This window comes from Erythrolamprus reginae, chromosome 1, assembly GCF_031021105.1.
Source record: "Erythrolamprus reginae isolate rEryReg1 chromosome 1, rEryReg1.hap1, whole genome shotgun sequence".
NCBI classification, from domain to species: domain Eukaryota; kingdom Metazoa; phylum Chordata; class Lepidosauria; order Squamata; family Dipsadidae; genus Erythrolamprus; species Erythrolamprus reginae.
In genome coordinates, this window is record NC_091950.1 from 396,604,785 (window position 1) to 396,746,943 (window position 142,159).

At 41.5% G+C, this 142,159-nt stretch overlaps 2 protein-coding genes across 2 annotated transcripts; both read left to right on the forward strand.

The window, feature by feature from the left end:
• Positions 1-25,810: 25,810 nt before the first annotated feature.
• Positions 25,811-119,995, forward strand: MLXIPL (MLX interacting protein like). Its single transcript, XM_070735096.1, has 17 exons — positions 25,811-26,452; positions 50,907-51,013; positions 54,292-54,374; positions 55,729-55,818; positions 59,663-59,707; positions 59,818-60,019; positions 65,942-66,022; positions 95,181-95,368; positions 98,315-98,888; positions 106,940-107,013; positions 107,196-107,361; positions 107,517-107,617; positions 109,939-110,058; positions 111,344-111,471; positions 111,983-112,106; positions 112,576-112,705; positions 119,635-119,995. The coding sequence occupies exons 1-17, from the start codon at positions 26,157-26,159 to the stop codon at positions 119,754-119,756; spliced, it is 2,631 nt and encodes an 876-aa protein (XP_070591197.1). The 5' UTR covers positions 25,811-26,156; the 3' UTR covers positions 119,757-119,995.
• A 14,277-nt stretch (positions 119,996-134,272) lies between these two features.
• Positions 134,273-135,891, forward strand: DNAJC30 (DnaJ heat shock protein family (Hsp40) member C30). Its single transcript, XM_070735047.1, has one exon. It carries the CDS (start codon positions 134,549-134,551, stop codon positions 135,284-135,286), a length of 738 nt encoding a protein of 245 aa, XP_070591148.1. The 5' UTR covers positions 134,273-134,548; the 3' UTR covers positions 135,287-135,891.
• The last annotated feature ends 6,268 nt before the right edge of the window (positions 135,892-142,159 follow it).

The window sequence follows — 142,159 nt, forward strand, 5'->3', positions numbered from 1 at the left end:
TAGAAACATAGAAATCTAACGGCAGAAAAAGACCTCCTGGTCCATCTAGTCTGCCCTTATACTATTTTCTGTATTTCATCTTAGGATGGATATATGTTTATCCCAGGCATGTTTAAATTCAGTTACTGTGGATTTATCTACCACGTCTGCTGGAAGTTTGTTCCAAGGATCTACTACTCTTTCAGTAAAATAATATTTTCTCATGTTGCTTTTGATCTTACCCCCAACTAACTTCAGATTGTGTCCCCTTGTTCTTGTGTTCACTTTCCTATTAAAAACACTTCCCTCCTTGACCTTATTTAACCCTTTAATATATTTAAATGTTTCGATCATGTCCCCCCTTTTCCTTTTGTCCTCCAGACTATACAGATTGAGTTCATTAAGTCTTTCCTGATACGTTTTATGCTTAAGACGTTCCACCATTCTTGTAGCCCGTCTTTGGACTCGTTCAATTTTGTCAATATCTTTTTGTAGGTGAGGTCTCCAGAACTGAACACAGTATTCCAAATGTGGTCTCATGTTCCTCTACTTGCTAACAGAGACACCAAATTTCTTTACAAATCTGATTTTCCTTACTTCCCTATGACAGCAAACAAGATCTCTTAGAATTCCGCACCCCACAATTCAAAGTTCTTATAAAAACATCTTCCTTGTTGTTGTACTCTATTCTCTTCCTTTATAAGCTATAATATAAGGATAATCTTACTTCTCGGAATTGCAAAAGGATAAATAGGTTTATGAATCTTTTGGGGAGTTTCTGTTTGCAAGTTATTTACATGTGTTGATTTTACTACTATTTGCTGTCCTTCTGAAAATGAATATCCTCTGATTTAGTTATTGGATTTATCTAGACAACCAGCTCAAATAATGTAACCATGGGCAAAGTAGAGTAAAAATAACAAGCACAAAAATAACTCTGTTAAAAAACCCTCCCATCTACAATTTCAATCGCTATTGAAATAAGACATTGAATCTGCAACATTCCAATTACATTTAAATTTACGTTGTGTACGAAACTTGCCTGTGTAATTAAGTTTGTGTTTTAGTATACAGTGTTCCCTCGACTTTTGTGGGGGATGTGTTCCGAGACCGCCCGCGAAAGTCGAATTTCCGCGAAGTAGAGATGCGGACGTAAATACACTATTTTTGGCTATGAACAGTATCCCAAGCCTTCCCTTAACACTTTAAACCCCTAAATTACCATTTCCCATTTCTTTAGCAATCATTTAGATTATTACTCACCATGTTTATTTATTAAAGTTTATTAAAAAATATATTTATTAAAGGCGGACGAAAGTTTGGTGATGACATATGACGGGGAAAACCGTGGTGTAGGGGGGGGAAACCGCAAAGTATTTTTTTAATTAATATTTTTGAAAAACTGTGGTATAGACTTTTCGCAAAGTTCGAACCCGCAAAAATCGAGGGAACACTGTATTGGGCAAGATTAATGTTGTATGTCAGGTTTGCTTGTGGCTTAGGATCTCATGAACCCAGCTTCTGTTGAAAGCACCGATTTATGACTTGGTGTATTAAGTGCATCTCACCATGTGTAGTTTATTCAGTGTGTCATAGTGTAACAAGTCATAGCTTAATATAATATGTAAATTCATCCTGAGGGAATAGGACTGAAGAGACCAGATTCAAATTCCCAGTCAGGTGTGAAACTCTGCAGTTGCGGTCACAGAACTCATTTAATCAGGTCAATTACAAATCTGGCAGCTGCATTTGAACAACATATGATTCAATTCAATTTCAATTTATTAGATTTGTATGCCGCCCCTCTCCGAAGACTCGGGGCGGCTCACAACAATAATGAAAACAATATAACAGTAAACAAATCCATTTTTTTTTTTTTAATTTAGATTTGTATGCCGCCCCTCGGGGCAGCTCACAACAAGACACGGCGAATCATAACAAATCCAAATAGCTTTAAAAATATTTAAAAAGATTTAAAAGGAACCCCATTTACTAACAAACACACACACAAACATACCATGTATAAATTAAACATGCCCGGGGGAGGTGTTTCAGTTCCCCCATGCTGACAGCAAAGGTGGGTTTTAAGGAGTTTACGGAAGGCAGGGAGAGTAGGGGCAGTCCTAATCTCTGGGGGGAGTTGGTTCCAGAGAGTCGGGGCCGCCACAGAGAAGGCTCTTGCCCTGGGGCCCGCCAACCCACATTGTTTAGTTGACAGGACCCGGAGAAGGCCCACTCTGTGGGTCCTAATTGGACGCTGGGATTCATGCGGCAGAAGGCGGTCTCGGAGATATTCTGGTCCAGTGCCATGAAGGGCTTTAAAGGTCATAACCAACACTTTGAATTGTGACCGGAAATTGATCGGCAGCCAATGCAGACTGCGGAGTGTTGGTGAAACATGGGCATACCTAGGTAGGCCCATGACTGCTCTCGCAGCTGCATTCTGCACGATCTGAAGTTTCCGAACACTTTTCAAAGGTAGCCCCATGTAGAGAGCATTACAGTAGTCGAACCTCGAGGTGATGAGGGCATGAGTGACTGTGAGCAATGAGTCCCGGTCCAGATAGGGCCGCAACTGGTGCACCAGGCGAACCTGGGCAAACGCCCCCCTCGCCACAGTTGAAAGATGGTTCTCTAATGTGAGCTGTGGATCGAGGAGGACGCCCAAGTTGCGGACCCTCTCCGAGGGGGTCAATAATTCCCCCCCCCCAGGGAAATGGACGGACAGATGGGATTGTCCTTGGGAGGCAAAACCCACAGCCACTCCGTCTTATCCGGGTTGAGCTTGAGTCTGTTGACACCCATCCAGGCCCCAACAGCCTCCAGACACCGGCACATCACTTCCACTGCTTCGTTGACTGGACATGGGGTGGAGATGTAAAGCTGGGTATCATCAGCGTACTGATGATACCTCACCCCATGCCCTTGGATGTATTAGATATATAAGAAAAAGTATATAAAACCCCAACAATTAAAACCATACAACACATACATACCAAACATAAAATATAGAAGCCTGGGGGAGGTGTCTCAGTTCCCCCATGCCTGGCGATATAGATGGATCTTGAATAATTTACGAAAGACAAGGAGGGTGTGGGCTGTTCTAATCTCTGGGGGGGGGGAGTTGATTCCAGAGGGCCGGGGCCACCACAGAGAAGGCTCTTCCCCTGGGGCCCGCCAAATGACATTGTTTAGTTGACGGGACCCAGAGACGGCCAACTCTGTGGGACCTTATCAGTCACTGGGATTCGTGCGGTTTTAGTCTTAGTTTTAGTTTTAGTCTAATATTAATTTTAGTCTTAATTATTTTATAATTTTCTCCCTTTAGTCTGTTACAGCAACCCTGTCTGCTTGGTTACTTTGTCATTCAATGGTCTATGGCAGTGATGGCAAAACCATGGCACGCGTGCCACAAGTGGCATGTGCAGCCATATCTGGTGTTGCCCTATGTCAGCTCCAGCACACGTGTGCATACTGGCCAGCTCAGGGGTGGGCAAAGTTGGCTCTTCTATGACATGTGGACTTCAACTCCCAGAATAAACATGATCTAAGTATTACCCACAAAATCATATGCTGCAACGTCCTGCCTGTCAATGACTACTTCAGCTTCAACCACAACAACACAAGAGCACACAACAGATACAAGCTTAATATTAACTGCTCCAAATTGGACTGTAAAAAAATACGACTTTAGTAATCGAGTTGTCGAAGCGTGGAACTCATTACCAGACTCTGTAGTATCTTCCCCTAACCCCCAACATTTTACCCTCAGACTATCCACAGTTGACCTCTCCAGATTCCTAAGAGGTCAGTAAGGGGCATGTATAACCACTAGAGTGCCTCCCGTCCCATCCTATTATCTCTCCTATATCTCCTATTCTTCTACTCTATTCTTCTTATACTACTCTCATAATATCCTTCTATTCTATAATTGATATATTCTATTCCTAAATTTTCACTTCTATTCTTTCTCTAATATATTTTACTCAAGTATAACCTTTATAACCTTCATTGTGTATTGTTGTGCATTGGATAAAACAAACAAACAAATAAATAAATTTCCTCAGCTAGCATGATTGACTCAGGAATTCTGGGAGTTGAAGTCCACAAGTCATAGAAGAGCCAACTTTGCCTACCTCTGAGCCAGCTGATTTTCGGCCTTCTTTTTTACTGTTTTCACTCTCCCCAGGTTCAGGAAAGCCTCCAGAAGCCTGGGGATGGCAAAAAACAGCCCAACAAGCCAACAGAAAGTTCATTTCCAAACTTCCATTTGGGCTGTTTTTCACCATCATTAGGGTTCAGGAAAGCCTCCTAAAGCCTGAAAAGAGCGAAAAACAGCCCAATAGGCCTACCGGAAGTCTGGAGGCTTCAGTGAGGCCTATGTTCATGCATATGTGTGTGTGGGGGGGGGGGCGAGCAGCACGGAGGGCGGAGGTTATGTGCATGCATGGAGGTAGCACAGGGATTGTGACCATGCACGGGGGGGGGGATTGTATTATGGGTGTGGGCATGCACACACACACACTATCGCGCACCCTTTTGGCACTGAAGCCAAAAAAAGAGATTTGCTATCACTGTCCTATGGAAATCCAAAATGGGATTATAATAACCTGATTAAGATGATATTGTATGAATTGCTGTTGCTGGACAGATGAAGGTGAGAGTTAATAAGCAAACTATCTCCTCAGAGCATTGGGAGGACAAAGCAAAAACAATGTGTCAGGTATGCTTCTTTTAGCTTCTGGGGAAACAGGTTGGTTATTTATTTATTTATTTATTTATTTATTTATTTATTCATTCATTCATTCATTCATTCATTCATTCATTCATTTATTTATTTATTTATTTATTTATTATTTATTTATATTCATTCATTCATTCATTCATTCATTCATTCATTGCACTTATATGCCGCTTCCTCCAAAATGGACTCTGAGTGGTTAACAACAGTTATAAATACAATACAAGTAAAAAACAGTAAAAACATCACTAAAATCACGTATATAATTTTAAAAAACCATACATACTAACAATCAATCTTAATTCCAGGCCTGCAAGAAAAGCCAGGTTTTAACATCTTTCTGGAAAAACGGTAAGGAGGAGATAATATGAATCTCTGGGGGCAGTTGATTCCATAGGGTCAGAGCCACCACAAAGAAGGCTCTTCCCTGAGGTCCTGCCAACCGACATTGTTTGGTGGACGGGACCTGGAGAAAGCCGACTCTGTGGGCACTTACTGGCCGCAGCGAGGTATGAGAAAGGAGGCGATCCTGTAAATAATCTGGCCCTGAGCCATCTAGGGCTTTAAATAATAATAATAATAATAATAATAATAATAATAATAATAATAATAATAATTATTATTATTATTATTATTATTATTATTATTTATTAGATTTGTATGCCACCCCTCTCCGTGGACTCGGAGCGGCTCACAACAAATAATACAATATAACAAATCTAATATTAAAAACATCTAAAACCCAACATTAAAACCATACAACACAATCATTCCATGCATTAACTATATATACCTGGGGGTATCTTAGTTCCCCCATGCCTGGTGACATAGGTGGGTCTTTAGCAACTTATGAAAGGCAAGGAGGGTGGGGGCAGTTCTAATCTCTGGGGGGAGTTGATTCCAGAGGGCCGGGCCACCACAAAGAAGGCTCTCCCCCTGGGGCCCGCCAGCCGACATTGTTTAGTCAACGGGACCCGGAGGACGCCAACTCTGTGGGACCTAATCGGTCACTGGGATTCATGCGGCAGAAGATGGTTCCGGAGGTATTCTGGTCCGAGAGGTGATGAGGGCGTGAGTGACCGTGTGGAGTGCGTCCTGGTCAAGGTAGGGCTGCAACTGATAAATAAGATGAACTGCTGCAACAGTCATAAGTCTGAAAAATGATCATAAGTCCCTTTTTTCCCTGTGCTGTTGTAATTTTAAGTGGTCACTAAGTGAACTGTTGTAAGTGGAGGACTATCTGTAGTCCTCCATTATTATCCATTAAAGCAAAGTTCATTTACTGTTTTCAACTGAAATACACTCTGCCTATGCTGAAAGACATCTTATTCAAGGAGCCAAGACTTCTGGAATGAGGAATTGGTGATTCTTACTAGCAAAAATTAAGAGGTACAGTATGTATTATTCATCAATGTGAAGATTTGTTTGCATACAGAATACAGAATTATGATTCTGGCTTAATGGCTGGCATTCGGTCATTACATGAGTAGGATTATTAACTGGCTGAAATAGCCTGGCCTTTTTTATCCTCTTTGGGCATCAGTTTTGAGAAACAACCAGAAGTGTCATAATGTAATGGAAATCAGTGCTTCCAAGACCTCGGTAAATTATCCCAAATTGGGTAAAAATGCTTTTTTCTTTGGGTAATGACACATAAACCCCCTACTCAATCACAACAGGGACATTTAAATATTGTAAGGACTTTCTGATGTAGAAAACCTCCAAAGTTCCTTCCAGATTCTATTCTATTCGACTTGATTCCATTCAATTCTCATAAGCGGTTTTGTATAAGGCAGGAAAATATTTTGGGAAACACTGGTAAATAGAAGTATCGTAGTAGCCCCAGTTGAGATCTGCTTATCAAACTGAATTTAAAACTGGCCACCCAAGCACACAACTCCTTTCATGTATAGTGTGTTCCTTTCAGGTGAGTTGTCAAAGCTCAAGAGAAAATATAAATGGTTTGAAAGATGTTTCCTGGGTATTCTGCCACCTTCTGGAAATCTTTTTAGAAAACATAGAAGGGCATTGTGTTAGTCTATTGTGTGTAAAAATGGGCATCTGGTGGCATCTTTTTCAGATTCAAACATTTTATTGTTGTTGTTGTTAGTTAGGTCCCACAGAGTGGGTCTTCTCCGGGTCCCGTCAACTAAACAATGTCGCTTGGGGAAGAGCCTTCTCTGTGGCAGCCCCGGCCCTCTGGAACCAACTCCCCCCAGAGATTAGAATTGCCCCCACCCTCCTTGCCTTTCGTAAACTACTTAAAACCCACCTCTGCCGCCAGGCATGGGGGAATTAAGATTTCTTCTTCCCCTAGGCCGTTAAAATGGTATGTATGGTATGTTTGTATGTGTGTTTGGTTTTCTATATTAAGGGGTTTTAATTTGCTTTTAGTATTGGATTATTATTGTATATTGTCTATGATTGCTGTTAGCCGCCCCAAGTTTTCGGAGAGGGGTGGCATATAAATCCAATAAAACTTGAAACTTGTTGTTGTTGTTGTTGTTGTTCTTCTTCTTCTTATTATTATTATTATTATTATTATTATTATTATTATTTAGATTTCTATGCTACCCTTCTCGAGGCAACTCAGGGCGACTCAGAAAGCGACTTAGAAAGCACATATTAAAATTTATGTGCTTTCATGAGTTTCTTCTTGACTTCTGGGAATTGAAAATCTAGCGGACAGCCTTGTAGAATCCATGCATAATGCTTTCTGAAAATATTTTCAGCTGTTTATCCTTTTTCTTCCATGGTATAGCTTTCAGTCTTGATTTCTTATTTTTTCACAGCATCAATATGGAGGAACTTTCCATCATTCTCTGTAGCTTTATTTCTTTTTTTACCATTATTGTCCATGATATAATGTTGCTATAAACCCAAGTCCTAAGGAATTAAAGCCACTGCAATTTAAATATATGTTTTACTTCTTTGACCTCAGCAGGTGGTTCTTTTAAAGAGGCACTGCTCTACTACCTCCTCAAGAAACCATCATTTTAAAAAAAAATTATTTATTACATTTGTATGCCGCCCCTCTCCGTAGACAATTGATCCAATTGTTCATATTTATCCAGTCTCCAACCTTCCCTATATAGGTGGTTGGCTGCTTCAGAACACCCTGGAAGAAACAAATTAATCTGGATTAATTTCTAACAGTATAAAGTCAGCAGGATTGCAGTAGGGATAGTGCACCCACCCTTGTACATATTGCTGCTATATTGGTTTAAATGCTACGTTGGAGGCTCAAAGTCTTGATTGTGAGTTGGCTGCCCCTATCAATTGATTACCGTATTTTTCGGACTGTAAGACGCACCAGTGTATAAGACACACCAAGATTTCAAAGAGGTAAGTAAGAAAAAAAAGTTTTTGTCCTCCCTGACCCCAGGAGCACTTTGCAGGCCTCCCAAACCCTTTGCGCACCCCATTTTTTGCAAAAATGGACCTGTTTTTCACCCCCATGTGAAAAATGGGGCACGCAGAGAGTTTGGGAAGCCTGCAAAGTGCTCCTGGGGGTTGGGCAAAGGTTAAAATGTCCCATTTTTTGCAAAAAAAAGGGCTCATTTTTTGCAAAAAGGCCCATTCCCCCCCTCTTTTTTTTTGCAAAAATGGAGGTGTTCTTGCCTTTTCTCAGCTCCCAGGAGCACTCTGCAAGCCTCCCAAACTCTCTGCACACCCCATTTTTATGAAAAACACGCTCCTTTTTTTGCAAAAATGGGGTGGGCGGCAGGGTTTCAGGAGGCCAAAAATAGCTGTATTTGGTGTATAAGATGCACCGTATTTGGTGTATAAGATCCACCCTATTTTCAGGTAGAAAAAGGTAAGTCTTATACTCCGAAAGATACAGTAAATAAATTGACTGATGGTAAAATCATCTTTTCATCTTGAGCCTTTGTTTCTTGCTTCCAATTCTAAAACCAAAACCATCAACTATTTCCCTTCCCCCTAGCTTTCCTACTTTCTTCCCCATTTCTTTTCCTTCTTGGTTGCTGAATTTGTTGCCTAACTCCACCCTTTTCCATTCATTCCACTCCACCTAGAACAGTGATGGTGAACCTATGGCATGGGTGCCACAGGTGGCATGTGGAGCCATATTTGAGCTCAGGAAGCTGAAACTGCCCAAGGAGCTGCTGATTCAGTTCTACAGAGGAATTATTGAGTCTGTCATCTGCACCTCTATAACTGTCTGGTTTGGTGCTGCAACCCAACAGGACCGACACAGGCTTCAGAGGAGAATCAGAATTGCAGAAAAAACAATTGCTGCCAACCTGCCTTCCATTGAGGACCTGTATACTGCACGAGTCAAAAAGAGAGCGGGGAAAATATTTACTGACCCCTCGCATCCTGGACACAAATTGTTTCAACTCCTACCCTCAAAACGTCGCTACAGAGCACTGCACACCAAGACAACTAGACACAAGAACAGTTTTTTCCCGAACGCCATCACTCTACTAAACAAATAATTCCCTCAAAACTGTCAGACTTTCTACTAAATCTGCACTTCTATTCTACTAGTTTTTCTCATCATTCCTATCACCCATTTCCTCCCATGTTGACTGTATGACTGTAACTTGTTGCGTATATCCTAAGATTTTTATTAATATTGCTTCTTCATTGCTTATTTGACCCCTATGACAATCATTAAGTGTTGTATCACATGATTCTTGACAAATGTATATTTTATTTTATGTACGTTGAGAGCATATGCACCAAGACAAATTCCTTGTGTGTCCAATCACACTTGGCCAATAAAAATTCTATTCTATTCTATTCTATTTACTGACACACAAGCTGTTGCCCTAGCTCAGCTCCAACGTGCATGTGTGTGCTGGTCACCAGGTTTTTGGTTCACACAGAATGCTCTGGGAGGGCATTTTGGGCTTCCATAGAGCCTCTGGGGGTGTATGGAAGGGCGTTTTTACTCTTCCCTTGCTCCAGGGAAGCCGTTGGAGCCTGGGGAGTCCAAAACACGAGTCTATTGGGCCCACCATAAGTTGGGAAATGGGCCGTTTCTGGCCTCCAGAGGACCTCCAGCGGGTGTAGGAAGCTGTTTTCGCCCTCCAAGGGCATTGAATTATGGATGTGGGCACTTGTGCATGCGTGATAATGCACACCCATGCTCTTTTGGCACCCGAGGAAAAAAAGGTTCGCCATCACTGATCTAGAAGTTTTCCATGATGAAATAGGCGGCAATTTTTTTTTTTTAGTCAACAGGACCTGGAGAAGTTGGCCTTCTCCAGGTGCAGGTTGGCAGGCCCACAAGGGAGGGCCTTCTCTGTGGCTGCCCCTGCCCTTTGGAACCGTACTGCTCCCACCCTGCTGGCCTTCCCAATGTCCGTACTGCTCCCACCCTACTGGCCTTCCGAAAGGCCTTCTAAGACCTAGCTTTGCCGGCAGGACTGGGAGTTGTGAGAGTTAACATCTAGTCATGGCCAAATTGTGATTTGCTTGGTGTGTATGTGTGTATGACTGTATAGTTTTGTTTAGAGGTTTTTAGCTTAATTGGGGTTTTACTGATTTTATTGGATTTTTTGCCTTATTGCATTATTGTATCATTTATTGTAAGTTGCCCTGATGCTCACAAGATTGGGCGGCACAAAATTAAATTAAATTAAATTAAATTAAATTAAATTAAATTAAATTAAATTAAATTAAATTAAATTAAATTAAATTAAATTAAATTAAATTAAATTAAATTAAATTAAATTAAATTAAATTAAATTAAATTAAATTAAATTAAATTAAATTAAATTAAATTAAATTAAATTAAATTAAATTAAATTAAATTAAATTAAATTAAATTAAATTAAATTAAATTAAATTAAATTAAATTAAATTAAATTAAATTAAATTAAATTAAATTAAATTAAATTAAATTAAATTAAATTAAATTAAATTAAATTAGTATCTAAGTTATATAACCTACCATCTCACCAAAAAGACAGCATACAACAAAGCCAGGAGCAATAAATTAAAAACTATATTAACTATATTAATTTAAAACTATATTTAAAAAAAACCCAAAATTAGAAATAACAAAGGGACGCCACCTCACAAATTCACCTATCCCTGAGATCTCCAGGGTTGCTGGCACAACCAAATCTTAACCATTTCTCAATTGACATGTTTTGTCTTCTTCTCCCTTACCTTACTAACGGGGTCTATCCGCTATTTTCAAAAAGCCATCCTATGAATCATTTTTCTTCTCAGCAGCTGCCCTAATTTGCCTTTAAATTGCAGGCAGCGGCTGCTTTTTCCCCCCCACTTCCACAAACATTTTACTGTCTTGGTCTCCCTTGTTCTCTCCAGAGCTGGTTTCTACTCTGAAACTGTCCTCATTAAAAGTGCTGTTTGGCCTCCCCAGTGCTAAATTCAAAGAGCTCTGTTCCTTCATTATCTTTGACTTCTAACTGCCTTTTATCTGATTAAGGTTTCTGTTCCACACAAAATGTTGAACCTGTTATTGAACGAAACCACATTTCTGGTTTTATACAAAATATGAACCAAACAAAGGAGTTCTCAATAGGCTGTGCATAAAGTTAAACTAATTAAGCCTAGCATGTTATGCAAACATAGCTGCTAGGTCTCTAATTGACCTAATTAAGCCTTTTGTCTGAATATAGCTTTCTTTCTTTTTTTACTATTTTATTCCCTATTTGTCCTCTGGTTTTTCATATTTGCATCGATGTCTGAAAAAGGAGGCAGCTGCTTTAAAAGGATGAACGGCAGTTTATACTTTCCTGGATTTCAATGGTTCTCTATTTAGCTGTCTTTCTTTTTATATATGAGGGTCTCCCAGAACGTAATGCACCACATTTTTTTCTTCAACAATTATTTATTGAACACAATGAAACTTACACACAAGAAAGAATGATGTTTCTTCTACACTCCCTATTTTTCCACGAAATCTCCATCCCATTCTATGGCCTTCCTCCAGCAAGACACAAGGGCGTGTATGCCCTGTCGGTACCACTCCTTGTTCTGGTCACGAAGCCTTGGAGTTCTGCCGAACCGTCTTCTAATGGCCCCACCCTTTGTCCCCAGCAACTAACCGTACTTCTGTCGACTGCAGATTCTCCATAAACTGTACACAAACATTTATGAATGTTCCCAACAACTTCTTTCTCAGCAGTGAGAACTTCAATGAGGACATGCTGCTTGTAACGCATAGGTCCCACAGAGTTGGCCTTCTCCGGGTCCCGTCGACTAAACAATGTCATTTGGCGGGACCCAGGAGAAGAGCCTTCTCTGTGGTGGCCCCGACCCTCTGGAACCAGCTCCCCCCAGATATCAGAGTTGCCCCCACCCTCCTTGTCTTTCGCAAGCTCCTTAAAACCCACCTCTGTCGTCAGGCAGAGAGTCCGCGGAGAGGGGCGGCATACAAATATAAATAATAAATAAATAAATAAAATAAATTGAAATTTTCCCTTCCCCCTAGGCTTATAGAATTTATACATGGTATGCTTGTTTGTATGATTGGTCTCTTAAATTGGGTTTTTTTAGATTATTTTTTAATATTAGATTTGTTATATTGTCTTCTTTATTGTTGTTAGCCGCCCCGAGTCTTCGGAGAGGGGCGGCATACAAATCAAACAAACAAACAAACAAACAAATAAATAAATAAATAAACAAACAAACAAACAAACATCACTTACAGACGCCATTTTGAAACACTGCTGCAGCTACGCTGTCTGAAAAAATGCAAAATTTACACACGCACTCCTGACAATTCAAATAATGTATATCTAAAGGTTCGTGTTCGTACCATTAATAATAATAATAATTTATTAGAATTGTATGCCGCCCCTCTCCTGTAGGCTGTAGGCTGAGAAAAACAAATGGTGCATTACTTTCTGGGCGACCCTCACACAATATTTTATTCTTTTGGGCATTCCATAGGCAGGGTCCTTCCTCTGCTTTCTCACAAGAAACTGTCTTTGACCTCCTGCTCTTCTCTCCTGAACATAGGATGTCTGTTTGGAAGGTTTTGAATGGAATGATCCTGTATATCCAGGGGTGGGTTCTACTTATCTAGTTCAGTGATGTGACTAGCAGGTCGCTATCAATTTGGATGAACTGGTCCTAACCAGTAGGACCCACCACTATAGTACAGTAATCCCTCGCTACTTGATGGTTCATCTTTTGCGGATTCGCTACTTCACGGGTTTTCAAGGGGGGCTTAAATCCATTAAATCCATTGAAAATTTTAAATCCATTAAAAATTCATAAAATTCTTTTATAGTACTATTGTACTTTAAAGAAACTGGTAGAATATCACATGTAGTTCCAGCTGAGAAACATTATAGAATGACTGTTTAATGCAAAGGGTGGGTTTTAAAAATCCAAATACTGGTTAAATATATAAAAAAATATCTTTCCTCTATTTCATGGAAATTCGTTTTTCACGGGTGGTCTTGGAATGCATCCCCCACGAAAAATGAGGGATCACTATATCACCTAGTTAGTATACCAAAGGGAAACAGTTTTCTATCTTCCTGTAGCGAATGATAATGACAAATCTGTAGGCAGTGATGGGCTCCTATGGGTATGGTCAGGTACGCAGAACCGATAGAACAATTTTGAATCTTTTTTCTTTTCTTCCCTTCTGGGCTCTGGGTATGTTTTACCTATAGCAGTAAATGAGGTTGAATTTGTATAATTTTAGAAGAGCTCTCTCTCTCTCTCTCTCTCTCTGTGTACATACACATACAGTTTATATAGTAGATAATGTATATTTTTGTGTGCCTGTGTGTAATATATATGTACACATGTGGCATATATACATAGAAACATAGAAACATAGAAGACTGATGGCAGAAAAAGACCTCATTGTCCAGCTAGTCTGCCCTTATACTATTTCCTGTATTTCATCTTAGAATGGATATATGTTTATCCCAGGCATGTTTAAATTCAGTTACTGTGGATTTACCAACCACATCTGCTGGAAGTTTGTTCCAAGGATCTACTACTCTTTCAGTGAAATAATATTTTCTCACGTTGCTTTTGATCTTTCCCCCAACTAACTTCAGACTGTGTCCCCTTGTTCTTGTGTTCACTTTCCTATTAAAAACACTTCCCTCCTGAACCTTATTTAACCTTTAACATATTTAAATGTTTCGATCATGTCCCTCCTTTTCCTTCTGTCCTCCAGACATAAATAGTATATTTTGAATGTTCAGTAATAGTAAATAGGTAAGGAAATTGTATCTCTTTGAGGCGAGGAGAGGCCAGGCACCCTAACCCTAACTCAAACCCTTGATGTGAGTGACGTCAAGTTGGCCACCTTTAAGCTAGTCACATGACTTTTAAGCCACCCCGGTCACATGATTGTAAAGCCACTCCCACCTGGTCACATGGCCAGCAAGCCACACCCATAAAATAAGCCACGCCTACAGCGTGGTAGTAAAAAAATTTGCAGCCCTTCACTGTCTGTAGACCATAGTGGGATGTTGGAAGATGAACACGGAGATTGTGATTCGATGACAAAGTATAAATGTATCTCAATGAATTATATATGGTTCAAAATGCCACACCTCATTTTTCCACACTTCTGAAAAACATGAAAAAGTGGCTACTTTAATGAGATAATCTCCCTAAAAGAAGCTTTATCTTTTTTTTCCTTGGGGACAAGAGAGAAATGCTGCACATAAAGTTTCCTGTCTTTTTGAGCATTTCTTCCAAATCATCTTTGAAATCATTTTACATGTATGTGTAAATGGCATAGCCATCTACAAGAGGGATGAGGAAGAATTGTGAAAAGTGATTATGTCATCACACAAATGCTGTAATTTACATACGTACATCAGATCTCGGGATGTTGTGTATTGGACAAAATAAATAAATAAATAAATATAATAAATATAATAAAATAAATAAATGTTGTAGCATGCTGTAATTCTGAAAACAATTTCGGTTTGTTGTGAATATTCTCACGAATGAGTGTCTGAAGGAGGTTCTAACTTTTACATTTTGAGCTCACCATCTTTCTTTCTTTCTTTCTTTCTTTCTTTCTTGTTTGTTTGTTTGTTTGTTTATTTGTTTGTTTGTTTATTCCGTCCAATACACAATAAGGGTTTTAGTGGGTATATATCTATATACACATAGTAAAATACATGATGAAGGTTATAGAGGAGATACTCATAATAAAATATATCTAAGAAAGAATAGAAAAGAAGGTATAGTAATAGAACATATCAATGAAAGAGTAGAAGAAGAGATATAGGAATAGAAGAAAGGTATAGGAGATATAGGGGAGCAATAGGACAGGGGACGGAAGGCACTCTAGTGCACTTGTACTCGCCCTCTATAACCATCTGCACCTCTATAACTGTCTGGTTCGGTTCTGCAGCACAGCAAAACAGACAGAGACTTCAGAGGATAATTAGAACTGCAGGGAAAAAATGATTACTGCCAACCTCCTCTTGGCCTGTAACCAGATTCACTTAAAAACATGTTACTAATTTAACAACTGCAGTGATTCACTTGACTTTATTGATTGGATTCACACATTGCATGAAACATTCCCTAGGCCAGGAGTCTCTGATCTTGGCAACTTTAAGATTTGTGGACTTCAGCTCCCAGAATTTCTCAGCCAGCTTTGCTTTGCTGGCTGAGGAATTCTGGGAGTTGAAGTCCACAGATCTTAAAGATGCCAAGATCAGACACTCCTGGCCTAGGGAATGTTAGAGACCCCTGCTTTAGGCCTTTTGAGAACTTTTTTTCCCTATGGCTACTGAAAGCCACTGCAGGGGGCAATGACAAAGCAATGCCATCAGAGGAAAGGGAGAGACTCTGCCTTTGGTTTAGGGAAAGGGTTTGGTTTAGGGATGAAAATATATGTGCCAAACCAGTGACAGGCTGCCTGTCACCAGCGATAATAATAATGATGATAATGATGATGATAACAGAGTTGGAAGGGACCTTGGTGGTCTTCTAGTCCAACTCCCTGCTTAGGCAGGAAACCCTACACCACATCTGCTTAAAAATTTCCAGTGTTGGGGCATTCACAACTTCTGGAGGCAAGCTGTTCCACTGATCAACCGTTCTGACTGTGACGAAATTTTTCCTTAGTTCTAAGTTGCTTCTCTCCTTGTTTAGTTTCCACCCATTGCTTCTTGTTTTACCCTCAGGTGCTTTGGAGAATAGGTTGACTCCTTCTTTGTGGCAACCCCTGAGATATTGGAACAGTGCTATCATGTCTCCCCTGGTCCTTCTCTTCATGCGTAGTTCCTGCAACCCTTCTTCATATGTTTTAGCCTCTAGTCCAGTGTTCACCCCGGCGTCGGGCGCACATGTGTCTGGTGTGCACATGTGTGCAGGTCGGTGTGAGATTCAGCTCCTGTGCATGTGCGGAAGCAAAAAACCACTGAGAATTGGTGAAATCTTGCGCATGCGAGCATCTTCATGTAAGATTTTATTTCCTACGCATGCACAGAAGCTGAATCCCATGCAGACGTGCGCATGCACACATCAGGAACGCAGAGATAGAAACATAGAAACTTAGAAGATTGACGGCAGAAAAAAACCTCCTCCTGGTCCATCTAGTCTTCCCTTGTGTTATTTCCTGTGTTTTATCTTAGGATGTTTATCCCAGGCATGTTTAAATTCAGTTACTGTGGATTTACCAACCACGCCTGCTGGAAGTTTGTTCCAAGCATCTACTACTCTTTCAGTCAAATAATATTTTCTCACGTTGCTTCTGATCTTTCCCCCAACTAACCTCAGATTTTGGCCCCTTGTTCTTGTGTTCACTTTCTGATTAAAACTACTTCTCTCCTGAACCTTATTTAACCCTTTAACATAATAATAATTAATAATAATAATAATAATAATAATAATAATAATTTATTAGATTTGTATGCATATTTAAATGTTTAAATAACCTATTTAAATGTTTCGATCATGTCCCCTCTATTTCGATCATGTCCCCCCATGCGCATCTCCATTTCTTCAACTGGGACTGCGCACCGGACCGTCTATCCCGCAGCCCACTAACTATACCAAACCTGTTGAAAAACTCTGAATGCTATTTCACATTTTTAACTGCAGTAAGTTGCTGTCCTGCAAAGATTCATTGCACAACCTGTGGAGGCTTGGGGGGGGGGAAGAGAGTGTCAGTGAATGCCAAACAAGTGCCCGTGAGGTCATTGGCCGCTGGCGTGTCAGTCCTTCCATGTATCCTGATTTGCAAAACTCCTGATTTCCTGCCTCACTCCAGACAAACATTTTATAGTTTCTTGCAGTCAGAGATCCTTGTGTAGTTTCTAGGCCAGTGTTTCCCAACCTTGGCAATTCGAAGATATTTGGACTTCAACTCCCAGAATTCCCCAGCCAGCATTCGCTGGCTGGGGAATTCTGGGAGTTGAAGTCCAGATATCTTCCAGTTGCCAAGGTTGGGAAATACTGTTCTAGGCCTCTGTGTCTCTCTTTGTGCCACTCAGGCCCCCTGTGGGCTCTCTATCTCTCTCTCAAGAGAGAGAGAGAGAGACATATCTGATTTTGTCATGGATGTATTTTTAGGCCTGGTCTTCACTGAGGCAGCCCTCTAGCATCCTGCTGACGCACCCTATGGCCTCACCGGGAGGCCGTTTTCCACAGGGTGCCATAGCAACCTAGAGTGTAATGATAACTCTGGAGCCTGGTGTCTGCCCTGATAGGGAAGGCCTCTCCGGCAGCGTTCGCCTTCACCCGGGTGACAGACCATTGTACCTTCCTGACAAAAGGAGCTTCGTTGGGAATCACGCCCCCACAGCTGCTCCGGAGGGTGGTTCCCTCCTCTCCCCACTGCTTTGTGCCTCTGCTTTGCCATCTGTTTCCCTCCGTGCCTCTCCCCCCACCCCGCCATTTCTTGAGAGAAACAACAGCCGGCTCGGAAGAGGCGAAAAGAAGTCACATTTCTGTTATTGTTGTTCTTGTCGTTGCTCAACTGATCCTCAGTTTTCATATGGAATCTGTGCGGCCAGGAGATTTTTTATTTATTTATTTTATTTTGTCTAATACATAATGTAGGTTTCAGAGGATATAATCATAGTAAAATACATTAATAGAAGAATAGAAGGAAAGACATTAGGAATAATGTAAAAGAAATAATCATTGGGAATAATAGAGTTCATATACATGGAGCTAATAGAATTACAGTGGGGAAAAAGTATTTAGTCAGACACCAATTGTGCAAGTTCTCCCACTTAAAAAAATGAGAGAAGCCTGTAACTGACATCATAGGTAGACCTCAACCACCCCACAGGATGAGATCTTGTGTGTAGTCCCAGATCAAGGGAGATTATCAATGGTCTTGTATGTCATCCATTTTCTAATTATTGCACCCAGAGTTGATTTCTTCACACCAAGCTGCTTGCCTATTGCACATTTCTCCCTTAGACTCTCCACGATTGACCTCTCCAGGTTCCTAAGAGGCCAGTAAGGGGCTTATATAAGTGCACTGATGTGCCTATCGTCCCCTGTCCAATTGTCTTCCCTTATCTTAAATATCATACATATTCTCTCCCTATCTATCTATCTATCTATCTATCTATCTATCTATCTATCTATCTATCTATCTATACATGTATATGTATATGTATATGTATATGTATATGTATATGTATATGTATATATATATATTTTCGTAGATTTTCACGGGTACAGGTATGACGGTCTTGGTATATTCGGGTTTCTTCCCGTGTAGGATTTGGAAATTTCTGGCGACGTTTCAATGAGGTCTCACTCGTCATCTTCAGGCTGGTGTTTCTGTCCTTGTTCTCAGGCGAACACTGCGAGACCTGAGCTGCCTTCCTTCTATAAATACTGGTGGCTGGGTGTGGTTTGATGGCTCAACAATTGCCTGCTGTGTAGAAACTTCCTGGTGAGTCAGTGGGGTAACAATTGGGGTCTACCAGAGATTTGGAAACCAGCCTCTTTACTTTTCCATTATGACTTGCTTCTTGTTCATAGTGAATTTACAGTATCCAACATCATTTTTGTAGAATTGGTTGCTTTTCCTTTGGTTATCAACATTTCACAATTTGTCATATTCTGTAGGAAGTGATTTCCCCCCTTTTTGTAAGATTTTTAGTCATCTGAATTTTGTGCTCCATAGGCCAGGATTCACAATACTTGATTGGTTTTTCTTTTTCATTCTTGTCCCTTTAGTAGTTTTCTACTTGAAGGTTGAAGTTTCTGCAAAGCATAGATCCTGTAATATTGGGTCAGCTCATTTTCAGTACCCTTGTATAGTTGAAACCACCATGAAACTGGAGTGTGAAGGTTTGAGGTGCAGGACAGGTGTCTTTTATACTGATAACAACTTCAAACAGGTGCCATTACTACAGGTAATGAGTGGAGGACAGAGGAACCTCTTAAAGAAGAAGTTACAGGTCTGTGAGAGCCAGAAATCTTCCTTGTTTGTAGGTGACCAAATATTTATTTTCCATCATAATCTGCAAATAAATTCGTTAAAAACCAAACAATGTGATTTTTTGGATGTGTTTTCTCATGTGGTCTTTCATGGTTGAGGTTTACCTATGATGTCAATTACAGGCCTCTCCCATCTTTTTAAGTGGGAGAACTTGCACAATTGGTGTCTGAGTAAATACTTTCCCCCCCCACACTGTATAAGAGAGACATTAGGACAGGGGACGGAAGGCATGCTGGTGCACTAATGCACTGATGGATGGAAAAAGGGATGGAAGCTCTTTTGCTTGGTAGAATGCTTGGCTGCATAGCTAGAGGTATAACAAGCAGGAAGAGGGAGATTGTGATCACGCTATATAGAGCGCTGGTGAGACCACATTTGGAATTCTGTGTCCAGTTCTGGAGACCTCACATTTATTTATTTATTTATTACTTAGATTTGTATGCCGCCCCTCTCCGAAGACTCGGGGCGGCTCACAACACGTGGAAACAAATCATAAATAATCTGACAAATTTAAAATATTTAAAGATTTTAAAAAGACCCCATATACTAACAGACATACACACAAGCATACCATATATAAATTAAACATGCCCAGGGGGAGATGTTTCAATTCCCCCATGCCTGACGGCAAAGGTGGGTTTTAAGGAGTTTACGGAAGGCAGGAAGAGTAGGGGCAGTTCTAATCTCCGGGGAGAGTTGGTTCCAGAGGACCGGTGCCGCCACAGAGAAGGCTCTTCCCCTGGGGCCCGTCAACCGACATTGTTTAGTTGATGGGACCCGGAGAAGGCCCACTCTGTGGGACCTAATCGGTTGCTGGGATTCGTGCGGCAGGAGGCGGTCCCGAAGATATCCTGGTCCAATGCCATGAAGGGCTTTAAAGGTCATAACCAACACTTTGAATTGTGACCGGAAACTGATCGGCAGCCAATGCAGACTGCGGAGTGATGGTGAAACATGGGCATACCTAGGTAAGCCCATGACTGCTCTCGCAGCTGCATTCTGCACGATCTGAAGTTTCCGAACACTTTTCAAAGGTAGCCCCATGTAGAGAGCATTACAGTAGTCGAACCTTGAGGTGATGAGGGCATGAGTGACTGTGAGTAATGAGTCCCGGTCCAGATAGGGCCGCAACTGGTGCACCAGGCGAACCTGGGCAAACGCCCCCCTCGCCACAGCTGAGAGATGGTTTTCTAATGTGAGCTGTGGATCGAGGAGGACGCCCAATTGATAAAATTGAACGGGTCCAAAGACGGGCTACAAGAATGGTGGAAGGTCTTAAGCATAAAACGTATCAGGAAAGACTTAATGAACTCAATCTGTATAGTCTGGAGGACAGAAGGAGAAGGGGGGACATGATCAAAACATTTAAATATGTTAAAGGGTAAAATGGGGTCCAGGAGGGAAGTGTTTTTAATAGGAAAGTGAACACAGGAACAAAGGAGCACAATATGAGGTTAGTTGGGAGAAAGAACAGAAGCAATATGAGAAAATATTATTTGACTGAAAGAGTAGTAGATCCTTGGAACAAACTTCCAGCAGACGTGGTTGGTAAATCCATAGTATCTGAATTTAAACATGCCTGGGATAAACATATATCCATCCTAAGATAAAATACAGGAAATAGTATAAGGGCAGACTAGATGGACCAGGAGGTCTTTTTCTGCTGTCAAACTTCTATGTTTCTATGTTTCTCGGTTGATAGGTATCACTTCATTATTTAGGAGGATGAATTATCTGGATCCTCTGCAATTAGGGTGCTAAAATAGCATTGGATACTTCAAAGGTTGTCCTCTTGGTTCTATAATCTTTCAATGGTATTTGATATGAAAAACCTCTGTATCATTCTAGCTCAGGGGTCTCCAACCTGGGCAATTTTAAGACTTGTGGACTCCCAGAATTCTTGTCTACAAGGGTTAGGAGTTGGGGGTGTAATTTTGTGGTGGTTCTCTGAGTGAGGGGTTCCAGTTGGCAGTACTGAGGAGCAAAGCTTCATCTGGGATCTCTAGTGGGGTTCCCCGTGACTATTGCCCTCCCCCATATTATTTAATATCTATTGAAAACTGTTGGGGGAAAGGGTCATCTGTCCATTTGGAGCATGGTATCATCAATAGGTTGCTGACATCTACTGAAATAGAATAGAGTAGAGTAGAGTAGAATAGAATAGAATAGAATAGAATAGAATAGAATAACACAAAGGAACCTTGAAGGTCTTCTAGTCCAACTTCAACCTCTTGGAAGTCTTCTGGTCTCCAGCTTAGGTAGGAAACCCTACACGACTTCAGTCAAATGGTTATCCAACATCTTTTTTTTGAAACATCCAGTGTTGGAGCATTCACAATTTCTGGAGGCAAGCTGTTCCACTGATTAATTATTCTAATTGTCAGGAAATTTCTCCTTAGTTCTAAGTTGCTTCTCTCCTTGATTAGTTTCCACTCATTGATTCTTGTCTTGCCCTCAGCTGCTTGGGAGAACAGTTTGACTCCCTCTTCTTTGTGGCAACCCCTGAGATATTGGAACACTGCTATCGTGTCTCCCCTGGTTCTTCTTTTCATTAAACTAGCCATGCCCAGTTCCTGCAACCATTCTTCAGATGTTTTAGCCTCCAGTTCCTTAATCATCTTTGTTGCTTCTACACATTGTTGCTCTTCTCTGTATTCTGCACTCTGCTGTACTGATATAGTGTCTCCTGGGCTGGGCTGGAGATCCCATAGAAGTCTGGAACCAGTACGTGGAGCCTATGAGAATGTGGATGGGACAAAACAAGCTTGTCTTCAATCCTATCTAAATGGAGTTGCCATTTGTCAATAAATGGCTGTGCAATCCAATAATACCAGTCCCAACAGTTACTCTGGAATTTGGATTCTGTTCCCCATGAAGGAGTTGGTTGTGATTCCTTGTCTTTCTTGACTTTCACTCTTGTTAAAATAGTAAGTACTGTGGCGAGGTGGGGGGGGGGTCGTTCTTCAACTTCAGCTTATAACACGGACTGTTGTGCTTGGCTCTGTGTCAAGGGAAGATTCTGGGAGTGAAGCAGGATCAGATGAGGAGGTAATTACAGGCAGCCCATTAGCTATTTACCCCATTAGTGAGCCATCATCATCATAGTTAGATTCAGAAGAGGAGGGATTCATAGATGCTAGCAGACGTGGGTTTATGACAAGGAAGGAACAACTGTGCAAGTATTATAGAAAATAAGGGAGAACACCTGTGGCTGGGGCAATTAGGCTAATGGGGCAGCTGATAAATTGCCAGCGTTGTTGCCTCTTGGTGTGGGAGATTATCCGTTTGGTGAGAGAGAGAAGTGTGGTTTGCTTCAGGATTTACAAAGACTTTGTGAAACAATTCACAGTTAAGTACAGCCTGAGGACTCTTGAAGTGGGGTGGCTGTGATGTCTTCACAGCTGCCTTTTTTCTGCTTTGCTTTTGTTTTATTTTTTCACACCATTCAAGGCTTGTGGTTTGTGGGAGAGTACTTTGGCTCATTTAAAGTGCGTTTGGACAATATTTTCCTTTGGATAAACCAACTTTGTTTACTTTACAACGTGTGTGTTTGAATTTCTACTTTGGACTTAATTGGGGGCTCATAACGTGAAGATACTTTGACTCTAATCAGTGGTTCTCAACCTGGGGATTGGTATCCATTGGGGGTCGAATACCATTTCATAGGGGTTGCCTAATACCATGGGAAAAGACAAATTTCCCATGGTGTAAGGAACATATTTTACAATTAGGCCTTTACAGTGGAGGTGTCCCTCTGATCTTCCTGCCCATCAGCATAAAGCTCTGTTGGGAGAATTGGAATTGGTGCTAGACTTATGGTTGGGGGTCACCACCACATGAGGAACTTTATTAAGGGGTCATGGCATTTGATATGTTGATAACCATGGCATGCTTTGATCCCCATCTGGTTAGATTACTATAATGGATTGTTTCTGGAACCTTTGGAGATGACCCAGAAGCTATAGTTGGTGCAGAATGTGGTGGCTAGACTATTGATAGGAGTATCCTGCCAGGAAAAACAATACCAGTCCTGAAGTCAATTTATTGGTTACCAGTATGCTTCCATGCCCAATTTAAAATGCTGGTTATTATCTTGAAAGCTCTATGCCCAGGGCTTCAATTGGTCTCCCATTTGTCAAGTCATTTCCATGTTGGGGAACAACAGCAAGCCTTTAATTTTTGCTTGCTGTGGAGCAAAAATTAGAAGGGGAAAAGCTTTAGGGATTAAGAATGGCTTTGCAATTCATTCTTTTAGGAAGGTGGTTCCTTCTCCTACGCAGACTTTGACTGTGCCAGTTGGACTACTTCAGATCTTCTGCTGCCCCAAGTGGTTGAGTTATCAATTGTCCAAAATAAAACGAGATTTGTTTCCACTATTGCAGATGACAACAAGTGGTCAAAATAGGAAGCACCATATCCACCCCCGTCCCAGTTAAAAGCGGTGTTCCCCAAGATAGTGTACTGGGACCAACGCTCTTCATTCTCTACATCAATGACCTTTGCGATTACATCACAAGCAACTGTGTCCTCTTCGCCCACGATGTAAAACTCTTCAACACCACCGATAACACAACTACTCTCCAAAAAGACCTTGACGCTGTTTCTGAGTGGTCTAACACATGGCAACTCCAAATCTCAACTAGCAAATGCTCTGTCCTACACATTGGGAAGAAGAATCTGAACTCCAAATACGAACTGAATAAACAAATTATCACAGATAATACCCACTCGGTTAAAGACCTTGGTATACTAATAACAAAAGATTTAAGCGCTAAAGCCCACTGCAACAATATAGCCAAGAAGGCTTCAAGAGTTGTAAACCTAATCCTACGTAGCTTCTGCTCTGGCAATCTCACACTACTTACCAGAGCTTACAAAACTTTTGCCAGACCCGTCCTCAAATACAGCTCATCTGTTTGGAACCCATATCGCATCTCAGACATTAACACCCTTGAAAATGTCCAAAGATACTTCACCAGAAGAGCCCTTCACTCCTCCACTCGAAACAGAATACCCTATGAGACTAGACTTTCAATCCTGGGCCTAGAAAGTTTAGAACTAAGACGCCTTAAACAAGATCTAAGTATTGCCCACAAGATCATATGCTGCAACGTCCTGCCTGTCGGTGACTACTTCAGCTTTAACCACAACAACACAAGAGCACACAACAGATTTAAACTTAATATTAACCGCTCCAAACTTGACTGTAAAAAATATGACTTCAGTAACCGAGTTGTTGAAGCGTGGAACTCATTACCGGACTCCATAGTGTCATCCCCAAACCCCCAACACTTTACCCTTAGATTATCTACGGTTGACCTATCCAGATTCCTAAGAGGCCAGTAAGGGGCGAGTACAAGTGCACTAGAGTGCCTTCCGTCCCCTGTCCTATTGCTTTCCTATATCTCCTACACCTTTCATAAAATCAGGCACCACTCAGTTAACGACCATCTTACTTAGTGACACACTTTCAGATTCCCAATTGCAATTGTCAATCAAGGACTGCCTGCATTGAGACGGATCACTGTGGTTCCCATAACTATTCATCAATTGCTTAACCTGATTACAAACCCAGCAGTTTATAGTCACACTATACAGTGGTACCTCTATCTAAGAACGCCTCTACTTACAAACTTTTCTAGATACGAACCGGGTGTTCAAGGTTTTTTTGCCTCTTCTCAAGAACCATTTTCCACTTACAAACCCTCCACTCGCTGGTTTTTTTAAAAAAACACCTTAAAGTTTTGGATTTTTCTAATGGGTTTGCACGCATTGTTTGCTTTTACATTGATTCCTATGGGAAAAATTGCTTCTTCTTACGAATTTTTCTACTTAAGAACCTGGTCACGGAACGAATTAAATTTGTAAGTAGAGGTACCACTGTATGCTAATTTGGTTAGTGTTACTCTAGGTTAATTTTTTGCTGCTTGCCATATTGTACAACTCCAGCCCATTTGATTTGGGGTCTACCATATTGTGTGCAAACACAGAAAATAGGCTAAGCCAGCCGTCAAGTTAAGCGTGTTGTGCGAATATAGTCAAGATGACCCTGACCATGTGTCCGTCTACGATTATGCTCCACATGCCTCATGCGCGTATTCTGCACGCCATATGGCCTTCCCCCATCTTGGCAAAGGCTGGAAAGAACCCTGCTGCCTTTGTGTTGTTGCTGTTTTTCTAGGGTCCAGGAACATCGCTTTTTATGTTGATTCATACTGTGCTACACACAGGTTGCTATGATTTCACTTATTTTTGACTCCTAATCTGTGTTTGCTTGCTGGGAATGCTGGGGAGGGGGGGGGAGAGGATGCATTAGTACTGGGTAAACACAGCACACAACTCCCTTTTCCTGTACATGCTCCCAGCAGTTCTTCGCCAATGCAAACACAGTCTGTTTTGCCAGCTCATTGACAGCTCTGCTTGGTGGTGGGATTCTGCGCATATGTCTATGAATCAGTTCAGGGGTGTTTCTATCATCATCGACAATATGAGACAAGTGTAACTGCCAATCCAAATCAGATTAAACTGCTAACTGACTGTGGGGGAAAAAACATCTCCAGTCCTTTGGCCTTTAACAGCCATTCCACCTGCAGGAATCAGTAAGCGAATCTTCTTTTCATAGCAGAGAAGTCAACATTATGGCCTCCATAATGATAAAAGATTAGATTGCTCTTAAAGGCACAGGAACCAGAGCAAAAGTTAGCCACCTTATCTGGAGCTGTTTTGCGTGGCCGCTGGCTATCCGAATGCACCTTTGTACTGGCAAACAAAGTGTTAATTTCTCCCAGGCAACTCTTTGCGTCCACCCATTTTGGAGGCAGAACCACATTAGGTTGATCTCTAAAGGCTGCTATTGGAGCCAGAGCCCCAGTGAGCGCCAGGTGAGGTTCTGGCCAGGATGTTCTTACCTTAAGTGTTAATTGCACAGGACGTTTACATAGGTACGTGGGACTGGCTGCCACTGCAAGAAGATCCTCGTGTTGGCTTTGACAGCTGGGTTGGAAGGAGTTCTCCATTTCCTTCCCCATGGCTGTCATTCAGCCTGAACGATCTGGGCCTTATCTGGAACTGCAGATGGGCTCAAGGCCCGACTCGGATTTTGATTCAGACTCGGACAACCCAGCCTTCAACAGCACCAAACCTGGCTCTGGTTACCCCGTCTGCTCCCAAGTCATCCACAGTGGTCACTTCATGGTGTCATGTCCGCACAGCGACTTGGTGCCCCGTCGGCGCCATCACCAGGCAGTGCCAGAAGCCCCCGATCCTCCAAGCATTGATCCCACCCTCACCCGCCTGTTTGAGTGCATGAGTCTGGCTTACAGGTGAGTCTGGGAGAGCCTACAGCCATGGTCAATTCTTTTGACAGGTGGGTTTTGAGAGATGACAGGTCTTCAGTCTGGCCACGGAGTATCGTTTTCTCAGGAATCCGGGAAGTTCAGTTAAAGCACAGGGGCCTTTTGATCCAAGAGGGGAACAATCTCGGAAAGAAAATGCAAAGGATCTGATATAGGGGAGACAGGATTGGATTAGCTCCAGAATTGAGATTTTAGTAGTTGAGAGAGTCAGAGATGAACCTGGCATCTCATAGTGGAGGCCAGGTGAATTTCTTGGGGATTTCTTCTGTTTGCGGATATCTTCTGTTGTGGATTTCTTCTGTTAACCTACTCTTATTTTTTTCTTTCTTTCTTTCTTTCTTTCTTTCTTTCTTTCTTTCTTTCTTTCTTTCTTTCTTTCTTCTTTTCTTTCTTTCTTTCTTTCCTTCCTTCCTTCTCTTTCTTTCCTTCTTTCTTTTTCTTTCTTTCTTTTTCTTTCGTTCTTTCATTCTTTCTTTCTTTTTCTTCCTTCCTTCCTTCCTTCCTTTCTTCTCTTTTCTTTCTTTCCTTCTTTCTTTCTTTCTTTCTTTCCTTCCTTCCTTCCTTCTCTTTCTTTCATTCTTTTTCTTTCTTTCTTTCTTTCTTTTTCTTTCTTTCCATCCTTTCTTTTTCTTCCTTCCTTCCTTCCTTCCTTCTCTTCCTTTCTTCTCTTTCTTTCTTTCCTCTTTCTTTCTTTCCTTCCTTCTTTCTCTTTCTTTCTTTCTTTCCTTCCTTCTCTTTCTTTCCTTCTCTCTTTCTTTTTCTTTCTTTCCTTCCTTCCTTCTTTCTTTTTCTTCCTTCCTTCCTTCCTTTCTTCTCTTTCTTTCTTCTCTTTTTTCTTCTCTTTCTTTCTTTTCTCTTTCTTTCTTTCCTTCCTTCTTTCTTTTTCTTTTTTCTTTCTTTCTTTCCTTCCTTCTCTTTCTTTCTTTCTTTCTTTCCTTCCTTCTTTCTTTCTTTTTCTTTCCTTCTTTCTTTTTCTTTCTTTCTTTCCTTCCTTCCTTCTTTCTCTTTCTTTCTTTCTTCCTTTCTTTCTTTCTTTTTCTTTCTTTCTTTCTTTCTTTCTTTCTTGTTGAAATCATTTGCAAAAATGTAGATTTTAAATCTGTTAAGGGACAACGTTTAATGAACTTCAGGGAAAACCTGACTCCAATTATCACCGCTTCCCTCAGAATTTTAGTAATCTGTATGCCAATGAAGATCCTCCCAGATTGGAGAAGCATTGTTAACAGTCCTTGGAGCATCCAAAGCCCCTTATTTGCTCCAGAATCCAGATCAAAGCATTTTCTCCTGTGCTGGTCTGCCAGCTGCATCTGACCAACAAACAAGTTTGTTCAGCTATAATTTACTTTGGAACTCTATGCCACAGGATATTGTGATGTCTCATGTAAGAAGGGGAATTTTCCCTTGCTGTTTTTTAATTAACCCCCTTGCTAGTTTTACCCATTATATTAAGCCATTGAACAAACATAATAATCATCTGCACTGCATAGTTTACATTAAACATTTAAACATACTGTAGCAAACTCAAACATTAAAATCCACCTAAAATTGGTAAAATAAAAGGGGAAGTCTGTTATTGTCAATTTTGGGGATTTTTTAAAAAAACTTCTCTGCCTAGCCTCTATTCTTTGTTTCTTGGAAATCTCCTTCCATGTGACAACTGCTTATTTTCCATCCATGGGTATCATTGATCAAATATTACTGTTTATTAAAGAAGATAAAGTTGGCTGGGATACCGCAATAAACTAAGCTTTTATTTGGCTTGGGATTGATTACTTCTGTTGTGTGAACTGTTACAAAGTCTGGTTTGAGTGTGAAACATGTAGCTTTTCTTCTTAACCCTAGGGTAGAAGGAAAAAGATAAGAGTCTTGCTATTGATGGAAATTCATGGGGACCTGCTTCAGCCTTTTGCAAAATCCTCATAGCAAGAGTTTGTCCTTTTTCTTTTCCCCTAAGATTGAGAGGGACAGAGCTATGTACAGGAGAGGTCTTTTGATCAAAGGCCTCTTTTGATACATCTAACCCAAGTTCCAGCAATTTCCCAGAAAATGTTAATGTTTCTCTAATGTTTCTCTTAGTTTCTCTTTTACTAGTATCCTGTATATAAATATTATTATATCTTTGTATACCACCAATACATATTTGACAAAACAAACAAATAAAGAATAAAATAAAATAAATAAGTAAAATGTTTATGGGGAAATCATCCTGCTTCCTCAGAGGCATTTTAATGGAAGTCCAGATTTTGTAATTCATTTGAATCTCTCCAGTGTATCACAAGCCCTTTATCCAGGAAAGGATAACATTTTTAAAAAACATTGTTCTGTGATTGCTGGCTACCAGCAATTTGGAAGTTTGAGTCTTATTGGCTCAAGGTTGCCTCAGCCTTCCATCTTTCTGAGGTTGGTAAAATTAAGACCTAGATTGTTGGGGGTAATATGCCGACTCTTTGAAGTGCTTAGAAAGCCCTGCAAAGCCCTGTGAAGCGGTATATAAGTCTAAGTGCTATTGCTATTTACTACAAGTATTAAAAGCTGTTTGCTTGGCAGCTTCCCCAACCCCAAATATATAGGTACAGTCTTGTTGGAGCAGACCAGCAATTGGTTTCTCTGAAGCCAACCAAAGGCCTCTTTTAAAGCCAGCCAGATTAAAAATCGTCACTACATCTGTGGAAAATGAATTCATTAATTTTGTGGTGTGTGTTCTCTTTCATTTCCACAAATAAGGCATACAGTCATTTTCATTGGATTATTTCTGCGTCTAGTGTCTGAAATGAGTGAGGGAAAACTAATCCCCAAATATTTTATCTATGCCATAGATTAAAATGACCAGATTATAATTTAGGTAAAGCGAGGCACTGTTGCAGGGGGGAGGGGGACTTTTGTGTGTGTGTGTAAAAATACCTTTAGGACAGCTGCCGTGGGTGGGGGTGTTTGTTTGTTTGTTTGTTTGTTTGTTTGTTTGTTTGTTTGTTTGTTTGTTTGTTTATTTATTTATTTATTTATTTATTTATTTATTTATTTATTTATTTATTTATTTATTTATTTATTTATTTATTTATTTATTTATTTATTTATTTATTTATTTATTTATTTATTTATTTATTTATTTATTTATTTATTTATTTATTAGATTTGTAGGCCACTCCTCTCCGTAGATTCGGAGCAGGTGTGGTTCCTCCTAGCCCGAACGGTGGAGGGCCTCTTGATGAGGAGGGTGGCTGCTTCGGCAGCGTTTGCGGGGAGGCTCAGGGCCCCTGTCTTGTGGGCCTGGATGAGCAGGTGGTCAACCTATATCAGGGGTCCGTACAGTGCTTGGCTATGAGCAGGAAGGCTAAATTGTGCTCAGCACCGCGGCTTGTAAGTTCTTGCGGGACCAGCGCGATTTTGCTGCTGCACCTGTGAAGATAGCAAAATTGCACCCATGTTTCAGCGAGGTTTTACCTGCGGCCCCATGTGCAATTTTGCTACTTTCACAGGTGCAGTAGCAAAATCGCACTGGTCCCGCAAGAACTTATGAGCCGTGGCGGCGAGCACAATGTAGCCTTCCGGCTCATAGCCCACCACTGGGTCCGTACCTTCATTTGAGGAGGCAGGGGCGGGGAGGAAGAAAAATCCTCACCCACTCCACCAAATGGGGAAAGATTCGGCTAGATTTATTTATTTACCGACGAATGTAGGAGAGAGAAGTTGAAAACGTATCTGAGCGAAAGCCGGCGAGCGATGGCCAAAGCAACCCCGACCGGCCTCCTCTCAATCTCTTCCAGTCTATTCCCCTCGTTCTGTTTCATTCCTCCATTTAATTTTTGATGCGGTGCGGCGAAGCTTCCGTTGGCGTCGGGTGCTCCCAACCAATCAGAACCGTACATTATATTCTCCAAAGCTAAGGTGACCAGATGTCCCATTTTTAAAAAATTGGGACTTTTTAAAAACACCGCAGGAAAACTTGTTAAAAAGCGGGACTGTCCCGCCAAAAGCAGGACATCTGGTCACCTTACCATAGATTAATTTATAGCTTTCAATAAGGTTCTCCTGTCCAAATTTTTTCTAGATGATAGCAGGTAGTAGGAAGTGCCACCATATCCTTTTTCTCTTGGATGGAATTTGGGCCCTCTGCTAATTCTTTGTGCTTTTCCTCTCTATCTTGCCTTCTCATTTCAACTCATATATGTCAATCTCACCGTTGCAGTTAATAAACCATAGTTTAGCATATCATGTTGCCAACCATTTGTGGTTTGTTTTAGGCTCATTTGTGATCCTTATTCCTGTTTCTTTGAAAGAGACATTTTCATTTGCTTGCCTGGAAATGATGGCTTTGCATATTGCTGTTCAATCTGCAAAAATCTGCTTGTGTCTTTTGTTTGTTTGTTTGTTTGATGGAGGAGGTCAGAATAGTAGTATTTATTTTGCAGTACACACTTGTCATGGCAAGTTTGCGACAGCCTTAGTTGTGGGGTATTGCAGCAAAAACCTGCTTAGATGAGTCCATTTTCCCAGCTTCCCAAGGCTATTGACTTCTGGACATACTGTTCTCAAGCCTTGTTTACTTTGATGTGTGGGGCGGTCCCAGTTCAGGCAAATCCGGAGGTGGAAACTGTAAGGACACCCCCTCCCCACCCGACACACACCTATGATCTCACTGCTGCCTAAGCACAATTCTTTCTGCTTTATATAGACTGTGTTCTCTGCTACTCCCACCCCTTTAAAGAAATGTCAGGACAAGAATGAATATGGAGAACAATGACTCACTTTCCATTCATACTCTAGAACCTGGGATCAGCTGGTTAAACAGTTGGGATACATGTGGTTAAATCCTAGTGGTGGACAATTTTTCCTTTTTTTAAAAAAAAAAAATTCTCCGCAATTTCCATATACAGTGGTACCTCTATTTACGAACTTAATTCATTCTCTGACCAGGTTCTTAAGTAGAAAAGTTTGTAAGAAGAAGAATTTTCCCCATATTTGTAACAGCAAATAATGTATGTGATTGGGGAAACTACAGGGAGGGTAGAGGCCCTGTTTCCTCCCAGGAGATTCCTAGAGAGGCCCCACAGAGGCTTCTCCCCGCTTTTTCCGGCCCAGTTTCCTTCCAGGAGATTCCTAGAGAGGCCCCACAGAGGCTTCTCCCTGCCTTTTCTGGTTACAGTTTCAGAAGCTTGGGTTTGTAAGTGGAAAATGGTTCTTGAGAAGAGGCAAAAAAATCTTGAACACCCGGTTCTTATCTAGAAAAGTTTGTAATTAGAGGCATTTGTAGGTAGAGGTACCACTGTATCAATGCATATACCTTAAAATATATCAGTAACAAACATACATTTTTATCCAGTCATAGTTCAATATCAAGATTGGACTTAATCCCTGGATAGTTCAGTGGATTTGCAGCTGGCTGAAGCGTAGACATCAGAGAGTTATTGTTAATGACGAGTATTCAGAGCAGAGACAGGTTACAAGCGGTGTGCCACAAGGGTCTGTTCTGGGTCCTATTCTTTTTAATATGTTTGTGAGTGACATAGGGGAAGGTTTGGTAGGGAAGGTTTGCCTATTTGCCAATGACTCTAAAGTGTGCAATAGGGTTGATATTCCTGGAGGTGTCTGTAATATGGTTAATGATTTAGCTTTACTAGATAAATGGTCAGAGCAATGGAAACTGCAGTTTAATGTTTCCAAATGTAAAATAATGCACTTGGGGAAAAGGAATCCTCAATCTGAGTATTGTATTGGCAGTTCTGTGTTAGCAAAAACTTCAGAAGAGAATTTAGGGGTAGTGATTTCTGACAGTCTCAAAATGGGTGAGTAGGCATATAATAATGATGATGATGATGATGATAATAATGATGATGATGATGATAATAATAATAATAATAATAATAATAATAATAATAATATATTAGATTTGTATGCCGCCCCTCTCCGAAGACTCGGGGCGGTTCCCAACAACAATAAACATTGCAGTACAAATCCAATAATTAAAACTATATAAAACCCACTATCATTTAAAAACAGTCAATACTACCCAGTCATAACCACACATAAATCTTACTAGCCAAAAGGAGATACATCAATTACCCCATGCCTGGTGACATAGATAGGTCTTCAGAGTCTTGCAGACAAACAAACAAACAAACAAACCTTGTTTTTAAGAAGAGATTGGACAACCATTTGTCTGAAATGGGATTGGGTTTCCTTCCTGAGCAGAAGGTCAGACTAGAAGATCTCCAATTCTGTTATCCTATTCTATTCTAGTTGTTAAGTTAGTAACACGATTGTTGTGAATCTGGTTTCCCCATTGACTTTGCTTGTAAGAAGTTTGCAAAAGGTGTTCACATGAACTTGGGACTTATAACTATCATAAATATGAACCAGTTGCCAAGCCTCTCAGTTTTGATCACATGACCATGGAGAAGCTGCAATGGTCATAAGTGTGAAAAACAGTCATAAGTCGCATTTTTTCAATGGTGTTGTCACTTTGAACAGTGAGTAAATGAACTGTTATAAGTTGCTTAACCTTTCCCATTGCAGCTTCTTAGAATCATAAGAGTTGGGCTACAGTAATTGAATCATTCCTGTCCGGTGCAGGAAAAATCCATATGAAAGAATTGCTGATAAGCAGTGATAAGCATTCTTTATTTTATATCTTTCTGCCATTTTGGTTTCATTGACAAATGTTTCTTAATGTTGTTGGTTTTTTAGACTCAACCAGAATCTTACTTTCTGTGATTTAAATTCATCAACCATATCTTGCATTCTGGGGTACCATAGAAAAATCTTGGGTTTCTAATGTATGACGTTATTTCAAATATTAGAAAAGTTTCATTATATTCCCTCTCAGTTTTCATGATGTGGATCGTTTTTAGTTTTTTTCAAGCTCCCTTCATGGGATTTACGGTCTATTCTCCTAATTATCCCTGAATCTGTTTCAATGTGTTTAAATAGGTCTGTCCTGATGAGCATTGCTTGAATATAGAAACATAGAAACATAGAAGATTGACGGCAGAAAAAGAGCTCATGGTCCATCTAGTCTGCCCTTTATTATATCTTAGGATGGATATATGTTTATCCCAGGCATGTTTAAATTCAGTTACTGTGGGTAGAAACATAGAAACATAGAAGTCTGATGGCAGAAAAAGACCTCATGGTCCATCTAGTCTGCCCTTATACTATTTTCTGTATTTTATCTTAGGATGGATATATGTTATGATATATGATTCACCAACCACTTCTGCTGGAAATTTGTTCCAAGCATCTACTACTCTTTCAGTAAAATAATATTTTCTCATGTTGCTTCTGATCTTTCCCCCAAGTAACCTCACATTGTGCCCCCTTGTTCTTGTGTTCACTTTTCTATTAAAAACACTTCCCTCCTGAACCCTATTTAACCCTAACATATTGAAATGTTTCGATCACGTCCCCCCTTTCACTTCTGTCCTCCAGACTATACAGATTGAGTTCATGAAGTCTTTCCTGATAAGTTGTATGCTTAAGACCTTCTACCATATTTTAGTTGAATATACAGGTTGAAATAGGACAACCATTTGTCTGAAATGGCTTAAGTTTCCTGTTTGTCAGAGGGTTGGACTAGAAGACCTCCAAGGTCCCTTCCAATTCTGTTATTCTGGTATCTACTGTATGTGCCCACTTAAATTGTCATGCCATCAGCATTTAAGTAGTTTGCTAATCAAATGTGATGTGATGTTCTGTCAAATGCTTTTTTGAATCAAGATACCTTATACTATATTGTGCAAGATGTAGCTATAGCATTCTCAAAATTTACTAAGAAAATTGCCCAACAAAAATATGAGATAAGGTTATTTTGGCACGATTTGTTCTCAGAATGTTTGCAGGTCAGGTTCTTTTACAAAAGCACTCAAAAACAGTACATAAAGGTTCAGACAGACTATGGGTGAGTTCTTTCAAAGCCTCAGTATGAAATTCATCTGACTCTGGAGAACTGAACTAAATAAATATTTCCTGACTATATTTCTGTCTGCCTTGAAATTCAAATCCTGCTCCTTCATTGTGCTTTTAACAGATTTCTGGCAGAACACATCCTTTTTGTTTGCTTGGTTTTTGAAAGGAAATTATAATTGTATTCATTTATGAACTCCCACTTGTCTTGGGCTCCTTTTCCATTCCTTTAGATCTGTGGGACAATAAGCATCATATAAACCAGTGTTTCCCAACCTTGGCAACTTGGAGATATCTGGACTTCAACTCCCAGAATTCACCAGCCAGCATTCGCTGACTGGGGAATTCTGGGAGTTGGAGTCCAAATGTCTTCAGGTTGCCAAGGTTGGGAAGCAATGATATAAACCATTAATAAGGCATGGTTATTTTTATTCTATAATTGTAATCAGTCTCCCCTAATTATCCTGGTAAAGGATCATGGAGGAAACAAAGGTAGTCCCCAATTTACAACTGGCCCTTTAGGGGCCCTTAAAAATTACAGCAGACCTCCTTAAAGTTATTTATGACCTGGCTGCCCCACCCACCGCAGTCACATGATTACAGTTTGGACACTTGGCAGACAGCCCACATTTAATAATAATAATAATAATAATAATAATAATAATAATAATAATAATAATAAATAACAACAACAACAATAATAAAATAATAATAATCATAATAATAATAATAATTATTATTATTATTTATTAGATTTGTATGCCACCCCTCCATTGGTCACATGACTATAATTTATAATGATTTTTTCCAGTGGAAAAAAATCATTGTAAATTGCAATCATGTGACTGCGGGATGCAACCAATGGCATCAGCCATTTACCATCATTGTTAGCATCCAGTGGTCACATGACTGCGATTTACAATGAATTTTTTTTTCTTGGAAAGTGGCATGTACCTCTGGCAAAATAACACTAGCAATAGCATTTAGGCTTATATAGCACTTCCTAGTGCTTAAAGTCTCTCTAAGTGGTTTACAGAGTCAGCATATTGTCCCCAACAATCTTGTTCCTCATTTTATTGACCTCGGACGGATGGAAGGCTGAGTCAATCTTGATATGGTCAGGGTCAAACTGCTGCCTACGAGTAGAGTTAGCCTGTCATACTGTACTCTAACCATTGTACCACTGTGGTGCCGATCCCGTGGTGGTGCACAGTGGGTTTGCTTAGTGACCACAGCATTTGCCTAATGATTGCTGCAAAAGAGGTAATAAAATCAGACACCAGCTGCTTAAGGACTGGCATAACTTATAACTATAATTCCAGCCTTAATTATGGTTGTAAGTCAATGATTGGTCTTACATACATACATACATACATACATACATACATACATACATACATACATACATACCAGTGATGAGCTCCTATGGGTACGGTCAGGTACGCAGTACTGGTAGCAAAATTTGGAGCTCCACCCAAGAGCACCCAACTTGCACTGAAAGTTGTCGAAACAAAATGTATAAGCCATGCCCACAGTGTGGTAGTAAAAATTTTGGTAGCCCATCAGTGATACATACATATATTTATACATACATGCATGCATGGATTCATACATACATTATATCTATATCTACATCTAGAATAGAACAGAATAGAATAGAATAGAATAGAATTTTATTGGCCAAGTGTGATTGGACACACAAGGAATTTGTCTTGGTGCATATGCTCTCAGCGTACATAAAATAAAATATACATTTGTCAAGAATCATGTGGTACAACACTTAATGATTGTCATAGGGGTCAAATAAGCAATGAAGAAGCAATATTAATAAAAATCTTAGGATATAAGCAACAAGTTACAGTCATACAGTCAACATGGGAGGAAATGGGTGATAGGAATGATGAGAAAAACTAGCAGAACAGAAGTGCAGATTTAGTAGAAAGTCTGACAGTGTTGAGGGAATTATTTGTTTAGTAGAGTGATGGCGTTCGGGAAAAAACTGTTCTTGTGTCTAGTTGTCTTGGTGTGCAGTGCTCTGTAGTGACGTTTTGAGGGTAGGAGTTGAAACAATTTGTGTCCAGGATGTGAGGGGTCAGTAAATATTTTCCCTGCCCTCTTTTTGACTCGTGCAGTATACAGGGCCTCAATGGAAGGCAGGTTGGCAGCAATTGTTTTTTCTGCAGTTCTGATTATCCTCTGGTCTGTGTCAGTCCTGTTGGGTTGCAGCACCAAACCTACATATCTCTCTCTCTCTCTCTCTCTCTCTCTCTCTCTCTCTCTCTCTCTCTATCTATCTATCTATCTATCTATCTATCTATCTATCTATCTATCTATCTATCTATCAACCTATCTATCAACCTATCTATCAACCTATCTATCTATCTATCTATCTATCTATCTATCTATCTATCTATCTATCTATCTATCTAATCTCTTTCTCTCTAGGTGCGTATGTGTGTGTGTGTATACACATATATGCCTGAATTCTGAGTGATGGGTATATTGTAATCCCTCGTTACTTCGCAGTCCATCTTTTGCAGATTCGCTACTTCACGGGTTTTCAAAGAGGGCTTAAATCCATTGCAAATTTTAAATCCATTAAAAATTCATAAAATTCTTCTACAGTACTACTGTACTCTATTAAAGAAACTGGTACAATATCACATGTAATTCCAGCTGAGAAACATTATAGAATGACTGTTTAATGCAATGGGTGGGTTTCCAAATACAGTGATCCCCCGAGTTTCGCGATCTCGATCTTTGCGAAACGCTATATCGCGATTTTTTTCACCCGATGACATCACTCCCTTCCTTTCTCATCTTTCTTTCTCTCTCTTTCTCTCTCTTGCTTCTTCCTCTCTCACACTCTCTTCCTCCCTCTCTCATCTCTTTCTTTCCTTCTCTCTCTTTCTCTATCTCTCCCCCTCTTGCTCTCGAGCGGCGGGCGGCACCCAGGGAAGGTTCCTTCGGCCGCCCACCAGCTGATCTGCTCGGCAGCGCAGTAGCAGCGAGGAGCCGAAGATGGGGTTTCCCCTTTGCATGGGCAACGGGGAAACCCCATCTTCGGCTCCTCGCTGCTACTGCGCTGCCGAGCAGATCAGCTGCGGCGGGCGGACAAGCGGCGGAAAAGCGGCGGCCGGACAAGCGGACAAGCGGCGGACAAGCGGCGGACAAGCGGCGGCCGGACAAGCGGACAAGCGGCGGAAAAGCGGCGGCCGGAAAAGCGGCGGAAAAGCGGCGGCTGGACAAGCGGACAAGCGGCGGAAAAGCGGCGGCCAGACAAGCGGAAAAGCGGCGGACAAGCGGGCAGGCAGGCGGCTCCTCAGCTGCTGGGTCTTCCCAGGTGCGGAAGTAAAAACACCATCTGCGCATGCGTGGCCATGGAAAAAGGGGCGCGCATGTGCAGATGGTGTTTTTACTTCCGCACCACTACATCCCGAAAAATCGATTATCGCGAGGGGTCTTGGAACGGAACCCTCGCGATAATAGAGGGATCACTGTACTCGTTAAATCCATTAAAAAAATATATTTCCTCTACTTCACGGAAATTCGTTTTTCACGGGTGGTCTTGGAACGCATCCCCTGCGAAAAACGAGGGATCACTGTACTTCCATTCATGTCAGTGGGGTGGATGTGTGTGAGAATTTCATTCTGGACCAAACGGTCTCACCTCATGAGAAGTGCTCTTTATTTTTTGAGTCTTAGACCGAGATCTTGCATAAGCAGGAGTAAGATGGGTTTCTGTACAATTTTGACTAGAGGACAGGGAAGTCTTAATTCAAGGGGGGAAAAAGAAGCTGATGTGAGCCTAGAAGAAGATCACTCTCGGTAGCTGTCATTCGTGAGTCATCTTTGGCCAGCAGCCCTGTATGTAGACAGCCTGTCATTTGGGAATGTTTTCATCTTGATTTGTACAATCTAACATTTAGATATTAGTGGTCTTATCCAAGGGATTCTCTGGAGAAGAACAGAACAAAGTTCATTGTGAGGAGCCTCGTGCTCCAAGAAGATTGCTTCTCTTTCCTTTCCTGTAACTGGAGTTGCAGTTCTTGGCCGCCTCTCCATTCTCCCAAAGGACTGGCTAACTTTGACAATAAGAAATTCACCCAGAGTAAGATTTCATACTGATTTCCGAACATGTGGTAACTGCTTTTCTCTTATTTATAGAATAATCAAAGCAATACACTTGATCATTGATGGCGAACCTATGGCATGGGTGCCACAGCTGGCATGCAGAGCCATATCTGCCGGCACGCAAGCTGTTGCCCTAGCTCAGCTCCAGGGTGCATATACATGCTGGCCAGCTGATTTTCAGCTTGTGCCAAGGCTCTAGGAGGGTATTTTCACCCTCCCCAGGCTCTAAAAAAGCCTCTGGAGCCTGGGGAGGACAAAAAATAAGCCTACATTGCCCACTGGAAGTTGGGAAATGGGAGAGCGGGAGGGGGGGATCATGCCCAAATTTTGCTGCCGCAAGGACATCCGCGTGAGATTTTGGCTGCTGCACATGCACAGCAACCAACTCTTGCTGCGGCGCCTAGAGTGGCAGCTGGGGCCAACAACAACAGCGGCCTGCCCAAGCTTTGGCTGTGTGGCCTGTTCTCTGCTCTCCTGCAGCGGAGGCATCTCTCAGCACATGCGGGAGAGCACAGAGCTCGGGGCCACCCTGTCTGGTCCCTGCGCCATGGTCCATCAACCTGCAGGAGATCGAGAGCAAGGGCCGCGGCGTGGTGGAGGGGTGAGCAGACAGAGGTGCCGCTCACGGCAGTGCCAGAGGGCAGCGTGGCAGGGGCAGTGTGGCAGGGTTTTGCGGTGCGGTGGAGGGTCGTGGTGTGGTGGAGGGGAGAGCCGATGGAACAGCCACTCGTGGCAGAGCGGGACGGCCCCTTTTGGTGGCACCAGGGGCGGCGGGGGCTCGCGGTGCGGTGGAGGGGTGAGCCAACGGAGCAGCCACTCACCACAGAGCGGGAAGGCCGCTTGTGGCGCCAGGAGCAGCAGGGGCTTGCAGTGTGGTAGAGGGTTGTGTTGCAGTGGAGGGGCGAGCTGATGGAGCAGCCATTCACCGCAGAGCAGGCAGGCTCTGCTTGTGGTGGCACCGGGGGTACTCGGCACAGCGGGGGCTTGTGGCACAGTGGAGGGGCAACCTCCTCCATAAAATAAAATAAAATAAAATAAAATAAAATAAAATAAAATAAAATAAAATAAAATAAAATAAAATAAAATAAAATAAAATAAAATAAAATAAAATAAAATAAAATAAAATAAAATACAATACAATACAATAAAATAAAATAAAATAAAATAAAATAAAATAAAATAAAATAAAATAAAATAAAATAAAATAAAATAAAATAAAATAAAATATAAAAAAAATAAAATAAAAATAAAAAAATAAAATAAAATAAAATAAAATAAAATAAAATAAAAAATAAAAATAAAATAAAATAAAATAAAATAAAATAAAATAAAATAAAATAAAATAAAATAAAATAAAATAAATAAAACAAATAAAACAAAACATACATGCATGCATACATACTTTGGTTGGTTTAATAGTATGATTTAGCATGGTGAACAAATCAAGCCATTGTAGTTTGTAAAAACAAGGTTTATGGGTTTGCAAGTTGTGTGAAGCCTGTCAATTGTGTGGGAATTGTATTCAATCCATATGTAAACATCCCATGGCTTAGCATGATTTCCAAACATAGTAAGTAAGAGAGTATCATCTCTCTTTCTAAAACAACCAAAGGAAAGAATACGAATGGAATACAGTAAACCTATTTTACTAAGGAGCATAATAGATAATAGGTCATGTGAATTATCGGCCAATCTGTGGACTCCTTTGGCTCCTAGGCAGCAGGAGAGCTTTGGTCCGTGGGGTGGCTGGCAAGAGGCGCCTTTGCCCGATTCACCTACTTGGCTCTAGCAGGGAGTGTTTGTTCTGATTCAGGGCAAAGAGTCCAAATTCCCCAACACAGTGGCAGCTCAGAAAGGAAACTTGGCTCATTATTTCAGAGGCCTTGACTTAGCCAGGTCTTTGCACACTTTCAGAAGAGCATGAGAGAAGAGCACAGGGACCACTTTTGGGCAACTATCCCACCTGGAAAATAATAATAATAATAATAATAATAATAATAATTATTATTATTATTATTATTATTATTATTATTATTATTTATTAGATTTGTATGCTGCCCCTCTCCGAAGACTCAGGGCGGCTCACAACAATAGTAAAACAATATTACAATGAAACAATGAAACAAATCTAATATTAAAAATATATAAACTGGAGATCAGAATTGCCCCCCCCCTCCTCACCTTTCGTAAGCTCCTTAAAACCCACCTCTGTCATCAGGCATGGGGGAACTGAGATATCCTTTCCCCCTAGGCCTATACAATTTATACATGGTATGTTTGTGTGTGTGCTTGTTTGGTTTTTAATAAGGGTTTTTTAGTTATTTTAAATATTAGATTTGTTATATGCTGTTTTTATTATTGTTGTTAGCCGCCCTGAGTCTACGGAGAGGGGCAGCATACAAATCTATTAAATAAATAAATAAACAAACAAACAAACAAACAAACAAACAAACAAACAAACAAATCCCATCATTTAAAACCATGCAACACACACATACCAAACATGAAATATAAAAGCCTGGGGGAGGTGTCTCAGTTCCCCCATGCCGGGCGATACAGGTGGGTCTTAAGTAATTTGCGAAAGACAAGGAGGGTGGGGGCAGTTCTAATCTCTGCAGGGAGTTGATTCCAGAGGGCCGGGGCCGCCACAGAGAAGGCTCTTCCCCTGGGGCCCGCCAAACAACATTGTTTAGTCGACATGATCCGGAGAAGGCCAACTCTGTGGGACCTTATCGGCTGCTGGGATTCGTGCAGTAGAAGGCGGTTCCGGAGGTATTCTGGTCCGATGCCATGTAGGGCTTTAAAGGTCATTACCAACACCAAATATCTGAGTTTGAACCTTTTCCTACTAGGTAGGGACACTCAACAGGCACTTTGTGTTGACACTTTGGATAGGCCTATTCGAGGTCAGTGATGGCGAACCTGTTTTTACTAGGGTGCCAAAAGGCTGCACGAACGTGCACCCACATCCATAATGCAGTGCCCATGCTCCCTGCACATGTGTGCACAACCCCCCACCATGCTGCCCCTCCATGCATGAATGCGGAGCTTACTGAAGCTGTTAGATCAAAGCCTCGTTTTTTTTGTCCTCCCCAGGCTTCAGGAAAGAAGTAATAATTTCACGCCTCCCAAGTCCCAACTCTCTGCTGGGACAATTGTTTGCAATATTCAGCACATTTTCGTTGAAAAACCTCAAGCGGCTTATCAGCGTGATTGGGGTGTAATGTGTTTAAGTGATGCCTTAATTTATTTGGCTTCATGCTGTCCGATGCAGTAAACATACCGTTCTTTCCTCGTCTCCCATCGTAATCACAGTGAAGCCAAGCGCTACATACGCTTCATCATATTTCCTCCTCTTAGCTTTCAGGAGACTTACATTTGTCTCATTATCTCCGTCTCTCTCCACCTTTCTTTGCATCCCTGTTAAATACTTTTCCATGGTGTCTCTTAAGGGTTTGTTATCTGCACTTCATATCTCTTGCTCTGTGCTGTGTACTAGTATTCGGTGCAATTGTTCAGTGCGGCAAAAAAGCATGTTCTCCAGGATCATTCATCCTCCCGGCATTGATCTGTGCCCCCTCCAGCGGGCCCACCCCACTATTTGAGAAACACTGTCTTAAAGTAAGAAATGTTGTCTTCAGGTCTTGTTGAAGATCTTAAATCTTAACATAAGAAATATTGTGGCATATAATCCCAGCGACCGATAAGATCCCACAGAGTTGGCCTTCTCCGGGTCCCGTCGACTAAACAATGTCGTTTGGTGGGCCTCAGGGGAAGAGCCTTTTCTGTGGTGGCCCCGGCCCTCTGGAACCAACTCCCCCCGGAGATTAGAACTGCCCCCACCCTTCCTGTCTTTCGTAAACTACTTAAGACTCACTTATACCGCCAGGCATGGGGGAGTTGAGACACCTTTCCCCCAGGCTTTTTTATAGTTTGTTTTATGTTTGGTATGAATGTGTTGTTTGGTTTTTTAAATAATGATAGGGTTTTATATGTTTTTAATATTAGATTTGTTCCACTGCTATATTGTTTTATTGCTGTTGTGAGCCGCCCCAAGTCTTCGGAGAGGGGCGGCATACAAATCTAATAAATAAATGAATGAATGAATGAACAAACAAACAAACAAACAAACAAACAAATAAATATAGTTCAGCTCCTACAGCAGTGTGATGAAGGAATAACAAAGTCGATCCTTTATCCAATGGGCAGCTGGATACTACAGCAGCTGCAATTTCCAAGAAGTCTTCAAATACAGTCCCAGCTAAAGAAATTACAATAATCCAGGTTTTAGATCTTCCGGTTTTTCTTTGAGTTATATCCACAGTTGAGGATTGCTCTTGCCCATCACACAAGATGGATAGCTGTATTCACACTTCACATTGACCTAGTTACTGAAATAACTCATTTTCTGGATTTGCGCAATACATTGAGGCATAAATTAACCAAAACAGCAAAAAAAAAAAGACAAGATTAACACTTGACTTAGAAATTATACGAAAGCAGCTCCTGGATGTATAACTGACTTACTTAAGTGTATTATGCAAATATGATCTGTGTGAACATGATCCCACTCCACGTTAAATATGCAAACTTAGTTTCTAGCCCTGGGGTTTTCATACAGTTTTATAAAAATTTTAAATTGCCCGCAGCCTCATTTCAGCCAAAATAAAGTTGATTGATCTATCTATCTATCTATCTATCTATCTATCTATCTATCTATCTATCTATCTATCTATCTATCTATCTATCTATTTGATTTTTATGCCGCCCTTCTCCTTAGACTCAGGGTGGCTTACAACATGTTAGCAATAGCACTTTTTAAACAGAGCTAGGCTATTGCCCCCACAATCCAGATCCTCATTTTACCCACCTCAGAAGGATGGAAGGCTGAGTCAACCTTGAGCCGGTGATGAGATTTGAACAGCTGACCTTCAGATCTACAAGTCAGCTTCAGTGGCCTGCAGTACAGCACTCTACCTGCTGCACCACCCCAGCTCATTTTGTGGGATATATCAGAAAAACCATCCTAATAGAGGTCTTCAACAATGTGGTATTGTACCTCAGAAGTCTTTTTCACTGTAAGTGTTAGACGGAGGCTGGCTGGCCACCTGTTGGATGTTTAACATCTACATGAAACTGCTGGGTGAGGTCATCCGAGGGCACGGGGTGAGTTACCATCAGTATGCTGATGATACTTAGTTATACATCTCCACCCCGTGTCCACTCAGTGAAGCAGTGGAAGTGATGTGCTGGTGTCTGGAGGCTGTTAGGATCTGGATGGGTGTTAATAGGCTCAGACTCAACCTCAACAAGGTGGAGTGGCTGTGGGTTCTGTCTCCCAAGGACACGTCCATCTGTCCGTCTATTACTCTGTGCGTGAGGACTTTTGACCCCTTCAGAGAGGGTCCAAAACTTGGGCATCCTCCTCGATCCACAGCTGATTCTGGACCATCATCCAGATTCACCTGGTGCACCAGTTCTGGCCCTATGTGGACAGGAAATCTCTACCCACAGATGCTCGTGCCCTTATCACCTTGAGATTTGACTACTGCAATGCTCTCTACATGGGGCTACCTTTGAAACATCAAATCATGCAAAATGCAACCCCGCGAGCGGTCATCGGCCTTCCTAGACATGCCCATGTTTCTCCAACACCCCACGAACGGCTTTGGTTGCCGATTGGTTTCTGGACACAATTCAAAGTGTTGATAATGACCTATAAAGCCCTACAGGGCATCGGGCCAGATTACTTGCGGGAACGCCTTCTGCCATATGAATCCCAGTGACCGGTTAGATCCCACAGAGTTGTTCTCTGCAGGCATTTTATGGAGAACCATACTAGCCAGCTGGTGATTCTGCAATCCTTCCTCGGTTCGATGTAGAATAGAATAGAATAGAATAGAATAGAATTCTTTATTGGCCAAGTGTGATTGGACACACAAGGAATTTGTCTTGGTGCATATGCTCTCAGCGTACATAAAATAAAATATACATTTGTCAAGAATTATGTGGTACAACACTTAATGATTGTCATAGGGGTCAAATAAGCAATGAAGAAGCAATATTAATAAAAATCTTAGGATATAAGCAACAAGTTACAGTCATACAGTCCTAAGTGGAAGGAAAGGGGTGATAGGAATGATGAGAAAAACTAGTAGAATAGAAGTGCAGATTTAGTAAAAAGTCTGACAATGTTGAGGGAATTATTTGTTTAGTAGAGTGATGGCGTTCGGAAAAAAACTGTTCTTGTGCCTAGTTGTCTTGGTGTGCAGTGCTCTGTAGCGACGTTTTGAGGGTAGGAGTTGAAACTATTTGTGTCCAGGATGTGAGGGGTCAGTAAATATTTTCCCCTGTACATAGGAGACTAAGAAGTGATGACAAAATCGACAACATTTTCATCTTTCTGCTGCCATTGTGGTCCCTTGGCAGCTATCTAAGGTGTGGGGGGTGGGTGTTGAGAGAGGGGGAGCTGATGTAATCATGGCTGCTGTCAGACAAAGCCTGGAGAATGGAAACATTTGACAAAAAAATAAATTAAAAATGATATTGCTCTTCCTTCTGTTCACTCCCACTGCTGTGGGTTGATAGAGGGGCATCTTGTTTTTCTAAGTGGCTGAGTTCACACCCTAAATGGAGGAAGATTAAAGTTCAGTTGGATAGTTTCTGGTTGGGTAGCACCTGGCTGATATTGCCCAAGCGTGTCTGAGAGCACAGAGAAGATTGTGAAAGGTAGGCTGGAAAATTGGAAAATATTCCCGGAAGAAAATATTTTTATTAAATTTTTATTACAACAAACAAACAAATCTTAAAGAAAAAGTGCCCAACACCAATAAACCCCACCACCATTTAGGGGGTTAAATTATTTACAATAAATTTCAATTTCTTCCTTGGCTCCGGTTTACATTTCTTTGCATACAAAAAGTGATTGGAATTTATTTTTCACATTGTCATCATAAATTCTACTTAAGATATAATTTTTCACCTTATTCCATCGTGCCATCAGCTTCTCCAATTTATTTTCGTCAAAGTTATTTAATCTTATTTCCATAATTTTGAAGTGGATGTGGTCCACCATGTACCAGTACCAATTCTGGATTGTCCATTTATTATTATCCTTCCACCCTAGTACCACTACTGCTTGAGCGCTTTCCAAAGCTGCTGTTTTGATTTCTTTAAATTCTCGTAATTCCCCATGTTTAACTAGTGTTGCTAATTCTTTCGTGATTATCCAATTAATGTTTAGCATATTGTTAATTTCATTCTGTACTTCCTTCCAAAATTTTTGCCCGGAAGAAGACAGTTGAAAACTGCCTGATTGTATCCATGTGGTCTCTACAAGTCAAGCTTCATCGGGGGCAATTTTGCCTTTTAAGCCCTGATTCAGCATGTTGTAGAGATCTCAGCATCTTCTGTGATCTGTGACCTAGAATGTGAAGGATGTGTGTCTTTGTTATATTTTTATAATTTTCCTATGTATGGTGTAGACCAGGGGTCTCAAACCAGGGCCACTTTAAGACTTTTGGACTTCAACTCCCAGAATTCCTCAGCCAGCAAAGCTCAACACCTCACCTTGTTGTGGTTAGCTCTGGCCCTGCTCCTGCCCCAAGAACTGTGGATGTGGGGGAGACATCCACATGCTGCAGGCCTGTTTTGCCCCCTGGTGGAATCTGATGATGAAGGCTCCTCTGACCAAGAAGACATGAGTGACAGAGAGGAGGAGAGTGTGGCAGACAGCTCAGAAGGAGATCAATGATCTCTCTCCTCCTTGGATTCGGAACAAGAGTTAATGATACAGCCACGCATGAGGAGAGCGATGCATAGGCAACAACAACTGAGAGATTATTATCAAAGAAAATGAGGCCACCTGTGGTTGGGTGGGGCTGTGGTAATTAGTGAGGCTGCTATAAATAGCAGCCTGTGGGTTTGGCCATTGTGGAGGATTATCTGATCATTGTGTTTCGTGACTGCTTTGCTGACTTTGACTTTTTGTGTGCTGATTTTCCCCCGCTTTGAAACTAAACCAGAGCAAAGTGTGTTTCACTTTGTGAAAGAAGGACTGTGAATTGCCTCACAGCTGCAAGCTAAGTATCACAGAACTGATAAGGGACTTGTACAAATTACCAGTTTGTTTGGAGACAAGTGCTCTTTGCAATACAAAAAGAGGGCTTAGTTTAAGTGAATTTTCATTATAAAGAACATTGTTTTGAATTTTCAAACGTGTGTGTGTCTGAAATTTGTACCTGTGAATTTTTGGGAGGAGTCTACCAGAGAGCCCAACAGAACACACCTCAGCAAAGCGGGCTGAGGAATTCTGGGGGTTGAAGTCCACAAGCCTTAAAGTAGCCCCGGTTTGAGACCTCTGGTGTCCACTGAAGATGGCATTTAATTTCATTGTATGAGATGCAGTGATAATAAACTGAACTAAATCACATTTTTTTAAAAAACAGTGCATGTGGTCTAAAGAAGCACTATCGAAACAAGAGTAAAACCATATTGTAACAATTATTCCCTCACGATATCCAGGTTTCCAGGAACAGTCAGCCTGTTGTTTATTCAGTGTGCAAAGCAGAGCACATTTTCGCTAATCTATGTGCAGAGGCCCATGTATAAAGCCGGCCTTCATCATCTCCTGGACAGGAAAGCAAGCAAACACCAGCTGGGATGGAAAACCCTGTAAAATAGCAGCCAAATGTGTAATGGGGAAAATTCATAATGGAGGCCTGTGCTGTATTAGAAAACAGGAATTCAGAGTGGAATAGAATAGGATAGGATAGAATAGAATAGAATAAGAATAGGATAGGATAGGATAGGATAGGATAGAATTAGAATAGGATAGGATAGAATTAGAATAAGAATAGGATAGGATAGGATAGAATTAGGATAGAATAGAATAGAATAAGAATAGGATAGAATAGAATAGAATAAGAATAGGATAGAATAGAATAGAATAGAATAATAGGATAGGATAGAATTAGAATCAGAATAGGATAGAATAGGATAGAATAGAAACATAGAAACATAGACTATTCTTATTCTTATTCTTATTCTATTCTATTCTATCCTATTCTTATTCTATTCTATCCTATCCTATTATTCTAAATAGGATAGGATAGAATAGAATAGAATAAGAATAGGATAGAATAGAATAGAATAAGAATAAGAATAGGATAGGATAGAATTAGAATAGAATAAGAATAGGATAGAATAGAATAGAAAAGAATAAGAATAGGATAGGATATAATTAGAATAGGATAGGATAGAATTAGAATAGGATAGGATAGAATAGAATAAGAATAGGATAGGATAGGATATAATTAAAATAGAATAGGATAGGATAGAATTAGAATAGAATAGAAGAACAGAATAGAATAGAATAGAATTTTATTGGCCAAGAGTGATTGGACACACAAGGAATCTGTCTTGGTGCATAGGGTCTCAGCGTACATTAAAAAAAAAGATACATTGGTCAAGAATCATGTGGTACAACACTTAATGATTGTCATAGGGGTCAAATAAGCAATGAAGAAACAATATTAATAAAAATCTTAGGATACAAGCAACAAGTTACAGTCATAAAGTTCTAAGTGGGAGGAAGAGGATGATAGGAATGATGAGAAAAACTAGTAGAAAAAGAAGTGCAGATTTAGTAAAAAGTCTGACAGTGTTGAGGGAATTATTTGTTTAGCAGAGTGATGGTGTTTGGGAAAAAACTGTTCTTGTGCCTAATTGTCCTGGTGTTCAGTGCTCTGTAGCAACATTTTGAGGGTAGGAGTTGAAACAGTTTGTGTAATCTTCTCTTAATTTGTTGCCCTCTAAGTGACATTAGACTACACATCCTATCATCTTTAGTTATCATAGGTTGATATAGTAGATAGAATAGAGTATGCACCCAGTTACTTCATTACCCCATAGTTTTATGCACACTGCCATCTTTTATACATAATTTCCTATGATTTTCAGCTCTCTGAGCATGCACAGAAGCAAAATTGTGCTGGGGGTGAGTGCGCGCATACACAAAACATTGCAATGTGCACACAGTGCACCGGTAGGAAAAGGTAAAGCACCTGCCCCTGATCCATACATATACCATAACATCAAAACATTACATACTTATACATTTAATCAAAATATCCTAAATTTGTACTTTTTATACTTTCATTTCCCATCTGTTTTCCTTCTATATTTCATATTACTCCCCTCTCTCTATCGCCCTCTTGATTTAAGGACTTGAGTTTGCAGTGCTTTACATTAAGTTAGTATCTATTGTGTGCTCGGTGTATTGTTGTGGTTGAAGCTGAAGTAGTCATTGACATGTAGGACATTGTGGCAGATGATTTTATGAACTACATTTAGATCGGTTCGAAGGCTTGAAGGTTCAAAGTTTGTAAATGGATTATTTATTTACTTATTTAGTTACTGATTTATTTATTTACTTATTTATTTACTTACTTACTTATTTATTTGTTTACTTCTAGATCTACCTACCTACTTACCTACCTACTTACCTACCTACTTACCTACCTACCTACCTACCTACCTATCTATCTATCTATCTATCTATCTATCTATCAATCTATCTATCAAAATTGTATACCACCCACCCCGAAAACCAGACTGGCGATACCCCCCTTTCTTCAGAACTTTGCACGTAAGATCTGCGATCCTCGAGAGGCTGAACGAATGCCCAAAGAGTGGCGATGTTAGCGGAGCTCGGCTCCACACCGACCACCCAGCACCACAGTTGGCTCCGCCCCCCTCTGCCCTTTTTTTTGTCCTATTTGTTTGTTTGTTTTCCCATTTCTGTTTATTTTGTTCTATTCTGTTTTGTCTTTTGTCTATGGTTAAATGCATATTGCCTTAAATTTGATACACAATTTTTGTTTCTATATTGCTGTCTGTACCTCAATGTATTTACTGTATATATCCTTGTAAATAAAACTTTATAAAAAATTTAAAAAAAATTGTATGCCACCCATTTTGCCAAAAGTGAACCTTTACAAACAAATGCACTGGACAGAAAGCCCTTTTATGAATCAGAGATCCACTAATTCAATATCTGCCTTTCAATTAAATGCCTGTAGGATGCACACATGATAATGCCGTTCTTTTACTGTTTGTCTTCAGTATCCACAGTTGAAAGATAGGCTGTTTCAGGGAAGTCCTCATTTGGTGTCCAAAACTGATGCTCAACAGTACACTTCAAATCATTACAGATTACAGATTAACAGAATTGGAAGGGACCTTGCAGGTCACCTAGTCCAACCCCCTGCCCAAGCAGGGTTCAATCATAAATTGTCAAGAATATATATCAGCATTTGAAATGAATATTGGATATGTAAATGCAAAGAAGGGACTTTTTATCAATTATGGTGGACATATAGTAAAGCAAAGAAATATTGGAGTAGGATACATATCTTAATATAGAAAAGGCGGGGAGAAGCCTCCGTGGGGCCTCTCTAGGAATCTCCTGGGAGGAAACAGGGCTGGAAAAAGCAGGGAGAAGCCTCTGCTGGGCCTCTCTGGGAATCTCCCGGGAGGAAACAGGGCCTCCACCCTCCCTGTGGTTTCCCCAATCGCACACACTGTGTGCTTTTACATTGATTCCTATGGGAAAAATTGCTTCTTCTTACAAACTTTTCTACTTAAGAACCTGGTCACAGAATGAATTAAGTTTGTAAGCAGAGGTACCACTGTACCTGGTAGGCAGATTATTTTTTTTCCTATTCCCCCTCACAAACTAAGGTATATCTTATACTCTGAAAAATACGGTAGTTGTTCTAACAAATGATTACTCATCAATAGAACTATGATTCCATCAGCCCTGGCTTGTTAAAATGATAATGGATCAAACAAAGACATAGAAACATAGAAACATAGAAGACTGATGGCAGAAAAAGACCTCATGATCCATCTAGTCTGCCCTTATACTATTTTCTGTATTTTATCTTAGGATGGATATATGTTTATCCCAGGCATGTTTAAATTCAGTCACTGTGGATTTACCAACCACGTCTGCTGGAAGTTTGTTCCAAGCATCTACCGTACTACTCTTTCAGTAAAATAATATTTTCTCATGTTGCTTTTGATCTTTCCCCCAACTAACTTCAGATTGTGTCCCCTTGTTCTTGTGTTCACTTTCCTATTAAAACACTTCCCTCCTGGACCTTATTTAACCCTTTAACATATTTAAATGTTTTGATCATGTCCCCCCTTTCCCTTCTGTCCTCCAGACTATACAGATTGAGTTCATTAAGTCTTTCCTGATACGTTTTATGCTTAAGACCTTCTACCTTACAGGCATGGTTAATGAAAATGAACTGGGGTCTGTCTGTTTCCCCATTTGTATCCTCCCCTCTTTAAATCCATGTCTTCTTCCTTGACATTTCAGTGGAAAGCTGGTATCCCCCAAGTGGAAGAATTTCAAAGGATTGCAATTACTTTGTCGGGACAAGATCCGCCTCAACAATGCCATTTGGAGAGCTTGGTACATCCAGTGTGAGTTTGGGAGACTGGCGAGGGAGACGGGGAGAGAGATGGAGGGGGGGCAGGTCAGTAGCGGATTTCTACTAGAAAGTTTAGAACTAAGACGCCTTAAACAAGATCTAAGTATTGCCCACAAGACCATATGCTGCAAAATCCTGCCTGTCGGCAACTACTTCAGCTTCAACCACAACAACACAAGAGCACACAACAGATTTAAACTTACTATTAACCACTCCAAACTTGACTGTAAAAAATATGACTTCAGTAACCGAGTTGTCGAAGCGTGGAACTCATTACCGGACTCCATAGTGTCATCCCCAAACCCTCAACACTTTACCCTTAGATTATCTACGGTTGACCTATCCAGATTCCTAAGAGGTCAGTAAGGGGCGAGTACAAGTGCACTAGAGTGCCTTCCGTCCCCTGTCCTATTGCTCTCCTATATCTCCTATACCTTTCTTCTATTCCTATATCTCTTCTTCTACTCTTTCATTGATATGTTCTATTACTATATCTTTTCTCTCTCTCTGTGTGTGTGTGTGTGTGTGTGTGTGTGTGTAAATACCCTCATTGTGTATTTGTTGTGGTTAGCTCTGGCCCAGCTCCTGCCCCAAGGACTGTGGATGTGGGGGAGACATCCACATGCTGCAGGCCTGTTTTGCCCCCGGTGGAATCTGCTGATGAAGGTTCCTCTGACCAAGAAGACATGAGTGACAGGGAGGAGGAGAGTGTGGCAGACAGCTCAGAAGGAGATAAATTATCTAGCTCCTCCTTGGATTCAGAACAAGAGTTAATGATACAGCCACGCATGCGGAGAGCGATGCATAGGCAACAACAACTGAGAGATTATTATCAAAGAAAATGAGGCCACCTGTGGTTGGGTGGGGCTGTGGTAATTAGTGAGGCTGCTATAAATAGCAGCCTGTGGGTTTGGCCATTGTGGAGGATGATCTGATTGTTGTGTTTCGTGACTGCTTTACTGACTTTGACCTTTTGTGTGCTGATTTTTCCCCGCTTTGAAACTAAACCAGAGCAAAGTGTGTTTCACTTTGTGAAAGAAGGACTGTGAATTGCCTCACAGCTGAAGCTAAGTATCACAGAACTGATAAGGGACTTGTACAAAGTTTGGAGACGAGTGCTCTTTGCTATACCAAAAGAGGGCTTGGTTTAAGTGAATTTTCATTATAAAGAACATGGTTTTGAATTTTCAAACATGTGTGTATTTGAAATTTGTACCTGTGAATTTTTGGGAGGATTCTACCAGAGAGCCTGACGGAACATGTATTGGACAAAATAAATAAAATAAATAAATAAGGATGGCATATGGTAGTGAAAGTTGCATTGCATGAGCAGCTTCACTTCTCCTGCATGTGCATAGAAACATAGAAACATAGAAGTCTGACGGCAGAAAAAGACCTCATGGTCCATCTAGTCTGCCCTTATACTATTTTCTGTATTTTATCTTAGGATGGATATATGTTTATCCCAGGCATGTTTAAATTCAGTTACTGTGGATTTATCTACCACGTCTGCTGGAAGTTTGTTCCAAGGATCTACTACTCTTTCAGTAAAATAATATTTTCTCATGTTGCTTTTGATCTTTCCCCCAACTAACTTCAGATTGTGTCCCCTTGTTCTTGTGTTCACTTTCCTATTAAAAACACTTCCCTCCTGGACCTTATTTAACCCTTTAATATATTTAAATGTTTCGATCATGTCCCCCCTTTTCCTTCTGTCCTCCAGACTATACAGATTGAGTTCATGAAGTCTTTCCTGATACGTTTTATGCTTAAGACCTTCCACCATGTTTTTTATTTATTTATTTTGCTTAAGACCTTCCTCCATGTTTTTTATTTATTTATTTTGTCCAATACACAATAATACACAATGAAGGTTATAGAGGATATAGTAGAGAAGAAATACAAGATATAGGAGAGACTATAGGACAGGGGACGGAAGGCACTCTAGTGCGCTTATGCACGCCCCTTACTGACCTCTTAGGAATCTGGAGAGGTCAACCGTGGATAGTCTAAGGGTAAAGTGTTGGGGGTTAGGGGATGATACTACAGAGTCCGGTAATGAGTTCCACGCTTTGACAACCCGATTACTAAAGTTGTACTTTTTACAGTCAGGTTTGGAGCGGTTAATATTAAGCTTGAATCTGTGCATGTCCCAGCATGTTTTTGCTTCTTCCCATGCGCAGGAAACAAAATCTCATGAGCTTTCTGTGATTTTTTTGCTTCGGTGCAAAAATATTGGATCAGGAATGCTGGGAGTTGAAGTCCACAAGTCATAATTGAGCCATCTTTGCCTACCCTTGGCCTAAAAGAAACTCAGTTACATGAATAGTAACTGGTAAAGTGGGGTGGGTGGGTGGTACAGAAATGGTGAAGTAGCATATTTTCTCCCCCATAATTTGGTACTCAGCTGATGTTTTAGGCTGCAAATCCAAAAGGTCTCATCCAGCATAACCAAGGATAATGGGAGTGGTAATCCAAACTGCACTGGGAGTGGGATGGGGAATGAGTGCGTGGGGGAACATTTCTACATATCCTTCTGCTTGCATTTTAAAGGCCTGAGCAACGGCTCTGTCTTTTCTGCTTTAATATATTTTTGGAGGGGAGACAAAAGAGAGGGTGGGGGCAGAGCAAATGACATAGTCGTCTCATATACCAGGTACAGTGGTACCTCTACTTACGAACTTAATTCATTCCGTGACCAGGTTGTTAAGTAGAAAAGTTTGTAAGAAGAAGCCATTTCCCCCATAGGAATCAATGTAAAAGCAAATAATGTGTGCGATTGGGGAAACCACACGGAGGGTGGAGGCCCTGCTTCCTCCCAGGAGATTGCTAGAGAGGCCCCATGGAGGTTTCTCCCCGCCTTTTCCGGCCCTCTTTCCTCCCAGGAGATTGCTAGAGAGGCCCCAGAGAGGCTTCTCCCCACCTTTTCCGGCCCTGTTTTCCTCCCAGGAGATTCCTAGAGAGGCCTGACAGAGGCTTCTCCCTGCCTTTTCTGGCCCTGTTTCCTCCCAGGATATTCCTAGAGAGGCCCCACGGAGGCTTCTCCCTGCCTTTTCCAGTTACAGTTTCGGAGGCTCAGATTTGTATGTGGAAAATGGTTCTTGAGCACAGGCCAAAAAATCTTGAACACCTGGTTCTTATCTCGAAAAGTTTGTAAGTAGAGGCATTTGTAGGTAGAGGTAGCACTATACTAAGAAGCAGCAGAAAGGCCTGTGCTGCCTCAGCCTGCCTGGACAATGGAATATTTACTGTAATGGATTCTTCACACAGATGTGGAACGCAGGAAGACCTCTGTTTGTGGATTTGTTACTCCTCTGGATGGGTCTGAAGCAGATGCGCATCGAAAGCCAGAAGTAAGTGGTGTAGTATTTTCTCCACATCATGTGTGTTTGTGTGTGTGTGTAGATTATGCTGATGCTGCAGTTTTCATAGGCATTAAAGATTAGGTCCATATGTGAAGGTCCACTTAAACTGATCTATTGCGTGACCAGGTTCGTAAGTGGAAAAGTTTGTAAGAAGAAGCCATTTTTCCCATAGGAATCAATGTAAAAGCAAACAATGTGTGCAATTGGGGAAACCACAGGGAGGGGGGAGGCAGGGGGGAGTATGTCTATCCACAGGTAAATTCTCAACTAATGGTTAGCCCTTGCTAGGAATTAGATAAGAATTAGATGTATTGATTCCAGGTTGCTCCCACTTTTAACTCTGCGCCCATGTTTTACCATTCCTTCCACTACAGGTTTGATAAGGATGGCTGAACGTTCTTGATTTTTCTTGAAGTAGTTTTACTTCTCATTCAAGAAGATTCTTGTCTTCAAAAAAATAAAAGAAAGAAAGTTCAGTTGCTGTTTGGAAAAAAAAACCCTCCACCTTTTGAGATCTTTGCAGTTTTTGTGCAACACGCAATCTGATCGCTGAATCAAAAATGCAATTTTGGGGGATTGCGAAATAAACACTTTATAAACCAAGCAGCAGAGTTCATATAACATATATGAACACAAATGACCCAAGCGTAAAATGGTTATTTCTGTTATTTGATAAAAGCCAGAATTTATAGTTTAGCATGATGTGACCTCATCCATTTTACTCTACTCAGCAATATAGTATTAGTATTGTGTTGGAGACCAAATCATTTTAAAATCTTTCCCTTCAGTTACATGGCCGATAAGGTCCCACAGAGTTGGCCTTCTCCGGGTCCTGTTGACCAAACAATGTCATTTGGCGGGCCCCAGGGGAAGAGCCTTCTCTGTGGTGGCCCCGGCCCTCTGGAATCAACTCCCCCCCAGAGATTAGAACGGCCCCCACCCTCCTTGTCTTTCGCAAATTACTCAAGACCCACCTTTATCACCAGGCATGGGGGAGTTAGGATATTCCTTCCCCTAGGCCATTACAAGTTATGTATGGTATGTTTGGTTTTTATAATAAGGGTTTTTAGTTGTCTTATTAAATTGGATTGTTACATGTTGTTTTTTATCATTGTTGTTAGCCGCCCCGAGTCTGCGGAGAGGGGCGGCATACAAATCCAATAAATAATAATGATAATGGATAATATGTTAATATTAAAATGGTTTTTATCATACCAAAAGCCAGGCTGAACTTGGAAAATTGCAATTTAAAAAGTGAGAAACATTATTATTATTATTATTATTATTATTATTATTATTATTATTATTAATTCTTCTTCTGGCTTGTTGTCTTCCTTCTCAGGCAGTTGTGCTGGAGGGAAATTACTGGAAGCGACGAATTGAGGTGGTAATGAAAGAGTATCACAAATGGAGGACCTACTATAAGAAAAGAGTAAGGATTGGTCTCCCTTTCTCCCAACAATGTTATCAAGCTGACCTGCTGGGGGGATACAAAAAAGACAAGACTTCATATCTCACCCCAGATACTTCCCGATGTCGTCTGATTGCATCTGCCATTCACCATTTGCTGATGACAGGTTGACAAAAGAGGACTAAAAATAATGGAGAGAGTCAAAAGTCAGGTCTAAATCATGAGTTGGGTAGTAGCTCCACCTAGGGGCTCAATCAGTCTTTGATTAGAAATGCCCATAGTTTTACCTTTCACAAAAGATCCAAACTTTTGGCTCTGGAATTTCTGCTTCAGCAAAGTTACTCTTATTATTATGTTATTATCTATATACCAATACAGTGTTCCCTCGATTTTCGCGGGTTCGAACTTCGCGAAAAGTCTATACCACGGTTTTTCAAAAATATTAATTAAAAAATACTTTGCGGGTTTTTTCCCTATACCACGGTTTTTCCTGCCTGATGACGTCATATGTCATCGCCAAACTTTCATCCGACTTTAATAAATATTTTTTTAAATAAACTTTAATAAATAAACATGGTAAGTAATGATCTAAACGCATCCCCCGGGAAAATTGAGGGAACACTGTACTACCAATACACTGTTTGTAACCTTCAATTGGATGAAATGGTACATCACAGGACAACAATGTCAAGGCAATCAGCAATGGCACTACAAGCCTATAAGTTAGGAAAAAAAAACAAATCTATGGATTCTGAAAATGCATAAAGAATGACCTCTCAACCCTGCTGTTCTGTTCGGGTCGTATGTGACCCGAAGCCAAGTTTGAGTCCCTGTAAAAAATTTTCCCTGCATATCTGAAACTTGAAATTTCATGCTGGTTCATCATTTCAGGGGTTCTCTCTATGAGAATTTTTTTGGGGGGGTGGGGGGCTTAGTTTTTGCTGGGCAAAAAAAGTTACAAATCTTATGTTCCCGGGTCACCCTGACCCGGACCGAAAACTCTTCATTTGCAGTGCTTATGTTTGGTCTTTTTGAAAGCTTTTTTCACTTGGAAAGTAGTCTGAACATTTCTGCACACAATGATATGAAAATTGAAATGAAAAAAGTAAATCTTATTGGTTTATTTTGCGGATATAATGCACGCCCCCCCCGTTTTTGTGAAAAAAATTTCAATTTATGGATAGTTTTGCTTGCAAAATGCATTCTATTTTACTAAAGTTGGTGTGGGATTGGTAGCTTGAACATTTCTGAATATAAGAAAAATATAAAGGAACTGAAAAAAATGATTCTTATTGGTTTTTTAACATCAGAAATAAGGCCTCCCCCCCCCCCTTGGCTGCTTGCAACCATTTTCACTTTTTATTTTTTTATGCTCCAAATCCGAAATATTCTTTAAAATCTTAGGCATTCATTTACTCAATTTAACAATGCTGACCATCAAAAAAATATTTGTGGGGGTGGGGGAAATTTTTTTTTTCTGGGCAAAAAAAAAGTCACACTTAGTCTGTTCGGGTCATATAGACCCGGACCAAAATGATTTTTTTTAGGCACTTGAATTTGGTCTTTTTGAAAACCTTTTCAACTGGAAAACTAGTTTGAACATTTATGAACATAATGATATGAAAATTGAACTGGAAAAATTGAGACTTATATTTTTATTTTGATCAAAAAGCCCCTCCCCCCATCCTTTTTTAATTTCGTGTCAATTTCTATTTTTTAAGGCTACAAATCCCTAAGGAATTTTCCCCCAAAAGGTTTGATATACTAAATTGAACATTTCTGAATATAAGAAAAATATAAATGAACTGAAAAAAATGGTTCTTATTGGTTTATTTTTGCCACAAAAGGGCCACCCCCCTCGGCCTTGCTGTTTGCCATTATTGTCACTGTTTGTACATATTTGTCTAGAAATATTTGGAATATCCTTTTGAAAATCAACCACATTGTAGCCAGAGAACTAATTTTATGAAACAAATCCATTTTACTAAAAAAAAGTATGTAAGTTTGAAATTAACAGCATAATTTTTATATAAATTGAAATAATTGAGGCATACTTTATGTGCAAAATAAACCAATATGCATCAATTTTTCCAGTTCAATTTTCATATCATTATGTTCAGAAATGTTCAAGCTACCAATCCCACACCAACTTTAGTAAAATAGAATGTATTTTGCTAGCAAAACTATCCATAAAGTGAAGACTATTTAAAAAAAACGGGGGGGGCGTGCATTTCATCAACAAAATAAACCAATATGCATCAATTTTTCCAGTTCAATTTTCATATCATTATGTTCAGAAATGTTCAAGCTACCAATTCCATACCAACTTTAGTAAAATAGAATGCATTTTGCAAGCAAAACTATCCATAAATTGAAAAAAAATTCACAAAAACAGGGGGGGCGTGCATTATATCCGCAAAATAAACCAATAAGATTTACTTTTTTCATTTCAATTTTCATATCATTGTGTGCAGAAATGTTCAGACTACTTTCCAAGTGAAAAAAGCTTTCAAAAAGACCAAACATAAGCACTGCAAATGAAGAGTTTTCGGTCCGGGTCAGGGTGACCCGGGAACATAAGATTTGTTACTTTTCTTAAACAGAACAGCAGGGTTAAATTTTTTGCTTTGGACAACATCACATCACATCACAAAATAGTCCCTTCTCTTACTGTTTTCTTACTACTTCTTTTATGCATACTGGCAGCATATACACCAAGACAAGGTCACATGACTGGCTTAAAGGTGGCCAACTTGACGTCACTCACATCAAGGGTTCAGGTTAGGGTGTCTGGCCTCTCCTCACCTGAAAGAGATACAATTTCCCTATCTATTTACTATTATTGAACATCCAAAATATATTATTTAATTCTATGTATATATGCCCTATGTGTACATACATATTACACAAGGCACACAAAAGTATATATCATCTACTATATAAAGTGTATACACGTACATACACGGACACCTCTTCTAAAGGTATGCACATTCAACCTCATTTATTGCCATAGGAAAAATATACCCAGAGCCCAGAAAGAAAGAAAAAAGAAAAAAAAAATCAAAATTTTACTACTGGTTCTGCATACCTGACGATGCTCGTAGGAGCCCATCACTGCCCCTACCTTATTTGAGAGCATTGTCTTTATTCGCATGATTCAAACTACCTGCCATTTTAATTCCCACGAAAACAAGGGTGGCTTTTTATTGTCTTTTAACAGCTCCCACCAGAGCAAAATGTCATTCCTCAATTGAAATCCATATCTAATGCAGCTGTGAGAGCAATCATGGGCTTCCCAAGGTATGCCCGTGTTACACCAACACTCCACAGTGCATTGGTTGCCAATCAGTTTCCGGTCACAATTCAAAGTGTTGGTTATGACCTATAAAGCCCTACATGGCACCGGACCAGAATATCTCCAGGACCGCCTTCTGCCGCACGAATCCCAGGGACTGGTTAGATCCCACAGAGTTGGCCTTCTCCGGGTCCCGTCGACTAAACAATGTCGTTTGGTGGGACCCAGGAGAAGAGCCTTCTCTGTGGTGGCCCCGACCCTCAGGGACCAGCTGCCCTCGGAGATCAGAACTGCCCCCACCCTCCTTGCCTTTCGTAAACTTCTTTAGACCCATCTCTGCCATCAGGCATGGGGGAACTGAGACATCTCCCCCGGACCTATACAGTTTATACATGGTATGTTTGCGTGTATGCTTGCTTTTAATAATGGGGGATTTAGTGTTTTTTAAATTATTAGATTTGTTCTTACATTGTCTTCGTTATTGTTTTGAGCCGCCCCAAGTCTATGGAGAGGGGCGGCATACAAATCTAATAAATAATAATAAAATAATAATAATAATTTCTCTTACAGCTCCACAGGTTTAGCCGGGAAGGGGAAGTACCCAGCCCAAAACCGGTGAGTGAGAAAAATCTGGTTTTAATCCATTTTGGAGCTGCCCATAAGCTCTCCAACTATGAAAGGGATCCCCTTGAGATCCCCAGCTTCATTTCTTCTCTCCCCTTCAGGAAGATGTACCTTGGCAATCGACAGAGAATTGGTGTAACCAGCTTTTCTCCAATGTGGTGCCAATGCTGCTGCGGGATAAGGAGGAGGAAGAGGAGGAGGGAAGGCAGCTCTTTGACATGGACAGCTTCCTCTCGGACATCTCAGACACCCTGTTCACCATGACTCAGGGCAACTGTCCCCCTCAATCATCATCAGAGGAAGGTAACTCTGGTGTCTTATTGCTGCTGGCTTTGGGACAGCCTGAAGGTTTTCTCCTACTATTTATTTACTCTTATTTATATTGCCCGTATATTATACCTACGGGCAATATAAACAGGACCGCCTTCTGCCGCACAAATCCCAGCGGTCGATTAAATCCCACAGAGTTGGCTTTCTCCGGGTCCCGTTGACTAAACAATGTCGTCTGGGGGGACCTAGGGGAAGAGCCTTCTCTGTGGTGGCCCCGGCTCTCTGGAATCAACTCCCTCCAGAGATTCGAACTGCCCCCACCCTCCTTGCCTTCCGCAAGACTCTGAAGACCTACCTATTATTATTATTATTATTATTATTATTATTATTATTATATTATTATTATTATTATATTATTATTATTATTATTATTATTATTATTATTATTATTATTATTATTATTATTATTATTATTATTTTTGTATGCCGCCCCACTCCGTAGACTCGGGGCGGCTCACAACAGCAATAGAACAATTCATAACAAATCTAATAATTTAAAAAACATTTTTAAAACCCCATTATTAATCAAACATACATACAAACATACCATACATAAATTGTATAGGCCCGGGGAAGATATCTCAATTCCCCCATGCCTGTCGGCAAAGTGTCACCAGGCATGGGGTAATTGATGCATTCCTTTGTTGACTAGTAAGATTTATGTGTGGTATGATTGAGTAGTATTGACTGTTTTTAAATAAAAGTGGGTTTTAGCTTCAGTTTTTAATTATTGGATTTGTACCAAATTGTTTATTGTTGTTGTGAGCTGTACCGAGTCTTTGGAGAGGGGTGGCATACAAATCTAATAAATTATTATTATTATTATTATTATTATTATTATTATTATTATTATTATTATTATTGCCGCCTATTCGCAAATGGCAACTCAAAGCGGTTTACGGAATATAAAACCTCATGTAAAAACAGTGAAACTAATGTAAGAAAAGTTATGCAATAAATTGATAAACTTATCAGAGATACTTTACCAGAAGAGCCCTCCACTCCTCCGCTCGCAACACAATACCCTACACAACTAGACTCACAATCCTAGCTTTAGAAAGAACTATGTCGCCTTAAACACGACCTAATCACAGCCCACAAAATCATCTGCTACAACGTCCTTCCTGTCAACGACTACTTCAGCTTCAACCACAACAACACATGAGCACACAACAGTTACAAACTTAATGTAAATGGCTCTAGACTCGACTGCAGGAAATATGACTTTAGTAACTGAGTAGTTGATGCATGGAACTCACTACCAGACTCTGTAGTATCTTCACCTAATCCCCAAACCTTTATCCTTAGACTATCCACTGTTGACCTCACCCTATTCCTAAGGGGTCAGTAAGGGGCGTGCATAAGTGCAGCAGCGTGCCTTCCGTCCTGTCCTGATGTTTCTCTTTTACTGGTATCATGTATATAAACATTGTTATACAGTATCTTTGTATACTGGCAATACATACTTGCCAAAATAAATAAAAAAATAAAAAATAAAAGTTGTTGGAAGCTGACCTTTAAGGTATGAATATCATAGTACCTTCCTATTCTGTCTGGGTTCCCCCAGACGCCAACACCAACTAAAAAGAGTAGCCAGACACGCTGGTAAAAAGGAAAGTCATTTTATATCTTTGAAAACAAACACAGATAACAAAAACTGTTCTTACAAACTGGAATGCTGTGAAGCTTCACAGAAGAGTCACGACGGCCAGACAATACAACAGGCTTCTTGCTGGCACACACACCACTGTAATAATAAAACCCACGCCTCCCCCAAGTTTTCAGCCTTCGAGGCCACAAGCCAGAATCAGAGACGCCAAGGATCGAAGCAAGGTCACAGGACTCCCAAAAGATAACTCTCCACAATACAGGAAGGGCGGGCCTGCCTTTTCAACCTTTCTGAGGAGAACCACACCCAAACCCAGCTGTTGCCTATTAGGGATGGAAGTACCTGGCTAATTGTCCCCTTCTTTGTGCTGCCCTTCTCTGCCTCATATCTATGATGGCTTGTGCATTCTCATCTAATGACTCCAGGCTACTCGCTGGGGAGAGCTCCCCCCCGGGGGTCTCAGGCTGTTCCCCCTCCTCCTCGTCCTGACATTCCTCTTCCCCATCTGCCTGGTCCTCCTCCTCCTGTTCCTCGTCCTCCCCCTCTGAGCATGGAGCCGACAGAATTCCAGCCGTTCCCTGAGGAGCCTCAGACTGAATCACAACAATGCATTGACAATAATCTGTAGGTAATAATAAAGATACCCTAATAGTAACTTTTGATAGATTTATCTTCCATAACAAGGTCTCATGGCTTTTAAAGACTTCAATGTTTTTGCTTATCACCAGCAGAGTATAGCTTTGTGAATTTTTTTTATTTATTTGTTTGCTTGTTTGTTTGTTTGTTTATTTATTTATTTTGTCCAATACATAATACACATTGAAGAGAATAGATATGTAATAATATAAATAAAGAAAAGAATAGAAGAAAAGATATAAAAGTATAGGTGAACAAATTTGAAAGGAAGAAAAGATAAATGAGATAAGGAGAGACAATTGGACAGGGGACGGAAGGCACACTGGTGCACTTATGCACGCCCCTTACTGACCTCTAAGGAACCTGGAGAGGTCAATCTTGGATAGTCTAAGGGAAAAATGTTGGTGGTTAGGGGTTGACACTACTGAGTCAGGTAATGAGTTCTACGCTTCGACAACTCGGTTGCTGAAGTCATATTTGCTGAGTTGCTGAGTCTTCGGAGAGGGGCGGCATACAAATCTAATAAATTATTATTATTATTATTATTTTTTACAGTCAAGTTTGGAGCGGTTAATATTAAGTTTGAATCTGTTCCGTGCTCTTGTGTTGTTGCGGTTGAAGCTGAAGTAGTCATTGACAGGTAGAACGTTGCAGCATATGATCTTGTGGGCAATACTTAGATCATGTTTTAGATGACGTAGTTCTAAGCTTTCTAGACCTAGGATTGATAGTCTGCTTTCGTAGGGTATTCTGTTTCGAGTGGAGGAGTGAAGGGCTCTTCTGGTGAAGTATCTTTGGACATTTTCAAGGGTGTTGATGTCCGAGATGTATGGGTTCCAGACAGATGAACTGTATTCAAGGATGGGTCTGGCAAAAGTTTTGTAGGCTTTGGTGAGTAGTGTGAGATTGCCGGAGCAGAAGTTGCGAAATACTTCTTCTTTTTCCCCCCATCCTGAATTTTCTACCCTTCATCTCTCTTTTTTGACTCTGACTAGTTGTCCCTGCCTTTTGCTTACTTTTAATTTACTTGACCACATTCTGCTTACATTTTTTCCCCTTAACACATTCTCACATATTGTACTTTTTCTTCAAAGGAAGTTACCAAACTCTGCACATTTGTGTATTGTTTATCATTCCGCCACTTTTTAAAGAAGTTGTGACCAAAACTATGCAGAATTCCAAATATAGTCCTACTGCCGATTTTAATAGAGCATTGTTAGTTTTATTTTCAATCTCTTTCTGAAACATCTACAACTTGAAATTAACTTTTTCATAGTTGTCACGTGGGGTTGATGTTTTCCTTGACTTACTCTCCCTACTCCAAAATAGCATTAGCAGTTAAATTTATATACCGCTTCATGGTGCTTTACAGGACTCTCTAAGTGGTTTACAGCTTATTGCCCCAATAATCTGGGTCCTCATTTTACCGACCTTATAAAGATGGAAGGCTGAGTCAATCTTGAGCCAGTGAGAATCAAATTCCTGCCAGTGGCTTGAGTCAGCCTGCAATACCGCATTCTAACAATAGGACCACCATGATTCTTGGCCATTCTTCCTGAAAGAATATACTATATATCTGTGGCATTGAGTCCCAGGAGATAAAAAGTAGTTATGTGTCCCAGTTTATGAGAGTTAATTTTTAATCCTATAACATTAAAGAGTAATACATTTTCTAAACATTTTCTAAATTATGCTTCCAGAAGCATAATTTCTTTTTATCGTTTTAATAATAATTGTTTAACGACATGTTTAATCTCATAAATTCTTCTGTCTCCACTGAGCCACATTATAAAATAATTAGCCATAGGGACAGTCACAATCATAAACTATAAACCCTTAAAGGGATCACTGCATTTTTCAGAGTATAAGATGCACCAGAGTGTTCGGAAACTTCAGATCGTACAGAAAGCAGCTGCGAGAGCAATCATGGGCTTCCTTAGGTATGCCCATGTTACACCAACACTCCGCAGTCTGCATTGGTTGACGATCAGTTTCCGGTCACAATTCAAAGTGTTGGTTATGACCTATAAAACCCTTCATGGCATCAGACCAGAATATCTCCAAGACCACCTTCTGCCACACGAATCCCAGCGACCGGTTAGGTCCCACAGAGTTGGCCTTCTCTGGGTCCCGTCGACTAAACAATGTCATTTGGCGAGACCCTTCTCTGTGGCGGCCCCGACCTTCTGAAACCAGCTCCCCCCGGAGGTTAGAACTGCCCCCACCCTCCTTGCCTTTCGTAAACTTCTTAAAACCCACCTCTGCCGTCAGCCATGAGGGAACTGAGACATCTCCCCCGGGCCTATACAGTTTATACATGGTATGTTTGTGTGTATGTTTGCTTTTAATAATGGGTTTTTTAGTGTTTTTTAAATTATTAGATTTGGTTTTACATTGTCTTTATTATTGCTGTGAGCCGGCCTGAGTCTATGAAGAGGGGCGGCATACAAATCTAATAAATAAATAAATAAATAATACAGGGTGCGTTCCAAAAGTAATGTAATTGAATTTCCTGCGCCGCTCCTATTGGTCGGAATGGGACCGAAGCACTTGGAGTAGGTGGGGGGGGCACTGCCCCCATTCTCCCTGCCTTTCATAAAGCTTTAAAGACCCACCTCTGCTAACAGGTTTGGGGCCATTCTAGCCCAGTCCAATGAATGAATATAAGATATATGAGGTGGCGGCCCCGGCCCTCTGGAATCAGCTCCCCCCCCCCCCCGGAGATTTGCACTGCCCCCCCCTCCTCACCTTTCGCAAGAGCCTTAAGACCTATCTATGTTGCCAGGCATGGGCAGCTAGATCATGCCCCCTCCTTCTCTGACCATTAAATGTTATGTGTGGATGTGATTGAGTAAATTGACTGCTTTTTAAGATTATGGGATTTTAGTTTACAGTTTTAACTATTAGATTTGTATACATATTGTTTTGTACTGTATTTTGTGAGCCACCCCGGGTCTCCGGAGAGGGGCGGCATATAAGTCTAATTAATAATAATAATAATAATAATAATAATAATAATAATAATAATAATAATAAGTTCCACTGGAACTTGTGCCGGAACTACCATTTACCAGTGGCAAAGAACTGGCGGGATCATAAGCCCGAAAAAGTGGTTGAAAATGAGCAAGCAAAACTACTGACCGAATTCTGAATTATCTCAGCGGACATTTGAAAACCATCGGAATTGACAAAATCTCCATCTGTCAATTGCAAAAGGCCGCTTTACTGGGATCGGCAAACATAATTCGCCACTACATCACGCAGTCCTAGGTGCTTGGGAAGTGCACGACTGGTGATGAAATACGAAATCCAGGATAGTGATCTCGTTTGCTTCATTGTATTGACATAATAATAATAATAATAATAATAACAACAACAACAACAACAACAATAATAATAATAATATAATATAATAATAATAATAATAATATAATAATAATAATGCTGTAATAATAATAATAATAATAAAAATCTGTTTTAAATTTTTAACTATGGGGTTTTAGAATGTATTTTTATTTAGATTTCTAACATTTTGTAAGCTGCCCTGAGTTTCAGGAGAAGGGCGGCATAGAAATCGAATAAACTAACTAACTAACTAACTGCATTGAGTTCTATGGTGTATTTTTGCTTGCCTTTCCTTTCTCTTACAGCTTACGTTGGCAACGCTGACATGATCCAACCAGACCTGGCCCCTCTACAGCCAAATCTTGATGATTTCATGGAGATATCTGGTAGGAACCACCCTATTCTGGGGGAAGCGGAAGGGATCGTGGGAGAGATCTAGAAAGGGAGCCATTGGATGGGTTTGATCTGTGGGGCGCATTGGAGCAGAGGTTCCCATTCTAAGGCCTCTATTAGCTTCTATTAGCTTGTCACATTTTCTCAATTTGATGGAAACGGGGGAGGGGGAGGAGAAGGGGGAGGAGGAGGAAGAGAGCCCTCAAATCTAGGGTAGCCAATACCCTAGAAGACAGGCTCAAAGACCTAGACAGACTAACACAGTGGGCCCACACCAACAAAATGATGTTTAACATCGACAAGAGCAAAGTCCTTCACCTAGGCAGAAAAAAACCTGGACACACATACAACCTGGGAGAAACCCCTCTTAGCAGTAGTGACTGCAAAAGAGACCTCGGAGTTTTGGTGGACAATCAACTAAACATGAGCCAACAATGTGCAGCAGCAGCTAAAAAAGCCAACACAATCCTAAGCTGGATCAACAGGGGAATACACTCCAAGACCAGGGAAGTCTTAATACCACTCTACTACGCCCTGGTCCGACCGCACCTGGAGTACTGTACTCAGTTCTGGTCACCACACTTCAAAAGAGACATTGAAACTCTGGAGAAGGTGCAAAAAAGAGCAACCAAGATGATTAAGGGATTGGAAACCAAGACTTACAAAGAGAGACTGAGGGAACTGGGCATGGATAGCCTACAGAAAAGGAGGGCCAGAGCGGACATGATAGCAGTCTACAAGTATACGAGGGGATGTCACAGAGAGGAGGGGATCATTTTATTCTTCAGGGCACCAGAGGGCCGGACGAGGAACAACGGCTGGAAGCTGACCAAGGAGAGACTCAACATGGAGATAAGGAGGAACTTCCTGACGGTCAGAGCGATCAACCAGTGGAACAACCTACCAGCGGACGTTGTGAACACTAATACTCTGGACATTTTAAAGAGAAGAATGAACTGCCAGTTGACTGGTGTACTATGGGGTTCCTGCTTGGGCAGGGGGTTGAACTCGATGGCCTTCATGGTCCCTTTCAACTCTAACAATAAATAAATAAATAAATAAAACTCCAATCCCGCTCTTGATGCCGAAATCCAATTTAAACCATCCCTGACAGATGGCTCTCCAGCCTCCACTTTATATATATATAACTTGTGTTACATGAATGTGGAACCACGCCAGGGGCTACTCATAGAGGAAGGAAAAGTTTCTACTGAAAAAAGAGGAAATTTCTGAGGAGGGGGTGTTTGGGGGCTACAGACCAGGAAGCAGCCAAAGAACAAACGAAGGACCAAAAAAGAAAAATGTGGGCCGGAGGAATGTTGCTTCACTCCTTTTACCGACCTGCTTCTGAATTTAGGAAACTCTTAGAACCGAGGAATGGAAAAACAACCTCTTTTAGCTCAGGCCGGTTTTGTGCAAGTTACTCACCCATGAAACCCTTTCTCAAGCATCCTATTGCAGAAACTCATGACTAGTTTTGTACAACATGCTGACTAGGTTGAAATGGGGTCAGGTATTTTGGAGTTCAGAAAATTGTGGGAGAAACAGCTGCTATCTTAGCACCAGAGGTGGGTTCCTCCCAGTTCTGACCGCTGCTATGGAATCGGAAGTACAGTGTTCCCTCGCTTTTCGCAGGGGATGCGTTCTGAGACCGCCCGCGAAAGTCGAATTTCCGCGAAGTAGAGATGCGGAAGTAAATACACTATTTTTGGCTATGAACAGTATCACAAGTCTTCCCTTAACACTTTAAACCCCTAAATTGTAATTTTCCATTCTCTTAGCAACCATTCAGATTATTACTCACCATGTTTATTTATTAAAGTTTATTTAAAAAAATATTTATTAAAAGCAGACGAAAGTTTGGTGATGACATATGACGTCATCGGGCGGGAAAAACCGTGGTATAGGGAAAAACCCCGCAAAGTATTTTTTAATTAATATTTTTGAAAAACCGTGGTATAGACTTTCCTTGAAGTTCGAACCCACGAAAATCGAGGGAACACTGTATCTTGGCGGCCTGGGAATTGGCAGCAACCCAGGACCACCCCGCCCCCAAACTGGCTCTCTCGGAAGCGCCATAGGTGTCACCATCTTGCTTTTGCTTCTGCGCATGTACCTGCGCAGTGCATCAGTGAGTGAACAGGCAGCAAAATAAGCCAGAACCCATCTTTGCTTAGCACATTGTGTGAACAAGCCAGTGAAGGGCTGCAAAAATTTTTATTACCACACTGTGGGCGTGGCTTATTGTGTGGGTGTGGCTTGATGGTCATGTGACTGGGTAGGTGTGACCAGGTGGGAGTGGCTTGGCAATCATGAGACCGGGAGTGGCTTAAAGGTCATGTGACTGGGTGGGAGTGGCTTACCGACCAAGATACGTTTTCAAATAGTTGCTTGGACTCTTTTTCAGTTGATTAGCTCACATTATTTGAATAGCCACAAAAAGGACAAATGATAGGCAGCATTATTAGTTGAGGAGCCCAATAACATTTTAAGGTTTGGTACTGAACCCACAAGGTTCAGTATGATAACAGATTAGGCAAGTAGCTCAATTTTCTTTAATTACTGTAAAAGTTCAGTTCTAGATAATGGTTAAAACGATTAAAGCATTTATGGGTAAAAACATACTATTTATATCCTATTTTAAAAGCAATTAAGGATCATACTAAGGTACTAGAGAAGGAAGGACAATAACAAAAATTATTAAGTATTCAATAAATATTGCATAAACGTACTACCCCCACTATGTCCCCCCTCGTGGGGGCAGCAGCCTATTGCTGAACCAAGCCATCAGCTAATATTGGCTTTAATATCTTGTGTGTACTCAGCCAGAGGTAAGGTGCCAGGAAGGGAGTGTTCTTCCTTGAGGTTGACAAACACTAATTCAGATTTCTCCAATGTGATAAACCACTTCCCCCACTAATTCACTACAATCCTGTAGTATAATTCCCAGCAAGCACACACTGGCTTATATAGTTTACATATACCCCAGGCTTATATAGTTTGCGTATGGTATGATTGTGTTGTTTTTAGATGTTTTTAATATTAGATTTGTTACATTGTTATTATTTTGTAGTGAGCCGCTCCGAGTCTAAGTAGAGGGGTGGCATACAAATCTAATAAATTATTATTATTATTATTATTAATTATTATTAATTGGAACTGGAACTCTCAATATAGCTAGAAAGTAACTGGTTTGGGAGGAGAGATGGATCCTCCCTGGAACTTTAGAGAACTGTAAAGATGGATTCCTTTGAGTGATGATGCAGTGAAGAGGTAAATTGTGGGTGCAATTGAAATCTCATTACAAATGTTGTCCTTGGTTAATTGTTTCAGTTTTAATAAACACAATAGTATGGGCATTTGAGTCAAAGCCCTGAGGAGAAAGCATCCTTCTTTCCTTGCTTTAAGATGACGGTCTATACCAGTGATGGCTAACCTATGGCAGTGTTTCCCAACCTTTTTTGAGCTGCGGCACATTATTCACATTTTCAAAATCCTGGGGGAAATTGAGCGAGGGGGCTAAAAAAAGGTTTGGACAAAAAAACCCTCTCTCTTCCTTTCGCTCTGTTTCTCTCTCCCTCCCTCTTTCTCTCTCTTCCTTCCTTCCTTCCTCTTTCTTTCTCTCTCTCTCCATCCCCCTTTCTTTCTATCTTCCTTCCTTCCTCTCTTTTTTGCTCTCTTTCTCTCTCCCTCCTTCCTTCCCCCCCTCTCTCTTTCTTTCTTTTGCTCTCTCTTTCTCTCTCTCTCTCTCTTTTGCTAACTCTCTCTTTCAAAGGACAATTGTCGCTGCCTCCGCCCTGGAGCTCTTGCTTGCCGCCGCCATCCCCCGGCTACTGCCCGGTGCCGCTGCTGCTGGCGCCCTCCTGCACCCGGTGCTCTCCCGCCGGGCCCCAAAGGACACTCGCTGCCATCCCCACCAGGGAAGCTCCAGCTGGGTGGAACGCTGCCGGTGCCGGTGCCTCCAACCTGGAGCTCCCGCTCACAGCCGCCGTCTGATGCCTTTGATGCTGGCGCTCTCCCGCAGGGCCCCAAAGCTCATCTGCCACGAAGAAGGAAGGCGCAAAAAAGGAGGTGCAAAGAATGAAGCTCAGCTTCCAATCTCGGAAGCTGAGCTTCGCGGCACATCTGACCATGTCTCGCGGCAAACTGGTTGAAAAACACTGACCTATGGCATGGGTGCCACAGGTGGCACGCGGAGCCATATCAGCTGGCGCCTGGGCCATTGCTCTAGCTCAGCTCCAACGTGCATGTGTGTGCTGGCCAGCTGATTTTTGGCTCACACAGAGGCTCTGGGAGGGCGTTTTTACCCTCCTCCAGCTCCAGGGAAGCCTTTGGACCCTGGAGAGGGCGAAACAGGAGCCTACTGGAACCACCCGAAGTTGGGAAACAAGCTGTTTGTGGTGTCCAGAGGACCTCCAGGGGGTGGGGGAAGCTGTTTTCACCCTCCTGAGGCATTGAATTATGAGTGTGGGCACTGGCACATGTATGTTAGCGTGGGCACACGCTCTTTTGGCACTCAAGGAAAAAAAGGTTCGCCATCACTGGTCTATACTGTCACCAGCTTAGAAGACTTGTTAAAAAGTTAACATTTAAATGTTAAACTTAACATTCAAATGTTAAACATTTGACATTTTAAAAAAATAACATTTAAAAATGTATTTTTGTTGAGTGTGTTTCTATCTGGGTAGCTTTCAGTGTTAGGTGACAGCAAAAATAGCCATAAATATGACAACTCTTGAAATGAGTAAAACGATTTTGATCCATTGCTGTGGTCTTAGCTATGTAGTTCAGGATATTTGAGACCCAGATAATATTATTCTACGAACTAATGGTTGAAACTTTTAAATTAAGGAGTGAGAATCTACCAACATTTTTTGACTTTTATTGTTTTTAACGTCAGTCGGAAATTGATGAAGCTTTTTCTGGTGTGAAGATAAAGTGATAATGGGGACAACTGTGTTGGTTTTGTTCCAGAAGTTAATTTAAAAATATACAAGGAAAGTCAGTAAATAGGGGCTTGGTTTAGATCTTTTGTTAAGCTCAATCCTCAGGAGTAATTAAAAAAAAATTCAAGGATAATAGATAGATAATTATCAATAGATAATCTGATGAAGAGAGGGACTTCAGATATGCTCGGAGGCAGATTATCTCACAGCTGGAATTTTAGGGACTGCATGTAGTTTTCAGTTAATCCTTATTTCTTTTAGGAAGGACTAAACTAAAGGACTGGTCTTTGAACTGTGTTATTTTCCAGAGGTTTTGGGGTGCTGCCACCTGCAGAATCCCTATCCTGTCTGGAAACTAAACAGTGGACATTCACCTGATTATATTCCCAAACTTCCATATCCTGGAAGACTAAATTGAGCCTGCACTGTGCCAGGGATTGAAAATGTTTCTAAAAAGCTGCCTTCTTATCTTAATATCCCAGAAGCTCTTTGACTTTCTTTCTTTCTTTCTTTCTTTCTTTCTTTCTTTCATTCTTCCTTCCTTCCTTCCTTCCTTTCCTTCTTCCTTCCTTCCTTCCTTCCTTTCCCTTTCTTTCTTTCTTTCTCCCTCTCTCTCCCTTCCTTCCTTTCCTTCTTTTTTTCCCTTCCTTCCTTCCTTTCCTTCTTCCTTTCTCTTCCTTCCTTCCTTCCTTCCTTCTTCTTTCTTTTTCTTTCTTTCTTCCTTTCTTTTCTTCCCTTTCTCTTTCTTTCTTTCTCTTTCTTTCTTTCTTCCTTCCTTCCTCCATTCCCTTTCTTTCTTTCTTTCCTTCCCTTTCTCTTTCTTTCTTTCCTTCCCTTTCTCTTTCTTTCTTTCTTTCTTTCTCTTTCTTTCTTTCTTTCTTTCTTTCTTCTTTCCTTCCTTCCTTCCTCCATTCCCTTTCTTTCTTTCTTTCCTTCCCTTTCTCTTTCTTTCTTTCTTTCTTTTTCTTTCTTTCTTCCTTCCTTCCTTTCCTTTCTCTTTCTTTCTTTCTTTCTCTTCCTTCCTTATTCTTTCTTTTTCTTCCTTCCTTCCTTCCTTTCTTCTTTCCTGCCCTTTCTCTTCCTTCCTTCCTTCCTTCCTTTCTTTCTTTCTCTTTCTTTCTTTCTTCTTTCCTTCCTTCCTTCCTTCCTCCATTCCCTTTCTTTCTTTCTTTCTTTCTTTCTTTCTTGATTTATTTGTTTTGTCAGGTACATATTGGTAGTATACAAAGATATAATGATGTTTATACACATGATACTAGTAAGAGAGAAACATAAGGACAGGGGACAGTAGGCACACTGTGCACTTATGCATGCCCCTAACTGCCCTCTTAGGAATCAGGTGAGGTCAACAGTGGATAGTTTAAGGGTAAAGTTTTGGGGGTTAGGTGACAAAACTACAGAGTCAGGTAGTGAATCCCATGCATTAACTACTCGGTTACTACAGATGTATTTCTTGCAGTCAAGTTTGGATCGGTTCACTTTAAGTTTGTATCTGTTGTGTGCTTGTGTGTTGTTGTGGTTGAAGCTGAAGTAGTTGAGTTTTTTATGGAAAGAGAGCAGTTCAAGGAAAAAGCTGGGTTAGCCCCCCCCCCCCCTCCCAAAATTAGCCTCTGCTGCAATGCAGAGGAGTGGCAGTAAAGTCACCAACTCTGTCCCCAGGCAGGCTACAGAATCCTCTGCCTGTCAGTCAAAGGGCAGAGGCCCCTGTTGAATGAGGAACCACCACCCCCTTTGCTTCTCTGAATGTCTGGAGAGGAGAGAGGAACCTGAACCATATGGAGAAGTCCCCATGGCAGGACCACGGCAGTCTCTGGGGATGGTGACAGACTGCTGCTGGCCTTCCAGTGCAGGTAGGAGAGGATGGGGCAGGTGTGGTGGGAGTTGATCCTTGCTTGTATTCAGTCCCTCCCTGCTCCCTGGCATAGATAAGCCCTTCTCCATAAACCTAAGGGCTGAGAGAGAGAGAGAACTAGTGCTAAGGGGAAGAAGGAAGTGATCTTTGTACTTGTAGCGAGCACTCTCTTTTTGTAGAATTGGGTGATCTGATTCTTCATCTATACCCCAGAATTGAGGTTCAGTTGTGAAAGTATAACTGCATAGAACAAAATAGCCAGAAAGCAAAGTGGGGATTTCTGTAGAGTGAATTTTGCCTAGTCCAACCTGGTTCACTCACCCTCAAGCGGCAAACTACAGCTGCCTCTACATCTGCGTCATGTCTACAGATGAAACCCAATAAAAACCTAGATGCTTTTTGACTTGAGCCTTCCGATCCTGGGAAGAAGCGGCTTGAAAATTGGAATTATTGAATGCATGGAGACAGCTAGGAGAGATTTATTTATTTATTTTATTAATTGGATTTGTATGCCGTGCCTCTCCATGGACTCGGGGCGGCTCACAACATGTCAACGACAAACAGTATACAAATTACAATTGGATCCGATTAATAGAAATAGTCAGTTTTAAAACATTATAAAGGCTAAATATCAAAAATCATTCATTCAATACAAACGAAGTGTAGTAAGCATTCAGAGGCCACAGGCTGGGATCTAAGGATCCCAAGCCTGGCGGCATAAATAAGTTTTCAAATTCTTACGAAAGGCAAGGAGATTGTTCTCTGTTCTTCACGGGGGTGTAAATAAAGTGTCACCCTTCTCCTCAAGAAGCTGAAAACCACTCAGTGGGGCAAGGAACCGCTGCAAAGAGGACCTCTCCCGGGAATGGGGACAGTATCTATCTATCTATCTATCTATCTATCTATCTATCTATCTATCTATCTATCTATCTATCTATCTATCATCTATCTATCTATCTATCATCTATCTATCTATCTATCTATCTATCTATCTATCTATCTCTATCTCTGTCTGTCTGTCTGTCTGTCTGTCTAGCTAGCTAGCTATTTCTATCTATCTATCTATTTCTATCTATCTATCTATTTCTATCTATCTATCTATTTCTATCTATCTATCTATCTATCTATTTCTATCTATCTATCTATTTCTATCTATCTATCTCTATCTCTATCTCTATCTCTGTCTGTCTGTCTGTCTGTCTGTCTCTCTCTCTGTCTGTCTAGCTAGCTAGCTAGCTAGCTATTTCTATCTATCTATCTATCTATCTATCTATCTATCTATCTATTTCTATCTATCTATCTATATCTATCTATCTATCTATCTATCTATCTATCTAGTTATCTAGCTAACTATCTATTAGATTTCTATGCTGCCCTTCTCAAGGCGACTCAGGGTGGTGTATGCCAAATAGTCCTTACTTCTACTTTGTTTTCTCGCTTTCCAACTGATTCTGCCCAAGCCTTTGAGAGAAATTGGCAGAAGTGCATTTAGCGTTCGCAAGAGCAATAAAATACAGGGATTTTAGCCAATTTACAGTTTATTCATTGATCATCCATGGTCTCATACCGAGTCTTCGATATCGGACAATTCTACTTTTTTTCCTCTAACTGCGATCGCCAACTTTTCATACAATCTGTGGTGTGTTTGAGTTTCCACCCTCTCTGATAACTTGCCCAGCCTTTCTATGAATTGGCCATTAACAGTGAAGTGTAATGAATGTGTGAATTTATGGGGGTATTTTTTCATAAGGAATGAAATCAAAGAGTTTTCTTTTTTAACATCTTGGTGGGGAAGAACCCAAGGAGATATGGCTGATGCAAGAAAAGAAACTTAATGTGTGATTGATACGGAAACTTACAGCTTTGTGTCTCATCTGGTATAATCTGCTGCTATACCGTGAAATCTCTGTCCTGTAGTTTAGAAGCCAGGGAATAGATTTCCTTAGTAACAATTTTAGTCTGGGTTGCCCATATTGCATGGGGTAATCTTCTTTGCTATAGGGAAAGAATGGCAAAATTTAGATGGGGCCCAGCCTCGTCTGACTTGGAGTGTGCTTATTGCCACACCATATCTGATTTCACCATATTGCCTATTTGGTTGAGTTTGGGTGTGTTACGTGATGTCTTTTTAACCACTGTTTATTGAATAAATCACAATTGGATTCACACAACATGGTTTGCTAACTATAGTAGTTTGTTATTCAGTAGTTATTTATAAAGACATTAGGACAGGGACGGTAGGCACAAAGGTGCACTTATGCACGCCCCTTACAGACTTCTTAGAAAAGGGGAGAGGTCTATTGCAGATAATGTAAGGTTGAAGATTTTGGAATTGGGAGAAGAAACAACAGAGTCCGATAGTGAATTCCAGGCATTAATCACTCTGTTGCTGAATTTGTATTTTCTGCAGTCTAGTTTGGAGCGATTTACATTTAGTTTGTATCTATTGCGTGCTCTTGTGTTGTTGTTGTTAAAGGTAAAATAGTTCCTAACAGAGTACATTGTGATGTATGATTTTATGAACAACAGTTAAATCAGTTCAGAGGCGGCGTAGCTGTAAATTTTCTAAACATAGTAATTGAAGTCTGGAGGAGTAAGGTAATTTGTTGCGTGAGGAGGAGTGGAGGACTCTTCTTGTGAAGTATTTCTGGACTCCTTCAATTGTATTAATGTCTGTTATGCAGTGTGGATTCCATACAGGTGAGCTGTATTCAAGAATTGGTCTGACATGTTTTGTATACTCTGGTTAGTAGATCGGTGTTTCTAGAGTAGAAGCTACGTATTTATTGACCCCTCACATCCTGGACACAAACTGTTTCAACTCCTACCCTCAAAACGTCGCTACTAAGCACTGCACACCAAGACAACTAGACACAAGAACAGTTTTTTTCCGAACGCCATCACTCTACTAAACAAATAATTCCCTCAACACTGTCAGACTTTCTACTAAATCTGCACTTCTATTCTACTAGTTTTTCTCATCATTCCTATCACCCATTTCCTCCCTTGTTGACTGTATGACTGTAACTTGTTGCTTATATCCTAAGATTTTTATTAATATTGCTTCTTCATTGCTTATTTGACCCCTATGACAATCATTAAGTGTCGTACCACATGATTCCTGACAAATGTATATTTTATTTTATGTACGCTGAGAGCATATGCACCAAGACAAATTCCTTGTGTGTCCAATCACACTTGGCCAATAAAATTCTATTCTATTCTATTCTATTCTATTCGTGCTTTTTGGACAATGCTGTTGCAGTGGGCTCCGGCAGTTAGGTCACTGGAAATGTGTACTCCAAGGTCTTTGACTGAGTGAGGGTCTTCTGCGAGTTCAGTTTGTCCCAGTGTGTATTTAGTATTTGGATTCTTATGTTATTTGTGTATGACATGTTATGCCTGCCGAATAAGTTATGTTTATGGATTACACAATACATGACCTACAGTGTCCTAGAAAAGTAGGATCTAAATTATAAAAATAAATGAGTGAATCCAGTGAATGGGAATTGCAGTGCTGTTTTCCCTTTACTTGCCGTACAGTTATGGAGTTTAATATCTCGATGCAAACATTTCAGACTGTGTGAACTAACCAGCATTGTGCAAAGTAACATGATTGATGATGTGCCATCAAGTCATTGTCAACTCTTCATGACTGGGTAGATAGATTTTCTCCATGATGAGAACCTGGAGTTTGAAGTCTTCCCACATTGTACCATTACCAATGTAAATGTGCCCATCTACCTTGCTGTGTGTTGTTAGAAACATAGAAACATAGAAGATTGATGGCAAAAAAAGACCTCATGGTCCATCTAGTCTGCCCTTATACTATTTCCTGTATTTTATCTTAGGATGGATATATGTTTATCCCAGGCATATTTAAATTCAGTTACTGAAGATTTACCAACCACGTCTGCTAGAAGTTTGTCCAAGCATCTACTACTCTTTCAGTAAAATAATATTGCTTCTGTTCTCTTGTTCTCTTTGCTTTCCTTCCATCTTCCTCAATATTCGAACCCTTTCTAGATCACACCAGGCATAATGTGTCCAAAATAGAATAATTTGAGCCACATCATTTGTGCCCCAAATGAGAACTCAGGGCTGATTTGTTCAGTGATATATTTTTCTGTCCACGGTATTCCAATGTTCAAAAGTGCCAATTATCTTCCTATCCTGCTTTTTCATAATTTAAAAATAGTATGAGTGAGAGGGAAAAAAATTACCCTGGAGAACTTATATTCAGTACAGAGAGATGAACAGTCTATAATTAGTACAGAGAGGGCCAGAATCTGTTTATATTTGGCCTTCTCAGTTGATGCTTGCAAGTGACAGTTATGCACCAAGAAAAGCTACAGTGATGTAATTTACAGAGTTAATGGCTGTGTTTTTATAACACGATTAAGTAATTCAATTAAAGACTAAATAATTCTCTGCACATGCATAAGAACAGGTTTCACTTAGTTTTTTTATCGGTTCAGCCTGTTGTTCAAACTCTTACTTAAACTATCATAATAGTAGTGCCTGTATTGGTAATAATGATAATTATTAATATTATTCATTTTAGTTTCCAAGACATGAGGAATTTTGAAAATTGTATTTTTTGAAAAAGGGAAGGATTTAAAGCAAGATAGATATTCAAACTCATCAATGCTGCTTGTTATTTGTTTAAAATCATATTAAGAATATTGACAGTCCTGGAGGGAGAAAGATAGGGAGATTATTTACTTCTAGCAAAGGATATTTATAAAGAACCAAATAGACATAATTAATGCATATGTGTGAATGCAATTGCACAACTGCAATCCTGGATAGGTTTATTCTTAGGAACGCTACAGTTTTTGTATAAAAATAAAATATTTTGAATATAACTGGCCTTATATAACAAACAAGCCCAGGATTACATTGTGTAGTATGGTAGAGATCAAACAAGTATTTAGACAGTGATGGTGAACTTATGGTGCGGGTGCCACAGGTGGCACACAGAGCCATATCTGCTGGCATGCAAGCTGTTGCCCCAGCTCAACCCCAGCATGCATGTGTGTGCCAGCCAGCTGATTTTTGGCTGGCACAGAGGCTCTGGGAGGGCATTTTTGGCTTCCAGAAAGCCTCCAGGGGGATGGGGGAGGGTGTTTTTATCCTTCCTCAGCTCCAGGGAAGCCTTTGGAGCCTGGGGAGGGCAAAACACAAGCCTACTGGGCCCACCAGAAATTGGGAAACAGGCTGTTTCTGGCCTCTAGAGGACCTCCGGGGTGGGGAAGCTGTTTTCACCCTCCCCAGGCATTGAATTATGGGTGTGGGCCCTTGTATATGCATGATAGCGCGCACACACGCTCTTTCAGCACCCAAGGCAAAAAAGGTTCACCATCACTGATTTAGGGGAATAAAGAAATAAAACTCACTGTGCATTTGACGAGGAAGGGCACATATGCCCTTACATAGCCTCCTGTGAGGGCTATTTGTAGACACAAATACAATGGTACCTCTACTTAGGAACGCCTCTACTTAAGAACTTTTCTGGATAAGAACCGGGTGCTCAAGATTTTTTTGCCTCTACTTAAGAACCATTTTCTACTTAAGAACCCGAGCCCGGAAAAATTTCCCAGGAAATTTGAGAGCGGCATGGAGGCCCGGCCAGTTTCCCACCATTCCTGCTTTAATCCTGGCCATCTCGGGCTTTTCTGGGCTGCCAGAGGAGCCTTTCTATGGCGCTTGAGGAGGCTTTGGCAGTCCAGAGTGAACAAAGCATTTTCCTTTCTCTGGGCACTTGGAGAGGGAATAAACCACTTCGCTGTGGTGACTCCCTTGCACTGCCTCCCATACATCCGGCGTGAGGCTGCCTCCCAGAGCGTCTGGGCGCAGAAAGGCAAAAGAGGGCACTCACCTCCTCCTCTTCTTCTTCCTCCTCCTCCCACCCAAATTCCGAGCTTTTATTTCTTTCCTAATGGGTTTGCACACATTATTTGCTTTTACGTTGATTCCATGGGAAAAATCGTTTCTACAATCGCTCCACGATTGACCTCTCCAGGTTCCTAAGAGGCCAGTAAGGGGCGTAACATAAGTGCACTGGTGTGACTTTCGTCCCCTGTCCAATTGTCTTTCCTTTCTCTCACTTATCATATATATTTTCTTTCTTTCATATATCCTCTCCTCTAAGTTCACTTTACCCTTATATATATTACTACATCTCTATTTTTCTTCCTATGTATTTGTGTATTGGACAAATGAATGAATGAATAAATAAAAAATACTTAAAAACGTTTCTACTTAAGAACCTGGTCACAGAACGAATTTAAGTTGTTAAGTAGAGGTACCACTGTAATATACGTCTCAGCAATAACAAATATTTCATGTGCTAATGATCAAGCAGTACAATTGTAAAAGAAGTTGTAGTCCTGGGAAAGGGACAATCTATTCACTGATTTCTTGAGATTAGGATGTTTGTGCTGTATGTGTTTGTAAATTTTGTTAGAGAAGGTAACTGAAGCATGGCTTATATTGTGTTTACATGCGAAAAGGACTTACAGTGTATTTTTGTGTAAGTGCCAGTGGGGAAGGGCATATGTTAGGAAACATTGTGGGGGAGGATGCTTTGAAAGATTGGGGAAAGAAGGAAGTAGCTGGACAGGGTGTGTGTGTATAAGGGTGTATTCTGTTGTCAGAGAGGGAATTAATTTTGGTGGGGTCAAAAATCAGGATGGGCATTTACCACGTTGCATAAATTATGGGTGTGAGAAAACTAGAATGCAGAGTTGGGGAAATTTGTGGTTAGTGGGGGTGCGTCTTGAGACTGACAGATCGCTTCTTGTGGGAACTATTTTTTTGGTAGAAGCAAAGGAGTCCTTATATTCTTAAGGACTAGAAATTTATAAATGCGTAATGGTTCGAAGATCAGATGTGTTGACTGCAGTCTGGTCAATATGTAAAGTGCCACAAGGCTTTTTGTTGGATTGCTTCAGAAGATGGCTAATCCTATCAGACCTCTTTTTGACACATCGAGTACCAGTGGTGGGGAAATTTCACTGCTATGCACAATCGGCTATTTATCTATCTATCTATCTATCTATCTATCTATCTATCTATCTATCTATCTATCTATCTATCTATCTATCATCTATTTATTTATTGGATTTGTATGCCGCCCCTCTCCATGGACTGGGTGGCACACAACAGATTAATAAAACAATATACAAATTACAGTCGGATCCAATTAATATAGATAATTAACTAAAAACATTATAAAAAATAAGTATCACAATCACTTATTCAATACAACCACACATATTAAACATTCAATGGCCAGAGGCTGGGGTCTAATGACCCCAAGCCTGGCAGCATAAATAAGTCTTTAAGTTCTTTCGAAAGGTGGGGAGGGTTGGGGCAGTGCGAATCTCTGGGGGGGAGGGTTGATTCCAGAGGGCCGGGCCCCCCACAGAGAAGGCTCTTCCCCTAGGCCCCTCCAAGCAACATTACCTAGCTGATGGGACCTGTAGAAGTCCGACTCTGTGTGACCTGGCCGGTTGCTGGGATTCATGCGGCAGAAGGCGGTCCAGTCTGGTCCAATGCCATGTAGGGCTTTATAGGTCATAACCAACACTTTGAATTGTGTTCGAAAACCAATTGGCAACCAATGCTGTCCGCGGAATGGTGGAGAGACATGGGCATATCATGGAAGGCCCATGACTACTCGCGTGGCTGCATTTTGCACAATTTGTAGTTTCTGGACACATTTCAGAGGTATCCCCATGTAGAGAGCAAATGGGGTAGGAATGGAGATTTTCCAATATCCTTTTCCCAGGAGTGGGGAGGAAATGGGGATTTTGCAGTATCCGTCCCCTGCCACCCCCGCCAAGCCACAACCACAGAACCTCTAGGGAAAATTTTAGAATTTCACCCATAGAGAAGACAGGAACCAATAATGAGCTATGACACAAATAAATAAAATCACAATAGCAGTAGTTGGTGACCCAGTAACCATTGTATGCATTTATTGGGAACCCAAACAAGTTCCAGCTCCACTGAAGAGTAAGATGAATATTCTCTCCCACCTCCAATCCTCTATTACATGCAGAAGTATCATTGATTATATTTTAAGACCCAGCTATCAAAAGAATGAATGTCTACTCCCCCATTCAGAGAACTGTTCCAGGATGGCTGCACTAGGACAAAAAATTAAAATCAGCACAATAGAAATAGGTAGTACACCTTAATCCTCACCTAAAACCATTGAGCAAAATTAGAGAGATTTAAGAGATCATATGAGTATCGCATCTGTATAAACAGTAGCAACCAAAACAGTGTTGGAAAAGTCGGAATGCAATTATCTTCATCTATCTAAGAACTTCTCGTGTCTCTTGCTAATAAAGCAATTGGTTGATCATTTTTAAAGCAGGGTGTTCCATTCAGGAGGCCACACAAAATGGCACCACCGCTGAAAAGGTTTGATTAGGTTTACACATTAGTCAGGAGTAAATGCCATCAGGTCGTCTGTGCTCAGCGTGTCATGGGAATCCAGCCATTGATTTTGCATATTACGTGAATGAGGCCAGTTGGATAAACTGCCTGCATCAGTGTTGGATTCGATAATGTTTCTAAAGAGTAAAAGGAAAGCAGAAGTCTATGGAAACAAGATGCAAATCTTACTAACCCTACTTTAGATAGTTTGCTCTTGAAAGGTTGGTTATACGTGTATTAAAATGAAAGATACCAATACATTTTATTGGAGAGATTGATTGATTGATTTTTTTGATTGATTGATTTATAGACCACCATTCTCCTCGCTGACTTGGGGCAGCTCATAGAATAAGATATAACAGTAAAATAGTTATGAGCAATTAAAAAGCCGCACCTCAAGAAGGATATAATGGAACTGGAAAAGGTGCAAAAAAGGGCAACAAGAATGATCAAGGGAATGGATCACCTCCCTTATGAAACCAGGTTGCAACTCCTTGGTCTCTTCAGCCTTGAAAGACGGCGTTTAAGGGGTGATTTGATCAAAGTGTATAAAATCATACATGGGATAGAAAAGGTGGATGGAGAAAAATTATTTTCTCTATCACACAATACTAGGACGTGGGGGCACTCCCTAAAGCTCATCGGTAAGAAAGTGAGGACAAATTAAGGGAAATATTTCTTCACCCAGAGGGTCGTTGGTTTATGGAATTCACTTCCAGAAGAGGTTGTGACAGCTGTCAGCCTTGATAGCTTCAAGGCAGGATTAGACAGATTCATGGATGCCAAGTGTTTCGGTGGTTATTGAAACGGATATCCATATGCTGCCTCTATGTTGGTTGAGGCAGGCAGGATTCCCTTGGGTCCCATTTGTTGGGGGTCAAGGGAAAGGGAGGGTTTTGCCTTCTCTTTCTGCTCAAGATCCCCATGGACAATTGGTGTGACACAGAATGCTGGACTCAATGGGCTTTGGTCTGATTCAGCATGGCTCTTCTTACGTTCTTAAGAACAATAAAAACCCAATATGAAACAGTTAATCATCTCTCATTCACACTACTGGGCAGAGCGGGAACTATCTCTCACAACCTCAGACCTAATACTTGCATGCATTAGGATAGAATAGAACAGTGGCTCAGCAGTTAAGACACTAGGCTTGTCATCTGGAAGGCCAGCAGTCCAGGTTTGAGACCTGAGTGCCACGCTAAGTTGGTAGAAGTTCCCGTCCTTGCCCCAGCTCCTGCCAACCTAGCAGTTTAAAAGTATGCAAATGCAAGTATATAAATAGGTACCACTTTGGGTGGGAAGGTAACAGTGCTGTGTGACATTATGCTGGCCATTTATTGCATACAAATCAAATAAATAAATAAGTAAGTAAGTAAGTAAGTAAGTAAGTAAGTAAGTGTTGTGATTCAGTCTGAGGCTCCTCAGGGAACGGCTGGAACTCTGCCGGCTCCATGCTCAGAGGGGGAGGACGAGGAACAGGAGGAGGAGGAGGACCAGGCAGACGGGGAAGAGGAATGTCAGGACGAGGAGGAGGGGGAACAGCCTGAGACCCCCGGGGGGGAGCTCTCCCCAGCGAGTAGCCTGGAGTCATTAGATGAGAACGCACAAGCCATCATAGATATGAGGCAGAGAAGGGCAGCACAACGAAGGGGACAATTAGCCAGGTATTTCCATCCCTAATAGGCAACAGCTGGTTTTGGGTGTGGTTCTCCTCAGAAAGGTTGAAAAGGCAGGCCCGCCCTTCCTGTATTGTGGAGAGTTATCTTTTGGGAGTCCTGTGACCTTGCTTCGATCCTTGGCGTCTCTGATTCTGGCTTGTGGCCTCGAAGGCTGAAAACTTGGGGGAGGCGTGGGTTTTATTATCTACAGTGGTGTGTGTACCAGCAAGAAGCCTGTTGTATTGTCTGGCCGTCGTGACTCTTCTGTGAAGCTTCACAGCATTCCAGTTTGTAAGAACAGTTTTTGTTATCTGTGTTTGTTTTCAAAGATATAAAATGACTTTGCTTTTTACCAGCATGTCTGCTACTCTTTTTAGTTGGTGTTGGCGTCTGGGGGAACTCAGACAGAACATTAAGTACCGTAAGTAAGTAAGTAAGTAAGTAAGTAAGTAAGTAAGTAAGTAAGTAAGTAAGTAAGTAAGTAAATAAATAAATAAATAAATATGCCTTAGGCATTACTTCAATGGCCTTGAAACGTTGATGAGCACCACTTCCTACTGTCAGCAACAGCTGGCAAAGTAAAATCATATGTGTTTGTGATAAATACATTATGATTTTTTAAAAAACACATTTTTTAATTTTAATTTAAACATCATTTTCCATTAAACAGTGGGTGTTGTCTGGGTACATATATTTTGTGCAAATATTTCATACAATAACAATTTACAACCATATTTATCATTTTATCTATTCTTAACTTAATAATAGTACTAATATATACCATATCTAATACTATAACAATCCTCTTCTTAACTTATTTAACTTTATCAAAACATTTTTTTCTATTTCACTCTTTTGCTCTCTCCCCCTTTTTTTATATATAATTATTTTATATTTATTTATTTTATATTTATTCTCTAACAATTGATAGAATAATTGCTATAGGGAAGATATTCCTATGGATGAGAATGTGATTAGGAAAATATTAGAATGTGCAGAAATGAATAGATTAACAGTCAAAATTAAAGAGAAAGGACAATCCAATTATTATAATATATGGGAATTATTCTATCAATGGTTAGAGAATATTATGAATTCTTCAGTGGAATCAGGAAGGCTGTTTTTGTCAAAAAATATACCTTAAGTTTTTCAGATCTTTTCAATATGATGCATTAAAGCATAAACCTTATGTAGATCTAGCATGTGTTGGCAAAACCTTTTTTGCCACCAAAAAGGATTCAGGTTTAGTTTGAACACTCTTTTTATGTTATAGTTGTCTCAGGGATGAAATGCTCCTGGTTCGCTCGCGCCTATCGGCTATCGGAGAGCTATTGACGAAGGGAGCGCGAATATCTGCCCATCCTCCTGGACTCTGCCACTTGGGTTCTTTTACCCTCTGCACATGTGCAAAGCATACTGTGCATGTGTAGAGGATAAAAGAACCCAAATGGTGACATCCGGGCAGATGGGCGGAGCCTTGTGGTTCCTTCGCAATTGGCTCTCGGACGACCAATAGGCACGAGCGAACCGGGAGCATTTCACACCTGAGTTGTCTTAATGTTAGGCTACGTCACAAGTACTTATTTACTTACTTACTTACTTGCTTGCTTACTTACTTACTTACTTACTTACTTACTTACTTACTTATTACTTACTTACTTACTTACTTACTTACTTACTTACTTACTTACTTACTTACTTACTTACTTATTGGATTTGTATGCCGCCCCTCTCCATGGACTCGGGGCGGCTAACAACAGTGATAAAAACAATATGTAGCAATCCAATAATAAAACAATTAAAAACCCTTATTATAGAAACCAGACATACATACTGACATACCATGCATAAACTGTAGAGGCCCAGGGGGAAAGAATATCTCAGTTCCCCCATGCCTGATGGCAGAGGTGGGTTTTAAGGAGCTTACGAAAGGCGAGGAGGGTGGGGGCAATTCTGATCTCTGGAGGGAGTTGGTTCCAGAGGGCCGGGGCCGCCACAGAGAAGGCTCTTCCCCTGGGTCCCGCCAAACGACGTTGTTTAGTTGATGGGACCCGGAGAAGGCCCACTCTGTGGGACCTAATCGGTCGCTGGGATTCGTGCAGCAGAAGGCGGTCCCGGAGATACTTACTTACTTACTTACTTACTTACTTACTTACTTACTTACTTACTTACTTACTTATTTATTTAACTTCTATGCTGCCCAATCCCGAAGGATTTAGGGCAGCTTACAACAGCGGTACAAGTACAATAAGAATAAATACAAAACAGTAAATAAGTCGAACAGTTAACTGAGGTTAAAACATTACAAACTAAAAAAAAACCCATAAAAAGTTATTATAAAAAGGAAATCACACTCATATACATGCACGTCATTCTTACGGTGGGCCACCAAGCTGTGAATTTATGGCCCCCCAGGCCTGTCGGCAAAGCCAGGTCTTTGTGGCTTTGTGAAAGGCCAGCAGGGTGGGAGCAGTATGAATGTCAGGGGAGAGTTGATTCCATAGAGGAGGGGCAGCCATAGAGAAGGCCCTCCCCCATGGTCCCGCCAACCTGCATTGTTTAGTCCAGTGGTTCTCAACCTTTCTAATGCCACAACCCCTTAATACAGTTCCTCATGTTGTGGTGACCCCCAACCATAGGTCTAGCATCAATTCTCCCAACAGAGTTTTACGCTGAATGGAAGGAAGGTCGGAGGGACACCCCCACTGTAAATGCTTGATTGGTCGGATTGTAAGAATATGTTCCAAGGCGCCAGAATAGAAGCTTTAGTTCCTAACACCATGGGAAATTTGTCTTTTCCCATGGTCTTAGGCAACCCCTGTGAAATGGTTGTTTGACCCCCAAAGGGGTCCCGACCCCCAGGTTGAGAACCACTGGTTTTAGTCAATGAGACCCAGAGGCATAGTTCCCTCTAAGCTGAGCAGTGAGCAATCGCTCACTTAAAAATCATCAACTCAGAGTTTTCCAAACCTGCCCAGAAGCCGAGAGGGAAAGAGTGAGAGGGAAGGAGAGAGAGAGGAAGAGAGGAAGAGAGAGAAACAGATGGAAAAAAGAGAGGAAGGAAAAGAGAAAGAAAAAGAATGGGAGTAAGGAAGAGAGAAAGAAAATCAAAATCTAGTTTGAAACTAGCTCAACTATTTAAGTGGCATTTTGATATTGATAGAGTTGCCCTATTATGAGCTCACTGTTATAGACACACAGTACAGTACAGTATTTTATTTTGAAATTCTCTGAGGCAAAACAGGGTGGGTTTTTTATTTGTTTGTTTGTTCGTTTGTTTGTTTATTTATTTATTATTTCTGTGCCGCCCAGTCCCGAAGGGACTGCCGCTCAGACATACTTTTCCGCCCACCCTCCCAAAAAATTAGAGGGAACACTGCCCAGAGGAGGCCAACTCTGTGAGCTCTTATTGGTCTCTGGGAGAAGTAGCCAACTTTAGAAAACAACTGTTGGCTTCACTTGAAGCAACTGGCAAGCTGAGTGTGGTCAGTTGCCTTAGCTGAAAAGTTTTGACACATTTATAGCCATTTGGTTATTTGTTGTGTCACGTACGCTTAAGAAAAGGATGGTCCACCTCTACTGGTTGCCACATTCTGTAGAAATGGATTTTGTCACATAAACATGTTTGTTACTTGCTTGGGCAGCGTTTGGGTTTTTGTAATTACATTAACAAGATAGTGAAGTTAATTTAAAAACATACTGTATCCATTTTCGCCTTTAGGATACCAATAATAATAATAATAATAATAATAATAATAATAATAATAATAATAATAATAATAATTTATTAGATTTGTATGCTGCCCCTCTCCGAAGAAGGAATAATTCCAGTTTAAACTGTATTTATTGTTGTGTTATTTCTTCCGTCCATCTCTTTATTTTGCACCAAAGCTTCTTAGATTTTGGACATGTCCACCACACATGATAATAGTTGCCCTGCCCTGGGTTGAACAATTTGGACATGTTATGGCCAATCTAGCTGGTGGTAAATGCCAACGATAAAACATTTTGTAAGGATTGCCTTTGTACCCTACCAATTTTGTTAACGTATAATTCTTTTCTCATAATTCCTCCCAAGGGACATTATCTTATACTGTAATATGATGCTTTAGTTTGTAAAACATGCTAAACCGTAGTGGGCTGCTGCATGGATTGTCCGGTGCGCAGTCCCAGTTGGAAAAATGGAGATGCGCATGCATATCTGTGTCTCTGATGTGTGCACACGCGCCCACATGAGAGTCAGCTTCTGCGCATGCGCAGGAAGCAAAATCTTGCGCAAAGTTGCATGAGAAATGAATAGATTAACAGTCAAAATTAAAGCAGGATTTTTTTTGCTTACGTGTATGCGTGGAAACAAAGAAATTGCTGAAAATTGGTGAAATCTCCTTGGATTCTGAGCATGTGCAGGAAACGGAATCTCGCACCTGCTGTGCATGCACCCGCGCCTGCCACTAGGAGCGCATCAGTAGCACTGACGACAGGTAGCTCTTCCATGATGCTATAGCAGTGCCTGGGTTTCCATGCTTTATAGTAGTGATGGCAAACTTATGGCACGGGTGTCACAGGTGGCACGTGGAGCCACGTCTGCTGGCATGCAAGCCGTTGCCCTAGCTCAGATCCAATGTCCATGTGTGTGCCAACCAGCTGCTTTTTGGCTCACACAAAGGCTCTGGGAGGGCATTTTTGGCTTCCAGAGAGCCTCTGGGGGGGATGGAGGAGGGTGTTTTTACCCTCCCCAGCACCAGGGAAGCCTTTGGAGCCTGGGGAGGGCGAAACACAAGCCTAGTGGGCCCACCAGAAGTTGGGAAAGCAGCCTGTTCCTGGCCTCCAGAGGGCCTACAGGGGGAAGGGGAAGCTGTTTTCACCCTGCCCGGGCATTGGATTATGGGTATGGGCACTCACGCACACACGATATTGCACACCCATGCTCTTTTGGCACCCAAGGGAAAAATGGTTCGCCATCACTGCCTTGTAGCATCTCAAAATAGTTTAGCCACTGTGTAAACCAAGCCAGTATTTTTTTTAATTGATTTTGAAAATAAAAAAAGAATAGCATATATACATTTCCAAACAGCTTGTGCTCCGTATCTGTTACATTTAGAATTGTCAATTCTACACATTATCTTAAATTAAGCTCTATGTACTTACGTGTCTGAAACAAGCAAATATATTCTTTGTTTTATAGCAATCAATAATTAAACGTAGATAGTTGTTTCATATCTCTATGTGTCTTTATATTTTTATATTGATTTTCTTTCTGTTTGTGTACACTGATACTCTGTATTGTTAGATTTGATTTTTGTTGCGGATCCATTCTTGCCATTTCCCCCCCCCCCGAAACCTACAAATAGTTTTTTGACTCAAGCTTTCCAACCAAGCCAGTATTTTAGATGCAGTTCCCAATAAATTTGCTAAGTGGTCAGACATTTAATCTTCCCTTGCCTCGGTGTGTATGTGTTTGTGAGTGTGTGTGTGTGTGTATGCGCGTGTGCACGCACAAACTCCCTGTTTTCACCCATGCTAATTCCATACTGCTAAAAAATGAAGTTCTAAGTCACAAAAATGACCGGAGTCAGTCAATTTAAAATTGGGAATCAACATTGGAAAAAGAAACAACGCCCCCCTCCGCCCCCCAGCGCTCTGCATCAAGTGGAAAAATCTTCAGAGTGCTTGATGTGGGGTTGTGGTTTTCAAAATTTCCACTTTGGATTGAGGAAGAAAACAGGCTCGGAATGACTATGCCCGTTTCATGCAACTCCGAAAGTGCCAAGGCAGCGGTTTGGGCCGTCTGACCCTCCAGAAACGAGAGAGTTGTGCTGCAGGGACAGGAAGGGAGAGTAAGCCGCAGCTGGGTCACGGGGCTCAGCTTCGGGAAGACCATGGGATGTGGTTAGCCACAGGCTGCACGCAAAGCAGGCGCAAGCAAGCAGACACAGACCTGTTTGATACCTCCAGGGAGGTGTTTGACTTTCTTTGCAAGCAGATAATAATAATGATGATAATAATAATAATAACAACAACAACAACAATAACAAATAATAATAATAATAATAATAATAATAATAATAATAATAATAATAATAATCTCCATCTGTCAATTGCAAAAGACCGCTTTACTGGGATCGGCAAACAGATCGGCAAACAGAAACAGAGTCTGTTTCTGTGCAGACTCTGTAAAGAAACAGATGAAACAATCGATCACATATTCAGCTGCTGCAAAAAGATCCCACAGACTGACTACAAGCATAGACATAGAAACATAGAAACATAGAAGTCTGACGGCAGAAAAAGACCTCCTGGTCCATCTAGTCTGCCCTTATACCATTTTCTGTATTTTATCTTAGGATGGATATATGTTTATCCCAGGAATGTTTAAATTCAGTTACTGTGGATTTATCTACCACGTCTGCTGGAAGTTTGTTCCAAGGATCTACTATTCTTTCAGTAAAATAATATTTTCTCATGTTGCCTTTGATCTTTCCCCCAACTAACTTCAGATTGGGTCCCCTTGTTCTTGTGTTCACTTTCCTATTAAAAACATGATGCTGTGGCACAGATGATCCACTGGAACTTATGCCGGAACTACCATTTACCAGTGGCAAAGAACTGGTGGGATCATAAGCACGAAAAAGTGGTCGGAAATGAGCAAGCAAAACTACTGTGGGACTTCCGACTTCAGACTGACCGAATTCTGAAGCATAACACACCAGACATTGTGATCGTGGAGAAAAAGAAAGTATGGATCATCGACATCGCAATCCCAGGGGACAGCAGAATTGAGGAGAAGCAGCTAGAGAAATTAGTGAAATACGAAGATCTAAAATTCAAACTGCAACGACTCTGGCATAAGCCAGTGAAAGTGATCACAATGGTACTTGGCACGCTGGGCGCAGTGCCAAAGGATCTCAGCGGACATTTGAAAACCATTGGAATTGACAAAATCTCCATCTGTCAATTGCAAAAGGCTGCTTTACTGGGATCGGCAAACATAATTCGCTGCTACATCACGCAGTCCTAGGAGCTTGGGAAGCGCCCGACTGGTGATGAAATACGAAATCCAGCATAGTGATCACGTTTGCTGTGTTGTATTGACATAATAATAATAATAATAATAATAATAATAATAATAATAATAATAATAATTATTATTATTATTATTATTATTATTATTATTTATTAGACTTGTATGCTGCCACTCTCCGAAGACTTGGGGCGGCTCACAACAACAATGGAACAATACAGATACAAATCTAATAATTAAACACTGTAACTAAAACCCATTACCTTAAAAACATTTGATACTACACAATCATAACCACACATAACTTTCAATAGTCAGAGGTTCCTTCTCTCCTGACCAAATGGCGTACATTTATTTTTTATGTTACTTTATTTATTTTGTTTTGTGAAATACGTATTGGTGGTATACAGAGATATAATAATATTTATATACATGAAACTGGCAAAAGAGAAACATTAGGACAGGGGACGGAAGGCAGGCTGGTGCACTTATGCACGCTCCTTACTGACCTCTTAAGAATCAGGAGAGGTCCACAGTAGATAATCTAAGGGTAAAGTTTTGGGGGTTAGATGATGATACTACAGAGTCAGGTAGTGAGTTCCATGCATCAACTACTGTACTCGGTTACTAAAATCGTATTTCCTGCAGTCGAGTTTAGAACGGTTTACTTTAATTTTGTATCTGTTGTGTGCTCATGTGTTGTTGTGGTTGAAGCTGAAGTAGTCATTGACAGGAAGGACGTTGTGGCAGATGATTTTATGGGCTATGCTTAGTTCATGTTTAAGGCGATGTAGTTTTAAGCTTTCTAAACCTAGGATTGTAAGTCTAGTTGCATAGGGCAGAGGTCCCCAACCGCCGGTCCACGGACCGGCACCGGGCCGTTGGGGGTTTTCAGCCGGTCCGCGGCGCCAGGGCCCCCTCGGCCTTTCCGCACCACCAGCGGCGCTCCCCCCGCCAGCCAGCCAAGCCCCGCGCCCGCCGGAACCGGCTCCTCGCTCTCCCCCCCCGCCGCCCGCCACGTTTGCAGGAGGTGGGGAGGGTCGGGCGGCCCGCCAAGGCCAGGAGGGACGCCGCTGCCCCCCCTTCCCTCTCTCCGCCCGCCGCTGCGCCTCCTTGATGCCGAGAGGAAATGCCGGCAAAGGCTTTTCTCAGCGGAGGTCTTCAATGTCGGGGGCGCACGGGCGGTTGCACGCGCTCCCTATCTCCCTGCTAGCCCACTCGGAGTATTCAAAATAAGAAAAACCTTTGCCGGCGAAGGCTTTTCTTATTTTGAATATTCCGAGTGGGCTAGCAGGGAGATAGGGAGCGCGTGCAACCGCCTGTGCGCCCCCGACATTGAATATCACCTTCGCCGGCCCCACCTCTCCTGCAAACCCCCTTGCTGAGAGCCCGGGGCGAAAGTGCTCTCGCAAAGGTGAGGCGGGCAGGGCGTGCGCGCGTCACCGCTGAGAAGAACGGAGAACGAGAGTGAGTGATAGCAACAGACAGCAAGATAGAGAGAAAGTGAGAAAGAGAGAGTGAGAGAAAGGGGGGAGAAAGAGATAGCAAGAGAGAGAACAAGAGAGAGAAAGAGCGTGAGAAAGAAAACAAGAAAGAGTGAGAGAGAGAGAAAGCAAAAGAGACAGAAAGAAAACAAGAGAGAGAAAGTGAGAAGGAGAGAGAAAGAGGGGGAGAGAGAGAGAAGGAGAGGGAGAAAGAGAGAGGGAGAGGGGGGAGAGATAGCAAGAGAGGGAGAGAGAGAAAGAGAGAGGGAAAGGGGGGAGAGATAGCAAGAGAGGGAGAGAGAGAAAGAGAGAGGGAAAGGGGAGAGAGGGGGGAGAGAAAGAGAGAGGGAGAGAGAGAGGAGATAAAGGAAGAGGAGAGAGAGAAAGGAAGAGAAAGAAAGAAAGAGGGATAGAAAGAGAGAGAGAGTGAGAGATGCTCAGTGAGCCTTTCTTTGAAGTTGCCTTTCTTTCTTTCTTTCTTTCTTTCTCTTTCTTGCTTTCTTTCTTGCTCTTTTTCTTTCTCTCTTTTACCTTCCCTTCCTCTATTTCTTCTTTTCTTTCTCCTTCCTACCTTCTTCCCTTACTCTCCCCTTTCATAAGTTTCCTTGCTTCCTTCCTCTGTTCCTGTCCCTTCCCCCCTTCTTTCTTTCCTTCCTTCCTTTCCTCCCTCCATTTCTTTCTTTCCTTTTCCTTCCTCCCTTCTTTCCTCCCTCATTCCCTTCTTTCACTCCTTACTCTCTTACTCTCCCCTTTCACACCTTTCCTTGCTTCCTTTGCACCCTTCTTCTGTTCCTGTCCCTTCCCTCTTTCCTTCCTTCCTTCCCACCCTCCGTCCATTCATTCACCCATTCCTCTCTTGATCGCCCCTTTTACGGCGCCGCTGACAGCTAGCTCCCCCCCCCCACCGGGCCATGGAAAACTGGTCTAGCTTAAAGCCGGTCCCTGGTGCAAAAAAGGTTGGGGACCTCTGGCATAGGGTATTCTGTTGTGAGTGGAGGAGTGGAGGATCTTCTTGGAAAGTATCTCTGGACATTTTCTAGAATGTTTATGTCCGAAATGTGGTGTTGGGTTCCAGACAGATGAGCTGTATTCAAAGATTGGTCTGACAAAAGTTTTGTATGCTCTGGTTAGTAGTGTGAGATTACTAGAGCAGAAGCTCCGTAGGATTAGGTTACCAACTCTTGATTTACCCTTGCCATGTTTTCTTCCACAATTCCACAATTCCAAAGTAGAATGTGGCCCCCCTAATCAATGCTGGGGCAGATCTGCTACATGATTTTCCTTATGTCAGAAGTGGAAAATCATTAAATATCAGCTGCACTCCATAAGCATAAACTTGAATAATTATTTGTAAGTTTAAATTAAATAATTTTAGCCTTTCTGCTGGCCTCATCCACTTGATGTCCTAGCTCCAGCCACTGCTTCAGTGTGGTGCTTCAGTCAGCCATGACCAAGTATGGCCCCAGACTACAAAATATTGGATGCCTCACTTCGTTCCTCGACACAGCGGGTTACTGCTGTTTAACATAGAGGAGAAATGCACTCACTTTGCGTATTACTGAAATAAATCTAAAAGACCACAAGAATCTTTTCTAAAAGGAAGCTTTGATTCTTAGCACACTTTTTAAGCAGAAGACTTTGCCCCTCAGTTCTCCAAAGCTAACTCGCCAGAAATTTACTTGGCCAGGGGCGTACACCCAACTTTAAGACTTGCAGCTGACTGGGGAATCCCGGGAGTTGAATTCGTCTTAAAGTTGCCAAGGTTGGACACCCCTTTCACTAGAGCTAGGCTATCATCTTCTTTTGAGTAGAGAGATTGCAAATGTGGCAATTTTACCCCCCAGCATCCATTACCCTTTGTGGTCAGGGCCTAGAACGTGTCGGCTAATACTTTTGTGGGCCCGGGGTGGGATCTGACACACGATTGCTTCTCTATGTGGTAAAAATGCTTGTTTCACAATTGCAGCCACTCTCCCTGTTGTGCTGCTGTTGTGCTGCTTTTGCTGCTACAAAACCAGCCAGCTGCCTCCCAAATATCTCTGGGCAGGTGAGAAGAGTGCAGTGGCTTTTCCAAGGCCGCACCATCAGCATCAGGAAAGTGGACACAAAGCATTCGTAACCGGGCTGATTTATCTATGTATTGATTAAATGTCTGTGCCACCCATGTCACTTAAGAGACTTTATTTGTTTTTTACTTATTTATTTGTTTTCGTCACGTACTTATTGGTGGTATACAAAGATATAATATTTATATACATGATACTAGTAAGAGAGTAAGATACTAGTAAGAGAGAAACATTAGGACAGGGGACGGAAGACACGCTGGTGCACTTATGCACGCCCCTTACTGACCTCTTAGGAATCAGGTGAGATCAACAGTGGATAGTCTAAGGGCAAAGTTTTGGTGGTTAGTTCCATGCATCAACTACTCGGTTACTAAAGTCGTATTTCTTGCAGTCGAGTTTAGAGCGGTTTACTTTCAAGTTTGTATCCGTTGGGTGCTCGAGTGTTGTTGTGGTTGAAGCTGAAGTAGTTGTTGACAGAAAGGACGTTGTAGCAGATGATTTTATGGGCTATGCTTAGGTCAAGTTTAAGACAACGTGGCTTACAATAGAGAAAAAAAACAACAGAATAAAACAGTAAGGTATTAAAATAATAAATATTAACATTAAAATTGAAAGAGAGCTAAGGAAGGGAGCAAGGCATAAATGGAGTGGAAGTAGAATCCATTAGTCCATCAGTCACCTCCAGTATTACATATATGCTCTCTCTCTCTCTCTCTCTCTCTCACACACACACACACACACACACACACAGTGTCTTCTGCATTCTGCATTCACATAACCTTGAACAATAAATTAATTAAAGACTGGTCCTAATTCTGAATAAAAATAATTATCCACGAGTACCAAGAGCAAGAAACCTACCATAGTAAGGCTATCCTCCCTGATCAGAGCAATATTTTAGCTGTCCTTACAGAGTCCAAATCCCACACATCTTTTTATAAAATAAAGTTATTGCAGTAATCCAATTGGGATAACCTCCTGTGACTCTTATCTCATCTTAATATTCCAATAAGTAAGAAAAAAACTTCAAGAGCAACAGAGATGCTTCAGCTGGACGGGGTCTCTTTTTTGTTAGAGTTGCTCTTGGATCCTCTTGTGAACTTTTAAAGTCAGCAGTTAAAGTTAGCTGAGCTCACCACCCAACTTTGAGTTCAGACAATACCTAGAGCCATGGTTAAGGAAGGTAAACTTATAAACTGAAGGTGTCTCCCAAGTAAGGCACTTCTGTTTAGCTACCATATAATCCAGGGTCCAAATTGGATATCACATTATCGCTGCTTTCCCACAACAAATCCCTAGCCTGCTTGCCAAATTAATTCATTTTTCTGTTCACATGATGTGCTTCTTACCCAACTGAAAGAGTTCCTCAACCATTCTGGGAAGATTTTTGTTTTTTAGCTGAATACATGTTTGAAAGGAAATAATAATATTCTCAACACTATTCAAATTGGACTGTCTGTTTTTTAGAGATGGGGTGGGTGGAGAGAGCCTGAGGCCTATATAAATACTGCAATTCCTAATGTTGGGAGACTTTCATAATTCCATAACTCTCGATTCTATAGAAATAAAGTAAAACATGGAACGTGTAAGCAGGTTGAATCTTGTCAAATTTGGAAAGTTTTTGTTGCGTGTCCAACTGTCCAACTGACTAAGTCTCTCTTTTTGTTCTCCAGATTTCTTCTCCAGCCCTCGACCAGTGCCTGCGCAAACCCCTCTGAGCTACACAGATCAGCCTTGCTTTGTGTCCATGCCAGACACTCTTTTTGATAGTGGTGGAGGCAACCTTCTTCCCAGCCCGTCCAACGCCTTGCTTCCCACGGGCTCTGCCAGCTCACCTGTCTTGAGCAGCCCTCGACTTCAGGTGTGCAAGTTTCAAGTTTCAAGTTTTATTGGATTTATATGCCGCCCCTCTCCGAAAACTCGGGGTGGCTAACAGCAATCATAGACAGTATACAATAATAATCCAATACTAAAAGCAAATTAAAACCCCTTAATATACAAAACCAAACACACATACAAACATACCATGCATACCATTGTAACGGCCTAGGGGGAGAAGAAATCTTAATTTCCCCATGCCTGGCGGCAGAGGTGGGTTTTAAGTAGCTTACGAAAGGCAAGGAGGGTTGGGGCAATTCTAATCTCTGGGGGGAGTTGGTTCCAGAGGGCTGGGGCCACCACAGAGAAGGCTCTTCCCCTGGGTCCCGCCAAGCGACATTGTTTAGTTGACGGGACCCGGAGAAGACCCACTCTGTGGGATCTAACAGGTCGCTGGGATTCGTGCGGCAGAAGGCGGTCCCTGAGATAATCTGGTCCGGTGCCATGAAGGGCTTTATAGGTCATAACGAACACTTTGAATTGTGACCGGAAACTGATCGGCAACCAATGCAGACTGCGGAGTGTTGGTGTGACATGGGCATATTTAGAGAAGCCCATGATTGCTCTCGCAGCTGCATTCTGCACGATCTGAAGTTTCCGAACACTTTTCAAAGGTAGTCCCATGTAGAGAGCGTTACAGTAGTCGAGCCTCGATGTGATGAGGGCATGAGTGACTGTGAGCAGTGACTCCCGGTCCAAATAGGGCCACAACTGATGCACCAGGCGAACCTGGGCGAACGCCCCCCTCGCCACAGCTGAAAGATGTTTCTCTAATGTGAGCTGTGGATCGAGGAGGACGACCAAGTTGCGAACCCTCTCTGAGGGGGTCAATGATTTTCCCCCCAGGGTAATGGACGGACAGATGGAATTGTCCTTGGGAGGCAAGACCCACAGCCACTCCGTCTTGTCTGGGTTGAGTTTGAGTTTGTTGACACCCATCCAGGCCCCAACAGCCTCCAGGCACCGGCACATCACTTCCACTGCTTCGCTGACTGGTTGATGGCAAGGTTGATGGCTTCCTCTTTTGCCAAATCCTCCATCCTAGATTTTGATTGAGTTTGGGGGGGACCGTTCTCTCCTTTTATTTGTTTGTTTGTTTGTTTGTTTGATTGATTGTTTGACTTCTATGCCGCCCAATCCTGAAGGACTCAGGGCAGCTTACAACAGTATAAAACACAAGACAATAAAAAGAAGTCAAATATAAAAATTGAGTTATAAAACCGTTAATTAAAAACCCTAATAAACATGATAAACTAACCCAACATGCATAGTAAACATTCATACAATTTGGCCATGATTGTTGTTGGTTCATGGCCTGTCAACAAAGCCAGGTCTTCGTGGCCTTATGGAAAGCCAATGGTGGGGGAGCAGTATGGACATCAGGGGGTAGTTGATTTTCTAGAGCCGGGGCGGTAACAGAGAAGGCCCTCCCCTGCGGTCCCGCCAGCCTGCATTGCTTTGTTTTGTATTTTTCTGCCCTTTCCAATTCAATCTGGGTTCAGCCGAGGGTTCCTGCCATATCAAGACTTTAAGAGGAAGACATTTGCCCACTTGCAGGAATTCTCAGTATAAACTGAACATGGAATAATAAATAGATTCATGTGCAAAGTGTTATTTGGATAGGGAAAATAGGTTCAAGATCAAGGTTCAATGCTTACCTCTTGCATCCCTAGTAATGGGATGTATGTAACATGGCAACATTTTGATGATCCAAATATGAATTAACCACCCTACTATTAGTTCCCACTTGTAAGATTCAGATCCACAGTACTGCAGAATTAAGCTCCAAAATGGTCAGCCATTAATCTATTTTACTTAACTTGGCTGATTTTTGCAACAATCCAAATCAAGAGAAATTGATTGATTGATTGATTGATTGATTGATTGGATTTTTATGCCGCTCCTCTCTAAGAAGTCGGGGTGGCTTACAGCATAGAAAGAACACAATAAAATACAATAGCTAAATCCAATTAAATTAAAACTAGATAAACTAATCTAAAATCCCCAATTTAGTTAAAAAAAATCAATCATATCCATTCAAACAACAATCACGCATAACATTCATCAGCCAGGGGGCTAAGGTCTAATCGCCCCAAGCCTGGTGGCAAAAATAAGTCTTAAGACTCCTGTGGAAGGGGAGGAGGATGGGGGCAGTGCGAATCTCCAGGGGAGCTGATTCCAGAGGGCTGGGGCCCCCACAGAAAAGGCTCTTCCCTTAGGCCTTCCCTTAGTGACATTGTGTAGTTGACGGGACCTGGAGAAGGCTGAATCTGTGGGACTTAACCAATCGCTGGGACTCATACGGCGCAGGAGGTGGTCCCGCAAGTCATCTGGCTTGATTGATTGATTGATTGGATTTGTATGCCGCCCCTCTCCGTGGACTCGGGGCGGCTAACAACAGTGACAAAACAGAATGTAAAAAATCCAATACTAAAAACAGCTAAAAACCCTTGTTATAAAACCAATCATACATACAAACATACCATGCATAAATTGTAGAAGCCTAGGGGGAAAGATTATCTTAGTTCCCCCATGCCTGACGGCAGAGGTGGGTTTTGAGGAGCTTACGAAAGGCAAGGAGGGTGGGGGCTATTCTAATCTCCGGGGGGAGTTGGTTCCAGAGGGCCGGGGCCGCCACAGAGAAGGCTCTTCCCCTGGGCCCCGCCAACCGACATTGATGCTATGTAGGGCTTTACCCCAATTATCCCAAGTGCTAAATAAACTTGCAAAGGCCAAAGCATTTCAATAGAGTAGTTTGGGTTTCTATAGGTCAGATAGAATTTGGGGCCTTCCCCTTTTTTTTTGACTCTGTTCCACTTTTCCATTTCTCTGGGAAGGATAGATGAGATGGGTGGATATATTAATTAACTTTCCTTCCCCCCTTGTTTTTTGCTGCTGCAGCATCTTTCTCCTCTCTTTTCTTTTTCAGCCTCCAGGCGGTTGCCCAGCTCAGCTCGGTTCACCTGGCGCCTTCCTCAGCCCTGAGCTCCCTCCCGTTCCTTCCCCCTCCACCTCCCCCAACAATTTTGGTCCTGATCGCAAGCAGAAGCCCTTGCTTCCCTACACACTCCCCAACAAATGGCTCAGCCTTGACCACTATGGATCTTATTGCCCTGCTTCCATGCCCAGAGCCCCTTTGCTGGGCCAACAGCCAGTGTGCCCACCACTGTCAGCCCCTTGCTCCAAGTTCCACTACTCTTCTGCCCCTCTCTTTACTTGTCCTAACTCCCCATCCCTCTCCACAGCCTGTTTTCCCGCAAATATACCAGGTTACAATATAGACTTGCCTTCTGGTTACCATTCTCCCTTCAATGCACCACACCTGCTCCCTAGTCTGCCAAGCAGCCCTATTTCCGGCATGGCCAGGGGACAGCCTCCCTGTGGAAGTGACAGGCCCAAGGCCAAGGGGGCAACGGTCAAGAACAAGAGGTCCCCAAGACTTCCAGTCCCACCACTTGTGGCATCAATATCCGACCCATGTCTGACAGAGCTGCTGAGCACAGGTAGGAATGGAGGGTAAAAATATTTCCTGATGGGGTTTGCCAGGCTGGGAATGCATTGGGATTAAGTCTAATGAAAGAATAACTTGTGTTTAAAAAGATCTTATTCTCATTTGACACAATAGCATGTTCAGACTAGTTTAAAGCATTGGATGAAATCCGGTTTTAGACATATTTAAAGGAGATTTGACATGAATCATGCAACGTTTAATATCGAGTAGATGTCACTGAATCTAGAAACATAGAAAAATAGAAACATAGAAGATTGACGGCAGAGAAAGACCTCCTGGTCCATCTAGTCTGCCCTTATACTATTTCCTGTATTTTATCTTAGGATGGATATATGTTTATCCCAGGCATGTTTAAATTCAATTTAAATTTAAATGCATCAAGACAAATTCCTTGTGTGTCCAATCACACTTGGCCAATAAAAATTCTATTCTATTCTATTCTATTCTATTCAGTTACTATGGATTTACCAACCACGTCTGCTGAAAGTTTGTTCCAAGCATCTACTACTCTTTCAGTAAAATAATATTTTCTCACGTTCCTTCTGATCTTTCCCCCAACTAACCTCAGATTGTGCCCCCTTGTTCTTGTGTTCACTTTCCTATTACAAACATTTCCCTCCTGAACCTTATTTAACCCTTTAACATATTTATCTAAGCATGAACTTGAATCTATTCCATTATTGCTATTACAGTGATATGTATAATAGCGCAGATGGATATAACTTTTGAGAAAAGATGTTGTATTAATTGTGCTGCAGAAAAAAGGGTAGATATTCCTCTTCTAAGAAGTAGAAATTTAGATTTGTTGTGAATTGTTTTTTCACTTTGTTGTGAGCCGCCCCGAAAAAATGCTTGCCATGCAAACTGATTAGTTACCAAAAATGACATTTCTCGCATACAATCCATACACCGTTTCTTTAGCTGAGTGCAGTCCTGTTTCTTTGTATGTTTAGGAGGTTGCCAAGACATGTTTGATTCACTTAGTTCTACAAATAAATCAACATTTCAAACGGAAACTTTCTGTGTTTTGGACTATTAATTGCCAGAGTAGCCAAGGTCCTATTGAGAATTTTGGAGACCATGGAAGGAATGCATTTGGAAGGTACTGTGTATACTTTAAAAATGATTTGGAAATACAGTACTGTTTTGTTCTACATGTGAGCAAAGCCTCTCTTTGAATGAATAATAAAGAGATGCTGGGCTTATATGAAAGCATCCAAATAATTTCTTCCAAATCATTGTCAAAGCATGCACAGACCTAAATTGCTTATTCTTTTCAAGGACCAAATCCTATTGAACTTACATTTTTATTGCATACTATCAAATCAATACATACCTAGTTTACAAAAGAGTTAACAAACATACGCAGTAGTTAAAAATGAATTAAAGCAACCAATAACTAATCAAAGTGTCAGGAATATAAGGATAAATGTAATATTGATAAAATTAGTTCTGAATAGCATATTGAACTTTCATTTTTTATTCTATTTGCATACTGTCAAATCAGTTTAGTAGTTTACAAAAAGAGTTGACCAAAACATATGCAGCAGTTAACACATGCAATAAACATCAGTACATATGAATTAAAGCAACTGATAACTATGTTTCAAGAACCTGAAAGATAAGTGTATTATTAATAAAATTAATAATTCTGAGTAGTCATGTAGAAGATTGCAATTTTTTCCTGGTCCTGAAATATTTTTACAATAGAGCAATTTGACTGGTTAGTTTAATGGTTACTGCTGGTTAGTTTAATAGCGCTGCTTCAGCCAATGAATTTATAGGTAAATCCATTTTAAATTGTAGGTGACTCCTCTGCATGTTTTACAGATCATTTGGTGTCAGTCAAAGGAGTGCAAATTCCTGAAACTGACTAGCCCATCTTTCCTTGTAATTGAAAATATAATGGAAAGGACTTAGCTCTTATACTTCTGCAGCCTGGTGGCAGAGAATTCTGTTTCCAATGGCAGCTCCTTCCAGATATCAGCCTTGCCAGTTAGTGCACACAAATTGTGCATCCAGGAGCACAAGCTCTGTTTTTATTACAAGGCTACATTAACTGAATCTTGCAGGTGGGAAAGTACTCCTCTCTCTCCCCCATCACACCTCTGCAGAAGAAACTAGGGAGGACCTTTTCTGAGAACTTTGCCATGCCCACAATCCTTCTGCAGACTCATCTGCCTCTGTTTTGTCCATTGCCTAACCTGCTGCTCTTCCTCCTGTTTCCCAAAGTCATTTCCACCTTCCATTATACCCGGACAGGCTTGGCTCCTCCCTCCCTCCCTTCACGGAAGGATTGGGGGAACTTTGCAGCTGCCACACTGCTCTCCAGAGCTCCAAACCTTGTTCTGTTCTCCATCTCCAACTTTTGAAAACTGCATCTTTGACTGGACAAATTAAAAACAAAACCTTAACGCTTTCTGCCACCTAGTGCTTGAACAATTGACTAGTCGAGCCAAAGTTAAAAAGCATCCTTTTAAAAGTTCAGCTTACTCAGGCCTGGGTTCCAGATTCCTCTACTGGTTTGCTCAGGGTTGTGCCACGTGGACATGCGCGCTTCGTGCGCCATGCAGGTGCATGCGCTGTAGTAAATAAAGCCCAAACTAACAAATGATGTTCAATGTCGAGAAGAGTAAACTCCTTCACCAAGGTGAAAAAAAACCTAGACACGCATACAGTCTGGGAGGAACCCTCCTTAGCAGTAGTGACTGTGAAAGGGATCTTGGAATCTTGGTGGATAATCAACTAAACATGAGCCAGCAATGTGCAGCAGCGGCTAAAAAGGCCAACAAAATCCTAAGCTGTATCAACAGGGAGATACACTCCAAGACCAGAGAGATATTAATTGTTGGGTTTAACTACTTTACTACATGCTTGCACTGTCTTGTAAACACATCTCTATGGTCAGGTCGCAATTAACTGACCAGTGTGTCACCTTTTGATGACCAAAAGGGGCAGATGCTCTGCAGGCTATATAAACTTCTGCAGAGTAGATGCCCCCCCTTCTCTTCTACCTCTTCTACCTTCTTCTTATGAACTTCTGTGTGCTCTATTGTCCTCGGCTGAGGATACATGTGTGAGATGAAATCCAAAGCCATCCTCACACATGGGACCATCCAGAAGTTATTAATATGGACTGGAACATAAACTTATCTGCCTGCAATCTATCAATTGCATGAATCAACATAATTGTAAGCAAAGACTGTATTTTTCATCTTTATGAAGGAGTGATCATTCATTGCTAACGAATGGGATTCTGAACTACGTGTTATTTCTTGCCATGCTAACTCCGCTGCAAATTAAGCCAGCTGAACTCTGCTAATACAAATAATATTAATAATAATCAAAATACCCAACATTAATACCACTCTATAACGCCCTGGTCAGACCACATCTGGAGTACTGCATAAAGTTCTGGTCACCACTCTTCAAAAGAGACATAGAAACTCTGGAGAAGGTGCAGAAAAGAGCAACCAAAATGATTAGGGGACTAGAAACCAAGACTTATGAAGAGAGATTGCTGGAACTGGGCATGGATAACCTAGAGAAAAGAAGGGCATGAAAATATTTACTGACCCCTCGCATCCTGGATGTAAATTATTTCAACTCCTACCCTTAAAATGATGCTATAGAGCAGTGATGGCAAATCTATGGCACAGGTGCCACAGGTGGCACGTGGAGCAATATCTGCTGGCACGCGAGCTGTTGCCCTAGCTCAGCTCCAGCATTTTTATTTTTTTATTTTTTTTAATTTATTTTGTCCAATACACCAGTGTTTCCCAACCTTGGCAACTTGAAAATATTTGGACTTATACTCCCAGAATTCCCCAGCCAGCGAATGCTGGCTGGGGAATTCTGGGAGTTGAAGTCCAGATAGCTTCAAGTTGCCAAGGTTGGGAAACACTGCAATACACAATACATATTGAAGAGAATAGACATATAGTAATATATATAAACAAAAGGATAGAAGAAAAGATATAAAAATAGAGAAGATATATGAAAGGAAGAAAAGATATATGAGATAAAGGAGAGACAATTGGACAGGGGACGAACGGCACACTGGTGCACTTATGTACACCCCTTAATGCATGTGTGTGCCAGCCAGCTAATTTTGGGCTCGCACAGAAGCTTTGGGAGGGTATTTTTGGCTTCCAGGGGGATTGGGGAAGCATTTTTACCCTCCCCCAGCTCCAGGGAAACCTTTGGAGCCCGGAGAGGGCAAAACACAAGCCTACTGGGCCCATCAGAAGTTGGAAAAAAGGTCATTTCCGGACTCCAGAGGGCCTCTGAGGGGGAGGAGCTGTTCTTGCCCTCCCCAAGCATTGATTTGTGGATGTGGGCACTCACACATGCACAATAACGTGTGCCCACGCTCTCTCAGCACCCAAGGAAAAAAAGGTTTGCCATCACTGCTATAGAGCACTACACAGCAAAACAGCTAGACACAAGAACAGGTTTTTTTCCCAAATGCCATCACTCTGCTCAACAAATATTTCCCTCACCACTGTCAAACTATTCACTAAGGCTGCATTACTATTTCTATTCCCATCGTTCCTATCACCCATCTCCTCCCACTTATGACTGTATGACTGTAACTTGTTGCTTCTATCCTTACCACTTATATTAATATTGATTGCTTCCTGATTACTTATTTATACCCTATGACTATCATTAAGTGTTGTACCTCATGATTCTTGACAAATTTATCTTTTCTTCTATGTACACGGAGGGCATAGGCACCAAAGACAAATTCCTTGTGTGTCCAATCACATTTGGCCTATTCTGCTCTATTCTGTTCTATTCTATTCTATCCTTTATTATTATTATTTATTAGATTTGTATGCCGCCCCTCTCCGCAGACTCGGGGCGGCTCACAGCAATATCCTATTGTTATTTATTTATTTACTTACTTACTTACTTACTTACTTACTTACTTACTTACTTACTTACTTATTTATGTGCCGCCTCTCTCCGCAGACTCGGGGTGGCTAACAACAATGATAAAACCAGCATGTAGAAATCCAATTAGTAAAACAACTAAAAACCCTTATAATAAAACCCAACATACACACAAACATACCATGCACAACTTGTAATGGCCTAGGGGGAAGGAATATCTTAACTCCCCATGCCTCTTCTTCTTTAAAATCTCCAGTGTTGGAACACCCACAACTTCTGGAGGCCAGTTGTTCCACTGATCAATTGTTCTAACTGTCAGGACTGGTATTTGAGCAGAGGAAAGCACCAGTCACATCCCCTAGATTAGAATGGGGCATTTAAAAGTGGATTGGAACAGGGTAACACACAGCCGCTTTTTGGCTTGCACAGAGGCTCTGGAATGGGAATTTCGGCCTCCAGAGGGCCTCCGGGGTGGCGATGGGGAGCATTTTGCACCCTCCCCAAGCTCCAAGAAAGACTCTGCAGCCTGGGAAGGGAGAAAAATGGGCCTACCAGGCCTACTGGAGGTTGTGAAACATGAGTGGGGTTGCGCACGCATGCACAGAGGGGTAGGAAGAGTGGGTGGCTTTGAATTATAGATGTGGGCATGCATACGTACTACAGTGTTCCCTCGATTTCCGCGGGGGATGCGTTCCGAGACCGCCCGTGAAAGTCGAATTTCCGCGAAGTAGAGATGCGGAAGTAAATACACCATTTTTGGCTATGGACTATCACAAGCCTTCCCTTAACCCTTTAAACCCCTAAATTACCATTTCCCATTCTCTTAATAACCAATTACTCACCATTATTACTGGTACTTACCATTGAATAAGACACTTAGTGATCCTGATATTTATAAACATAATTATTTATTAACAATAATTTTTTTTTTTGTTATTTATTTGCAAAAAATATTAGTTTGGCGATGACATATGACGTCATCGGGTGGGAAAAACCGTGGTATAGGAAAAAAAACGCGAAGTATTTTTTAATTAATATTTTTTGAAAAACCGTGGTATAGGCTATTCGCGAAGTTCGAATCCGTGAAAATCGAGGGAACACTGTATTTCAGCACCCGAGGAAAAAACGTTTCGCCATCACTGCCATATGAGGTCTCCCCTCCAAGTGCTAATGAGGCCTAACCCTGCTTATCTTTCAAGGCCAGAAAAGGTCAGACTGATTGACCTCTCCAGGTTCCTAAGAGGCCAGTAAGGGGCGTATATAAGTGCACTGATGTGCCTATCGTCCCCTGTCCAATTGTCTTTCCTTATCTCATATATGATATATATTCTCTACTTATCTATCTATCTATCTATCTATCTATCTATCTATCTATCTATCTATCTATCTATCTATATTTGTTTTCATAAATTTTCACGGGTATATGTATGTAGATTGTTCTGAGTTCGGGTTTTGCCCTGTGTAATATTTTGCAAGTTTTTAGAAGTTCCAAGCTTCGTGCTGTTGTAAAATGGAATTTTACAGTTGCAAACATTCCATTTTACAACAGCACGAAGCTTGGAACTTCAGCCTGATGATGGTGAATGTGATTTCACCGAAACGTCGCATAGACATGCAAAATATTACACAGGGCAAAACCCAAACTCAGAACAATCTACATATACTGTATATATATCATATATATTCTCTCCGTATCTCTTATATCATATATATTCTCTTCTTTTTTACTTTCTATCTTTACATATATTACTTAATGTCTATTCTCTTCCATATGTATTGTATATTGGACAAAGAATAAATTAAAAAATTAAAAAAATAAAATAAAATGTTGATGCCTGCTGAGAAAGCTGTAACTAATAGCTATGTGACAGAGGGATGAAGCAAGCTTTGCTTCTTTCCTGATATACAGGTGCTCCACAACACGGCATGCTCCACAACACTTCAGGATGCCCCTTCCCTGTTACCTAAGAAAACATCAGCATCTTTCTTTCAGTAACCCAGAAAGACCTTCCAAGAAATAAAAGGCTGCCCCCCCAACTTTAGCTAAGATTCATTCACACATGAGGACCAGATTCCACTTGGAAGCGATCCCTCCCTCCTTAACTATAGCTCAGCTGCACTAGAGTTAAAGCACCCTGAGCACTGATTAAATTGGAAAGGACTGTTGCATTCACGCAAGGTATTAATCTAGGTCAGGGGTAGGCAAAGTTGGCTCTTCTATGACTTGCGGACTTCAACTCCCAGAATTCCTGAGCCAATCATGCTAGCTCAGGAATTCTGGGAGCTGAAGTCCACATGTCATAGAAGAGCCAACTTTGCTTATACCCTTAATCTAGGTTAAAATGAAATTGGGCGATTTTTGGTTCAGCGTAGAATTATTTATTATTATTTATTATTATTTATTAGATTTGCATGCCGCCCTTCTTCAAAGATACAACAGTAATAAAAACAATATAGTAGTGGAACAAATCTATAAAAAACATATAAAACCCTATCATTATTTTAAAAAAACCAAACAGCACATTCATACCAAACATAAAACAATGTATAAAAAAGCCTGGGGGAAAGGTGTCTCAACTCCCCCATGCCTGGCGGTATAAGTGAGTCTTGAGTAGTTTACGAAAGACAGGGAGGGTGGGGGCAGTTCTAATCTCCGGGGGGAGTTGGTTCCAGAGGGCCGGGGCCGTCACAGAGAAGGCTCTTCCCCTGGGGCCCGCCAAACAACATTGTTTAGTCGACGGGATCCGGAGAAAGCCAACTCTGTGGGACCTTATCGGTTGCTGGGATTCGTGCGGTAGCAGGCAGTTCCAGAGGTACTCTGGTCCAATGTCATGTAGGGCTTTAAAGGTCATGACCAACACTTTGAATTGTGACCAGAAACTGATCGGCAGCCAATGCAAGCCACGGAGTGTTGAAGAAACGAATCTTGGAAGCCCCACAATGGCTCTCGCCTTCGGAGTGGGAGTTGTCAAGCTGCTTTGTGAATCTGATCATCCATTCAGCAAGGTTTTCCTGCTGCACCACCACCTCCTTATATGAATGCAGGGATTGTACTTGGTTGTCCTTGGTTCAGGATTATCCATCTTCTGTAAACCTTACTGTGCTCTATAAATGGGTTGTCTTATTTTTTTCCTCTTTTTGCAGCAAAAGCAGAACCTAGCTTAGAGGACCTGGCTTCTCCCAGCCACACCGTGGCCTCCACAGCATCTGAGACCCTGGTAGGTGTTGGTGAGAGAACGATTTGCGTGGGGGGTGGGAGGGCAGGGGTTGTTCTTGGATTTGGAAGAGGGTTTTCTAGAGTCATTTTTAATATCTGGTGGAGGAAGGTTCCATGGACGCCCCTACCATGTGCCTGATGTTCCTTTGTACAATGCTAACTTTTTTCCCTTCCCTGCTCTAGCACAACACATTTGGTGAAGAACCCACCAGCTTCTTGTCCCGAATAGCAGAGCTCAGCCCTCAGCTGTCCCCCATGTCCAGCCCCTCGCAGTCCATTGCAAGCACAGCATCAACAGGTTCATTGCTTGTCCCCAAGATAGAACGTCTCTCCCCCACTCCTGTTTGTGGTGAGTCATTAGATCCAGCACCCACCATCTACCTACAGGAGTTCTAGTTATTCTGGGCGGTGTTCTGCCTGAATATATGTTCCATAGAAGAACTCTGTGAATGCTCAGTTGCAATCAATAATTGCAGGGATGTTGTCTTCCCTCCTTCCCCCCAGTAACCAATAACCAGAGAATGACACAAGGACCCCCTGTCTCCCTTGAGGGGCTAGTTTCATCCCCTCTCTATGCAAGCCAAAATAGGACAGAACCAAGCAAGGTAAGATATTTTATTTTATTTCATTTCATTTCATTCATTTATTTGTCAAACGTGTATAAGATAGTAGTTTATATAACAATTTGGTACCCGATTGTGGCAATGTGATTCTGCGAGTTACATACAGGTAGTCCTCAACTTATAACCATTCACTTAGTGGCTTTCAAAGTTACAACAGCAGTTGGGGGGGGGGAGCTGTTTTTAGCACCAGTCCTCACACTTGTGACCATCACAGCCTCCCCAATGTTCATGTTACAGTGATCCCTCGATTTTCGTGGGGGTTGCGTTCCCAGACTGCCCGTGAAAGTCGAATTTCCACGAAGTAGAGATGCGGAAGTAAAAACACAATTTTTGGCTATGGACAACCAAAAATACCCCCACGCACCCTTTTCCAAGGCCACGCAAGGAGCCAGGCTTGAAGTTGGGGGCGGGGAGCAACGAAAGTGCAGAGGCCGGCAAAGATTGTTTTGAATGTCGGCCGCCCCTGCCCCCCCCAGCACCTCTGGCCCCCTCGCCGCTACCCCCTGCCCGCCCGATCCGCCCCTCTCACCAGCTTTCTTGGGGCACGGGTCCTCCTGCAGCAGCGCTGGCGGCTACAGCTTCTCATCCTCCTCATTCGTCCAATAGCCGCTCTGAGCGCTTTGAGAATGCCTGCCCCGCCCCTCTTGCAGTCCCTTAGCTGAGAGCGCTTTCGTCCCAGCTGTCAGCGAGGGGTCTGCAGGAGAGGCGGGGCAGGCATTCTCACAGAGAGAGCAACAGACAGAGCAAGATAGAAAGGAGACAGGGAGAGAGAGTGAGAAAGAGAGAGAGAGAGAGAGCAAGAGGGGAGGAGAGTGGAAGGTAGAGAGAGAGAGAGAAATGATAGAAAAAAGGGGAGAAAAAAAGAAATGAGAAAATGATTGAAGCAGAGAATGACAGGAAAGAGAGAGAAAGAGAGAGAGAAGTGACTCTTGGTGATGACGTATGACATCATCGGGTGGGAAAAACCGTGGTATAGAAAAAAAACCGCGGAGTATTTTTTAATTAATATTTTTTGAAAAACCGTGGTATAGCCATTTCGTGAAGTTTGAACCCATGAAAATCGAGGGATCACTGTATTATTAAAATTCGGGCACTTGGCAACTGCCATATATTTACAAGAGTTGCAGCATCCTGGGCTCATGTGATTTGAGATTTAATGACCATGAGATTCACTTAACAACTGAAGTGATTTGCTTAACTTGTGGCAAGAAAAGTTGTAAAATTGGTCACGCTCACCTAATAACCACATTGCTTAGCAATAGAAACAGTGATGGGCTCCTACAGGTACGGTCAGGTACGCAGAACCGGTAGAAAAAAATTGAATTTTTTTTCTTTCCCCCCCTTCTGGACTCTGGGTGTTTTTCCTAACAGAGTAAATGAGGTTGAATGTGTGTAATGTGTATAATTTTAGAAGAGCTCTCTCTCTCTCTCTCTCTCTCTCTCTCTCTCTCTCTCTCTCTCTCTCTCTCTCTCTCTCTCTCTCTCTCTCTGTATACGTTCATTTACAGTTTATATAGTAGATAATGTATATTTTTGCACGCCTGTGTGTAATATATATGTACACATATGGCATATATACATAGAATTAAATAGTATATTTTGGATGTTCAATAACAGTAAATAGATAGGGAAATTTTATCTCTTTGAAGCGAGGAGGCCAGGCACCCTAACCCTAATCTAACCCTTGGCATAAGTGAGCTCAAGTTGGCCACCTTTAAGCCAGTCACATGACCTTTCTTTGGAACTTGCAATAGCATTGAAGTCTCCAATTAAAATTATATTTTTGATCCCTAATTCCGTTATTTTGTAATGCAATTTTTCATAGAACGTCTTTAGATTTTCATTAGGCGCATAAATGGATATGATAACAAGGGGCTTATGATTTATTTCTATATGTAACATTCATACCCTGCCATGTTGATCGTTGTATACTTGCTTGGAGTCTATTGATTTATCTACGTATATAGCTAAGCCTCTTCTGGTCTGCAAGGTTTGTATATAATTTGCCTGGTCTAGGATTCTGTAAGTATTTTTTTGTTTGCCTTCTTAATGTGGACTTCTTATAAAATAGTCACCTTGGCTCTTTGTCACATGACCTTTAAGCCATCCCCGGTCATGTGATCATCAAGCCATTCCCACTTGGTCACGTGACTGGCAAGCCACACCCACAAAATAACACCCACAGTATGATAGTGAACAATTTTGCAGCTCTTCACTGAATGGAAACTGTACTTCCAATTGTGACGGTAAGTTTGGACTGAACATCTACGCTTGACACTTAAAATTCCCTTTTTCCTTTCCAGACTGAGAGCCGCAGAATCATCCATATTTCTGCTGAGCAGAAACGCCGTTTTAACATCAAACTGGGGTTTGACACATTACATGGCCTAGTGAGCACTCTGAGTGCCCAGCCTAGCCTCAAGGTGAGTGCTGATCGACCCTTCTTGATCCTTGCCAATTCCCTCAACAGAGGCCACAAAATTACCCTTTCGGTTCTTGACGCCCTCTTGGAGAATCGGCTTCTCTAGTCTTGTCAGCCATCTTTATTCTGAAGGATGAGTTCTGCAAGCTTTATAATCCACAGCTGGCAGGGAAAGCAGATGTTGTAGGAGTTGTGGAGGTTGCCAGGCTAGTGAAGGCATCTAAACTGGTCCAGAAGGCAGCTGCACAAGCTATTGTGGGTGAACCCAGGTACACTCACATCACACCAACTCTCTGCAAGCTGCACTGACTCCCAGTCAGTCTCCGGACACAATTCAAGGTGGTTGGTTATCACCTATAAAGCCCTACATGGCTTAGGCCCAGACTATCTTCGGGACCACCTTCTGCCACATAGCGCCTAGCAACTGATAAGGGCCTACAGGGGTTGGCCTTCTCCAGGTCATAAGAACATAAGAAGAGCCCTGCTGAATCAGGCCAAAGCCCATCGAGTCCAGCATTCTGTGTCACAAGTGACCCACCTATTGTCCATGGGGATCTTGAGCAGAAAGAGAAGGCAAGACCCTCCCTTTCCCTTGACCCCCAAAAATGGTACTCAAGGGAATCCTGCCTGCCTCAACCAACATAGAGACGGCACATGGACATTCGTTTCAATAACCACCGATACACTTGGCATCCATGAATCTGTCTAATCCTGCCTTGAAGCTATCCAGGCTGACAGCTGTCACGTCCTCTTCTGGAAGTGAATTCCATAAACCAATGTCCCTCAGGGCGAAGAAATATTTCCCTTTATTTGTCCTCACTTTCTTACCTATAAGCTTTAGGGAGTGCCCCCTCATCCTAGTATTGTGTGATAGAGAAAATAATTTATCTCTATCCACCTTTTCTATCCCATGCATGATTTTATACACTTCGATCAAGTCACCTCTTAAACGCCGTCTTTCAACATCCTGTCAGTGTTGGCTGGCGGGGCTGCGGGAGGGAGTCTTCTCTGTGGTGGCTCCAGCTCTATGGAACCAGCTACCTCCTGAGATCCATACTGCCCCCACCCTGGAAAGCCTTGAAGACCTGGCTCCAGCCACAAAAATATATGAATGGTTTTTTAATGGGTTTTTAAACTGTCTTTTTATATTGCTTTTTAGATATTGTAAGCCGCCCAGAGTCCCGAAGGAGCTGGAAAGCCTATAAATTAAGCTAATAAAATAAAAATAATAAAATAACTAAATAAACACATTCCTCCTTCCTTCCTTCCTCCATCCCACTGTGCAGATCAGCAAAGCCACAACCTTGCATAAAACAGCAGACTACATTTGCAAGCTTCAGCAGGAACGAGCTACCCTGCAGGACGAAGCCCAGCGCCTGCGGGATCAAATTGAGGAGCTGAACATTTCCATCAAGTAGGCCCTGCTGGGGAGACCACTGGCTTTCTTTGGCAAAGGAAACGATTTGGGTGTCTTTTGGTTGCTGTCTTGGAGCCCTGGCATGGCACAGGCAATTGGGCATACAATAAAGCGGCAAATGCCAGAGGTTCTGGAGCAGTAATGGGTTGCTAGCCGGTACGCGCCACACTACGTACTGGTAGTGAAAAACGGAGTTGTGCGTGCGGATCCGGGTGACCAGCGGCGGGTGGGCACGTCCAAGTGAGATTTGGCTTCTGCGCATGTGCAGGAAGTGAAATCTCACGAGAAGACATGTGCGCGCATGAGACTTTGGCAAATTTTGGTGATTTTTTTGCTTCCGCGCATGTGCTGAAGCAAAAAGATCACTGAAATCTCACGCGGCCATGTGTCCTCTTGCGGGATTTCACTGGAGCTGCACACGCATCACATCACCTGTTCTGGAAATGATGGCACCTGGATTTTGTGTCAAATCCAGGCTTCTCCTTAATTTGTCCTTCCTCCCCTCTAGCCTCTGCCAGCAGCAGCTGCCTGACACGGGTGTGCCCATCACCCGCCAGCGTTTTGACCAGATGCGACATATGTTTGACCAATATGTCCGTTCGTGCACTTTACAGAACTGGAAATTCTGGGTTGTATCCTTTGAAGAGAAGGCTGTTTGAATCCCTGTAAGGGAATCTGCAAAGCTTGGACCAGAATAACCATTCCCTGAAGTTGCCAATGGTTCAAGTACAGTATTTCTTGCAATGATTCAGGTAGTCGTTGCACAAGCCAAAGGTGACAGGGTATCTAGAATAGAATATAATTCTTTATTGGCCAAGTGTGATTGGATACACAAGGAATTTGTCTTGGTGCATATGCTCTAATTTGCTGCATGGATTCAAGATATTGTATATTGTTTATTACTGTATATGTTGTGAGCCACCCCGAGTCCTTGAAGAGGGGCGGCATGGAAATCCAAATAATAATAATAATAATAATAATAATAATAATAATAATAATAATAATAATAATAATAATAATAATAATAATAATCTGTTACCTAGCAAAGGCAGCAGAGGGGAAAAAGCAAAGCTGACTCCTTAACTGCTCCTCTTCCATCAGTTCAGCATCATCATGCGGCCTCTCTTTGAGTCCTTCAATGGGATGGTGTCCACCACCAGCCTAGAAAGCCTCAGTCAAACGTCTTTGGCCTGGCTGGATCAATACTGTTCACTTCCGGCATTGCGACCCAGTAAGTCATTGATTTCCTTTTCATTTTCAGTTAGGATGGTTCTGGGTGCAAAGGGACTGAATGAAATCAGGAAATAATGTTCAAACTTTAATCCAGCATGGAGTTGTGCAAATGCTGAACCAGAACATCAGGTTACAAACTTGGATTGTAAAGCATTTTTTTTTAAAAAGGACACCCGGATTCAATTTCTTCCTTAGCTATGGAGCTTATAACAGATAGCCCTCCCTTATTGAGCACCCTCAGTTAGTGACTGTTCAAAGTTGTGACAGTACTGAAAAAAGGAGACAACTGCTCCTCAAAATTGCAGTCATTTATGTGTGGTCACATGTTCACAATTTGGGTGCTTCGTAACCAGCAAACATTTACAATGATTATGTGTGATCACTGCTTGTAAACATCATAACTGGTTTCTGATAAACAAAGTCAATGGAGAAGCAGGATGACATCTTGCTCAATGAACAAGGGTGATTCACTTAATGAACGGCAGGGGGACTGATATTAGTCTGGCATAGTCAGATGAGATAGAAAGATGGATGGATGGATGGATGGATAGATGCATGGATGGGTGGATGAGTGCGTAGATAGGTAGGTAGGTAGAGATAAATGGATGGATGGATGGATAGATAGATAGATTGATTAGATTGATTATATAGATAATGATAGGTGGATAGATGATAGATAGATAGATAGATAGATAGATAGATAGATAGATAGATAGATAGATAGATAGGGATGGATGGATGGATAATGATAGGTAGGTAGATAGATAGATTCTCCTCTCACCCTAGTAGTGGGTCATGAGTTGGGGACCTCAGTCTTAAAGTATGCTGGAAGCCAGAAGACAATGTGAATGCTAAACCTAACCCTAATGCCAACAGAAATATCATACATTTTCTGGAAGAATCGCAGCTTGTCCAACACACTGCTTTCATTTATACAGAAAACATGTTATTTGTGATAGTTCTAAGGACAGTATTTCATCTTCTGCTTTGATTTTGTACCTTTCCTTTTTTGTTGTGATATCTTAGTTCTTTTCTCAAAGGAAAAAAGCACACACATTGTTTATTAACATCTTGCTGGCTGAGGAATTCTGGGAGTTGAATGCATTTTAAAGGTGCCAAGGTTTAGAAACACGGCTATAAAGCATAGGAGGATTCAGAAAGAATGTAACAGGATGTACGGAATAAACGAATGAAGATAGTATGTATGTGAAAGTTTACAACATGAGTACAAGTATACATTTCATATCACTTGTGCCTTCTGGGGTGCTATTTCTTTGGGGAGAAGTCTGGCTGTACTTTGCACTGGCAAGATTCAATATCTCGGTTCCCTAAGGCAGCGTTTCCCAACCGGTGTGCCGCGGCACACTAGTGTGCCGCGAGACACAGCCAGATGTGCCGCCAAGCTCCTAGGGAAAAAGGAGAGCTTAAGGAGAGCCCTGCCCAACTGCCCAAGTAATAGAGCAGGACCAAGGTGCTAGAAGAGTTCAACCTCAGCGAGAAACCAAAAAACCCATTAAATGACAACGAATAAAGACTTAAAAATCTTTTCCGTAAATGTTAATGGACTTAACGAACCAAGAAAAAGGAAGCAAATTTTTTCTAAAATTAGAAACCAAAATGTTCAGATTGCAATACTACAAGAAGTTCATATTAAAAAAGATAACCAAAAATTACTGTTGAATCCCAAAATTGGAAAAATGTATGCTGCATTAGCAGACCAAAAAAAAAGAGGTGTAGTGATGTATGTCAAGAATTCTATAAATTCCAAACAAATATATAAGGATAAAGAGGGTAGGATATTGATTGTACAAGTAGATATTGAACCTAGACCTCTAGTGGTTGTTTCTATTTATGCTCCCAATGAAGACCAAATGACATTTTATAAAAATTTACACCAAATAATAATAGATTTAGCTATTGATAATTTATTGATAATAGGTGACTTCAATGCTATCGCGAATAGACAATTAGACCACTCAGGAGGGGGAGGTAATAAAAAAAGGGGAAAAGGCAAAAAAACAAGAAGAAATTTGCTACCTAGTACTTTTCAAAAAATGAAAGCGGAATTATTACTAAGCGACATTTGGAGGGAAAGACACCCTCACAAAAGGCAATTTACCTTTTACTCCAATCCTCACAAAATTTGGACGAGAATTGACATGTTATGGGCACCAAAAACGGTGGCAGAACAAATAAGAGAGGTCGAGATAGACGTTAATACATGGGCTGATCATAACCCAATAGTGGTCTATATGACGATGAATAATAAACAGAACAACTGGCGGATGAATAGGTATATATTAAATGATAAGAAATATAAGGATTGGATTGAAAAGGAATTAAAAATATTTTTTGAAATTAATAAAACATCAGACACTACTCCACAGAACTTATGGGATACAGTTAAAGCGTATATAAGAGGTTTAACAATATCCTATACAGCAAAACACAATAAGGAAAAGAAATTAGAGTACTTACAATTAACAAACGAACTAAAACAATTAGAATCCTTATCGCAGCAACACATTAAGAACAGAGATCTAAAGACAGAAATAAATGTAATTAAACATAAAATTAGAGTTATAGAACAAAACCAACTAACTGAAAAGATCAAAAGAGCAAAGCAACAATATTTTGAACATGCAAATAAACCTGGCAGATGGCTAGCGTATAAACTTAGAAAACAGAGTCAATCAAAATTAATCCAAAAATTAGAAGATAAAGATGGTAAAATAAAATATGACACAGAAGGTAAGGCAGACATTGTGTATAATTTTTATAAAGAATTATATGCTAAAGATCATGTTATTGAAGATGAAGTTTTTAACTATTTAGAGGCTTCAAATTTACCACAAATAACAGAAGATCAACAGGCCACCATGGATGGACCAATAACAATGGAGGAACTCCTAATAACAATTAAAAAACAGAAAAGCAACAAGGCCACAGGCCCAGATGCCATACCTGCAGAATGGTACAAGATAGACAACGAAACAATAAGAAACCATATGTTAGAAACTTTTAATTTATGTAGACTTGAGGGAAAAATCCCCAAATCTTGGTCAGAATCACTGACAACCTTAATACATAAACAGGGTACAGAACCAGAAAAAATTAAAAATTATAGGCCTATATCATTATTAAATGTAGATTATAAGATCTTTATTGCCATTTACGCAGAGAGACTCAAAAGAGTTATAAATGGAATAATACACCAAGACCAAAATGGGTTTCTTCCAGGGAGACAAATTAAAAATAATATTAGAACTGTAATAAATATACTAGAGTACTATGAACAACACCCAGACAAGACGGCATCTTTAATGTTTTTGGACGCTCAAAAAGCCTTCGACAACGTTAATTGGATATTTATAAAAATGCAATTAAATAAAATGAGATTTGGTCCAAAATTTGTTAACCTAATAGATACCATATATTCAAAACAAACAACGAATATAATATTGAATAACAGTCAATTACCAATACTTGACATAAATAAGGGAGTTCGCCAAGGATGTCCTATATCACCATTGTTATTTATTATGACCCTTGAAACCTTATTAATTAAAATAAGAGCGGACCCCAAAATAAAAGGTTTAACCGTAGGAGATGAAACCTACAAACTCCAGGCCTTTGCAGACGATCTAATGTTTATAATTGAAGAACCGACTACAACAGTTCCTACCTTACTACAAACCATTGAACAATATGGAAACGTAGCAGGTTTAAAGATAAACAAAAGCAAAACACATTACTTGACCAAAAATATGAATAAAACACTAGAAACTAAATTAGAAAGTATTTCTGGAATAAAGACTGTAAAAAAGGTAAAATATTTAGGAATAAATTTAACAGCGAAAACAATAACATTAAAAAATGATAATTATATGAAATTACTAGCAGAAATTAAAAAAGACTTAGCAATGTGGAATAATTTGAAAATATCTTTCTTAGGAAGAATTGCAACAATCAAGATGAACATTTTACCCAAGGTCTTATTTCTTTTTCAGACAATACCAATAAACCCAGGGGGTATCTTTTTAAAAACTTTAACAAACTTAGTTAAAAAATTTATATGGCAAGGTAAAAAAGCAAGGATAAAAATGAATTGTTTAGAAGATATCAAAGAAAGAGGAGGATTTGGCCTTCCAAATTGGAAACTATACTATCAGGCCGCTGCATTAACATGGCTTAGAGATTGGATAATCTTAGATAATAAAAGAACACTTGACCTAGAAGGACATGATCTCATGCTTGGATGGCACGCATTTTTATGGTATGATAAGGACAAAAACCACTCATATTTTAAAAGGCATACACTAAGGAAATACTTATTAGAAGTATGGAAAGACATAAAGAAGAATCATTTCTTAAGCATCCCAGATTGGTTAGCTCCTTTAGAAGCAATAACGCATCCAAAGTCTATAAAGGACAAGAAAATGACTTATAGATATAAAGAACTATTAAATGATCAGATGAAGCTTAAATCTAGAATTGAACTACAAGAAGAAGGGATAATAATAGATTGGTGGCACTACGCCCAGATCCGATCTAGATATCAGAAGGATAAAACTCTTTACATTTTTAATAAAAGTAAGAATCCTTTAACTACTTTAATAACCACTAACTCCACAAAAATGATAGGGAAAATATATAAACTACTTATTGCTCATAAAAATATAGAGTTGACTTTAAAAGATACTATGATAAGATGGTGTAGAAATATTGGTAAGGAAATAGACATAGACACATGGGAGAAAGTGTGGATTAATAATTGGAAAATGACTAAATCAGTTTCTCTAAAAGAAAACCAAATCAAAATGTTTTATAGATGGCATCTCCCACCAAATAGGATAGCAAAAATGTTTCCCAAAACATCCCCAATATGCTGGAAATGTAAGAAGGATATAGGAACTTATTATCATCAATGGTGGACATGTGGCAAAGCAAAAATATATTGGAAGATGATTGAAAAAATATTAAAAGAAATAACAAAGCAAGATATAGATATTACCCCGGAATTTTACTTACTAGGCGTCACAAACCAGATCTATAAGAAAGAAATTTTTTATTTAATTATACACATATTAACTGCGGCTAGAATAATATATGCGCAAAACTGGAAAGGGGAGGAAATCCCCAAGGAAGAAGAGGTTATAGCTAAGATATTAGATTGCGCTGAAATGGATATGATGACAAGAAGATTAAACGATCAAGAGGATACTAAATTTTACGAAACATGGAACAATGTTTACAAATGGATAGATAGGAAAAAATAAGATATATTGCTAGTGGTTGTTTTTTTAATCTTTTTTTTGTATTAGTTTTTACCTAGGTGATAATAATATTAATATTAGTTTAAAAGGACTTTTTGATGATTATGATATAGTAATGTATGTATAAGTATAAGCAACATACCAAGATTTTCGAAGTATAATAGTTGAATTTAGCTTTACTGTTTGGACTGAAGGTTTGATACTACTTTACTATAGTAATTAGGATTATATTAAAGGTATTTTTTCTTTGGTAATTATGTTATACTAACCCTACCTAACACCCATATTAAGATTTGTAAACTTTAATTCAAATTTATTAATTTTTTTTTTCTATATAATAGTTAACATATATTTAATTATGTATTCTTTTTCTATATTTGAATGTATACTTTCATAAGAAGCGGGGGAAACACACCCCCACTTTATGTTCATTGTTTGTATGTATTTGTTTGTTTTTTATGAAAAATAATAAAAAAAAATTAAAAAAAAAAAAAAGGAGAGCCCTGCCCAGCTGGAGATTCCCTGGCAGCACCAGGTAGAAGCCGGCAATGCAGCACCCTTTTCCAGTGCCGCGCAAGGAGCTGGGCATTGGAGTTTGGGGTGGGGAGCGATGAAAGTGCGGATGCCGGCGCCGCGGCTGCCCCCACCCCCCAGTGCCTCCGTTCCCCTCGCGTCCCTGGCTTCTCGCCACTGACGCCCTCCCGCCCTCCCGCTCGATCTGCCCCTTTCTCCAGCTCCTCAGGCGAGCGCTCGGAGAAAACCTTCTCACAGTGGAGGTCGGAGAAGGTTTTTTGGAACGTCGGGGGAAAAGCTTTGCCGGCCTCCGCAGAGAAGAAAGAGAGAGAACAAGAGAGAGAAAGAAAGGACGAGAGAGAAAGAGATAGCAAGAGAGACAGAATGAGAGAGAGAGAGAAAGAAAAAGAAAGAAAGAGACAGCAAGAGGGGGGAAGGAGGGAGAGAGAAAGAGAGCCAAAGAGAGAGGAAGGAAGGAAGAGAGAAAGAAAGAGATAGCAAGAGAGACAGAATGAGAGAGAGAGAGAGAAAGAGAAAGAAAGAAAGAGACAGCAAGAGGGGGGAAGGAGGGAGAGAGAAAGAGAGCCAAAGAGAGAGGAAGGAAGGAAGAGAGAAAGAAAGAGATAGCAAGAGAGACAGAATGAGAGAGAGAGAGAAAGAGAAAGAAAGAAAGAGACAGCAAGAGGGGGGAAGGAGGGAGAGAGAAAGAGCAAAAGAGAGAGGAAGGAAGAGAGAAAGAAAGAGATAGCAAGAGAGACAGAATGAGAGAGAGAAAGAAAGGAAAGAAAGAAAGAAAGACAGCAAGAGGGGGGAAGGAGGGAGAGAGAAAGAGCAAAAGAGAGAGGAAGGAAGGGAGAAAGAAAGGGTTGGAGAGAGAGAGAAAGAGGGAGGGAGAGAAAGAGGGAGGGAGAGAGAAATAGAGCGAAAGGGAGAAAGAGAGATTTTTTTTGTCCAAACTTTTTTGCGCCCCCCCCCCCCCCCCAATGTTCCCCAGGATTTTGAAAATGTGAATAATGTGCCACGGCTCAAAAAAGGTTGGGAAACACTGCCCTAAGGAAACCGACCAGAGCAAAGGAAGCAGAAACAGTTTTAGAGGTGTCTCGTGGTTTTACACTCTTCACACATTTTGTCTCCTTAGCTGTACTGAGCTCCCTTCGCCAGCTGAGTGTTTCTACTTCAATCCTGACCAACCCATCGGGCATTCCAGAACAGGCTACTCAAGCAGTGACAGGAACAAGCACCATCGATGGCTCTTCCTAGCCCCAAAATGGGATGCTAACCAGAGAATAATAGCTGCCAGAGGATTACTTCATCCTTTCAGAAGAGCTACGTTTTATGAAAAACAACTGATCGATTGGTTCTCTGCAGGAACCTTATAGAAGAGCCTCTTTTCTGTGTTGACTTTTTCTCCAAAGGTTCTCTAACTCAAAACCCATCTGGACTAACCTCCTCGCCCAACCTGGACAATGTAACAGAAGTGATTAAACTATTAAGATCTGTGTGATCTGTTTGTTTTTCTCTTGGTGGGGTTAGCTGACATCTTCCAGTTTATACATTAGTGATTCTTATAGGCCGGGGATGGCTAACCTTTTCAGCTCCGAGTGCCCAAATCACACACATACCCATAATCAGGGGTGGGCAGAAGGCAGGACAGGGTGGAACGCAGTTCCACCGGCAAAAATGAAGATGCGTGCGTAGCTCAAGCTGATCGGTGGCTGTCACTTCCTGGATAACTGGTCTCAGCTCGGCTCTCCTTTCTTTTCCTTGCTGCTGCTGCTGCGTCTGCGCTCCTTGCTTTTTTCCTCTTTCCTCCTTCCTGGCCTCGGACGAGCTTCCCTCTCTCCTGCCCGGCTCCCCTCCAGCCTCACGTGCCCACCTCCTGCCTGAGGTGCAAGCAGAAGGCAGTAATCCACAGTAACTGAATTTAAACATGCCTGGGATAAACATATATCCATCCTAAGATAAAATACAGGAAATAGTATAAGGGCAGACTAGATGGACCATGAGATCGTTTTCTGCCGTCAATCTTCTATGTTTCTATGTTTCTAAGGTGGTGGGTGGAAGCGACGCTGGCAGCATTTATTATTATTATTTATTTATTAATTCAATTTTTTATGCCGCCCTTCTCCTTAGACTCAGGGCGGCTTACAACATGTTAGCAATAGCACTTTTTAACAGAGCCGGCATATTGCCCCCACAATCCGGGTCCTCATTTTACCCACCTCGCAAGGATGGAAGGCTGAGTCAACCTTGAGCCGGTGAAGAGATTTGAACCACTGACCTACAGATCTACAGTCAGCTTCAGTGGCTTGCAGTACAGCACTCTACCTGCTGCGCCACCCCGGCTCTTTATGCTTCTGGCAGCACCCGTTCATCTAGCTATCCAGCCTGAGGTGGGGGGGGCATCCAGGAAGGGGAGCGCGGGAAACACAAAGCAAATTGTCACCCCAGCGAGCGACACTGGTAAGGTTGTAAGTCGAGGACTTAACAGTTCACTTGAACAATGATGATCGTTCAAGCCACTCCCACCTGATCACATGGCCAGCAAGCCACTCTACCCAGTCACATGACCATTAAGCCACACCCACAAAATAAGCCACACCCATAGTGTGACAGTAAAATTTTTGGCTGCCCTTAATGCAATGTGCAGATGACCCCCCCCCCCCCCGCCCCCAGGTCCACATAACCACCCATGTGCAACCTGAGCATGCGTGTGTGATCCCCTGCATATGCCCCGCCTTGTACATGCATGCATGACCCCTGCGCATGCGTGGCAGAGACCCCAAAACCAGCTGGCTGGCAGGAGGCAGGTACGCATGTTAGGTGGAACGGAGCTGGGGCGATGGCTTATGTGCCTGCAGAGAGGGCTCTGCATGCCACCTGTGGCACGTATGCCATAGGTTCACCATTACAAATATAGGTGAGGGATCTTCAGTCCTTCACAATATTTTGTCAAGCTTAAAAGTCTTGGAATTACTGTAGATCCACTTTGGAAGTCCAACAGGAAACAGATGCCACTGTGGCATCTTTTAGGCTTTGTGAATGTACGTATCCTTACAGGTGCATAACTTTACTAGTGCAGGTACATCCCTAAAAAAAAGTTATACCTGGGTAGGGAGTCCGGCTTTATTTATTTGTTTGTTTGTTGATTTGATTTGATTTGTATGCCGCCCCTCTCCGAAGACTCGGGGCAGCTAACAACAATATAAAAAGACAATGTAAACAAATCTAATATTAAAAACAATCTAAAAACCCCCAATTTAAAGAACCACTCATACATACAAGCATACCATGTATAAATTCTATAAGCCTAGGGGGAAGGGAAATTTCAATTCCCCCATGCCTGACGACAGAGGTGGCTTTTAAGGAGCTTGCGAAAGGCAAGGAGGGTGGGGGCAACTCTGATATCTGGGGGAGCTGGTTCCAGAGGGTCGGGGCCGCCACAGAGAAGGCTCTTCTCCTGGGTCTCGCCAAACGACATTGCTTAGTCGACGGGACCCAGAGAAGGCCAACTCTGTGGGACCTAACCAGTCGCTGGGATTCGTGCGGTAGAAGGCGGTCCCGGAGATAATGTTCCTGTTGACTACATTATCATCCCTGCTTGTCTTTACTGAGGGGAGACAGTTACAACTTTAATTATGTTTTTAACCTCTTCCTATTTTCCAAGAATATACACAAAAATAGAGGGAACGCTTAAACAACAGAATATAACTCCAAGTAAATCAAACTTCTGTGAAATCAAACTGAAGTAGACCCAGAGGCAGAGTTCAAGCAATCGGTACTTTTATTCAGCTCAGAGAACAAGTGACAGCTCAGCAAGGCAAAGTGACAATTCAGCGAGTACTGACTGACTCTGCTTGGAGAAACCGCTCCTTTTATACATTTGCGGTTCCCGCCAAAGCTAGAGCCGGCCGCGTCTGAGCCAATCAGGAGCGACTTCCTGCTTCGGCTCAGACAGCGCTGGAAAGAGGAACAAACTATTTACAGGAATTACAAGGTAGCCATTTCGGATACAACACCCCTCCCCTCATAGTTGGACACAACCATCACGAAAGCCATGTGACAAAGTCGTCCAATCGGTGGGGTCTCTGAGGAGCTCGCGCTGACCTGCGCAGTTCAATTTCTCCTTCGACACCGACTGTGGAGGATGGCTTGCCGCTGTTCTCCCGGCGCATTGGACTTTGTCTGGCGGGCCCAACGAAGGCTTCGGAGGACGAGGATGGCTCGGCGTCGCTGGATGGTTCCCCCTGGCCCGATAAGTCTCTTTGCATATTTCTTAACTCGGGCAATGTGCTAAAGTCTGTTGAAGGGGGAGAGTCCATGTCAGCGGTTTGTGTCAATTGATTTTCTGTTCGCTTCCTAATGTGGTCTATGTGTCGTTTCCACAAACGACCATCCTCTAATTTTACAATATAAGTCTTTGGTGCATTTTGCTTAACAACAATTCCTTTCATCCAGTTTACATTTCCATCAAAACTTTTTACATATACATTTTGTCCCAAATACATTTCTCTTTCAGGTTTTACACATATTTGGTTATTATTAACACAGAACCTTGGGTTCAACCTGTCTAGTGGTGACCTCAATTTCCTTCCCATCAGTAACTCTGCAGGGCTTACATGTGTGTGCGAGTTAGGGGTAATGTGTTGGGTGAGTAAGAATTGGTCCAAGTTTTGTTGTACATCCCCAGGGCCTGACCTGCGCAATGCCTCCTTTGCCACACGAACGTAACGTTCTGCCAATCCATTAGCCCAGGGCGAATAAGGCGAGATGAGGGCATGTCTGACCCCTAGACCATCTAGGAACAATTCGAATTGCCTGGCTGTTAGCTGTGGCCCATTGTCAGACACTAATATATCTGGGCAACCATGGGATGCAAACAGTCTACTCAATACCTTGATGGTGGCACTTGTGGTTATGTTGTTCATTGCTATTATTTCCACCCATTTGGAGAAGGCATCAACCACTATTAAAAAATACTGGGCCCCCACTGGGCCAGCAAAGTCAATGTGGATTCTTGACCAAGGACCAGCAGGCTGCTCCCACTCAGCCGGAGTTGTTTTGGGGGGACTAGGCCGTGACTCTTGGCATGGTTCACACCTTGAAACCCAACTTTCAATGTCAGCATCCAGCCCTGGCCACCATAAATGTCCCCTTGCTAGGCTCTTCATCCTGACAATCCCAGGATGACCCACATGTAACATTTTGAGTACCTTTTCCCTTAGGCTTTTGGGGATGATCACTCTATCTCCCCACAGCAGACAACCCTTTACATAAGATAACTCAAGTCTTTTGTTTTTAAAATCACACAATTCAGGTTTCACAACATCATTTTGCCATCCCTTTAGTACACAGTTCACTACTTGTTTAAGGATTTGATCTTGCTGCGTGTGTGCAGCTACCTCTTTGGCCGTGGTTAGTGGTTTATCCTCGAGTTCTATCATTAATACATCTGTGGAAGGAACAGGGTCTTCCACTAAGTCTGTTATGGGGCACCTGCTGAGGCCGTCTGCGTGATTGATTTCCTTCCCCCCCTTGTGGGTGAGCTCATACTGGTACCCTGAGAGGAAAAGAGCCCATCTGATTAGTCTTGGAGACATAAAAGGTGGAGTGGGCTTGTTGGGGGCTAGCAGACCTAGTAGCGGCTTGTGGTCAGTGACTAGTTCAAAACTTCTTCCAAAAATATAATTGTGAAACTTCTTTACCCCTGCCACTAAAGCTAGAGCCTCCTTGTCTAACTGGCTATAATTCCTCTCTGTGCTGGTCATGGTTCTTGAGAAAAACGCTATTGGGGCCTCTGTCTTATTAGGTAGAACGTGAGCTAGGACTCCTCCTATGCCGTACGGCGAAGCGTCGCACGTGAGCCTAATGGGTAGTGAAGCACTATATTGGACTACTACACTTTTAGAAGTTAATAATTGTTTTATTTGAGAAAAAGCTTCACGTTCAGTTTCCCCCCATGTCCAGCGGGCTTCCTTCTGGAGTAAACGATGGAGAGGCTCTGCTACTGTTGCCTTCTGTTTTAAAAAAACGGAATAAAAATTAAGGAGGCCTAAAAATGCTTGCAGCTCATTCTTATCTCGTGGTTCTGGGGCTTCTCTAATTGCTCTCAGCTTCTCTGTTGTGGGGTGGATACCTTCTTTGTCTATTTTATATCCTAGGAATTCTATACTGTTGGTTCCCCAGACACATTTATCAGGCTTGATTCTTAAACCTTTGTCCTGTAACCTCTTAAGTACTTCCCTTATTCTTTTGTTTACTTGTTCCTGGTTTTCCCCTGCAATTAAGATGTCATCAAAATATGGAATGGCCCCATTTACCCCTGACAATAGGCGTTCCATAATGCTCTGGAATATTCCTGGGGCTATGCTTACCCCAAACTGTAACCTCGTGCATTTGAACGCCCCCCTGTGCGTTACAATTGTTTGTGCGTTTGCTGTTTGTTCATCGACCGGAAGTTGCTGGTAAGCTTGCGCCAGGTCGATCTTTGCGAACCTTTTCCCTTCCCCCAGGGAGTGTAGAAGTTGTTGCACAACCGGTATGGGGTAGGGGTGGTGTTGGAGAGCCTTATTCAGGGTAGATTTGTAATCAGCACAAACTCTTAAAGACCCATCTGGCTTCAGAGGTGTAACTATGGGAGTTTCCCATGGCCCCTGTTCCACAGGGACCAAAATACCTTGACTAATGAGTTTATCCAGCTGCATATCTAGTTTGGGGAGAAGCGGAAGGGGGACCCTGCGAGGTTTTAGCCTGACCGGTGGGACCTTGGGGTCAATAGAGAATGATATAGGGGCCCCCCTATACAATCCCAAGGTGGGGCTGAACACCTCAGGGAACTCTTTCACAAAATTAGGCATAATATCACAGTTTACATTACATACACCCGAAATTTCGATCCCCAACGGTTCCATCCATGCTAAACCCAGAAGAGAATGCTTAGCCCCGGTTACAATAAGCATCGGGAGGGTACATTTAACATTTTTGAATGCAATAGGTACATTTGCCGTTCCCAGGACCGAGATTACCCCCCCTTGAAAGTCTCTGATCACTAAAGAGGTTTGATTTAGATCAGCTTTAGACACATTAGGCATATACAGTTTAAACTTCTCCCAAGGCATGATGGTATATCTAGAGCCCGTATCCAGCTCCATTGAGCAAGGCTGGTTATTTAGTAACAGTGAGATAACAATTTTAGCCCCCTTTTTTGTTGCCGTGTTATTCACGGAAAATTGAGAGTTACCTCTATAGTAGTCGCGGTTAGCGGTTGAGTAGTTCCTTTGACTCGAGTTGCGGAACGGTCTCTTTTCTCGCGATTGGGGGGTCTGGTTTTGTGGTCGCTGGTATTGCGGTGTGGCGAATGTCTCTTCTGGTGCCGTTGCTCTGCATGCGATGGCGATGTGGCCTCGACGGTTGCAGCGGTGGCATGTGGCGTCTCGGAAAGGGCATCGATGGCGCTGGTGGTTTCCCCGGCAGCCCGCGCAGGGGGCTGGGTGAGTAGCTCTGTGGTGTCTCGGCTGGTCTTGTACCTGGAGACAGTTGTCCCCACCGTGAGCTGGTTGGCTGAGGTCGTCTGGTTCTCCGGCGCGGGGAGACGCGGCATCAATCTTGGCAATGAGTTCTCGCCTTCCGTGCTCTTTCAATTCTCTAGCTGCTGCGTCGGCGGCTTCTGCGGTTTGCGCTAGTTTAATCACGGTTTGTAGAGTCGGCTCTTCTTCGGTGAGGAGTTTATTTCTCACTGTGGCGCTTTTCATGCCGAAGACCAGGGCGTCGGTGAGGCGAGCTTCCGGGTCTTTAAACTTACATTGAGCAAGTACCGTTCGAAGACGCGTTGTAAACTGGTTGATTGACTCAGTTTCCTTCTGAGCCATCATGGAAAATTGATGCCGAAAAACCATGGCTGGTTTGGTCGGTTTGAAATGGCTCGCTAGCTTTTCCTGTAGGACGTCCCAAGCTACGGTTCTTGCTTGCTGCGGTTCGGTGAGAGTCTGGGCAAGGCCACGGATTTCTGGGCCGCAGTAGTTAAGGAAAATAGCCCGTCTGCGATCGGCTTCGGCGTCCTGTATTCCCGCCGCCTCGAGGAAGATCTCGAAGGTGGCCATGTATTCGTCCCAGGTCGTTTTTTCGGGATCGAAGAGTTCCGGAGCCTGGCCGATCTGGACTTTGTTCATTGTTGCACGCGATGTTTCTTCCGTCCGTTCGTCGCCAGTGAAGTAGACCCAGAGGCAGAGTTCAAGCAATCGGTACTTTTATTCAGCTCAGAGAACAAGTGACAGCTCAGCAAGGCAAAGTGACAATTCAGCGAGTACCGACTGACTCTGCTTGGAGAAACCGCTCCTTTTATACATTTGCGGTTCCCGCCAAAGCTAGAGCCGGCCGCGTCTGAGCCAATCAGGAGCGACTTCCTGCTTCGGCTCAGACAGCACTGGAAAGAGGAACAAACTATTTACAGGAATTACAAGGTAGCCATTTCGGATACAACACAAACTGTCCACTTAGGAAGCAACACTGATTGACAATCCATTTCACATGCTGTTGTGCATATTCAACTTCGTACAGAACAAAGTATTCAGTGAGAATATTTCATTCATTCAGAACGGATGTGTTATTTGAGTGTTCCCTTTATTTTTTGAGCAGTATACGTAGCTCTAGAGCCAAGCTTACAACGTTTAAGTAAGTCTACCTATGTGTACATAGTTTTTCAGTAGACAACAAGTCTACCTATACTCGGAGGAGATTGGAAGAATAAAAAAATGTCAGGTCAGACCAGTGATTTGTTTCATCCACAATTTTGTTTCCAGCATTGGCCGGTCTAATGTGTCTTAAGAAGCCCAATAAACAGGACCCAAAAAGTGATGTATTTATGGAAGAGAATACTTGTAGCTCTGGGTTGAAGTATGGATCCTTGGTGCTATCTGAGCTTGGTTGTTTTCTTGCAGAAGTTTCACTCCACTCTATTGATCTTGATAATGAAACATCTGCAGGAAAACAACCAAGCTTAGACAGCACCAAGGACCCACAATGATAAATGATATTTATCACTTATTCTGCTTGATCTTAGCATTGTGATTCAGAGGAAAATTGCTTCTGCAGTAGAAGTCCTGTTTGAAATGTAATTGGCAGTACAACTAGGGTGTCATCGTATCCAATTTTTCCAGTGAAGGCAAAACAGGATCTTGAAAGAGTACCAGTTGGAATAAAAGCAAAAATTACTATGGGTGCCCCAAACGTTTATAGTCTCTAGACAGCTAGCAGAAGAGCTAAGGCCCAGGTATTAGTCACACAACACTTTCAGATCACCAACTATCTTATTTATTTGCTTGCTTGCTTGCTTGCTTGCTTGCTTGCTTGCTTGCTTGCTTGCTTGCTTGCTTGCTTGCTTGCTTGCTTGCTTGCTTGCTTGCTTGCTTGCTTGCTTATTTATTTATTTATTTATTTATTTATTTTGTCAAGAACTTATTGGTAGAATACAAAAATATAACAATGTTTATATACATGATACTAATAAGAGAGAAACATTAGGACAGGGGACGGAAGGCATGCTGGTGCACTTATGCACGCCCCTTACTGACCTCTTAGGAATCAGGTGAGGTCAACAGTGGATAGACTAAGGGTAAAGTTTTGGGGCTTAAGCGCTGATACTACAAAGTCAGGTAGTGAGTTTAATGCATTAACTATTCGGTCAATGTACAGTGGTACCCCTACTTACGAACTTAATTTGTTCTGTGACCAGGGTCTTAAGTAGAAAAGTTTGTAAGAAGCAGCAATTTTTCCCATAGGAATCAATGTAAAAGCAAATAATGTGTACGATTGGGGAAACCACAGGGAGGGTGGAGGCCCTGTTTCCTCCCAGGAGATTCCTAGCGGTTTCTCCCCATCTTTTCTGACCCTGTTTCCTCCCAGGGGATTCCTAGAGAGACCCCACGGAGGCTTCTCCTCGCCTTTTCTGGTTACAGTTCCGGAGGCTCAGGTTTGTATGTGGAAAATATTTCTTGAGAAGAGGCAAAAAAATCTTGAACACCCGGTTCTTAATCTAGAAAAATTTGTTAAGTAGAGGCGCTCTTAGGTAGAGGTACCACTGTACTTTGAATTGTACACAACAAAAAATTGAACAACAAATTCAGGGGAAGGGCCACTTAAAATAAAGAGAGGCCACACTGTGGAAGAGCAAGTTACTGCTAGATATTTCAGGCCCTTGGGCTCTTTCCTCTCCCTCTCATTTGTTTCTTTCCTTCAGCATCAGCATAGCTGACTTGCCAACAATATAACCTTGACGCTTGACATTAACAGGACATGAAAGGAGCCCCCAATTCTTTATCCCCTGGGCAACAGTGATGTCACCAGCTAATCCTTTTACCCCAGAAGCACTTCGGTGCTTCCAACGTGGAAGAAATACCTTGGCGCTGTAGGGTATAAGGGACACATTGATTTTGGAACTCTGCAGTCACTAGCAAGAAAATGCTTTCAGTATAGTGCATTTTCAAAATATGTCGCATAATAAATCTATTGGTCTTCATGGTAGCAAAAGTCACTTGGCTATTTTGGTTCCCACAGACTAAGATGTCAACCAGCTCTAGGAAACAATTTTCAGGAAATTCCAATATGGACCTACATAGAAACATAGAAGACTGACCGCAGAAAAAGACCTCATGGTCCATCTAGTCTGCCCTTAAACTATTTTCTGTATTTTATCTTAGGATGGATATATGTTTATCCCATGCATGTTTAAATTCAGTTACTGTGGATTTACCAACCACGTCTGCTGGAAGTTTGTTCCAAGGATCTACTACTCTTTCAGTCAAATAATATTTTCTCATGTTGCTTTTGATCTTTCCCCCAACTAACTTCAGATTGTGTCCCCTTGTTCTTGTGTTCACTTTCCTATTAAAAACACTTCCCTCCTGGACCTTATTTAACCCTTTAACATATTTAAATGTTTCGATCTTGTCCCCCCTTTTCCTTCTGTCCTCCAGACTATACAGATTGAGTTCATTAAGTCTTTCCTGATACGTTTTATGCTTAAGACCTTCCACCATTCTTATAGCCCGTCTTTGGACCCGTTCAATTTTGTCAATATCTTTGTGTAGGTGAGGTCTCCAGAACTGAACACAGTATTCCAAATGTGGTCTCACATGCCCAAATACAGCTAGTGTTTTGTTCTGGTGTGTGCAATACAATCAGGATCCAAGGAAACTGGATACCAGAATGCTTCCCAAAACTGATTTCATATTGTGCTAAGTCACCCTTTTATTTGATTTTTTAGCACAGGAGTCGCCACATGCAGGAATTTTGGTCCTGCATGCAGTTTCTAAAACATTGCTAGATCACACCATCACAATTAGATAACAAGCTGTTCAGTTTTTGTCATTGCCATGTTTTTTCCAGTTAAAAGTACACAATGGAAAAGCTTTACAAGGATTTATATACCCTGTTTTATATACCCATCCCTCCCCAGCTGAACTGCAGTCTACTTTTTGGTAAGCAGTAATACACAGGATGAAAGCAGGAATAATAAATTATAAGCTAAAAATGTAAAGACGCACAAGATAAAAAGAAAAGGAAATAAAACTAAATCCATCTTACACTAGCACCATTCAGGACATTTCTCCACATCCCCCCCATTGTGATAAATCATCTTAGCTTCTATCATGCTCACGCATCACTGCATACACTTTTTTCATTATAGTTTTCACTTCTCTCCTTGAGGTGCTTTTCAAGTGTACCTTTCTCAGGCTTTGCCTCAATCCATTTGCCTTGGACGGGAAATGAACACTCGGACACCAAGCTGGGTAAAATGGGTCACTTTATTAAATATTAACAGAAAGACCTGCAGGGGTCGCTAAATGGGGCGGAGCTTCCTGAACACAAAAATGCTTGGGCAACAAAATGGGCGAAACTCCATGCCTGGTCAGGGTGAGGCCCGTAAAGCCACGCCTAGCGTGTGGGAGGGCTCACACTGCATGACCCGGAACCAGAAATGACCCTGCATGACCCCGGAACTGGAAATGACGTAGGTGAGCCCCAAGGGCACCCCCCTTCGCACCTCTCCGTCCGTGGAGGAAACATGAGTTGTGCAACGGGGGTGCCAATCATCTTATAAAAGATGCCCAAAGGAGAACACGCCAAGTTGGTTCCTGCCATCGTCAACTTTCGGCCGGCGTTAATTCGGCCGGCCTCTCATTTCTTTGTAGAAAAGTTTGTTTTACAATCTAATCCTCATTCATTCTCTCTAACTGCATAATCAAACGATATTCCCATGCTCATTTCATACTGATAATATATTTCTGCATGCAGTCCAAATTCATTTATTTATTATTTTATTTATTATTTATTTATTATTTGGATTTGTATGCCGCCCCTCTCCGAAGACTCGGGGCGGCTCACAACAAGTGAAAAACAATCCAATACAGTCCAATTAATTAAAATATTATAAGTTTAAGAAAATCCCCAATACTAACATACACACATACAGGCATACCATATATAACTTCAACGTGCCCAGGGGGAGATGTTTAGTTTCCCCATGCCCGACGGCAAAGGTACATGTTGTACCTATCACCCAGTTCTTAAATATACTATAGCCATTGCATCCACTTTTAATCTAGTTTTTTTCATTTAACCATGACTGAAAAAAACTAAGACTCCCTTTTTTTCAGGCTCATGATCTGTTCCCTGAAGCATATGGGAAGTCTTCAAGTAACTCATACTGCAAATATGTTGCCCACCCCAATGGGCCACAACACTGCTATAATTCAAGGCTTAAGTTACCGTACTGTAATGAGCAAGAGATTGTGTTCACCCACACCCTTTAATTGGGCTTGTTTCATTATAATTTAGATAATGCATGAATGCAGCGACTGTAATTTGCAATTCATAGCATATAACATAGCATTTCAAATCAGTCCAATCACCTATGGTTTCTGAACATGTTGTAGTTAAAAGCATGGGCTTTTAACTATAGTGTGTTGAATATAGTTAGTTACAGAATATAGTTATAGTGCATTGAATATAGTTATGAATGTATGGATGACTGTAACTATTTTAAATTGAAACGTTTTTTAATATTCATCTATACCTGTTTTTGTTCTGAGCCCCGAGTCCTTAGGGAGCTGGGAAACATAGAAATTTAAATACAGTGTTCCCTCGCTTTTCGCGGGGGATGCGTTCTGAGACCGCCTGCGAAAGTTGAATTTCCGCGAAGTAGAGATGCGGAAGTAAATACATTATTTTTGGCTATGAACAGTATCACAAGCCTTCCCTTAACACTTTAAACCCCTAAATTGCAATTTTCCATTCCCTTAGCAACCATTCAGATTATTACTCACCATGTTTATTTATTAAAGTTTATTAAAAAAAATATTTATTAAAGGCAGATGAAAGTTTGGCGATGACATATGACGTCATCGGGTGGGAAAAACCATGGTACTGTATAGGGAAAAAACCCACAAAGTATTTTTTACTTAATATTTTTGAAAAACCATGGTATACACTCTCCGCGAAATTCGAACCCGCGAAAATCGAGGAAACACTGTAATTAAATAAATACATACATACATAGATACACATTCTATTTCTTTACTTACCGGTATATATATATATATTGCTCAAAAAAATAAAGGGAACACTCAAATAACACATCCTAGATCTGAATGAATGAAATATTCTCATTGAATGCTTATGTTCTGTACAAAGTTGAATGTGCACAACAGCATGTGAAATTGATTGTCAATCAGTGTTCCTTCCTAAGTGGACACTTTGATTTCACAGAAGTTTGATTTACTTGGGAGTTATATTGTGTTAAGTGTTCCCTTTATTTTTTTGAGCAATATATATTATATATATACACACACACACACACAGTATAGTGTGTTGGATTCCACATGGGAATCCAGCGAGATTGAGTTCATGCAAAATAATTATGTTGGGATACTAAATCCATTTTGCATATAGTAGACTAAATTTATTCAGGTAAGCTACAGGGCCCAGATCTCATGATATAAGCTCCAAAAGTGTTAAGAATTGCATTATAATGCCATATAACCATTAGGGTTAACAATCATGGTTAATAGGATTATAGAATTCTTTATTGGCCAAGTATGATTGGCGACAAAAGGGATTTGTCTTTGGTGCATATGCTCTCAGTGTACATAAAAGAAAAAATACATTTGTCAAGAATCATAAAGTACAACACTTAATGATAGAAGTACAAATCAGCAATTAAACAATATTAGGAACCAGTGTTCCCTCTAATTTTTTATTGGGGTGGGTGGAAAAGTATAGTGTCTGAGCGGCAGTCCCTTCGGGACTGGGCGGCACAGAAATATTAAATAAAGAAAGAGAAAGAAAGAAAGAAAGAAAGAAAGAAAGAAAGAAAGAAAGAAAGAAAGAAACAAATAAATAAAAAACCCACCCTGTTTTGCCTCAGAGAATTTCAAAAAAAAATACTGTACTGTGTGTCTATAACAGTGAGCTCATAATAGGGCAACTCTTATCAATATCAAAATGCCACTTAAATAGTTGAGCTAGTTTCAAACTAGATTTTGATTTTCTTTCTCTCTTCCTTACTCCCATTCTTTTTCTTTTCCTTCCTCTCTTTTTTCTATCTGTTTCTCTCTCTTCTTCTCTCTCTCCTTTCCTCTCACTCTTTCCCTCTCGGCTTCTGGGCAGGTTTGAAAAACTCTGAGTTGATGATGATTTTTAAGTGAGCGATTGCTCACTGCTCAGCTTAGAGGGAACTACAGTATGTTAGGAACCATCCCGTTTAGTAAGCTTCTTAATAAAGATAGTTTAAAATAAAATAAAAATATAATGATACCAACAACAGAGTTTGAAGGGACCTTGGAGATCTTCTAGCCCAGGGGAAGGCCAAGTTGGCTCTTTAATGATTTGTGGACTCCAACTCCCAGAATTCCTGAGCCAATCATACTAGCTCAGGAATTCTGGGAGTTGAAGTCCATGTGTCATAAAAGAGCCAACTTGGCCTGCTCCTGTTCTAGTCCAACCTTAGGCAGGAAACCCTACATTATTTCAGACAAATGGTTATCCAACATCTTCTTAAAAGCTTCCAGTGTTGGAGTATTCACAACTGCTGGAGGCAACTGTTCCACTGTTAGGAAATTTCTCCTTAGTTCTGAATTGCTTCTCTCCGTGTTTAGTTTCCACCCATTGCTTCTTGTTCTACCCTCAGGTGCTTTGGATAATAATAATAATAATAATAATAATAATAATAATAATAATAATAACAATAACAATAATAATATAATAATAATAATAACAACAACAACAATAATAATAATTTATTAGACTTGTATGCCGCCCCTCTCCGAAGGAGATTGACTCCTTTGTGGCAACCCCGTAGATATTGGAACACTGCTATCATGCCTCCCCTTTATTACCATGTCTCCTCCTTTATTAAGAAGCTTAATTAATAGGACGGTGCTAAGCGGCACTACATTCTTCTCGCGTCCCATTGAGCTGCTGCCAATAAAGGTCCCAAACTACGCAGTTTCTGCTACTGTTCGATTCAAACGCTTCGGAATCTGAATCCCCCTCCCTCCCATAAGGCGTCCCCATTGGTGGACAGGTAGGGATGACTTCAACACAGTCTTCATCAGACAGATTAATTCTGCGTATGACGTACTTTTCTCCGTGATTGGCCTTCGTCCCACCTACGAGCTCCCCAATTGGCCAAGCTCCCTGCCTCTCTTGTAGACCACGGTCTCCTCCACCCCACCTATCCGCGTACCGGAAATGAAAACCCCCATTGACCGCTTCGCTCATGCGCACCGTGGTAACGCGTTGGGACGCACACGGGCCGTCTTTGGCGCCGCCTTTTTACCCTTCGCCTTCTTGCTTGTGGCTGCGCGCCGCGTCCATCAAAAGAGCTCACCAATAGCTGACGATTGGACCCGCCTTTCGGCCGGTCTGGAAGAATTTTCCAATAGGTTATACAGTACTTATACCGGTTGGACTTTGCTTTAAGGAGGCCGGGTGACTCAAAGATGGCGGAGGTCACGGGCGAGCGAGTCGCCGCCGGCTTTTAAAGACGCCGTCCTATGGCCCTGGCAAGGTCGCAGCGCCAGTCCAGAGCCTCCTCTGCTGCCTTCGCCTCAGATTTCCTCCGGTCATCCTATGGAGCAGCCGGTCTTAGGCCCCAAGCCGCGCTGCCTCCCCTGGTCTTTCCCGTCGCCTTTCGTGAGCGGTCAGGTCCTGGCCAGGGTAATGGCCGGGAAGGGGAAGGAGGGAACATTTGGCGCCGCGCTCGCCCGAAGGACCTGTACGAATTGCTGGGGGTGCCGAGCAACGCGACTCAGACCCAAATCAAGGCCGCTTACTACAAGCAGTCTTTCCTCTGTCACCCGGACCGCAACGCGGGCAGCGTGCAGGCGGCCGACCGCTTCATCCGCCTCACTCAAGCCTATCAGGTATTGGGCAGCCTCAGCCTGCGCAAGAAGTACGACCGGGGCCTCCTCACCCCGGAGGACATTTCCAACGCCAAGAAGCCCCCCGGCAAGAGTAAAGCGGCGGCATCAGCATCTCAGGCGGCGTCCAAGAAGAAGCCGCCTCCTCCTTACACCTCTGCCCCCCCTCCGGGCAAGCCCATCTTCAACTTCGACAAATTCTACCGAGCCCATTATGGCGAGCAGTTGGAACGGGAGCGCCTGAGCCGCCTGAGGCAGCAAGAATTGAAGAAGCACGAAGAGAACAGGAAGGAGGACGAGCACAGGTTCTTGGAAACTTTTCTCATCGCGCTGCTTATTTCAGGGGTCATGATCCTACTCAGATACCATTGAAGAGGAGAGAAGAGAGAAGAAAGTTATGCTAATCTCTTATGCTGGCTTCTTGGGTAGGGGGGAAGCTTTGGAAGCGGGGCGAAACGGGGAAAAAACCCCCAGTGGCGAGACATTTGTGAACTTTTCTGTTGGGGTACATGAGCAGACTCTTGGGGCACCTTCATCTAGCGCCCAGAGGACTTTAACAGTTTTAGAAGGATTGGAAATAGGCACAGTTCTATGTAGCTAATTGTCCACGCATAACCTCAGGAGAAGGAATATATGTGCTTTCCCATGCAAAATATTATCACCAGATGCCGCTTCTCTAGCATGAAATTCTTCCTCTGAGTCAAGAGTAGAAGGATTTGAGATGGGTTTTTCCTTTTCTTTTTCACCAGGGTTGAAATGTTGCTGATTTTGCACAGGCGTATTTGGTTGAGACTCATCCTGGATTGGGGCCCAAGGCTGTTGCAGAATGTAAAAGTGCAGAAAGAAATTTGAATGTTATGAACAAATGTTACATTTTTTGTTAAACCGTTCAAATAGAGGGACAGTTTCTGGACAGTATGATGTCTGTACTGAAAGCCAATCATGTATTTATCCTAAATATAATTTAATTGGATAAACTGTTTGACCACTGTGGGCTTTTTGCAGATAGTACTGTGTGTGAATGAATGAATGATTTAATTTATATGCCACCCAACTCCAATTTGACTCTGGGCAGCTTACAAAATAACAATTAAAAACAGTATAAAAATATAGGTTACGATAACAATAATAAGAAACAATATAAAAACACCTTAATAACCCTTAACACCATATATACTCTCAATCATTCATGGTCCCAGTTTCCTTATGTCTACAAAACATTCAAGCCACACACAAACATTTATACACGCAAACTTTGTTTTAAAACTTCAAAAGAACAAAGATTGATGATACATGTTATTGAGCTATCTTTAATTATGACATCTTTTACATTAACATTGGGGTGACTTAGAAAAGTGCCAAAATGTGCTTTTTAATTGAAGATTGGGTTCTCTGCAGTATTCTTTCTAGCCCCCCCAAAAAACTCTGCATTTACACAGTATTTTTTAAAAAAATTATCATGTTTTTTAACTGACCCGCCCAAACAATTGTGTAAATTGAATTATCCTATTTTTTCACACTGTGTATTAAATCATTAACAAATCAACAATGATAATAATAGAATCCCAGAAACCAGAACATAAACACAAGCCAAATTGTATTGATTGTACACAAGATGTATAAATAGATCTAGTTTTTTGAAAACACACCTCTTGCAGCCTTAGTCCTTCATAGGTGTAAACCCCCCCTTTTCCCCTTCCTGTATGATTTTCATTCTGAGTCTCCTAAACTGTCTGCTGTCTGCTCCTAGTCTGGATGACAGTGAAAAAGCGCCTGCCCTTTTTTCAGTTTTTAGCCAATAACCCCTCCCCTATAGCAATTCTTTGTTTTCAAAAACGGGAATGTTGTTCCTAAACAGTACTATAGAGGGAGTCCTTGTACTGTACTGATCTACAACTGCTAGTGAAATCATTTAGATTCATAAGCTGGAGTGCTTTGTTCTTGAACTAGCTGGATTTAAGAAGAATGAATCCCTATATATGGATGGTGAGAGGAAATAAGATCCTTGTGATTGATGACTGTCATAAAAGCAGCCATCAATTTCAAAGTAGAAAAAAACAAGTCCTGTTCGTTGGATATGAAGAAACAACAGACTAGGAGTGATATCTATTGTTATCTTCTTTGTATTTTGCAATTAGCTTAATTTATTTGAACTGCCTTTAAATTATTGCTCTGCAGGTAGATTTCCATTAGGTGCCAGTTTTGGACACATTTCCGATTATTATTCATCCCTAGGATGTTTTTAAGGATCACTTTCAAATAAAGTTCTTTGGAAGATACAGAAGCCAGTTTTGACGTTGTAATAACTGATGTCATAGTGGAGGAAAAAAGCACTCTGAAGCAGTATTGCCCAAGAGTATATGATAAATGATAAATCAGCAAATAGCGTTTTGACTTGTCATATAACCAACCTTCCACATTTGGGAGGGGGCACGTTTCTAAAAGTGTACACACTTCATAGCTGAGCACCAAGCCCCCGTGTTAAATTAAGCATGGCTACAGAGAATATAAGATGCCCATAATGAAAGCTTCCTAGCTTTTTTAGTGTTGTCGTTACCACCCTCTGAGATAATACTGCTGTAAGATTTCCTGCAGTATGACAGTAGGCTGAAATATACTTACTAGGATCTCCTAGGCGTTCTGTGCAACATTTCAAGGAATTCTGCCCACCCACCCCTCAGCCCCTCCCTACCAATCTTGCATTGTGTGGCTTAGGTTCAGGTGGAACTGTATGGTGGTCGCTAGGGCTTTCCGGAGAAGCTTGCAGAATCTCTCTTGCCTTGCCTTCACAAGCGTATCTGGATGCTGCTGTTGCCAAGGCAACGGGTGGCCCATCAGCAAGTTGGAGAGCCTGGCTGGCCCTCTCCACCAATAGCAGAGCCTGACTGGCATCCCAGAGACAGCGGCTGCTGCCTGTAACCAAGGGCTACCCATTGGCAAATGGGAAGCCGATCTTTCTTTCTCTTGCTCAACCTAAGGAGATAGAGGGCTAAGATGACTCCCCTCCCCTTCTCTCCATCAGCAGTTTCTGAGCAGCCAGTACACGAGCAAAATAACCTGTCCCTTGAGATTTCTGTGAGGATGGGGATCGGGCCAACTTTCACCAGCTGCAATTTGAACGAGCTGTGCTTGGTTTCTAATGTGGGGAGAGCCCAGGAAAACTCTTAAGCAAGGCTGAACTTTGGTCCTATTCTTAATTTGAATGGACTTGTGGGAACAGCCTGAATTAAAAGGACCGAGGTTTACGTCTGGTGCGCTATCAAGGTTTTTACAATAGAGATGATGTCATCTATGAGATACCTGGTGTTACTTTGAACCTAGAGGTATGTGTTGGTGCAAGCCACTCTTACCATGACGTGACATGCCAGGAATGAACAATACACCTGTAATAGAATAGTCCACGAACCACCTTCAACATCTCAATTTTTTTCAAATCTGCCCCTGATGAAATTGACTCTGAAACATGTATTCTATGTGGTTCAAAACACCCCAATTGCTTGAATTCAGATGTGTGACCGTTCTGCCAAATGGCCAAAAGAAGACAACTACCCCAAATGAGTAAACTTGTTAAGATCTGATATGAAATCTTAGAATTTGCCTGTGAGAATTCTTCCTTGACATCCTTGGTTATCTTCTTTTTTCTTGGCTAGTTATGGTATTCTCAAAGTTTAAAAACTTAAGCATTGATTAGATCTCAGGGAGGGTTATCTTTTGCATCAATTCTCTAGCCCTGGCAACTTTCAATTGTGTTGACTGGCAACCAGTTTATTTGGTATCGCTGGGATAAGTTCTTCTAATTGTGGGAAAAATATAGTTTGCTGCCACTACCCTCAAAATGACCACCTCAACTATGCTGAGTTGTTAACGTTATTTTGTTATAAATTATTGTTTATTGGCAGTGTAGTATCTTAAACATAGGAGTGGCGGTATTTTATGTCTCAATTTCTAAGAGAACTGATTGTGTACAAACAAAATTTAATAATGCTGCATGAATAATTTGCTAAATGTGTTATAGCAAACCACTTCATTAAACTCTGGGCGGCTTACAAAATCCAAAGAACAATCAAAACAAGCACACAAATAGATGACCTGGACCAAAACCATCAGAACAATAAATACAATACTAATTTGAGGCCCCACCCATATAAACACAGAAGACTGACAGCATAAAAAGACCTTCATGGTCCATCTAGTCTGCCCTTATACCTTTTCCTGTATTTTATCTTAGGATGGATATATGTTTATCCCAGGCATCTTTAAATTCAGCTACTGTGGATTTACCAACCATATCTGCTGGAAGTTTGTTCCAAGCATCTACTACTCTTTCAGTAAAATAATATTTTCTCACATTGCTTCTGATCTTTCTCCCAACTAACCCATACCTCAGTGAATACAAACCCCTTGATGGGAAGACAGTCAGGTCTTAAGGCTTTTCTGGAATGCCAGGAAAATGGGCACCTTTTTAATTTTTTTGGGTTGCTATTCTAGAGTGGGGGCAGCGACAGAGAAAACACACTTTCTTAGACCCAGAAGTTTAGTGGTTTAATAATAGATACCTAGAGTACACCTGCTCTGAATACCAGGTGCTCAGAAACAATTGGAATATAACCTTGGATAACCAGGCCATATATCATCTATATCATGTATAAATAATAAGGATGCCAAAACTACTACAAGAATGATAATTTCTGCCTAAAATGTGAATTCTTCCTTGATATCCTTGGTTGTTTTTTTTTCCTTGGGTAGTTATGGTATTCTCAGCAGTCTTTTTCAAACACCAAAGTTTAAAAACTTAAGCATGTTTTCTATTACTTTGCTTCAAAGTCCAACCTTCATATATATCCATAGTGGTGGTTAATTAAATGCAGATTTTATGTTTTATTAGTAGCAATATTCAAAATACTCCCACCCCACCCACCCCCGCTTTCAAAAATGTCGCTGTTTATCCGACTTGTAGCACCTTGCCAATATTTTGTCTGGTGCTTCCCCTAAACAGCCTGGCTGGCCATGCCAAGGGAACTCTCTGCCAGCTGCTCCCATTCTGTGCGCATGAGCCTTTGGCAATGCAGATTTCGGTGAGATTGAACATTCCCTGTCCATTTATCCTGGAGGGCTCCAGACTGCTGGCCCAGGTCCTTCCAACTGATCCCAGCCCGCCCGTGGAATCAACACTGAGCTTAACAATGCAAGCATTGGTTCCCTTGTGTGTTGGCTCCTGGCCACCAAGGAAAAACTGAGGCTAATGGAAAACCACTGGAGTGGAGTGTTCAAGGATTGAAGCCAAACCAGCAAGACCCACTTTCAAGTCTACCCACAACCATGAGTGGCTCTGGCCAGACACATATTCTGAGTTCACAACTCACAGGTCTGTTCTGAGGACAATATAAAGGGAATCTACTGTTTAGGCTCTCCAAGGAAAGAGAAATACAGTGGCAGCTCTACTTATGAACTTAATTTGTTCCGTGACCAGGTTCTTAAGTAGAATGTTTTGTAAGAAGAAGCCATTTTTCCCATAGGAATCAATGTAAAAGCAAATAATGCATGCGATTGGGGAAACCACAGGGAGGATGGAGGCCCTGTTTCCTTCCAGGAGATTCCTAGAGAGGCCCACAGAGGCTTCTCCCCACATTTTCCAGCCTTGTTTTCTCCCAGGAGATTCCTAGAGAGGCCCCACGGAGGCTTCTCCCCACCTTTTCCGGCCCTGTTTCCTCCCAGGAGATTCCTAGAGAGGCCCCACGGAGGCTTCTCCCCACCTTTTCCGGCCCTGTTTCCTCCCAGGAGATTCCTAGAGAGGCCCCACGGAGGCTTCTCCCCACCTTTTCCGGCCCTGTTTCCTCTCTAGGAGATTCCTAGAGAGGCCCCACGGAGGCTTCTCCCCACCTTTTCCAGCCCTGTTTCCTCCCAGGAGATTCCTTGAGAGGCCCACAGAGGCTTCTCCCCACCTTTTCCAACCCTGTTTCCTCCCAGGAGATTCCTAGAGAGGCCCACAGAGGCTTCTCCCCACCTTTTCTGGCCCTGTTTCTTCCCAGGAGATTCCTAGAGAGGCCCCACGGAGGCTTCTCCCTGCCTTTTCCGGTTACAGTTTCGGAGGCTCAGGTTTGTAAGTGGAAAATGGTTCTTGAGAAGAGGTAAAGAAAATCTTGAACACCCGGCTCTTATCAAGAAAAGTCCGTAAGTTCTTAGGTAGAGGTACCACTGTACGTTACTTAAGTATTGCAGTGATTCATTTAACAACTATAGCAAAGAAGGTCATAAGATGGGTGCAACATCTGCCTTATTTAGCAAAGGAAATACTGCTCTCATTGTGGTGGTGAAGTCAAGGATTGTCTGTATACTTTCTGCTTTAATGTCTTCTAGTTTTTCATATTTTTTTAGATCTGATGCATGCTTTTCAATTGACTGTGTCCCATACTCCTTATGCTAGCCTCCCATTCTAATAAAAACTTGATTTACTAAGCTTAGTGACAATAACATGGGTTAGACTTGGGGAATGGTGTCTAAATTGTAAATCCAATCCAGTTGGTTTGTTTATACTTAAATATTAGTTGAAAACAGATGACTGCTTCACTAACCTGTTATATTGTCCCAAAAGTATCTGAATTGGTTGTGAACATTTTAATGTCATACCCAGCGGCCGATAAGGTCCCACAGAGTTGGCCTTCTCTGGCTCCCATTGACCAAACAATGTCGTTTGGCGGGCCCCAGGGGAAGAGCCTTCTCTGTGGCGGCCCCGGCCCTCTGGAATCAACTCCCCCCGGAGATTAGAACGGCCCCCACCCTCCTCGTCTTTCGCAAATTACTCAAGACCCACCTTTATCACCAGACATGGGGGAACTGAGACATCATAAGGGGCAAACTAATAAGGAAAATAATGTTCTTCAGGTAATGTGCACGAATGCTCGAAGCTTGAGCAACAAGCTCTGTGAATTAATGGCCATAATATCTAGAGATAATTTGGACCTGGTTGCCATAACTGAGACATGATTTAAGGATTCTAATGAATGGGAAATATCCATACCAGGATATACACTGTATAGGAAGGATAGAATAGAGAGAAGGGGAGGTGGAGTAGCCATTTATGTTAAAGAAACTCTAAAAACAACACTAATTCAAAATACATGTCAAGATCTAGAGACCCTCTGGATTTGCATGCAAAATAAAGACGGTTCTGTCATTAGAATTGGGGTGATCTATAGGCCTCCAGGGCAATCTGAGGAACATGACAACAAGATGGTGGATGAGATT

Excerpts from the sequence above, each read along its gene's own strand:
- MLXIPL (XM_070735096.1), top strand. The coding sequence starts at position 26,157 with ATGGCTGTCATTCAGCCTGAACGATCTGGGCCTTATCTGGAACTGCAG. Across the intron at positions 54,375-55,728 it reads ATGCGCATCGAAAGCCAGAA|GCAGTTGTGCTGGAGGGAAA; the intron begins GTAAGTGGTGTA and ends CTTCCTTCTCAG. Across the intron at positions 95,369-98,314 it reads TGAGCAGCCCTCGACTTCAG|CCTCCAGGCGGTTGCCCAGC; the intron begins GTGTGCAAGTTT and ends TTTCTTTTTCAG.
- DNAJC30 (XM_070735047.1), top strand. The coding sequence starts at position 134,549 with ATGGCCCTGGCAAGGTCGCAGCGCCAGTCCAGAGCCTCCTCTGCTGCC.